Source organism: Mya arenaria, chromosome 6 (assembly GCF_026914265.1).
Source record: "Mya arenaria isolate MELC-2E11 chromosome 6, ASM2691426v1".
Lineage (NCBI taxonomy): Eukaryota > Metazoa > Mollusca > Bivalvia > Myida > Myidae > Mya > Mya arenaria.
In genome coordinates, this window is record NC_069127.1 from 38,150,673 (window position 1) to 38,277,957 (window position 127,285).

The 127,285-nt window shown below is 34.0% G+C and overlaps 4 protein-coding genes across 6 annotated transcripts; all 4 read left to right on the forward strand.

The window, feature by feature from the left end:
* The first annotated feature begins 5,066 nt into the window (after nucleotides 1–5,066).
* On the forward strand, nucleotides 5,067–57,759 carry LOC128237771 (titin-like). Its single transcript, XM_052953357.1, has 14 exons — nucleotides 5,067–5,311; nucleotides 12,524–12,683; nucleotides 17,065–17,229; nucleotides 43,509–43,673; nucleotides 44,292–44,456; nucleotides 46,789–46,953; nucleotides 49,462–49,620; nucleotides 50,245–50,397; nucleotides 51,703–51,840; nucleotides 53,048–53,344; nucleotides 54,050–54,340; nucleotides 55,858–56,052; nucleotides 56,983–57,072; nucleotides 57,542–57,759. The coding sequence occupies exons 1-14, from the start codon at nucleotides 5,276–5,278 to the stop codon at nucleotides 57,757–57,759; spliced, it is 2,397 nt and encodes a 798-aa protein (XP_052809317.1). The 5' UTR covers nucleotides 5,067–5,275.
* Nucleotides 57,760–57,996: 237 nt separating this feature from the next.
* LOC128236804 (phosphatidylinositol phosphatase PTPRQ-like) lies at nucleotides 57,997–75,190 on the forward strand. Of its 3 annotated transcripts, none has more exons than XM_052951914.1 (16): nucleotides 57,997–58,202; nucleotides 61,045–61,203; nucleotides 61,529–61,666; nucleotides 62,284–62,450; nucleotides 63,420–63,521; nucleotides 66,690–66,759; nucleotides 67,975–68,154; nucleotides 68,882–68,986; nucleotides 70,505–70,622; nucleotides 71,243–71,319; nucleotides 72,101–72,215; nucleotides 72,653–72,695; nucleotides 73,026–73,077; nucleotides 74,114–74,169; nucleotides 74,562–74,693; nucleotides 74,983–75,190. In XM_052951914.1, the coding sequence occupies exons 1-16, from the start codon at nucleotides 58,013–58,015 to the stop codon at nucleotides 75,184–75,186; spliced, it is 1,908 nt and encodes a 635-aa protein (XP_052807874.1). In that variant the 5' UTR covers nucleotides 57,997–58,012; the 3' UTR covers nucleotides 75,187–75,190. The 3 variants fall into 3 exon arrangements, 2 of the variants coding, with proteins under 2 accessions (XP_052807874.1, XP_052807875.1); XM_052951915.1 differs by having other exon boundaries at nucleotides 74,986–75,190; XR_008261436.1 differs by lacking the exons at nucleotides 72,653–72,695; nucleotides 74,983–75,190 and having other exon boundaries at nucleotides 72,729–73,077; nucleotides 74,562–74,600.
* Nucleotides 75,191–92,331: 17,141 nt separating this feature from the next.
* Nucleotides 92,332–97,340, forward strand: LOC128237772 (uncharacterized). Its single transcript, XM_052953358.1, has 4 exons — nucleotides 92,332–92,517; nucleotides 95,031–95,188; nucleotides 95,862–96,014; nucleotides 97,179–97,340. Exons 2-4 carry the CDS (start codon nucleotides 95,075–95,077, stop codon nucleotides 97,338–97,340), a joined length of 429 nt encoding a protein of 142 aa, XP_052809318.1. The 5' UTR covers nucleotides 92,332–92,517; nucleotides 95,031–95,074.
* Nucleotides 97,341–97,534: 194 nt separating this feature from the next.
* LOC128238776 (phosphatidylinositol phosphatase PTPRQ-like) lies at nucleotides 97,535–117,329 on the forward strand. The gene is made up of 25 exons (XM_052955017.1): nucleotides 97,535–98,588; nucleotides 98,792–99,085; nucleotides 99,380–99,574; nucleotides 101,306–101,398; nucleotides 101,555–101,739; nucleotides 102,059–102,260; nucleotides 103,610–103,768; nucleotides 104,528–104,662; nucleotides 105,310–105,476; nucleotides 105,702–105,803; nucleotides 106,316–106,391; nucleotides 107,163–107,342; nucleotides 107,739–107,843; nucleotides 109,020–109,137; nucleotides 110,153–110,226; nucleotides 111,124–111,241; nucleotides 112,228–112,264; nucleotides 112,583–112,634; nucleotides 114,128–114,183; nucleotides 114,297–114,428; nucleotides 114,770–114,892; nucleotides 115,167–115,297; nucleotides 115,429–115,573; nucleotides 116,132–116,204; nucleotides 116,354–117,329. The coding sequence occupies exons 1-25, from the start codon at nucleotides 98,411–98,413 to the stop codon at nucleotides 116,395–116,397; spliced, it is 3,174 nt and encodes a 1,057-aa protein (XP_052810977.1). The 5' UTR covers nucleotides 97,535–98,410; the 3' UTR covers nucleotides 116,398–117,329.
* The last annotated feature ends 9,956 nt before the right edge of the window (nucleotides 117,330–127,285 follow it).

Sequence of the window (127,285 nt, forward strand, 5' to 3'; positions counted from 1 at the left end):
CAATATACCATAGATATAAACTTAATTAAGTGTTGTTATAGGAACATATACGGTACTGTATTCCATCCCTTTTTTCGATTAAAACACACTATATTTTAGAAGCATTTTAGAAATGAAACTCTTTAGTATCAAAGCAAAAAGTACTTTTAATCAGTTAAAAGAACATCATACATGTTACTGTTCATTTGATGAAATATATGATACTATGTGTAATAAACATACCTTGAACATAGGCCCTTCGTCTCTCCTGATTTTGGCAAACCATTTTTTACGCTTTTCCTCTACTATTGGCATTTTATGAAAGTTCACATTTAAGTCATATCTTCCATTAGAGTTACAAAAAGGCACACAACAAAAATAATTTGATATTTTATTGCCTTTTCCTAAATTCAGATCACTGCTATCACCTGTGGCAGCCATGGCCAGTATGGCTGGAATCTTTGTTTACATCTGACCCATCTAAACCTCGTTCTGATAATGGAATAACAAGCATGCATAGATTTTGAGAATGGGCTATAAATGTAACCCCAGCATAAACCATGTATTTTTAGAGGAGAAGACAACGGTAGCGAAACAGTTACTGAATGAGGCGCAATGCTTTCATTGTTTTAAGCAATAAGTTTTTGTTTTTATCTACGGTTTTGATTATGTCTTCATGTGTTTGTCTCGCTTTAAATGTGCCCAAATATAAATCAATAGATGAAGAAGAACCTAAAGGCACTATAATAATTGCTATCATAAATATATGTGAATGCATGGGAAATAATATTCTGTTGGCTCTTAAACAATATGCAAATGTGTTACAGGTATTACTCTGACCTGCCAGATTATTGTATCATAAACATTTAGAGACGTACATATCATGTCTAAAATGCCTGCAGACTTTGCTCCGCCTTGAAACCATCGATCATAATGAGATGTGTGACGAGGTCCGGATACAAATGGAAACGCCTAGATAAATCGTCATGTGCCGCTGACAATATTACATTTTTCATTCAATACTTTGCGCGCTCCTTAACGAGTCAAATTGCCCACGGTACACAACGAAACGAAGCATAGCGTAGTGTGAATAGAGGGTATCCGACGAATATATGAATACATGCATACACTATGATTTCTACATCGTCGGATCCCCCCCCCCACACACACACACGCACACGCACAAACATATATATAGTTCATAATGATAGATATATATCATTATGAACTCTTTTATATGTAAATCAAGCTAAATCACTGTTATTTTTGTTGTTGTTGTTGTTGTTGTTGCTGCTGCTGTGTTTGTTGTTGTTTGTTTTGTTTTTAATTGTGAAGAAATGTTCCATTCAAACGGTGTTTTTAATTCTTAAGGAAATGATTAACAAATGCTTAAAACGAATTAAGATTTTGTTTTAAACTCAAGTGTAAGGAAGTAAATTTGCTAAATGAAAGATGAATCATACACTAGTTTAACGCTTAAGATATTTTGCGTCTGTTTCTGGGTTTGTTGAATATTGAAATGACATTGTAAGTTAGCGTATTGAGGGGTTGGTGGTGCACCTGGAGTGTGTTTTTTTCTATTTAGGTACTGGCTAAACCCTTCTATTGTATTAGTGCACTTTTTATTTTAATGTCGGAGAAATAAAACCAATAAAGTACACTAGAATGCACCATATGAAAAATAAACTTACTTCATATAAATCACATATTTCTCGGACCTGATAGAGTACCTGCATTAGTAATGCAAAGCTTGAGTCCGTCCCTGATGCAATCACTGTTTCTGATTTAAAACTTAAAAATATGAATATATATTTATCTAATTTTATCTTACTGAAATATAAACACATCATCGGAATGAACTGCTGCGATTCGAAGATTCGAATGCAGCCCAGGTAATAAATTATGTTCATTCATTTTAAGCATGCGCTTAGCTGCAAGATATATTGCGACTCTGATTGCAGGTTTTCTATAAAAAAAATCTGGTCCACTCAGATTGGCTTACTGCATTGATTTAATATCACTGATAAGAACATTTCCAATCCCAGTTCATTGTTTCACTTAAGATAATACAGTCAACCATTGATTGATGACTTTTTTATATAACGCCATTTTACTGGGCTATTTAATAAAGGGTTTCTACAAAGTATTTCCTGGTCGTATTTGTCTATTTCTGATTTTAATGCAGATGGAAATAAATACAACATTTATACTTAAAAAATACATTAAATGTATAAGCAGTAAGCCAATATTTTAAAATGGGAATGTTTATATACATAGTGTTATATAGTATAATTGTGTTACTATGTGACATCTAAACAATTATGAAGAATTTTTAGCTACTAGTTATAAACTGATATAAAAATGATAGTTCAGGCTTTTCAGAAACACCTTTTTGATATGCAATATATAATCATTTATGTGGCCTGTATTTACGTGGCAATTTTGAATATGTATAGTTCAACAAAGAACTTCTTTTTGAAGAAGTTAAAAGGTTAAAAGGAATAGTCCACTAATTTTCGATAGCTTCGATCATATCATAAAATGAGAAATATCTCGAATATCTAACTGCATGGAAATTAATATACGAATGTGTTATATGTTATAGCCCTGCGCTAAGACTACGATATCGGGTCTTAATCGTTTATGTTATATTTTAGTGATGTAAACTTATTTTTCGTATTTATATCCAAATTACTTCTCTTCACTTTTATGACATTTAAAACCCCGAGAATGATAGAAAATGAAATTACAAAATGCAACTAAACCGAAAGTATTATCCAATTATAATCAAAATTTAGCTCGCACAACGTCATTACGAAATTTGCATATCACGCACGTGACTTTCTTAATGCCTAAATTTCTATGTAGCTTTGAATACTGATGATAAGCATTTTTAAAGATTTCTTTTTGGTTGAAACAGTATTCCCGATAATATATAGAAATTACACTAATGTTATCATTATTTTACACCATGTTGTCGAAATTGCAGAAAAAGATACAGTTACAGTATAAGAAATATTTAGTTTGTAGTTGGGTGCAAACCCACGCCGGTAAAGTCATGAAGAAAAAATATTTTCCAACACCTGATCCTTTAGATTACGAGGACTTCGATACATGTTGGTGATATTTATTAATAACACTACGTGTTATTGTCAATCAACCAATCAAGCAACAACAACAAATGGAAATTTTGTTCTTCAAAGACGATGATTGAGCAAATATCAACATTTGCAAGACGAGTTCCAGCTTTAAGTATTTTAGTTTTAACACACCTTAGTATTTACCACACTTTGTTGCGGCAGTTTACAAAACATGAGCGATTTTTCACTATACAACATTGAGGCTATGCTCCGCGCAATTATCTGCCTCATCAGCATAAAAATAAGTCCGTGGACCAGTTTGAAATTCCGTTGTAAATCCCATACATTTCTTTTTTACCATCGTGTGGACCCCGGGGGTTTATCAGACAGTATTTGAGACTCATTCATAGTTATATACTCACTTTTATTTTTTCTTTAATTATTTATTCCCGTGGAACTGGGGCTTTAACCATATTCCCTCATTTCTGAATAGTTTGTTCCATCCTTTGATTAACATTGCTTGGCGGAAGAATAGAATGCGTGAAAGAATAACAGCTTTTTTAACTTTCCTGTATTTACCATTACTTGTATATACTTCACTTTATATAAAAACACATCAGGAAGATGATTGTTCTTGTCATTCTAGGTTTTTTGTTACATATTTTATATCAGAACTCTTCTTGTCATGAAGTGTGACATGAGATTTATTTAATAAAATTGAAACTTGATAATAAATAATAATAATAATAAACAAATAACCTAATGAAATAATCCAAATGACTTGAATTGACAAATTATTATTATTTATTGATACATAATATACATTGTGCAATTTATTTCAAAATTAAAAAATAAGAAAATTATATCTTCTTGTTGTTCCTTTGATTTTGATGCGTAATCAATATTTAAAGAATGAAAAACACTAAAAACTAATGGCTTAGAAACGTTTAAAATATAGATTTGATATATTATATAACGTTTGTTATTCTTATTTGGTTAAATTGTCAGATTTAGCGATAAACAAATAAATTTGGTTGCACTTCATTTTGTAAAAGTAAAGTTTTAAAAATGTTTTGTAATGACATAAGTATGCATACATACATATAAAATAATAAAAAGGTGGGGGCGTTTTTTGGGGGCTTTTTGACCAATTTTAAAATGTGAGTGGGGGCTATTTGACTTGGGGGCTTTTTGACTAGGAAGCCATTAAGGGGTCCACTGGTCTTTATATACAGTAAATTCTTTTTACAGTGAAACACAACGCTTTTAAAATAATTAATTTAAAGAGTGTGTGTTTTTTGTTTTATTAAATGCGAAATCAATAAATCTGCCATTGTAAAATCAATATCTATACGCTTAGTAAAACAGACCCCTAAATATAATTCGGCCTATGAAACGGCCAGATTCATATATTTATGCACTGAATATATAGGTAACATTTACATTCAACATAGAACGGTTGCTTAAGCATACCATTTCAATAACATCTGTAATCATATGTCTATATTTAAACCTTGAAATGTTACTTATTAAAATAAACATATTTAATATATAAGTTTATATTAAGTTTTTCTTGGCAATAATTGTGTATACCACTTAATACTTCTTCACGTCTTTCTTGGCAAAAAATTAATACATTCTTCCAATTTTGACCCAAACCACGGCACGATAGCATTCATTTGTAGCTGAAATGGACTCTCGTGTAGAAATGAAAAGTGGAGAATTTGACAGGTATTCTTGGCATGTTTATCTATTATGGAATCCATGCTAGCTGTCCTAGCATATGCCTATATCTGTGAATGTAATTTGATCTGCATTCAATATATATATATATATGTACTTGTGTAAATTGTTAGTGTATCAACTTATAGTGTTGTGTAGCCGCTCAATTAAGAAGGACAACTCCAAAATATCGTGACAAGATTATTGAAGCGTGTTAAAACTATTATCTGTGACCAGAAAGCTTGCAAAAGTTTATAAACTTTTCAATCCAGTTATGCACTTGAAGAAATGTTATTTAAAACTTCCTTGTTTCGGCGACCATCTTGAATATTGAATATGAGACTATTTCGTGTAAACTATTCGGGGTGTCAGAGGAAATAAACATTTTGTTATATCAATTTGTACAGTAATTGTTTAACCTGGATATTGACACCAGAGGTGTGGTCGAAATAACAAATATAAACATTGCCATTCTGTCAGTTTTCGACACTCGGATGACAGCTATGAGAACTGCACATTATTTTGACTTGGTATGTTCATTTATCATTGTTTTTGGTAAAAAAATTTAAAAAAATCAAATGATCAAATAGGCTATTATGCATCAGTCAATTGTAACCACGGCCCCCAAGGTCTTGGGGTATACCGGGGATAACCGGGAAAATGGGCCGTGATTTTAACTTTCAGGTGTCTCCGCCGTGCCGGGTGAATGCGGTGGTTTTGTCTTCCCGCAAAATATAGCGGGGAGTGGGCCTGACCTAAGGTCCCTGGGTGCGGGGGCATTTGGCGGGGATTCTACCATCAGTTTGTGCCCGCAGGGCGGGGATTTTACCTGGGATTGGCTGGACCGAAAGTCAAAGTCCCCGCTATTCCCCGGATGTGGGGGGGGGGCTTGGTTAAAATTGACTAATGGCCCAGAGTGAATGTGGTGGTTTTGTTTTCGCGCCGAAAATAGCGGGGAATGGTCCTTACCTAGGATACCAATGCGATGCGAGAGTATTTGGCAGGGATTTTACCAGCAGTTTGTCCCCTAAGGCCGAGGATTTTACTAGGGGTTGGCTGGACCGAAAGTCCCCACTATTTTCTGGACCCGGAGGGGCCGTTGTAACAATTGACTGGTGCATTACAGTTGTTTACTAAAACCAGGGCTGCAGTAACACATATTGAACAAAATGTACGGCATAGACTGTACAGCAGCTGTAGTGCAGCAAATAATTGGCTTTAAGTGTTCTTTGAATAAATGTTTAAAAATATTTTTTTTAAATCTACATGAAATATCAAAAAATGATAATTTTTTCACAATAATAATATAAAAAAATATACATAAAACAAATAAAATGTCAAATGAGCAAGTGTACAGTACAGTGATTTATAAACTGTATACAATACATGTAGAGTATGTAAATGGCCGGAGCTGGTGGATGTACATTGTAGGAAGGTGGGGATGACCACAGGCGGCAGTTGTGTTGACGTGACAAACCGTAAGGTCACACCCCCCTCCTTAAAAAAATCAGTATATATAGGTTTTGTGATAGATGATTAAGTTTCAATTAAATTTGGTCTTTAAAAAAAAATAACAGATTTTTTAAGGAGGTTGGTTTGGCCGTTGAGGGGGTCATGTCAACGTAACTTTTTCCTGTGTGATGAATGAATAAAGGTAAAAACCAAATCATCAATCAAGCTAGTAATTTACATTTCAGCTAAAAGATTTTATTTGTTATTAGTGATGAACATATTTTAACAGAGATACAGGTAAGATATCCTTTAGTTTAGTCTATACTTATTCCTTTTAGCTTGATTGTGATGGCATCGGATTATAAGCTGATGGCTTATAGAATCAGACTCGAGTCTGTTTCCTAGGACAGGTGTCTATTTTGAGAGGGTGTGAGAAAGCCCCCCTGGTGGGGATTGAACCCAAAACAGGGTGAGAGGTGGACACATATACCAGTAGACCACTCTTACCCTTGACCTTTGCAATTGAGTATCACTCCACATTTTAAAATTAAATTGGGTAATTCACATTATCAATAAGTATTTCAAGTTTCTATAACCCGATCATGTTTAGTTCAACTATTCGTCTGCTTCAGGTAAAAGTTGTAAGGCGACTTGGCATTTTCAGTTATAACTCCAATACAATTTACTGAATATTTGTAGTGTGCGACATGATAGGTAGTCTGATCCCCAGTGCGACAAAAAAATGACCCGGCTACCAAAAAGTTATTTTAAATGGCACGACTGGTGATGAAATCATGAGCTTGTTGGTTAAATAAATCAAATTCCAGACTGTCAATACTTTTATGATATAGTGAGATATTGAAGTTTGGATGTTGTTGTTTTTTCCTAATAAACTTGAATTATTCATTGGCGGCATATATCAACCAAAAATCAAAGGAAAACAAATTTCCAAAAATACTTATATTCTAATTAGAATATTAGTAATTTTTTAGGAAAAAAATCTTTAAAATGTTTGGTTGATACATGTGTATATAGAGTTTTATTATAGATGATCATGTTCCAAATAATTTTGAAAGTGTATGTGGCCAAAGAGTGGGTCATGTCAACGCAACTTCTGCCTGTGGGATTATTCAGCAAAAAATATTAAACAGATGTTTGTTAGTAAATTCCTGTCACTTATGCCACAAGCAGCACATGTTGACAGGAACTCCCATCTTCCCTTTCACCAACAAACCTAGTGCCTTGACAGAAGCAGTCCCCTTCCCTATTGAACCACCACGGCCTAATATAAGAAATTGTACAGTTATCACAAATCATTCCTTGTTTTTAACCATATAAGATACTTTAAAAAGATTCGTCATCTGATAACCGGTGGGATAATGAGATCTGGCTCGGCTACAGAAATCTCAGAGTCTGAAGCCTCATTGGCTAAAAGTTAAAAATGGTTAATTTTGCACACTGTACTTGTAACACAGTCGTTCAGGACTATCACACAATGAGGTGTCATAACTCCATATTATCCTAAATGCAAATTATGGACCCTGATTGACTAAACAAGTTGTAGGTCACTTTGTGTCAAGTTAAAGTATAAGGGCAAGTAGGGAATTTTACTAATAACTTTTATACTGAGACTGCGAATGGGCCCCTAGGGTAAAGGTCACTGTAACTAAAAATAGATAAAATGTTTGGTGCTGAATAATTTTTGTTCAGGTTGAAATATTGTGACCAAACTTGGTATAAAGGGAGAGTTTATAGAGACCTTTCAAGGGATTGCATTTAATGGACCCGAGGGTGAAGGTCACTGTCACTTAAAATAGATTAACGCTCGGTACTGAATAACTTTAGTAAGGGTTGGCATACATGTATATTGTGGCCAAACTTGGTATATAGGAAGTGCTTATGGAGGCTATATTTAAATATTTTATGGGGTTGCATTTGGGGCCCCTAGGTTGAAGGTCAAGGTCCTTGGTAATGAAAATAGTAAAAAAACATTTAAAACTGAATCACACAATGAAGTCTAAAGTTCTTTTGAACCCTGGTTTCGTTGAATTGCCGCATTTCTTGTTGATTTTTTAGTTTGTCTATTTTTCCCCGCCACGGAGTGTGGAGGGGATTATAGGAATGCACTTCGTCCGTATGTCAGTCTGTCAGTCTGTCCGTCCGTCCGTCCGTCCGTCTGTCCGTCCGTCCGTCCGTCTGTCCATCTAGCTGTAACATTTCGTGTCCGCGCTATAACTTACTTATGCATTGATGGATTACCATATTACTTGGTACAAATGTTGTCCTCAAAGAGACGATGTGCAGTGATCTTGACCCGGGTCCATACCTCAAAGGTCAAGGTCACACGAGACATTAAAAGGTCAGATTACACATGCTCGTGTCCGCGCTATAACTTACTAATGCATCGATGGATTACCATATTACTTGGTACAAATTTTGTCCTCATTGAGACGATGTGCATTGACCATGACCGGGTCCATAACTCAAAGGTCAAGGTCACACGAGACATTTAAAGGTCAACACAGTACACATGCTCGTGTCCGCACTATAACTTACTTATGCATTGATGGATTTCCATATTACTTGGTACAAATGTTGTCCTCATTGAGACGATGTGCAGTGACCATGACACGGGTCCATACCTCAAAGGCCAAGGTCACATGTGAAATTTAAAGGTCAGAGTACACATGCTCGTGTCCGCACTATAACTTACTTATGCATTGATGGATTACCATATTACTTGGTACAAATGCTGTCCTCATTGAGACGATGTGCAGTGACCTTGACCCGGGTTACCTCAAAGGTCAAAGTCACAACTGACATTAAAAGGTCATAATACACATGCTTGTGTCCGGGCTTTTTACATTTAGCAGTGTATACATGTCAATTCTTACTGGATTTATTGACCTTATTCATTTCATGTACTTTTAGCAACAATAACTGAATTTGATCCAAAAACTCGAACCAATTGCAATTTGTGCTAGTCATCCAAAATGAAGGTTCGAGTCCATATTATGACAATGCTAAATAGAGGATAAGATATAAATGTTAATTGAAAGTGTTAAACAAGTTGCCAAGATTGATACTTTTCGCACTCTACCAAGCATTATCATAATGTCCAACAAGTTTAATATTTAAAAGATCAATTGACACAAATGTGATAATATATTGATAACATGTGTTTTCTCTTCAAAAGCAGTAAAATAATGTTATGACGTCACCACAATATATATTTATCACTTTATCGAAAATACTTAAGGCTTGCTTTTCATCGATGTTATAAATAAAGGACTCATTTTCCTTCCTATTCTTAGCCAAAATAACCTTGACATTGATCTTACCTACACCACACACAATATGAAAAACTTTAACAAATATATTATATATTTATATATATATATATATATATATATATATATATATATATATATATATATATATATATAAATAATATCAAATTTCCAAGAATATTTAGGTTACCGATCAAACAACCTGTATTTCCTATATTCCCACTCTTGACCAGTGGTTGTGTACAATTTTGTTCAGATACAACGTACCAGTCAGGTTGCGAGAGAAACAAAATATACTAAAAAGCTACGGTGGGGGATATAGCCGTCCTTTGGACTGCCTTGTTATCATTGCTTAAGAATATGACATCTCTTGTTATTTTTGAAGCCACAGCAGTAAAATTTGGACCATAAGTACAGTTTTGAAAACAAATAAATTTGCACATTATCTGTAAAACCGTAATCAGTTTTAAAAATTCTGTCATTTAGAACTGTTTACCATTCTTGGGTGATAAACAACTTACTAATAGTTGTCGAATCTCAATCCCAAGGTACTCTGAACAAAAGTCAGATACACTTTAGAACCTCTCAAACATTTCCTATTGCTTACTCGAGCAAAATTGCAAAGTCATTTTAAATTAATGTTATATGTTTTTCAGTTTGTTTTTCTCATTGGAAAAGGAATACCAGCTGTCTTGATAACAGAATATTTGGTATAGATGCAACCTTTGAAGGCCTCAGTGCCAAATTAAATTATTAGAGAAAATATAATAGAAAGTATATTACTTTGATAGAGTCTCATATCATTAATATCAGATAAATTTCCGAGGTCTACACGATGCTTTAGTTAAAAGAAATGTTTGGGAAATACCAAACAAAAATATCCAAACTGGATCACTGACTTACTATATGCCAATCAGAGGTCGATAAGTGGGCAGGGAATAGTGCTTTGCAAACAGTACCTGAGCAGTTCCTGGAATAGCTGGAGAAATAACTAGAGAAATGCTAAACATTTTCAAATGAAAATTCACATGTTGTTTTGTGAAAAATTGCAGATTTGTACTCACTCATGTTTTTGTACAATGATTATGTATTTTTTTGTGTTAGACGAAAAAAGTGTGATGAAGCATTAGGAGTGTAAAAACTTAAAGAATCCAAAAGCTGGAACCTTTCAGCAACTGTTGATAATCACTCAAATATCGTTTTGAAAACTACAATTTTCATATGTTTGGATAAGCCTAAACAGTTTTTTTTGTTGCATAGTAGGTTGATTGAAATGATCATGTGATTTTATCAATGTATGGTTTAAACATGTCAAAATATCTATCTTTTGTAAGGAAATGAACATGGTCTAGTGGTTCAGGCGTTGATTATCAAGGGTTATTTTTTCTTGACTTAACCGGCGTAAGTTCGCACCTCATAAAAAACAACATACTTTTTAGCTCACCTTAGCTGTAGGCTGAGGGTGAGCTATTGGGATCGATGAATGTCCGTCGTCTTTCATTCGTCGTCCGTCTACACTTAAGTTGTTAACACTCTAGTGGTCACATTTACACTCTAGATGATACTTTTTGAGTCCAAATGTCCTGGAAATTCGTCAGAAAGGTTGTTTTGATAGATTTTAAGTTAAGTTCGATTATGGGTCATCTGGGGTCAAAAACTAGGTCACAGAGCCCAAATATGGAAAAACCCTTTTAACACTCTAGAGATAACATTTTTAGTCCAAATATCCTGGAAATTTTGTTCGAGGGGTTGTTTTGATAATTTTTAGGTCAAGTTCCAATATGAGTCATCTGGGGTCAAGACCTAGGTCACAGAGCCCAACTATTGAAAAAACCTTGTTAACTCTCTAGAGGTATCATTTTCAGACCTGGAAATTTGTTAGAAAGGTTGTGTTGATGCTAACTATATCAGGTTTGATTATGGGACATTTTGGATCAAAAACAAGGTCACTGGGCCCGAGTATTAAAAAGCCTTGTAAACTATTTAGATGCTACATCTTCAGCCCAAATATCCTGGAAATTTATCAGAAAGGTTTTTTTGATTAAGTTTTTAGGTCAAGTTCAAATATGGGTCATTTGGGGTCAAAAGCTAGGTCACAGATCTCAGTTGTCACTATTTAGTATAAATTTCTTGAACGTCAAGGATGGTACTGAGATGCAGGGATAAAGCATCTGATTACTCATCTGAAGGTCATGTTGATATAATCCTATAAGCGGTTGTTTGCACGTACTGCGGTTGTGCAGATTCTGTTGGATCTGTGCCAGATGAGAGTCGAAATGGCCCTACAGATCAAAAACGGTCTGTGCCATAGACCGTTTTACAGGTGAGCCATCTAGGGCTCTTGTTTATTTTTTAACTGTATTTTCTCTTATTTCGATATCATAGAATAAAATAATGATATAACAAGTGTTTTCAGTTGCATAGACGGAGAAACCATTTGTATATATAGCAACATAGAATTTGAGGTATAATTAAGAAATCACATTCTATGCAAAATTCGTAATGACTTTGTGTACTCTATATGTAGGTTAACCAAAAAGTAACTCTCGATTTTGTTGCATATGTTATTGCAAAAAATGTATTTTTGGTGGTAAAAAAATGTAAAAAGGCTTAAGAGAAGTCATTTAGATATACATAAAAACAAATAAGCTTGCATCACTAAAACATAATGGGACTTTTTATATTATGTTGTTTTCTAACTTTATGGATTGCAAAAGTGGTTTTGCCCATGTGTGTGTAAGCAGAGGAGTGTTTGTATATGGGTGCATGAGCAAAGATGGATTTGTCTGCAATGGTGGGATTGTCCATGCGTAAGGTTTTTTTTTTTAAATCTATCTTGAAGGTCAAACTTAAATAAACCTTGACCTAAGGATGTTGAGTTGAAACCAAAGCCTCACAGAATGATTGCGCTGATATGTTTCAAATAACGCTTCAATTATGTTTTATTAATAAATGTTATTTAAATTGAGATTAATTTAATTAAAACATCATTGTTTTCAGTTGGTGATTTGTGTGTCACTAACAAGGACGTGTTATGGAATTGGAGAAGATTGCACTTTGGAAAACTGTTCTGGTTCTGGTGAGATTTGTGTTGAGGGCAACTGTGCATGTGACTCCAGCACCCACTACCAAGCTCAAGTAGGAACACAATGTTCAGCGAGTATGAATGATATCATTATACATATGTATTTATTAATATATAGGTTTTTATTTCACGTTTTTGCAGTTAATTGAAAACTTCCAATCGATAAGATCCTGAAAAGTTCACTGTTTATAACAGTGAACTTAAAGAAATATAAGTTCAATGTTTCTAACATTATAACCAGTGTTTCACTGTAAGAAATGAATACAAACAATATAACTTTTGTTTGCATAAACGGTAATAATTTAGGAGATCGGCAGAAATTGGCATAGTCTTGAGGTAGAATAATGTATGTGAAATCTGTCAACCAGTCCCTGACATAAACTTTCCAAAGAATCACCGAAACAAATGCACCAGTTTGTATTTAGATCCCTGAAACAGCAGTACTACACTTTCGAGGCTAATTGAAGTAAATCACTATGGTGTCTACATGCTAGACCACAAGATCCAACATTCCTTTTGAACTATATTCCATTACTTGATTGCATGCCAAGGAAACTTTACTTATTAGGGGGTGTGACAGGACTGAGATGATAGTGACCCTTAATATTACCATTAAATAATTTGGGTACACACGTTAAACACTATGGCATAAATACCACTATTTTATGGCTGATCGAGTGTTGGACTCTTTAATACTTAAAATTTACCAATTGAATGAAATGTGTCTGGAGTATAACTTATGATGCAAAACACTATTAAAGGGATTAGACACCAGATGATACAAGTGCAAGAAAAAAAGAAAATTGTCAAAAACGTACATACTATTGATATCATAGCATACAAGGCATTAAATCTTACTAATATATACTGACGCAGGCATCTTTTGCAGTTTTTGTACATTTTTCCAATATGAATTATTGGGGTTGGGTAAATCCCAGTACAATTAAAAATAGGATGGTTTATTTGTCTGTACTCATCACGCGACTTTCACATGCTATATATACCCATTGCATTGCTTCACGGAAGAACGGACAATGCAAGGAAGTGGTGAACTGCTACCAAACAAGGTAGACACAGAGCCCTATAGATCAACATCAGTGATGAAACCTTGAAAAAGAGGTTAACTTTGCTGAAAATGACAGCAAGGTGCTAAAATGCTTATTGACAGTTATAAGACCGGACCCACTACACCATAGAGCCAGGTTATTATCCCCCGCCGAATCGAAGGTTTCGGGAGGGGGATATTGTTTTGGCGTTGTCTGTCCGTCCGTCCTTCCGTCCGTCCGTCCGGTACCATATCTTGGTAGGTATTGACCAGAAAATGTTCAAACTTAGTCAGAATGTTTCCCTTGATCAAATCTTGACCACTTGTAAAAGTGGGTCACATGGGATTAAAAAATAGGTCACTAGGTGAAATCTTAGAAAAAAATTTTGAACATACTAGAGGCATTATACATAGTCAAATATTTATGAAACTTAATCAGAATGTTTTCCTTAATAAACTCTTGGTCGTAAATAAAACTGGGTCACATATTATCGAAAATAAGGTCAGTAGGTCAAATCTTAGAAAAATCTTGTCCGGAACCATATCATTATAATGATTGGTCAAGTTATGTTCAAAATTGGCTATGATGTAGCCCTTGATGAAATATTGACCACTTAAAAAAGTGGGTCACATGGGGTTAAAAACTAGGTCATAAGGGCAAATCTTAGAAAAATATTTGAAGAATAATATAGGCATTATACATTTTCAAATATTCATAAAACTTAATCAGAATGTTTTCCTTGATGAAATCTTGGACATATTTCAAACTGGGTCACAAAATCAGAAAATTTAGGTCACCAGGTCAAATCTTAGAATATTTTGTCCGGAATGGAAATGATTGGTCGGATTATGTTCAAACTTGGTCATGATGTACCCCTTGATTAAATATGGACTGCTTGTAAAAGTGGGGCACATGGGGTCAAAAACTAGGTCACTGAGTCAAATCTTAGAAAAATCTTTGAAACACATTAAAGGCATTATGTGTATGGTCTAATTACATGAAAATTTTGTGTTTTCCTTCATGAACTCTTGAACATGTTTTAAACTGGGTCAAATGTGATAAAAAATAGGTCACTAGGTCAAATATTTCAACAATCTTGTCCGAAACTAATTTATGGTGGTGATTGGTCGGATTATGTTCAAACATGTTCAGTATGTTTTCTTGGGTTAAATTTCGACTGCGTTTTGAAAGAAGGTCATATTGGTCAAAAACAAGGTGAAAAGGTCAAATCTAAGAAAAAATATTGGAAACACACTAGAGGCAATCGAATATTCATCAAACTTAATCAGACTGTTTTTTCTTGATTGTTGTTGAAAAGTTCGAAACAGGGTCACATGGGGACAGAAACCAGGTCAGTAGGTGAAAATTTTGAAAAATTGTGTCCCTAACCAAACATTGGTATTGAATTGTCAGTTCTGGTCAAATTTGGTAAGAATGTTTGCCTTACTGAAATCTTACAAGAGTTTTAAAATTGGTCACATAGGGTCAAAAACTAGGTCACTAGGTCATATCTTACAGAAATTTTGGGAACACTCTTGAGGCAATACATCTGCTCTAATTTCCATGAAACTTAATCAGAATGTTTGCCTCGATGAACTCTTGGAATAGTTTGAAACTTGTAGGTCATGTGGTGTCAAAAATGAGGTCACTGGGTCAAATCTTAAAAAAACCTTGTGGACACTCTAGAGGCTAATGTTTTTGCAATATATCTGGACCAATCTTCACGAAACTTGATCAGAATTTTTGCCTTGATGAAATCTTAGATTAGTTTGGAACTGGGTAGCATGGGTTCATAAACTAGGTTTCTTGGTCAATTCTAAATTCTACATTATATACAGGGCTTCTAAAAGCCGGCCAGACATATTTCAGTGTCAAAAACAGACAAAAAAATCGGTCCGGATGTTACTCATTTTTTTTATATTTTCGGTCCAAAACGACTCAAGTCAGTAAAATTTGTAGAAATTGAAATATACAATCCTTTTTTGGTCATTCACACATTCAAATTACCCCCAGTAAAAGTTTCCTAGTTACCATCAGACCAACGCGACCAGCTGCTTTTTCCACGACGCTGAACACTCGATATTTGTTAATTGGGCAGACGCTTGCAATCGGTTCAATCACGTGTAGTGGTAGGTCGCAGAAGACACAGTTAAGCAAATTATTTGTTAATTATGTGCTTGCAGCTATCCATTTATGTGTTAAAATATATATTTTCACATAGCAAACTGCTTATGTCCGAATGAATTAACCTAGTCCTGCCCTTAGCCTATAGATATCAAAAACAACGTGCTTGATTAACTACAGAGTCTAAAAGCTGAGTGGGTCACTTACGTCATTTTAATAAAATGAAATAAAAAAAATCCTTGTCGATATCAAGCTTATAGCTAGAAGCCCCGATTAATATAGATATATCTGTTTATTAAAGATTATCAGTTGAATGTTGATCCACTGTAGAAACATTAAGCAAATAAATCCCAATACTGTTTCAGTTTTTGTCATCTGGCCGCTTCCCGCCTGCCGCAATTAATTATGGTCGCAAATTTTCTTGGTAGAAACGCCGCAAAATTCGATGAGAATCTCATTTGAAAGTTTGTATCAATTACAAATCGGTTTTGATGGTTATAAAGCCCGCTTACGAATTAATACACCGCGAAACATATTAACAGAATACACATCGCGAAAATATAATACATAATTCTTCGGACATTTCTATATAATCGGACTTCGAAACCGGTCTTTTTTATTTGGGGGGGGGGAATCTTTTTTTGTGGAGGTAGGTGTGTTGTCGCTGGGTCCGGACCGATTGAGGTTCCAAACTTTTAGAAGCTCTGATTATATACATTTTTTTTCAAACAGTTGCAATCAAACTCAATCTCATATATATTTCACCAACAATTGATTTCTTTCATTCCTTGATTTAGTCCAATCAGGCGGGGGATATCAATTCAACGAATAAGCTTGTTGAAGAAGGTTTTATGAAATACATAAACAATTAAAATAAAATGTAATTTTGTGAGAGTTTGTAAGTTTTTAAACAAATGTGTTTACATTCACTGCATTGTGTAAGAGGGTGACCTTCCTTGTTTAGTTGAACTCAACGAAAATTTACCGGAAAGAAAAACTGACATTTACTTGACTTTTACCAAACAATTAAATACGTAGTCACCGGAAGTAACATTAGCGACATCGATTTCGGACAACCACTATCTATTGTCGCCGACATAGCATTGTCAGCGACGATTTATCGATTGTACTCGATAATTATTTCATCACTAGCCCTTATTCTTTCCAATTCTAACTCACGATCTGCCATTAAACAGTATACAGAAGCCTGACATGAAGATTATGCTTTGTCTGTTTTAAAATTTGATATTAGAAAGTGCCTCAGTCTCTGTTTATAATCTTTTCAGAGGGCACCTCCATAGGTGGAGCATGTACAGTGCCTGGTCTCGGTTCAATTGGCTCCGCCTGTAGTGCCTCAAATTCACAATGTACAGGGTCCAGTGGTGAGGGTCAAGGAACTTGTTCTTGCTTGAGTGGAAATTACCAGTCCGCCACAAACGTTTGCAGTCCAAGTATGATGTTTAATTTACCTTATAATATAAAGTTTACATTTTATATTAAATTTGACTCTGACATTGTTCACGGTTGTTTGTTTTTCAATTTCTTTATTATTGCCTTGTCTTAAAAGGTTTTCCATTCTATATATGATAAACCTAATTGTTCAAAAGTAAGCACAACTTGTATGGCACTTGACCTCTAATTTTAAGCTTCATGTTGGTTAAATATACAAATGAAGGTTGGGAAAATATAGAATCAGACATGTTAAAACGTTTAAAATGAGGTTTGGTTAAAAAAGTGAGATGAGGACTGGTAATGCTTTGACACAGCTTTTGTATAAGTTTACTTTTACCCTCCACAAGAGCTCATGGTATTTTAAACAATAATTAACATTCTAGTTATTAGTCCCCTTCTGGTTTCACAGGAGGGGACTATAGGCTTACAACCCATCAGTCTGTCCGTCTTTCTGTCTTGTCTGTCTGCCCGTCGGGAAAAAGTTGGATTATACTGTAATAACTTAGATATATGCAATCTATAGGTAACATGGTAATGTGCATAGTATTTTTAGCTCACCTTAGCCGTAGGCCCAGGGTGAGCTATAATGATCGATTAATGTCCATCGTCTGTCGTCTGTGTCCGTCCACACTTAGTTTGTTAACAATCTAGTGGTCACATTATTGCCTCAATTGTCACGAAACTTGGTAAGGATGTTTGACCCAGTAAGTACCCAAATGAGTTCGAATATGGATCATCTGGGATGAAAAACTAGGTCGCATGACCCCAAAAAAGCAAAATATTGTTAACACTCTAGAGGCTACTTTTTTAGTCCAAATATCCTGGTAATTTGTCCGAAATGTTGTTTTGTTGATTTCTAGCTCAAGTTCGAATATGGATCACCTGGGGTCAAAAACTATGTCATAGAGCTGAAATATAGATAATCATTGTTAACACTCTAGAGGTAACATTTTCAGCCCAAATATCCTGGACATTTGTAAGAAAGGTTGTTTTGAAAAATTTTAAGTAAATTTCGAATAAGGGTCATCTGGGGTCAAAAACTAGGTCACAGCCCAAATATTGAAAAACCTTGTTTACACAACAGTTTAGACCGTTTTACAAGTGAGTGATCCAGGGCATCATGGCCCTCTTGTTAGTTATTATGGTTGCTATGGCAACAAATACAGTGAAAATACCACTGTTTTTTTTTACTTGATTCTGCAATCAATCAAGAAGCTTCTATATTAATACAAGCTAGGTCAATAGCTACCCTTATGCAGGGTTACCCTCTTTGACAGGCAATAATTCTTATTTTTAAAGAAGATACATAAGTTAGGTACTATATTTAATGTTGTAAAATGTGTTTGGCATCATAATAATTATTTTAAGGTGATACATCACAGGAAAAATACACTAATTAAAATGTACAAAATGACTGTGGTATAAGAAAAGTGCAATTTTTAGCTCGACTCTTCGAAGAATAAGGAGAGCTATACTACTCTACCTGGCGTCAGCGGTGGTGGCGTCGGCGTTATATCTTGGTTAAGGTTTTGCATGTAAGTACCTTTAAGCCATTATCTCAGTAAATACATCATTTATTGCATTGAAACTTTGGATATGTATTCCCAACTATCTAACCTACTAAATTAATGAATTTAGATAACACTTATTTGAATAAAATGCATATAATTGACCTTTATTATTTGACTTTCTGGTTAAGGTTTTGCATGTAAATACACATCTAAGCAACAGCTTGATGTATTGCATTGAGACTTTATGCAATGGTACTCAACCATCAAACCTACTTAATTAACCAAGTTAGATAACTCTAGTTTGCATTTAATGCAAAATAATTGCTCTTTATTATTCAACTTAGAAATTCTCGTTAATGTTTTGCATGTACCACATTTAAGTCTATATCTAAGCAAATACAGTTCACTCCATGCGGAACTTCCACTTTCCTCGGTCACTCCGAGTTTTTTTATCGCGTATATCCGCCGAGTACGTAACTGCTTTCCTCGCTAAAATTTGCCGAGTTTTGCCGAGTTGCTCGCTTTCCACCGAGGGTTTTTTTGCCGGTATCGCCGGTGATCGCGTTATTTTATTGGCCTCAAAGCGGAACTCCGAGTTGTTTGCTTTGCTACTATCTTGCTACTATAGAAAATAAATAATTACATTTGCAGGTATTTCGTTTTTAAAAATCAATCATTTTCACATTTGTTAGCTTTTCCTCGTAAAGAAAGAGAGGAGTATATATTCAATAAAAGAGTAAATCTATATCTCTTTCATTTATAATTTACCATTAAACTAATATTCATGAATTGCCTGTTGATATCCACACATTTAAGATGTGACACCACTTGTTTGTTTGTTACCATTATTACTCTTTTTGTGGTCAATTGTTGAGAACTAAATTGGATTTCAGAAATGAAGGTGTTGAGTACCATGTAAGTGTGAATAATTATCCTGTCACTATAGTGTCACTGTTTTTTTTTTGTGATACATATCAATTGTTTTTTTTCCGTATTCCAGATAATATTTCAATTGCATTGTTAATATGACGTTATAAAAGTATTTATAAAGGTAAATCATTTTTTGTGGTTTAAAAATCGCCGATTTAATCTACATCTGTATGAAGATACTGATTATTGTTGTAATCTATTTCCTTCTCCAAATCAATATAATTCGGCGTTCAATAGAACTATTATATGAAAGTTACGGTGTTTAAGTATGAATATTGTGTTTAAAAAATATTGAAACCATTACTTCTAAGTTAATTTTTGGAAATTATTAGTATGAAACACAATCTACCATTTTTGGCAATGAGGTAGTCACATGATGTGATGTATTTAGACTACTTTAGGTTATCTGGCATGTTAATTATTGTAAAAAATGCATTTGTTTTATCAAACTGGAGGTTTAAAATGTAAAAAAGTTAAGAGAAATTAATTGAATATACATATCAAACATAATGTTTACATTACTTCAAAGGCCAAGTCTAAGAAATGTTTGGCAAGATAATCCTCTGCTGTGCATCTCCTGCTAATTGCACTTGTGTCACAGTACTGGGCCAATTTCCTGTGTATTCGTTTATTGGCTTAGGGTCATTTAGGGTCCATTTCTATTATAAAACATCCCAAACTGAACAGCACACAATATAAGAATAGTATTCAAATAAATTAGATACATGTAATGCAGTAGGAGATTGATATCGATGTCCTAGGAGTTTCGCAGTGTTTTCACTCCAAGTAATGTGGCGATTGTAATTATACGGTCCACTGATCAGCCTGTGAGGGTATTTTATTGTATATGTTATTGCGATTTTATACAATGGTACTCATTCTACTTAAATGACCAAGTAAGATAACTCTTTTTTTGCATTAAATTCAAATAATGGCCCTTTTGTATTCGACATAGAAATCTGGTTAAGGTTTTGCTAAGGTAATCACTTTTAAGTCAATACCTCAGCGATTAGATTATGTATTGCATTGAAACTTTATACACAGGCTCCCAACCATTCCACCTTCTTAATTAATTAAGTAAGATAACTCGATCTTGCATGAGATATAATTTTTGCCCCTTTATCATCCGACTTAGAAATTCTGGTTAAGGTAATGCATGTTAGCACACATAGGTTAATATCTCAGCAACTATTTGATGCATTGCATTTAGACTTGATACAATGGTACTCAACCATCCAACCTTCTTAATTAATCAAGATAGATAAGTCTATCTTGCATATTATATAATTTTTGCCCCTTTATTATGCGACTTATAATCTGGTTAAGGTAATGCATGCTAGCACACATAGGTTAATATCTCAGCAACTACTTGAGGTATTGCATCGAGACTATACAATGGTACTCAACCATCCAACCTTCTTAATTAATCAAGTTAGATAACTCTATCTTGCATATAATATATATTTTGCCCCTTTATTATTCGACTTAGAATTTCTGGTTAAGGTATTGCATGTTAGCACACATAGGTTAATATCTCAGCAACTATATGATGCATTGCATTTAGACTTGATACAATGGTACTCAACCACCCAACCTTCTTAATTAATCAAGATAGATAAGTATATCTTGCATATTATATAATTTTTGCCCCTTTATTATGCGACTTATAATCTGGTTAAGGTAATGCATGTTAGCACACATAGGTTAATATCTCAGCAACTACTTGAGGTATTGCATTGAGACTATACAATGGTACTCAACCATCCAACTTTCTTAATTAATCAAGTTAGATAACTCTATCTTGCATATAATATATATTTCGCCCCTTTATTATGTTAGCACACATAGGTTAATATCTCACCAACTACTTTTTTTATTGAATTAAGACTAGTAATACCGTGATACATGCATGTTTCGCCAAAACTTTTCAACTTTACACTGAAAAGCGGCGGAATAGTCGAGCGCGCTGTCTCTATGACAGCTCTTGTGTTTTTTTTTTCTTTTGATGAATTTCATCCAAATTTCACAGAAAGGATGTTATTTTACTTGCATTAGACTAAAACCTGTATCTTATATATTTTTTAAAACACCCTGGTTGAAAGTTATTTAATTTTCACTATTCTGCACAATGAAACACCTTGTTTTTCCATAACAAGGTCATTTCTGTTTTGACAAGATAAATATGGTTTTGAAGAACAGGTATCATAAAGCTTCATGTCATATTTACCTTTTAGAGAATGAGCTTATTTTTTTGTCAAATCAACAACTCACTTATGCCGCCATCACACTAGGCCACAGTCCCACTACCTCCTCAAAAATCTGGCAGGAAGCGGTCAGAACATGGTCAGAACATGGTCAACATAGAAGGAACGCAGTAGATACCGATAAGGAAATGGTATGGTCATTATGGATGTGAAAAACTTTGAACAGGTTTAAAAAATAACGTAGTGAGGACGTGGTCAAATTAGAATGTAATAAGAACATATTAACAATGGCATTGACGTAGGGTCGGCGTTACTAAAACCTAGTTGGAACTTGATTGACCCAGTGCAAACATGGGAAATATAATTGAATAGCGTTCTCATTGTGTTGTCTCTAGGTTGTCATTGTGTTTTTGATACGTTAATGGAGTTCCTCTCCATGCTTTTGCTATGACTAAAGTACATGTGTGCCACGTTATAGAAGACCTTGTTCAGTTGTTAACACGTTTTTTCGGTGCTTAACATGTCTTAGACATGTGTGTACCAGGTTCTTACCATGCACTGTCAGGTTCTGAACAGTGATCAATATAAATACTGGATTCAACACCCCTATTACTATATTTTATACTTTAAATGACTGGTTATAAGGCGATAGCAATTATAAGATGCAGGCAAAAAAATATGTGAAAAACTTGAGAAAAAACTTTTAATCCATGTTATGGGTTATAGGACACATTGAAAAAATATTAAAATTGTCCGCCACCATTGGCCACCATATTTGTTGACAGTGACGAAAAATTACGATAGTTATTTTAAGCCATGCTTTACAAATACAAAGCAAAATATTCTTTCTGACGGTGTATCGTAAACGATAACCTGTCGAGAATAAAAAGTTTTGTAAAGCAAAAACATTTTATTGTACGTGTTTCTTCTCAAAATGTCCACACCTACTTGAAAGTATAAAGAACGTGGCAAAGTGCGAGTAAAACAAGACTATTATCGCAACAGTTTGTACTATTGGTATGTTAAACTGCTAAAAGGCAGTCTGAGCTTTTCACACCTTATCATAATACCACCGACCAAAATATTTCGACAGTGCACAGCTATGCTTCTTAACATACATGTTTAATTATTGTTTTTATACAAAATACTGAAAAATTTAATCATACAATAATGAAAAAAATAAAATAATAACGTTTTAGGATATACCGTATCCCGATCTTCAACTGCATTTTAACCCGTATAAACTCAATCCAGATGATGTGAGTGACATCCCTTTCAACATAAATCTAAACAAACTATTTTTTTCACCATTTATTTCTCTGAAGAGCCAATTTCGGCCTGAAATCAACCTCAGAAAAAATGTCAAAAGCTTGTAACTTCATAAGACGCAGGCATTTTTTTTACATAAAAATCTCATGGAAAAAAGTGCAGTCGTTTACAGTACCAAAACTAGATCAGACATTGTGAAACTTCAGAAAAAGTTACGTTCATTTGGACCGACAGCCTTTGATATATAAAAAAAATATGCCGGTCCGACAATATTTGTTTGAAAATTTGCTTTTTCAAAGCCTGTGTTGCTAATTTTACATTTACAAGAATTAAAACCGTATAAGGATATTTACCAGTTAAACTTGAACACAAATAACAGTTCACAGAGCTTTATTCTTTCTGTTTGCCAGGTTTTGCCCTGGTATAAAAAATATTGACTCTCGCACTCAATCGTAATGAAAATTCTGATTGGTTGGCAATTTGTATTATTCGGACCGTACCGGTACCGTTTTCGTAATCAAATAACATATTCCAAAGGATAAGATTATTGTTTAGTACTCTATCATTTAAAATTTTCCAATGTTCATGACAAAATTGTTATCATTTTGAGTTTCAAAACATCGCGCGATATTTACAGAATAGTAAACAATATATGGTAATGTATTCCAAAGGGAGGCAAATGCTGCATGGTGTTTGATTTAGTGCGGTACGCGTTCCGAAAACTAAATGAATGGAAAACGACATGGGATTTGTAAACAAAATGGTTATTTGACAATATAATTGATAAAAACACGATTTTTTGTTAAACAAAATAAATTATTCTTACTTTTAAGTGGTGTTTGATAATTGATAAAGATTAAATCTTCATTATTTTTTTACATCTGGTCGTGAAAACTGTCTGTCAGAAATTTAGTCGGACCTCGTTAAAATTGCTGATGCTTTAGTCGGACCGAGTTAAAAGTGCTGGAAGGTGTTCTTGCTTGAGTGGAAACTACCAGTCGGCCACAAATGTGTGCAGTACAAGTATGAGGTTTACTTAACAATGTGATCTACAATTTAAGTTTATTGTTACCTTTTTCACATTTATTTTTTTCCAAAACGTTTAATATTGAAAAGAAGCACTGAAACTGCCATCTCTCAAGATTGACCAATTCCAATGAACAGAAAAAAACCTTCATTGATTCAGAGCTATTCCAATCCTGTGAGTGGTTTCCATTTGTTCAGAGTAAAACTGCTAATTTGTTTGTTGTAGATTCTAACCTCAACAGGACCATTTATATTACGGTTACTGTTGATTCTGTTAATTATATTTTCAGTTGGCACCTCCATGGACGCCTCATGTACAAATTAAGGGCTCATTGTGTTTGGTTTAAGTTTTGTGGCAGGTTGAGATTTCCACTAATTACTTTTATACCCTTGATTCAATTGACTTAATACTTCACACAGTTGTTTATGGCCAACGCACAAATAGGTAACAAAACTCCATATAATCCTAAATTTCATACAAATTATGGCCTTTATTCAACTTAAAAAGTTTGGTTATAGTTTTTGGGCATTTTTGGGTTGAAACTCAGACCTTAAATATTACTCATTCAATGGCTTTCATACTTTTGACAAAATCGCAAAAGTGGCGACAACTTTTCAAATTTGGCGAATTTATGGAGACAACGATTATTTTTGAAAACATTTTCTTAAAATGACGTAAGCAGTGCCCATGCGGCCTACATGATAATCGATTCTGTCACTGCCATAAATCAAGCACATCTGCTGATGCAAATCTGATAATAAGGGCAAGCAGTCACAGCCCAGTCAACACCTCGTTAATTATTGCGGAATTTTATTGCTTTCACGGATTAACAATGACATCCTTTAACTATTATGTCTCTTATTAGTAAACGATTTTAAGATTTAGCTCAACAGCTTTGTTGTTGCGTAATTAACGTGTTAGTTTTAAAAATGCAAATCATAGAATTTGAGGTTGACGGAAAGACACATGATATGCAAATGTCATAATGACATTTACGCGCTAAAAATAGATTTGCTTTCGGTTTGGTCGCAAATTGTAATTGCTATAAATGCAACATTTTAGGGGGTTAGAAAGTGTCAAAAAGATTAACAGAAGTATTGGGTATGCTTACAAATAAATAGAACTAAATCCCATTTAATAAGGCTTCCAATAAATCAGCTGGAGTAAAGAGCTATTTTATTAGGACAGTATGGCCTTGTTTGACAATGTATATTTCTTTGAGTTTCCATTTATTTTAAATTTATCTCATAATTTCATAATTGTATTCTTTAATTCAATAACACTTTTGTATGCAGACATTAGACTGAAATCAACATATTGATGTTTATGTCGCATTTTGGGCAATATTTTAATTTTTTAATTCATATCCTTGTCCATATATTTTGTCAATAGATAAACAATTTGCTAATATCTTGTGGTTCATGTACAACAATATTATATTATGTTCTGCACGACAATGTGCTAATTAGATGCAATTTAAGGCTCTTAAAAAGCTTAAACCCCATGAGCTTCAAGGGGGCTTCGCCCCCTCTCAACCCCCACAAGGGCGCTGCCCTGGACCCGTAAAGGGGCCTTTCGCGGCCCCCTTAACCCCCTGCGAAAAAGTGGAGACAACTTATAAGAACCCAGGGGGAACCCTGAGTCTCACCTGTGTTTTGGGGTAAAAAACATGAATTTTGATAGATTTTGGTTGATTTTGACAATTGGACATAGCTTGTTAGCTCTACTTGCCAAAGGCCAGAAGAGCTTATGCGATGGTAATGTGTATGTCGTATGTGCGTTCGTTCGTCAGTGCGTGCGTCGGTGCATCTGTAAACAAATGCTTGTGAACACGATACAGTCTTCAGTTTTGATTGTATCTCGATGAATCTTTTACAGTATTTAGATATCCACCAGAGGTTCCTTTTGAAAACCAGCCAAATCCGGCCATGTATGTCTAGATTATGGCCCTTGAAAGTATAAAAAAATGTTATTTTTAGTCAAGTCTATTTTTAGCCAATTTTACATGTAAAGTAAAGTCTAGGATTAAAGGGAGGCAACTTTTTTTGGTTGTGCACTTGGTTTTGTGTCGTACTCTCCCTTGCCCTTGTAAAAAAAAATACAGTTTAAACACTACGGAAAATGGGTAAATATACGGGAATGTACTGAAACCCGTATATCCATCGTGTACGGTAAGTGTACGGGATGTTGAATATACGGAAGTGTTCGGACCCGTATATTCACAAAACTCCTACATCTTGAGTATACGGGATTTGATGTACGGGCGTGTACTAACCCGTACATCAATGTTATAATAAAAACATGAATTCTGTAATCAAATTAGGTCTCTTCGTGTTGACTTTGACAACATGTATAATATAAACAACATTTATACCATTGACTTATTAAAAATCACTGTATTTAGGAAAATTGGAAGGTGTTAGTAAAAAATCACATTTGTAGAAAATTTAATGCTTTAATCAGTGTTGACTGCTTTTTGTGGAATAAAAAAGAGATCTGAATACTAAAAAAATAATTAAATACGACAATGCTGAGTGATTTGACTAACGACTGGTACTTTTACTATTTTGATGGATGTACGGTACCGTACATAGCCGCATACCTTGAGTGTACGGGCATGTACGGTCTCCGTACACTTTGAAAATACGGGATTATACCATTCCCGTACACGATGAATATACGGGCATGTACAATTCCCGTATATTATGGATGAACGGAAATATACCAGTTCCCGTACACGGTGAATGTACGGAATAGTAACAATTCCCGTACACGATGAATATACGGGCGTTTAGAGTTCCCGTATATTATGGATGTACGGAAATATACAAGTTTCCGTACACGGTGAGTGTATGGAATAGTAACAATTCCCGTACACTATTGATATACGGAAATGTACTTTTTCCCGTACATCCATGTTGCAAAAAAGTTTCGAAATTTGTTACCATTTGACAGCATATATTATACGAACAACATTTATACCATTAAAGTGTATACTTTTTTCCGTGTTACTTTGAGAAACAAGAATATCTTTATGATACAGAAGAATAAGATTTGACAATGCTGAGTGGTGTTACATTTGACAGCTATATGATACGATCAACATGTATTACATATACCATTGACTTATTCGTTTTTTCCGTGTTTCAGAGTAACAGGAGTCGCATTTTGTAGAAATATTAACGCTTTTATGTGTTTTAACAGCCGTTGAAGAAATTACAATGACATCTATATGATACAAAATAATTGAATTCGACAATGCTGGGTGGATAAATTCACGGCTAGGGCCCGGGAATTTTTAGTTCCCCGTACATGATGAATATACTGGCGTGTACAAATCCCGTATATTATGGATGTTCGGAAATATACAAGTAACAATACCCGTACAAAACGGATACACGGACATGTTGTGTTTCCCGTACATGATTAGTGTTTAGTTTCCCCGTATATGCTGAATATACCAATGGGGCATATAGGTTATGAGTGGAGGGGTTCACTCCTAAATGTTAGGACTTACAGTGAAACTGCGTTCCCTCGAACAAGCAGTCGTTCGAGAACCGGCGCTCCCTCGAGGTCGGAGCTTGGTCCCGAATGTTTTCCTTCTATTTTCATATAGAAAATACCCACGCTGCATCGAAACCTAATTATGTCGAGCAGTCGAGCAATATCCTCGGTCCCAAGTATACAAATCGTGCACATAACCTTATGGCTCCCTCAAGTCAAGTCAAGTCAAACACCGTTTATTCGCTCATACCATACACATGGCAAATGGGGTCATATAAAAAAATACATACATGGCGGCAGATACATTGTAAATTTTTAACTACAATTTAAATGATACCCAATACGAGTATCGGAGAGACATTCACATTAGGTCAGAAAACATTTTAGACAATTCTCAATGAATAAGGTTGTATCAATAGTAGAAATTTTACCTTTGAATCACTAGTAAATAAGAAAAGGATTATCTTACAAGTGTGTGCCTAATTGAAAATTGATATATTTAATCGAATTTGGCGAACGAAATACTGTAAAAGAAGAAAGAGTCATACAAAAAACCCTTAATATATGAGAAAACCTATCCGAAACAAAATGATAGGAAGTCAAAGGGTTTTTTAATTCAATATTTTGTTTTCTGACATGAGACATGTTAATAATACATCACAGCTTGATTCTAACTAACATCGTATTACGCCAATATGAGAATTTTAATGTTTTACATAATTATAATAATTTAAACTACAGCACATGTCATACATATATATGTTTGTGAAAAATCTGCAAATCGACAATGATTAACATATAACTACAGTATATATATTTACATATGTAATACATACATTCAAAAACTCAAAATAATGAAAGGAAATTTTCAAGCAAATCACTATATATAACTATCAATTCACTATATTGCATATAGTTACTTAATTTTTGAAATAATAATATTAACAAATCTATATAAATTTATCTGTGTTTGTTTACTGCCTGTATTCATTAGTTTTTCTAATTTAAATGTATTGGGATGTCTATAAAAGTAAGGTTTTAGGATCTGTTTTCTTTCATCGTTTAAGAATTGACATTCAAACAAATAATGAAATTCGTCTCCTAGTTTTTTTATTGCCGTTCGTTGAGTGGTATTCTACGCCAATTGCCTATTTCAATAGGCATTCTATGATTTCTTGTTCTAAATTTGATGAATGAAAATAACTGTCTATTTGGAAATTTGGCGAGATACTTTTCAAAACCAAAGTCCTTTTTAAAAATTCTATAAAATATACTGTTGCTTGCATTTTCCATATTCGACAACCAATCATTTAAAAATAAATCGGTTAGCTTTTGCTTTACATTGTTTTTTAACCACTTGTGATTTATTACTTCTTGATTAAGCCATAGGTTATTCAGGCCACATTTGATGAAAATCGTTTTAATAAAATATATCCAGGGATATTTTTTCTTTGTTACTCTGTCATCTAATGAAAGTGCTAAGTTGTATATAACTTTATATATCATTGATGAGAGTTTTTCGTGTGTATTGTTGAATGGTGTTTGTAATCTTCCCCAAAAAACTATATTTCTTTCTTCTATATCGATTGATAAAGGTTTCATGCCTGTTTCGCCATAGACCATGCAGTTTGGTGTTGATCGTTTTAATTTGAGAACATATTTCAAGTATTTAAGTTGGACCCTTTCCAGTATGCTATTGTTACCAAATCCCCAAATTTCTGCACCATATAACAAAATAGGTTTAATTGTTTTATCAAAGAGTTCTATACGTAGGTCAACAGGTAATGATAGGCGATTTGAGTTTCTTATTAGACTATACATTGCACGTGTTGCCTGAGAAGCTATATGTTTTTTGCAGCTAGCAAATGAACCGGTTCTACTAAAATAAATCTCGAGATACTTGTATTCGTTTACTACTTCTAAGTTGTTATTTTTGAATTTAAAATCATAGGGCCGTTGTCGACCTTTACCAAAAACAACTATATTTGATTTTGTGGTGTTGACTGTTAGTTTCCATAGATCACAATAATTGGAATATGTGTTAATAGCATTTTGTAGTCCTATTTCTGTCTCTGACATGATTATTGTGTCATCAGCGTATAATAAAATAAATAGTTTAAGGAACGTATGCATATTGTCATTATGAGCAGGATCTTGAATATCAACACCGTCATTCATTATATTTTGGGTAAAATAGGAGTGCAAATCATTTAAAAACAGCGAAAAAAGGAGCGGGGATAGATTTTCGCCTTGGCGGACGCCAATATTACTTGGAAAGAAGTTTGAATATTCTGAATCTTTCGTAACACACGATTTTATGTTGTTATATATGTACTGTATAAGTTGCAGACATTTTCCATTAATATTTGTCTCAATTAGTTTTTGCCATAAGCCTGATCGCCATACCGTGTTAAATGCTTGCTTTAAGTCTATAAATGCACAAAATAGTTTCTTTTTTCGGTTATTCAAATACTGTATTAAATGGTTAAGTATAAACATCTTGTCCGTTGTTGAATATCCTTTTCTGAAACCAGCTTGACTGCCATCAATAAGGTTATTGGATTCAACGTATTTATCGAGGCGATTATTTATCATACAAGTAAACAATTTACCAAGGCAACTTAATAATGTAATTGGTCTCTAATTTTCAGGACGGCTAGGATCACCTTTATTTTTATTGATAGGGTTAATAACACCGGTTGTCCAACACTGTGGGACAACTCCTTTGTCTAAGATTAAATTGAATAAAATTACATATATATCTTTGAATATATTAAACGTACTTTTTATATGCTCATTTTTAACATGATCGATGCCACACGCCTTATTGTTTTTGAGTGTTTTAACTGCTTTTTCAATCTCTTCGACGGTTATTCTTGCATTAATTTCTTCGTTAATGTCATTATTGTGTTCGTTTTCTATATCAGCTATTTCTACATCTGGAGAAAAATTTACTTCTTTAAAGAAATTGTGCAAATCGTCTAAGCTAGCTTCATTTTTACTTATTTTTTATTACTTAAGCACTTCCAGTATTTACGCGGGTCTTTGATTTTTAAGTTTCGTAAGTTATTAATATTTTTGTTTTTATCTTTATTTTTGAATGTATTCATCGTTGATTTATATAATTTGCTTTTACATTTTAGATTTTCCTTATTCTGTATATTTTTACGAAGTTTGTACATATTTTTAGCCCGGTGAAAGTCTCTGCGTGCTTGTTTACATTTTGTTCCGAACCATTTTGGCAAGATATTATGTTCATGATCTTTCAATTTATTACATTTACTGGAATTTGTAAGACCAAATGCACTTTCGCACGAATTTTTGAATACATTATTTAATGAGTCGACAATGTTATCTGCGATTTCTTGAGTAAATATATTTGATTCGGAGCATGTTTTGAGACGTTCGTGGATAGACGATACTTTTTGTTGATCAATACTTTCAATGAATCTATTACTTTTTGCATTATTCCATAAGATCAGTTTATCTCCCTTGTTGAAAATGTTTTGCATGTTATCCTGCATTTCGAAGTTGTATGTCAAACTGACAGAGTTGTGTGCATCCGATAAAATTGGGCAAAAAGCATTTACTTTAAGACAGTTTATAAACTTAAATAAGCTTGATGTACATATAAAATAATCAACTGTACTAACGCCTTTACAGGTGAGGTTTCCTGTCATATCACCATGTGTTCGTCCATTCAAAATATAAAGATTATTTAGCTGAAGGAATTCGATAAGCCTACTTCCATAATTATTACTGGATTTGTCACTATTATTGCGTTTAATAAATACATTTTTCGAGTTTTCAAACTTACTAAGTTCACATAGAAACTCATCGTAAACTGCTTTAAAGTGTTGCCTTTCAGCAAATTCTTTATCTACAAAAGTTAAATCATCAAAACACTTAGTTCTGGCATTAAAATCTCCGAACAAGCAAGTATACTTGTATTGGTGAGAAAGCGTCTCAAGATCGCTCTGTAAATTTGAAAAAGGGTCCTCTATTGAATATAACGAATTTTCAGGTGCTAAATATACTACACCACATAAAATATCTGTATCTGTCTTTACTAGTTCTTTACTTATGGAAAACCATATTACTAACTTACTATCAGTGTTTATAATCGTTATATATTCAGATATATTACTTTTAACTAAAACCGCAATACCGCCTGACTTGCGCGAATTAGTAACAATAGATTTTCTATTTTAGTGAATATATCGTACCCTTTCATTGCTATGAAATCAAGATCATCAATATGCGTTTCTTGGAGCCCAATAATGTCATATTGGTATACTAAATCAATGAATTCTGGGCAATGCAGCTTGGATTTAAAACCGCATACATTTAGAGACAGAACATGTAAATTTCTTATAGTGGTGTTTGCATGTACGCTATCTATATCTATATTTTCACCAACACTTAAATATTCTGAGGAAGCACTGTAATTGTTAGCACTTTTATCAAACGGTAACCTATTTGTTGAAAGATTTTCAGTTTCATGCAACGTACGGTTTTTATACATGTTATAATCGACTAGAAAATCCGTATTATATTGATATCGATTAACACCCAGATCGCTACTTAAACAACTAGTATTTTCATTTTCATATTACAAACAATCATTATTCATGTAAGCATCAACTCGAAAATTCAAATTGTAGCGATCGAGGTCTTAATTTCACACTTTTCCCCGAACGCGTGTTCCAAAATAAACAAACATTTGCTAGGTGTTAAAATTTTCGCAAGTTGTAAAAATTGCAATGACAGTTGAAACTCAATTTAAGGTTACACACCACCATTGTCATTTCCTCTATAATTCAATGTGAAATGATTATTTTTAGACAACATTTAAAGGCATTTCGAGCGAATGCAGACTATGATAAACATATATATTCTTAAAGTACAAGCTTTAAATTACCTTTTAAGCCAATAAAAAGGGGGGTCAAGTTATTCCTAAGAAAAATCTCTCCACTTGAAAAACAAACTCTCAAAATGGCACAGTCCGCCATGACAGTTCTTCCAAGATTACCTTTCAACTATAGGGCAGCAGTTTATGCTTAAATCTCTATTCTAAATAATAAATCAAGCAATAATAGATACTTAAGGTATAAAAGTTTCAGGAATAAGGATATTTTTTATTTACAGTGTATTGAGCATGTGAAAACATGTCTATCAGTCATGAAAACCTTTTTTTTTTATTGAGAATTTTCCACACAACGGAAGTACATATGACGCAATGGTGACGTCATACCTTGATTAGGTGTGAAAAACCGTTTATTACTGTTAACGCATGACCGATATTAGTTGATAAGGGCATTTGAGATGATAATTATGAGAAGTTAATGACGGGAAGTTAATTGTGAGAAATGTAAATGAGTAATAAGATTATGAATAAACATTACCATGTCGATCCAACATCGGAATCTATGAAAATAATTCCTACGTGTCACTTTGCTTTGCAATATGGCAATTTTGTAAGAATAAATTTATATTTATTAATTTATCATACATGCCATATTTTCTGGAGACCATTCAGGAGGATTTGTTCAAAAGGCTGAAAATTCAGGGGGATTTTGGTTGTATTCAGGGGGATTTTTTTAGCAGGTCTAAGTTGGCGAAATATTAAAGTATTTTTAGACGCAAGTACGAAAAAATGTATTCACATATAGTTTGCTTTGAAAACCTCTTAACTTTTTCATTATACTGAATTATTTTATGTCATGATTTATCATATTCTTATGATACAATGTCATGTCATACTGTAATGCACTTGCAGAACGAAATATGTCATTGCAAAAATATGTTTTCGAGACAATTAAAGTAAATTTACCTTCCTCCAAAGCCTTTTAAAAAATTGTGCTTAATTATATCAGCTTTGGAAGACTTTCAGACAATAAGAGAAAAGAATTTATATTATTAATTTCTTCCTTCCACAATAGTAATATTTCTTTGCCTTTGATAATTACTATAAGCCAATAAAAAAGGGGGGTCAAGTTATTCCTAAGAAAAATCACTCCACTTGAAAAACAAACTCTAAAAATTGCACCGTCCGCCATGACAGTTCTTCCAAAATGACCTTTCAACTATAGGGCAGTGGTTTATGCTTAAATCTCTACTCTAAATGATAAATCAAGCAAAAATAGATACTTAAGGTATAAAAGTTTCAGGAATAATGATAGTTTTGATTTACAGTGTATTGAGCATGTGAAAACATGTCTATCAACCATAAGAACATTATTTTTTTATTGAGAATTTTCCACACAACGGAAGTACACATGACGTAATGGTGACGTCATTCCTATAACGATAGACGAATGCATTTAGACGAACACAACTAAACGAATGGGATTAGAAGGGAACCAGTAAATATTGGTATCCTGCGACAGCAATATTAAATGGTAATGGAAACCAAAGACTGGTACCCTTCTTAACCACGGGAGAGCACTCTCGCGACTTTTCCGATGGTAGCAGTCAAAAGTGTTCGTGCAGGAGCTGTCAAAATTATATCCAGAAGAGGTAATGTATGACATTATCTGGACCTAAAAATGTTATACTGCTAGATGTTTTTTTTCTGCTGATTATTTTTTCCTGGATGTTTTTATTCGGTACTGAGTTAGACACATATCCTAATTCTAATCTGCGTTTCGTCCTAAAATTGATTTTTTTTAATGTGTTGTCTGCGAACGGTGAGATTTTGACCTATTTTCGATGGATAACGTCATGCATGTTTTGAAATTTCTGAGGCCATCAAACAAAATCCAAGTATGGGCATAATGATATCAATCGCAAGAAAATATGTACACCTTGCTGTCATGTATAGAAATCTATGCATGTGTCTCATTCACTCAAAATTTCAATTTCTTTGGATTATGTTTAATGGTCTCAGAAATTACAAACATGTTATCCATCGACAATTTGTCACCGCCTAATAGACAACACATTTTAAATTCAGGCCGAAACGCAGATTAGAATTTGGATATGTGTCTAACTCAGTACCGAATAAAAACATCCAGGAAAAAAATAATCAGCAGAAAATAGCATCAAGCAGTATTCTTTTTTTAGGTTCAGATAATGTTACACATGACCTCTTTTAGATATATTTTTGACAGCTCCTGCACGAAAACTGTTGACTGCCACCGTAGCAAACGTCGCGAGAGTGCTCTCCCGTGGATAAGAAGGGTACCAGCATTTCGTTTCCATTCCCATTTAACGTTGCTGGTGCAGGATACCAATATTTACTTATTCCCTTCTAATTCCATTCGTCAAGTTGCGTTCGTCTAGATGCATTTGTCTATCGTCTATATGCTTATTGACAAATGCATACTGCTAGTGATGAATATAAATTTAGATTTCAATGGTCTTATTACAGTATATAAAACTATTAGTTATTTAGTATTTATAGTTAAGTTGTAGTTTTGTACACAATTTAGTTATTTAGTTATTTAAATGTAAGAACATGACACATGTCATTTGCCGTTTAGAGGTTAACACTAAGCAATAAAGTGAAGGCATCTTAAAGCAGCATGAATTAACTGGCGGATAATCCCTTCCATACAAATTGTTAGCTTACTTTCTTCATAGTTTGATTCCTATTATGAACTTCCTTTTCAATAAAGCCGCTTACCCTAATCCTCCCATTGGTATGAGGGAGTATGAGGGAGTTGAAATAAAGATGCTCTTTAAAGATTGACAATTTTAACATTTTTTTAAGTTTGGTCTCATCTGATGAATTTGGCATCATTGCCTTCATTTCAGTCATATAAGACACCTCACATTATAACAGATCTCAACTGTTTTAAAACTGCCGAAATATTTTATTTTTTTTAAACGTTAGTATTATTGTAACGCTTTTAGCCATAAAACATCAATTTTCAAACCTAAATATGAACAATTGTGATCTGATCATTTGTCAGCAGTCTTATATCATTGAATTCCAGAATATTACGCAACATTGGCTCATTCCAAGACAAAAAAGTAGTCAAAACGGTCAATCTGTGAGAGTGCAGTTTTAATACTCATTAATTATTATGTATGTAAAATAAATGCAGAGGAAGTCCAAATCAATGTTATTGTGTTAATGTCAGTGTTTTGGCTCTCGTTATTTGTTTAATCTTTCTCTCAATCATAAAGAACTCATTTGTAATAAATATTTAGAAAAAAAGAGGATTATACTACTGAAGTGCAGATTGTCGGAGGTCATGGCGGATTACAAAGGGCGACTGATAAGCCACGCCTTATTTGGACGCTGATTGGTCGGTCGGGTATTGGCCGGCTAGTTTGACTTACAGCGCGCGTTATGTCAATTAGTCACATGATCATTTGCTTTGAAAAATCACATGGCCAGTGGGTCATAAAACTATACGAAATACAACTAAAACACACAAATTCTAAATCTTATTAATTAATTCGACAGACTGCGGGAAATTTAATAACCGAATAAAATATAAATAGAAATAATGAAAAATAAATACATATGAAAAATAAATACATCTATAAATAGCCAGCTTCCTTATCTCACAAATTATTGTATTTAAACAATTGTGACAACTGACTTGAAGAATGCTGATAAAATCCGCTCTGATGCCATAAATAAAGTAAGAGGCATCTGATTTTGAAGAAATTAGACTGAATACTTATTAAAATCAAGAACAAAATCAAGCTTTTAGCAATACAACATCAATTTTTCTTTTTTGCTATGCACATTTATGCGACTATAATAATTTCAATTTACGCTGATATAATAATAATAATAATAATAATAATAATAATAATAATAATAATAGTAAATAAAACAATTTTAATATTTAGTTTAAATTTTCAAGAAATGCGTAAGTTTCAGCCAATATTTAGCTGCTGGTCATTAAACCAATCAAGAGCGTATAATCAATAGCCAATCGTAACAGCGGGATGCAGAAAGCGCGAGAATCGATATCATCTGTGTCATTACATGAGCCAAATAGCAACAAGGAAGAATGCCCAACAATAATGAGGTAAGACTACGAGCTAGCATATTATAAGATATAATTTATTTTTGATGGGACACCGATTATTAGTTAGTTATTATGTCTGTGATCCGTGCATAGGTATTTATAATTCGAACGTGAACCATTGAACAACCGGATAAACTTTAATTCTGATGAAATGTGGGTTTGGTATTTTAATGAAGGAACAGCATTGTGAGCTTAAAATATCTTTTAATTAGAATAAATGCACATCAGAATAAAGATGGCAATCTAAAAGGTTTGACATTAGACAATGTTTGGCTCGCTGGTACAATTTTGAGGGGAAACAAAATAATAAATATGTATGCCTTTATAAATTAATACAAGCTATGTATTGAATTTACTTTGGTTAATTATTAGTTAGCATACATTGACAATTTTTCATAGAAATATCATGTACAACACAGATTTATGTTTATGTATTATCATCACATCTGGGAATGGACTGGTTGAATTTTTTAGAGCTGCACTCTCTCAGATTGACCGTTTGACATAAAATATTTTGTCTCAGATTTAGCTAACTTTTGTATAAATTCTTTCAATTCAAGCACAAAGATCACAGTCAATTGCTAAAAAACTGCCAAAGATTACAGTTTTTAATGCTTTGAGAGTGCATTTTTAACAAGTCTAGATTTAGACATATATAGGTTGTGTCACATTTTCTAATGGTTTTTCTATCACGGGGTTTTACTTCATGGTGATGCATTTGCCATATTGCTGTATTATATCAAATCTGCATTTCAAATGTCTGTATGCCACAAGCTTGTTGTGTCTGTATAATTTCTTTTTTCAGTGACCTGATGTCCGTGCGCAATCTGACCTAATGCCTGAAGCCAAGAATTCGCGGAATGGAACTCATATTAGTTGTGTTATGTTTTCTGGACGTTTGTTTTAACAGCCTGTATAAATTGTTGTTTGACAAGGCAGTGGAATTTTAATCATACAACATTTTGTTTGAGCAAATGCCACAATGAAATGAATATGTTAAGGCAGATCTAGAATGACATTAAATATTGATTACTCAAACATGATATTTTTAAATCTTATGAATGTATATAAATAGTATTTTTTCCTATGTCTATAAATAATGTTTTATAAAAAACAGCATGTATTTGTTATTTCTTATCATTCGTGTCTAACACGGTCAAACCCTTTCTTTGTCCATCCCGTATAAGGTCCGTACATGCATCCGTGTACGGGGTCCGTATTCCAATCCCGTACATGTTGCGTGTACGGGTCCGTATATCCATCCCGTACACGTTGCGTGTACGGAGTCCTATATCCATCCCGTACACGTTGCGTGTACGGGGTCCGTATATTCATCCCGTACACGTTGCGTGTACGGGGTCCGTATATCCATCCCGTACACGTTGCGTGTACGGGCTCCGTATATTCATCCCGTACATGTTCCGTGTACGGGTCCGTATATCCATCCCGTACACGGTGCGTGTACGGAGTCCTATATCCATCCCGTACACGTTGCGTGTACGGGGTCCGTATATTCATCTCGTACACGTTGCATGTACGGGGTCCGTATATCCAACCGTACACGTTGCGTGTACGGGGTCCGTATATCCATCCCGTATACGTTGTATGTACGGGGTCCGTATATCCATCCCGTATACGTTGCATGTACGGGGTCCGTATATCCATCCCGTATACGTTGCATGAAACAGCTTGAAATAGCTTGAAACAGCTATGTAGACCCTTGCTGTTTTGAATAAGGCATAATTTAGTGGTCCACTTCCATGATTGTTCAAATTATGCCCCTGGGGTCAAAACTGGTCCTGCCCCGGGGGTCACGAGTTTCCTAAATACTAATTATTACTCCCTATTTAATGGGGAGACATATTGTTTTTGTCCTGTCCATCAGTCTGTCTGTACGTCACACTTTGTTTCCGCTTAATAACTAAAGAATGTTTGCACCCAGGAACTTCATACTTGGTATGCAAGTTGGTCATGACTAGCTGATGACCCTTATTGATTTTGTGATCAGTATGTCAGTCACTCAGTAAGTCTGTACGTCACACTTTGTTTCCGCTCAATAAATAAATTTTGAGATCAAAATGTCAAAGGTCAACGTTACCTTCAGGTAAAAGAAATGTTGGCGGTGACCTTAAGCTTAAAAATGGTTTCTGCTAAAAAACTACGCTTGTACCCAGGAAATTCATGCTTGGTATGCTAGTTGGTCATGACTAGTATATGACTCCTATTGATTTTGAGATCAGTAGGTCAAAGGTCAAGGTCACCATGACCTTGAGGTAAAGAAACAGTTTTCATGACTAGTAGAAAAAGAAAACAACTCGAACTATGACTGATTTCTTCACGGTTCCTGAAGCGAAGAAACATAAAGCAAATAAGACTCACAGAGGAAAAGGCTATCACCAGAGGTTGTGGATGACCTGCTTGTCATCAAATTAGAGGGGGAGATATAAACAAATTCAATTTCAATGAGGCCTTGGTGCATTGGAGGAATGCAAAACATAGGAAAATGTTCCTGGGTGTGGAGGGTTATAAACATAACAACACATTGACATGTGAAACTGTTTATTAACATATAACATTGTGTCTCATTTGTGCCATGTTTATAGTTTTGTTCTAAATGTTAAATGGTTCTGTCCAATATTTGAGAATACCGATGTCATGTGGATGTTACACCATGTATATAATGGGTAAATAAAACACTTTCATTTACAAGTTTTCATTTTTCCCCTGGCAAAGGTAATGGCCCTTCACTTTTGAAAATGGCCCCTAATTTTCATGACTGCTTGGCAATCGGCCCCATCTTTTTCAATCCTTTGCAGAACACTGCAGTATAAAAGGTCAAAATTTTAAGTCACAGATCTTTTATTAGGCTTTAATGAATGCTGTTAATGATGATACAGGAATTGAACCATTTCTGTTTTAATTCACAACATTTTTCCAAGATTTGAAGGGTTACTATCATTTTAATGTTAGACTCTATAGTCATCGTGTTTTATGGTTCAATCTTATCTTGTTGCTGAATATACATGGAAATCATTGATTTCTATAGGAAGAATCACATGGCACATCTCCAGTCCATTTGTCAAAGAGAACTTGATTTTAACTTTAATTTTTAAACAGACTTTTTCTCAGAAATTGGCAATAGCCCTTTCTTCAAGGGACTTTGAAAGTCCCCTGACTTCAAGGTGGCAAAGAGATCTCATCAAACCTAATGACGCATCAGAAATTGATGAGAAATACAATTTAAAGATGCAACTGTACTTATATTATACATTTTGATGAGAATCAGCATATAATTAATGCCATGAACTCTTTGTTTGCTGTGCAAACTTAAATGACATATTTATCGCTTTTGAAGAATGTTTATGTGTCTATCTTAAAAAATAATTGCAAAAACAAACACAACATGGTTGTACAGATTTGTAATTTATTGAAATATCTTATAAAAAATATCATTATAGTATAAAAAAATATGTTGCTGGTGCTTAAAATTATCTAAATTACCATAAAAGTACTCTGAACATACCCTTGTTCTTTTTGTTTTGATAAGCACATGCCATTGCATTTCCTGTGATTAAAACAAAACTTTTGTCTAGAAATTTAAATGTAAATGGAATCTAATGTTTGATGATGCCTGTGTACAAAAATCATTTTTTGCAAATCCAAAATCAAAGTTATTGCCTATATACAGTTGCAAAAGGTGTTAAAGTGATTAAGGTAGATGTATAGTCCTTTCAAACTTTTTACTAAAAGCAGGGTTATTCTTTATTATGAATGATCGCCATATTAAAATAGGTTTTAATTATATTAAAGATTTGATTTATCCATGATTGTACTAAACACGGCTGATAAAATTAATAGTATGTATTCCGACATTTTCCAAATGTCCATTAGAGGTTCAGTTCAAGATTGCATTTAAATGGCTTTAAGGGCAATTTTAAGGCGCATATTGTCGGGCTTTCCCGATTCGACCATATTGAAAGAGTTATTGCCCTTTGCTTATTTTACATTTAAGTTGGTTTCCTCGCAACTCCTCTTACGGTTTTCATATGATTTCTACCAAACTTTCACAGAGTGATGGTCATAAAGTGAAGCAGCGCATATTGTCGGGCTTTCCAGATTTAACTATTTTTGAAAGAGTAATTGCCCTTTGCTTATTTTACATTTAAAATTGGTTTCTTCGCAACTCCTCTTACGTTTTCCATGCGATTTCTACCAAACTTTAACAGATTGATGATCATATAGTGAAGCAGCCAATATTGACGGGCTTTCCTGATTCAACCATTTTTAAAGAGTTATAGCCCTTTGCTTATTTTACATTTAAAATTGGTTTCTTCGCAAATCCTCTTACATTTTTCATGCGATTTCTACCAAACTTTCACAGATTGAAGACTATATAGTGAAACAGCGCATATTGTCGGGTTTTCGCGATTCAGCCATTTTTAAAAGAGTTATTGCCCTTTTTTACATTTGAAATTGTCATCTTCACAACTCCTCTTACATTTTTCATGCAATTTCTACCAAACTTTCACAGATTGATGACTATATAGTGACACAGCGCATATTATCGCGATTCGACCATTTTTGAAAGAGTTATTGCCCTTTCTTTATTTTACATTTAGAATTGGTTTCTTCGCAAATCCTCTTACGTTTTTCATGCGATTTCTACCAAACTTTCACTGATTGAAGACTATATAGTGAAACAGCGCATATTGTCGGGCTTTCGCGATTCGGCCATTTTTAAAAGAGTTATTGTCCTTTTTTATATTTGAAATGGTCATCTTCACAACTCCTCTTACATTTTTCATGCAATTTCTACCAAACTTTCACAGATTGATGACTATATATTGACACAGCGCATATTATCGCGATTCGACCATTTTTGAAGAGTTATTGCCCTTTCTTTATTTTACATTTAAAATTGATTTCTTTGCAACTCCTTACATTTATGACTATATAGTGACACAGCGCATATTGTCAGGCTTTTGCAATCTGACCTTTTTTGAAAGAGGTATTGCCCTTTCTTAATTTTACGCATTTCTTATGTTCCTGAGAAACTACCCTTATCATTGATTGGCTTTCGTTACAAAAAAATGTCCCCATGAGGGGGATATAGCTGTCTGTGACCGCTCTTGTTCTTATTTATATTCATAAGGAAAAAAATATGTTTCACTCTTTGCTCGAACCAGGTTAAATGAAAACTGACAAAATTATATATATTTTTTTTATTATTTTCCGCTTGCTGGCTCCAATTTGTTTTGACAGAAATCCGAGGAACGAAACAATAATTTGGTGAGATCTTATTGAATTTTAGCTCGACTATTTGAAGAATAGGTGGACTATAATACTCACCCCAGCGTCGGCTTCGGCGTCCGGTTAAAGTTTTAGGGCAAGTTGGGATTTTCACCTATAAGTCCAATACCCTTCATTCAATTGACTTAATACTTCACACAGTTGTTCAGGGCCATCACATGATGAGGTTAGATAACCCCATATTATTCTTAACACAGATTATGGCCCCTGATTGACCATGGAACTTAGGTTAAAGTTTTAGGGCAGGTTGGGATATTTATGAATAACTTCTATACCCTTTGTTCAATTGACTTAATACTTCACACAGTTGTTCATGACCATCACACAATGAGGGTACATAACTCCAAATTATCCTTAATACAAGTTATGGCCCCTGATTGACTTAAGTTAAAGTTTTAGGGCAAGTTGGGATTTTCACTTATAAGTCCAATACCATTCATTCAATTGGCTTCATACTTCACACAGTTGTTCAAAGCCACCACATAATGAGGTTAGATAACTCCATATTATCTTTTATACAAATTATTGCCACTGATTGACTGTGGAACTTAGGTTAAAGTTTTAGGGCAGGTTGGGATATTTATTAATAACTTCAATTGACTTAATACTTAACACAATTGTTCAGGACCATCACCCAATGAGGTTACATAACTTCATATCCTTAATTCAAGTTATGGCCCCTGATTGACTTAGGTTAAAATTTTAGGCAAGTAAAAGTTAAGGGCAAGTTGGGATATTAATAAAATAACTTCTATACTATTCATTCAATGCACTTAATAAAATTCCAAATTATTTACGACCATCTTACAACAAGAAACATAACTCCATTTTAACCCTAAATACAAATTATGGCCCTTGATTTTTATTTTTATTTTATTTTCTAATTTCTTTTGAAAGGCATATATGTATATTCTTAACCACATTTTCATAATGGGAATTCAAGTTATTTGAATGACTTGCGTCATTGTTCGGCCGGGCTGGTAGGAGGTCAGCATCAAAGTCACCTTATGTATCGAATAATTTTAGCTAGGTTTGACATAAAGAGACCAAACTTGGTAATATTTCATCGTTATTGTATTCACTTCTAAGTCAAAGCGGCGTAGTCGAGCGCTCTTACGACGGGTCTTGTTCATTTAATTTTTACCCTTAATATACGACAGCCTTTGTACATATGAGCGAAATCCACAACGCAATACATAATCGGTGTCGAAGTAAACATTCGGTTTGACGACTTCAAACTAAAAGTACACTGAAAGACAAATCATAACAGACTGGGAAATTAAAACTTGGGTCATTCGAAACATCGGTTCCTTCGAGGTTTTAGCTCAGACCCTTGTGTCCTCGAGCGAATTTCGCCTTTTTACTGTGTAATGGCCATAGGGTGAAGTATTCAGAGTCTTTTTATGCACAATTTTAAGACAATTTCCACTCTATGCTAAGCTTCATTTATTCTGTCCACATTTCAGCATCCATCACAGGGAAGCATACGTTGTTTTTTCATACCATTGTCTCTGTTCATAATCTTTTCAGTTGGCACCTCCATATGGGGATCATGTACAGTGCCTAGGAGCGGCTCAAGTGGCAACCCCTGTAGTTCCCAAAACTCCATATGTACAGGGTCGAGTGGCGAGGGTCTTGGAACGTGTTCTTGCTTGAGTGGATATTACCCGTCGGCCACAAATGTGTGCAGTCAAAGTATGAACCTTTTTTATAAATTGAATCAACAATTTATATTAAATGTTACTTTTTTGCACTGATTTTCTTGAAAAAAAGAAATATTGTTGAAATGAAGCACTGAAACTGCCATCTCTCAAGATTGACCATTCCCAATGAACAAAAACACTTTCATTGGATAAGAGCTATTCCAATATTGATAGTGGTTTCCATTGGTTCAGAGTAAAACTGCTATTTTTGTGTGGATTCTTACCTCAACAATTTCATTTATGTTTTCAGTTAAGAATACTGCTGATTCTGTTAATCATATTTTCAGTTGCCACAATCATGTGCAGTAAAAGTATGAGGTTTACTTAACAATGTGATCTACAATTTTAAGTATTAACATTTTTTGTTACCTTTTGCGCATTGATTTTCTTCAAATTCGCTTATTATTGAAAAAAGCACCTTAACTGCCATCTCTCAAGACTGACCATTCCCATTGAACAAAAACACCTTCAGTGGTTTAGATATATTCCAATCTTGAGAGAGGTTTCCATTGGTTCAGAGTAAAACTGCTTATGTGTTTGTTGTGGATTTTAACCCCTCCAAGACCATTTATATTATGCTTACAGTGGATTTTGTTTTTCATCCTTTCAGTTGGCACCTCCATAGGGGTTTCATGTACAAAACCTAGCAGTGGCTCAATTGGCTCCCCCTGTAGTGCCCCTGCCTCACAATGTACAGGGACCAGTGGCGAGGGTGCTGGAACGTGTTCTTGCTTGAGTGGATATTACCCGTCGGCTACAAACGTGTGCAGTACAAGTATGGACTTTACTTATCACTAGGATCTACAATTCAAATTTAATGTTAATTTGATGAATGTATAAATTTTGTTTTACCATAAGATATTTCTGACATTTGGACTAAGATCATTTTCATTCTTCAAATTGAAAATCATTCAGTAACTTTGCCTATCATCTTAGCCTTAACCTCCTGGGCCCATATATTTATTTAAGACCTATGAATAAAAGATGAAGTTAGTTCAAAATTGGCTTTTAATTTATTGAATCTCAATTTTCTCAATGTGTCAGTTTTGTTTTTATTGTTACTGGGTTTTCCTCTTTTTATATAGAGACAAATCTGTTTGGTTTAATCTCCTGCTCTGGTCAAATTTCATGCATAATTTATGTCGAATTTTTAACAGTGGAATGTGATATAATGTACTGAACAGATTTGATTTCTTTTAGATTTATTTTTTTCATAAAGACAACTTTTTTGTATTAATTAACCAAAATAGCCGCGCTTTAAAGCAAATAAGCGGTTTGTCACGTCATATTTTTGTGATTTCCTATACAAGTAGGCCATTATGAGACAGACTTCACTTCTCTCACAATATGATCTATATGTCTAAGAAATTTGAAGTCAATACATTTTAGACTTCAATTTAATATGCGATGTAAAGTGTTTATACTCACATGTATGACACCATCATATGTTTCTGGCAACATTTGTTCAAAGTTTCATATGGAAGTCTTGACCTGTGTTTGAGAGTGTAATCAGTACCTCATTAGTTTGATGTTCTTCAATAAGAGACTAGCTCAAGAGGAGAATATTTTTGCTATTTTTTATGCTAGAGTTACCCACTTTTTTGGTCATATTTATTATGTGGAACCGGTATACTTAATTAAAATTAAAGAACTTCAGCAGTACTGTATGGATGTTTTTAAACGATAATTCTGTTGATATTTAGCAAGAACTAAACTAAAGGGTAAAAAGGAAAGAAAATGAGTTTATTGCAAAGCAGGAAATAGCAAACAATTTCATTGCATATAGTGATTAACAGTTCATGTGCATGTACATGTATGTTATCACAAGTTGAAAGAAAAAAGAAAATGAAAAACAATATGATTAGGACTAAAGGGAAAATGATTAAATAAGTACCAAAAACCAGAGCGTGACACAAATACATAATTTAATATATCCAAAACAAGGATCGTAGATTTATAACTTGAAAAGAAGAAAAGTAAATGAGCAGTTATGAGCACTGACAGAAAAATAATAATGAAACATACAGATTTCAGAGAAATTAGTACAAAACGAATTTCTAAGAAACAGATAAAGAACATATAATTCAGTAAAACAATAACCACACATAAGGATTGCCGTAAAATGATTCAAGTACATTAAACTTCAGTGAATTTCATACAGCACACACAGATCAAACCTTCTTAAACAAGAACACAAGAAGTTTTAATTAGCTATTCAACATTTTTTTTTATTTAAATAACTTATTTGCTGGAATAACTGAATTGAAAAAGTGCCCTTTCTAATATACATGCATCTGTCATGGTTCTCAATTTAATGCAAAATCTTGGTAACATAACCGGTGCGTTATTTAATGTATTTAGTGTGACAATAAATTTTGCCACATTCCATCCTGCAGCGCTGTGTTATGCATTGTACTGGCGGTAGTACAGGCTAGTAGAATGGCTGTAAAGAAGGATTACGTAAGTGAATGTATGACAGATATAACAAATGTGTTATTATATTTATCAAATGGATAAAAACACTGCCTTACTTGAAATTATTCAGTTTATCTCGATAAAATCCAACCGAAAAGAAATAGTCGAGAAAATACAAACCCCACAACGATTACAGGATTTCTGATAAAATACAGTATTCATTTTATTTGAGGACATGGTTTATTATCAGAAAATATAATACCAAAAAAAAAGCAAAATACTTACCAAATTTGACCAGAAATAAAGCGCATATGAATGATTTTCTGTAATGTTCAGCAATAATTAAAAAAGCAGAAATCGGAAACGTTTTATCCTCCGCCCACGTCATTTCCAGTAAGTGGTACAAATCTTCTGCGCCAATATTTTTCGATTAATTGAAAGGTTGTATAAAAGTAAAATAACGTACAGAAGCCATTTTTCTATTCTTAGATGATAATTTGTGAAATGAATTTCATATTAGGTTTATATATCTTACAATCATTGCCATTTAATACACAACATGCAACAGTTAAGTTATAAAACTTCCCAAAAGCTCATATTTTGACTTTGTTTTATAAATGTTTGTATTTAATGGCAACTTTTTTGTTTAAAAATCCTTTGTAATACTACTGTTCTGTTCATAATCTTTTCAGTTGGCACCTCCATAGGGGCCTCATGTACAAAACCTAGCAGTGGCTCAAGTGGCAACCCCTGTAGTGCCACAAACACACAATGTACAGGGTCCAGTGGCGAGGGTGCTGGATCGTGTTCTTGTTTGTATCAATATTACCAGTCTGTCACGAATGTGTGCAGTCCACGTAAGCAGTTTAAATAACAGATTGATATTCTATTTATGTTAGTGTTACCTTTTACCATTAATATTCTTAAAGGAGAATATAGGTTTGTGCTCATTACCTCTGTTGTATTGCTTCACAGATTCATGTTTATTGGGCAGGAGGTGAAAAAGGCAATGGATTATTCCAATATTAAATATTCCAATTGTGAAGTGTTAAAATTTCCGTACTGAGAATATGTTAAATATCCTGACTGAAAAATACCGTGAATGAAAATAAGTAAAATACCCTGACTGAGAATATGTAAATAACCCTGAATGAAGATTTGCAAAATAGCCTATTAAAAGGACATTTATAAAAAAGCTTAAAAGAACATTTGTAAAATACCCTGAAAGAAGATTTGTAAAATACCCTGAAGAAAGATTTGTAAAATACCCTGAAGGAAGATTTTTAAATTACCCTGAATTAATATTGGTAAAATACCTGGAATGAATATTAGAAAAATACCCTGAAGGAAGATTTGAAAAATACCCTGAAGGAAGATTTGTTAAAACCCTGATGGAAGATTTGTAAAATACCCTGAAGAAAGATTTGTAAAATACCCTGAAGGACGATTTGTAAAGTAGCCTTAACAATACTCTGAAGGAAGATTTGTAAAACACTCTGAAAGATGATTTGTAAACAAACCTTGAATAAAGATTTGTAAAATATCCTGAATGAAGATTTGTGAAATACCTTGAATGAAGATTTGTTAAATATCCTTAATGAAAATATGCAAAATATCTATATAAATACCCTTAAAGGGACTGTACACCAGATTGGCACCAAAACAAATCTCAGGACAATTATTTAATAGAATGAGTTACGCTTTGATATCATAATTGTAAAAAAGTACCGAAATGTAAAACAAAATGTGTCGGGGACCGGGTTCGTACCCGTGTCGCTGAAATTGCAGTCCAGCGTCATACCCACTGAGCTAGGACGGCTTACTCTAATCGTGTGACATAATTAAGCGATAGACCTGATTCAGTAATATCACATGATAACATCGACTTAAGCCAATCACGCATAAGGAATGAAATCTACAAGTTGAGACATACCCAGTAATCTTTTTTAATGGAATAATACGAAATAACTTCTTAACTTAAATAAAACTATGTGGTACTTCAGTTAGTATGTTTCAATGCATTGTACACATTAATACCAAGTTTATGTCAGTTTCCGACAATTTTCTTTTTTTTCTTGCAAATTAATCATCTGGTGCACAGTTGCTTTAATGAATATTTGAAGAAAAAAAACACCCAAAATATGTAAAATACCTTTCAAGAATGAATATTTGTAAGATATCCTCAATGTGAATACTGTAAAATAAATAATATTTGGGGGACATTAATTTACATGGATTTTGCGGGTTGAATAATACACGAATGTAAGATCCCAACGGAAATTTGACCTTTAATTCTGAAATCATACTGTCTATGTTAAAGGGTATATAACTTTTTTATGTAATCACAGAATATGCACAGTTGAGGTATACAACTTGTAAGACCTAGATTGTTGTTTACTTTACTGTTGATATTGTTTATATTGTTTATTATTAACCTCAATAATAATAAATCAAAGTCCATTATAAGTATGTACTAATGCATTCAGGTTTTTGTATAACATTGCTGGAACATTAAAACAAGCCTATTAACAGCTCCACCACTGAAAAACACTAGCACAATTCCCTCCCAATTTAACCAACTTCTGGTTCTGATAAAATCATTTTGACCTTAAAGCTGCTTGCGTTATAAAACATACAATTGTGAAATATGTGCATCTTATTGTATAAGATTAATATTATGTTTCGTAGCGTTATTTTACTGTTGGATGATTGACTTGTTCGCATTTAAACTTATTACTTCATTACAATATTTGTCCATTATAAAACTAAGTACCTGAATGCATTGTGGTAATGGTAAACCGCTGAAAAATGATAAACCAAAATGATCTATTTATAGTTATGCACTCAATTTTGCAGCGATTGAACCAGAGGTTAGATTACACATATTTTAAAAAGGCTTCATGCTCAAAATAGCTATATAGCTTGCACAAATGATAGAAAAGTTATTTGATCGACTATTTTTGGTGACTTTATCTTTAAACTTTTATTTATTGGGGTCATCAAAAGAAAAATCTTTGACCAGTGGCCTTATGAATAAATATAAATGATTTTTTTGTTATGATCTAATGCACTAGTCAATTGTAACCATGCCCCCCGCCCCCAGGTCCAGGGGTATACCCGGGATAGCCGGGGAAATGGACTGTGTTTTTACCTTTCAGGTGGCTCCACAGTGCCTGTCTTCGCTTTACATATAGCCGGGAATGGGACTTATCAGGGCCCCTGGGGTCGGGGCATTTTGAGGTGATTTTACCATCTGTTCGTCGGGGTTGGCTGAACTGAAAGTCAAAGTCCCCGCTATTCCCCGGACCAGGGGGCCGTGGTTACAATTGACTGGTGCATAAATGTATGCTAATTTCTTCTTTAAGAGGTGGGCCTCGGTTCCCAGTGCACCATGAAATCAGCATGTTTAAATGAAAACTCTGACTGCCTTGGACATCAGTCTGGTAGTGGATCAACTTGTCAGTGTACAAACAACTATTTTGACACAAACACCGTGGACAATATTCAGGGATCGTGTATCAGAAGTATGAAAAATATAATAATTTATATTAGCTTGATTATTATGAAGACAGCTATAATGTGAAATATGAATCACTCTGGTATAATTTCCTTCAGATGAACTAGTACTAGACCAATATAACATGCCCCTGATTGGACTCGACCTCCACTTGGGTCTAATACAGACACCTTCACCGCTGAACCTGTCTCACCATCTTATTGTTTTTAGCTCAAACATTAAACGAGAAAAAATGTTACAGTATTTGTGTAAGCTTTGGTTTTCTTGTCATCATCGGCCTTCGAATACTCTGACCGTGACCATAACTCAAAAATCAGTTAAGATATTAAACTGAAACTTCATACACATTTTGCCAGAAAAAAATACTGCACATGTGTAGCAAATGCTCATAACTATGGCATAACAATTTAAAAACAAAAAACCGGAGGAGCGTTGGTTTGGCATTCTGTTGTATGGTGACATTGGTGTTATCTGATAAACGGATTCAATTGCAATAATCAATGTTTACAACCTGATTACGAACTACTGATGTGTAATTTATATAGCTTCCCAATTTGTAATTTAATTTTATGTATAAATGTACAATATAAGAAATGCCCCTTAATCAATATATTTGATACTTTTCTTTAAGAGATTACATTGGATAGTCGGTGTGACACTTCTCATAGCAATTTGGCCCAGTGTGCTGCTGACAATGCTATATGTGACTCCAGATATAGTTATGCTTGCAAATGCAGATATGGCTATTATGTTGATCCCAGCAATACAGCAAAATGTAAAGCAAGTAAGTTTCACACTTACAGTGTTTGCTTTGAAACAAAATATTACATAACACTAATTATTTATATTTTTCTCTAGCAAGAAGTTACTTTTAGAAACTCATATTCACCTAGGCCAAGAATGTATTTTTTGAAGGTTGTATGCACTTGTCAGTATCCTTGTACTAATATTATCAATATCATGTTTTACTCTTTTTTTGGAAAAGTGTTAAATCAACCAATGTATTTGTATAAGCGACCAAGAAAATTTCAATGAGTTGTGACCTTTGACCTCCACTAGTAAGTTGTGCGTAATGTGTGTACATAATATCAAGACTGGGTGCTTTATTGTTTTTAAAGCAAAAATAATATGAAATTATTGAGATTTGTCCGTAATTGGAGGTATTTATGATGCCCCCTTTTGAAAATAAGGTTTGCAAAAATATGTCAGTCAGGAATTGGAGGTATTTATGATGCCCCATTTTTGAAAATAAGGTTTGCAAAAATCTGTCAGTGTGGTCGTCAGGCCTTCGCTAGACCAATTCTTGTTTCCACAATTGCTCAAGAACAGGTTGACATAGAACCATGCAATTTAGCGGTAGGTTGCTTTTGAACAGAAGATGACCTAATATATTGTTTTAAAGGTCAATAGGTCAAAGGTTAAGGTCAGATTCAACAGTCTTTATATTGTCTGCACAATATCACTAGAACTAGAACAGTTTGACCTGATACCACAAAAGCTCTGTGGTAGATTATTGATTTGATGTCAGTAGGTTAAAGATCAAGGTTATATACAACAATCAACTTCTTACACAATTACTCAAATCCGTTTTACCCAGGACCATAAAAACTTAAGTGGTAGGTTGCCATTGACCAGCAGATTACCCCTATTGAATTTGAGATTAAATGCTGCACTAACCACAGTATTTTGTATTGTCCTTTTTCAATATAAATCTCGTCATTGTATCTTAACATAGCTCTGGTTTTGGTTACTTCATGGGTTAGGCCCCTTAACCAAATGAGAACATGCAAACATTTGCAATCCCATTTTTGATGCTTTTGTATTTAGCCAACAGCGAAGTGCTCATGTTAAACTATTGTAAATAGTGACTGGCTAATGCCTGTTTCATTTCATTTGTTTTCTGTTAACAATTTCTCATCTGGATCTGCTCGGCCGATTTCTTTTTAACTAGGTCAAAACCTTCCTTGCATGAACTCTATTTTAGGTTTGTTTGAATGGATCTTCTGAATCAGTGTAAATCAATTGATATTAAGCCTATTTTTATAAAATTCTACAATTATATTGAAATTGTTGTCTTGTTTTTGAATAGGACAACCATTGGGTGGAAACTGTCAGTACAATACCGATTGTACAGACTCCAATGCAGAGTGTGCGAGCTCTAAATGTAGGTGCGTTGATGGATTTTATGACACAAATGGGATTGACATGGATGGAATTTGCAAATCAGGTACGCTATTTATGTGATTTTAATAAACCGCACTCTCACAGATTAACCGCTTTTACAACTTGTTTTATTTTTCATTTTGGAATTGAGCTTAAATATCTGCAAACCAGTGATGAAAGACTGCTGACAAAAGATCAAATCGCAGATTTTCATATTTCCATTCCAAAATGAATGTTTTATGGCTAAAACCGGTACTATTTAAATGGTTTAAGAATAATGCATAAAACATTTTTTAACTTAAAATTAAAAATCTGCGATCTTATTTTTTGTCAATAGTCTTATATGACTAGTTTACATGCATTTTCGCATAATTATATTAACTCGTTCCAAGACAACAATTAAAAAAGTTGTTAAAACATTCAATCTGTGAGAGTGCAGCTTTAAAGACATATCGACCATATATGCAAGACTATCAGAAATCTTACAGTAAATATAACATAAGCCTGAGAATTATTATGTCAACAGTTTATGTAATTGAAAACAGGTTGTTGGCACCCAATGGTGTAACGTATTTTTATTTTCTAAAACATAGAACAATTTATGGATAGTAATAAAAGTTGGTGGGTAGGTTGTTTTCCTGAAAAGCTAGCTTGGGATTGCTTTTGAGAGGAATGGGTCCAGGTCAACGTCACTGTAACTCAAAATAGAATAATAATTCCGCCAAATAACTTTTGTTAAAATTGATGGAAACTAAAAACATAAGATACTTAACTATAGTCATTTTCAGTTATGTCCCTTTTGATAAAGGCCGTTCCTTTTTCCTAACTAATACAAGGAACTAATTGGCTATAATTTCTAATTGCATATATTAAAAACCTGGTTTCGCTTCATTTTGGCACTTCTGGTTGGTTAAACTAAGCCATTAAGCAAATCTAGTAAACCAAATAAATACACAGAGTCATGTAAAAAGAAAATGAAACCTGTCCTCTTATTCAAGTTATAAATGGAATTGTTTTTAAAACATAAGGTTGTGCAATAATGGCATACTCTACCATTAAGTTCAATTTCATCATACTTACATATTGGACCCTGTCTCAGTCTGTAGAAAATATGTACCTACTACCTATATATTTATACATATATATGTAAAATACGGAGGAAATGTGAACTTAGAAAATTGAAATGAAACTATTTGTAAGCTTCACAAAGCACTTGTTTCTGTAATCATAACTAACGCTGACTCACAAGTAGACTTGATTCCATATTTCAGTTGTTGAATTGCGTGTGACCAACATAAACTTCCAAGGTATCACTACCTCACAGTTTTCTGTTAGCTGGGTCATACCAGATGAGAAAGGACAATATATTCAGACGTTTGTTGTGGAGTGGATGCCAAAGGACAATACTTTTGGAGATGGAGGAACTAAGACACTATCTGGCTCACCTACTACAGCCCTGATTGATAGTGGAATAAGTGCAGGAAAAAGCTACACTGTGAAAATAACTTCTATAAATTCTCAACTGGGAGTGAACAGATCAGTTTTTTCATCTGCTGATCAGGATGCAAGTACGTTCTTTAAGAATGAAAGTCTTATAATTTTGAATACATTTGAATTTTTTGAGGTACTTAAAGGGACTGTAGACCAGATTGGCACCAAAAAACGTTTTTTTTCTGTAACGAATCTCAGGACAATTATCTAATAGAATGTGGTACGCTTTGATATCATAATTGTAAAAAAAGTACCAAAATGTAAAACAAAAAATGTGTCGGAGACCGGGTTCGAACCCGTGTCGCCAAAATTGCAGTCCAGCTTCGTATCCACTGAGCTACAACGGCTTACTCTAATTGGGTGACATAATTAAGTTATACACCTACCTCGGTAATATCACGTGATAACATTGACTAGCCAATCACGCATAAGGAATGAATTCTACCTAGTAGACATACCCAGTTATCTTTTTTAATGGAAAAATACGAAATAACTGCTAAACTTAAATAAATTGTAAACTAGGTGGTACTTCAGTTGGTAAGTTTCAATGCATTGTACACATCGATGCCAAGTTTATGTCAGTTTTCGACAATTTTCTTTTTTTTTCGCTATTTTATCATACGGAGTACAGCCCCTTTAAAAGTAATACCCATGATCAACTGGGAAAGAAATGTATGAGCATTGACATCTTTAAGACAGAACTTTTGTAACATTTTACAGTTTGGAGTATATTTAGCTAACAAAATTGCAACCCTTTTGAATTTTATGTTTCTTATTAACAGAACCAAATCCACCAACATGGAAGGAAGCCACTGATGTAAATCCTGCAAATGACCACACAATAACAGTGTCATGGAATGCTCCATCAGGAAGTGTCTATGGTTATCAAGTGAGTTTGGTTGATGGATCAACACCAGTCCTATCAACAGCGGTATTGCAGTCAACTTCTACCAAACTATTTTCCACTCAAATAAAAAATGGACACTTTTACACTGTACAGATTATTAGCAAGAGCCAAAGCAACACTGTTGATAGTGTTCCACTTAAACATGTAATAAAAACTGAAGTTATAGGTAAGTTAAGAGTACTGATATGTTTGGTTATTTTATATCCTTATAGAATAATGATAGAGATACACTTTGTCTTATAGATTAGGCCACACCAAATAAATGTTTCGTTCGTTGGCATTTTTGCAAAAATAAATTGGGAGCGAGCGAACAAAAAAAAATATTTGAAGAGAGCGAAGAGTGAAAAATATATTTTCGTTATAATCAATATAAATAATAAAAATTGCCCTGAAACCCATTTGAATGCAATTTGAACTGAACCTCTAATGGACATTTGGTAAATATCCGAATACATACTATTTATTCATCCGTGTTTAGTACACATATGGATAAACTTAATTTCTAATATAATTTAAATATATTTTAGGTATGCCAATCATTCATAATAAAAAATAAAGCTGCTTTAAAGAAAAAGTTTAAAACAACTTGTATAAATCTACCTGAATCACTTTAACATAATTTTCAACTGTATTTAGACATTCGATAGGATTGATTTCGGATGTCTAAAAAATGATGTTTAGCACATACTGGCATCATCAAACATCAGACTCCATATACCTTTAAATTTCTTCACTTAATTTCGTTTATCACATTTAATGCAATGGCATGTGCTTATTGAAATGAAAAGTACAAGGGTATGTTCAGAGTCATTTATTGGTCAGTGAGAAGTCCAGATAATTGTACGTGGACAGATTTTTTACGATTTTTGATATGGCAAATCCTTCACGATGTTAGGGATTTGAATAATCCTGTATATCACATCTGTTATTTTAAACTAAACAGTGAAATGTTATTATAATCACAAATTATGCTGTTAAAGCTAATAGAAATTAAGGTGAATCACTAATAACATTATAGATACCAGTATCAGATACACATGTTTTATTGCATAATTATTGATTCAATTAATGATCATTTAGTGCAAGAGACGATGAACAATGACTTTCAGCATGGTCAAAACACATTAATAATTTTATTGTCAAAAAAAAAAAAATTAAATTTACAAAATTTTAGCCACAGTGTTTATAACGGAAGCCACCTTTTTGATTGATTTCTTTAAACCAATGCTAAACCGATCGATATACAATATATAACACCAAGCATCGGTTACTTCCCTTTACAAAAACACTTATACTAGCGTAGAAAAAAAATAATTGATTATTTTTTCAGCTTTTAAAAAAAGTATTTCCACAAAAAAATCTGGTTGGCGATTATAAAAAACCGTAGGAGCGGGCGCACAAAAAAAACTAAAAAAAATCTTTTTACATTTTACAAAAAAGGAGGGAAACATCAATTTGATGTGGCCTTATGTTTTTTATTTATAAGATTTCAGTTTACAAAAATAACATTTTTATCTGTCATCATTATTCTTATGTCTTGTAAATATTAACAATATATGACATTTTGCATATTTATTTACACAGTGAGGAGTTGTGTAAATGCTGTTGGTTATTAGGCTGCAGTTTTTTTTTATTTTTCCTTACAGTTTTGATACTGTCATTAATTTTAATGTTCCTTTACAGCACCTGGTCCTCCGACTGGAGCCAATTGTAAAGACGTTAAAGATGAATTCATTATAGTCGGGTGGAATGCTCCTGTAGTACCGAATGGAGATCTCCGACAATGCTTTGTTCATGTTTATAATACAAGTGGTCTGGTGAAAATTGTCGGTACTGACGCTATTATAAATGAACTTAAGGTCTCAGGTTTAGATCCAGGTAGGTGTTGATGTTATATTTATATCTTTATAATTTGCTTGTCAGTTTGTTTGTTTTCAAATCAAACATTTTGATAGCCTCTAGGCCCATTTTTCTCTCAGCAACTGTGCAAATACTTCAACTCAGATGTCGTTTTATAAATTTGGTACTGAACACATGTTTTTAGAAACAATATGCAAATTTATTTCAGTGCAGAGTTATGGCTGTTAACTAAGTTAAAAAAAAGATTATAGAGTATGCAATATTTCATTGTTCATATCTCCAAAAGTGTGTTAGCTACAGCCTTATAAGTTTACAGGAATGATAACATACATATCAGGTTTTGTACCTGGGGTTTTGTTTTTGCTGTGCTCAAGTTGCACCAAACTTATAGGCCTTTGCTTACTTAAACTTCTTATTAAAAGGTGTGAAATTTGTGTCATGAGTACCTCCAAAGATACTTGAGCTAAGCAGCCAAGCATGTTTATCAGCTTGTGAAGTTGTGTACCTGGGATTCATTTAGTAGTAGAGCCCAGATATAGTAGAGTTATGGGCCTTGACTTAGTTAGAAATATAATTATATGTCTGTCACAAATTTGTGTTGCGCGAATCGCCAAAAGTATTTGAGTAAGTGTCATGTGAGTTATCACCATATGAAGCTGTGTGTCTCAGGTTCTGTTTGTGTTGCAGCACAGGTACAGCAGAGTTATGGGCCGTTGACTCAAACAAAATAATTATAAATAGGTGTGAACGCTGTGTTTTGCATATATTGGTGAACTTGTTTCAATTATTTATTCTGATGGGATATGCAGTTTCAATAACATGATATTCTGTTTATTCAATAAATATGCATTAAAGGGATAATATGAGGGGAGACATTGAGGGAGAGGGGTGTCATTTACAAATATGTAGTTAGTAAAGATTTGTATGTTACTTTGTTCTCTTTTTCAGGGACATACTATACGTTCAAAATATACACTCAAAACGAATTGTTCAATTCCACTTCATCTGATGCTACACACTGCCAGACTAATGCCAGAAGTAAGAACTTATTTCCCTTATTTGGTTTAAACTACCTTTTAGCATAGTAGAACAAGTTTTCTTTGTTTTCATTATTTATTAATTCTCATCATTACAGTAACTTGTAGACACAGCTCTTACTGTACAATAAAGTGTGTAGGTAAATTACCATGATATTCACTTATATGCATTAGCTGCATATTGAATGTTGTCCATGGCATGACAATATGGTACAAAACTGTTACTTAGCCAACAAATATTGTGGTTGAATGTTACCAACTCTTCTTTTGTGTAAGTGTAAGTGTATAATTTCAAATACTCGGGTGTAGTACACATATATTGTGAGAACTATATAGTCGACAATAACCATAAAATGAAAATAGTTTACAATTCACATTTATCATATTTGATTACTAACCATTATGCATAATGAATACAACAAATTGTGTCACGTGTCACAGTAAATTATTTCATAATGTTTCTATTTTAGTGTCTGATCCACCTGAAGATCTCTCCGCATCGGCAGTGTCAAGTCGAGGATTTACAGTGTCATGGCAAAAGCCTGTGAATACTTACAGTGAAGAAATACTTGGCTATTTGTTGCAAGTCAAAGCTGGTGAAACATGTGTGGTAGAGAGACAATTTAAGTGTTCGAATTGTTATGTATTATATGATGTAAGTGAAAACCATATGAATATGAGTTTATGAGACAACTTACAGTTTTTAAAATATTGATAAACCCTGTTTTTAAATGACTCAATACAACAAGCAAGTGAAAATTGACCAATTTCATTCCTAATGACCATTTATTCAGAGAATTGATTTATGATATCTGTAAACAGCATGATACTATAAATCACTTCAGATTGTTGACTTTTGCTTGACAGTGCCTTTATTTTAATCAATAATATTATGATCGTTTATATATGCATGATACCTTGTATTATTTCAGGGAATTTCAATGAACGGGCTGTGTAGTACAGGTAACATTTCTGTCCTACACAAAACCAAAGCTGAACTGAAAGAACGTCTACAGTTTGATACCAACAGCCTTTTACTACCTGACACAACCTATACTTCTTATGTTGGTTTGATCAATGATGTTGGTTTGGGACACAAGGCAAATGTATCAGAACTTACATTTGAAGAAGGTACTTCCTTATTGGCAATTCACAAATTTACAATAATTCACCATATTTGCCCTTATAAACATGCAGGCCCGAATAGACTCGCAGGGTCTCTTTTGCTGGGCATTCCCACAGATTTTAGACCTTTAATAATGCTTATCCTGATTCAAAACATACAAAGAATAGTTTATTTTGCTGTAAGTCGATCACTCAGTCAGCCATTTTTTTTACCAGTACCCTTATTTACTACTTTTACATTACACACCATCAGCATTACACACCATCAATTTTGTACAAGATTTTAAATGCTAGATAAAAGGGGGTATTTTATGATCTATTAGGACAAATATGACTGTATAAGCTGTGAAGTGTTCGTAATTTTATTTGATAATGAGATGATATAGATATTAATTGAGCCGCATCACGCGATTTTGAGATTTTTGACATATATTTGCTTTAATTATTTTATTAAGTATTTGAACTTGAGGACATTTCAGAAAGTAATACTGAAAATTTAATGATGATATCACTAATTTTTTATATCATCACTAATTTTTCATAAGATGTTTACAAGTGAGGAAATGTATTGTGCATTTTGTATACTAAACTTGACATCATTCATATGACGTCGTTAGGAAAGCACATTATATAATGTGCACATTCAATGTATCAATATTACAACTAGATTATAATTAAATTATTTTCTTAACACAGAATCTCAAAAAAAACCATAAATTAAGGAAGAAATGATGATTCAATACATTGTGCCAATTTAAACATAGACTATGAATGCAGTCAAAATAAGTCGTGACAAAATCCATGGTTGCTATGGAAACATGAGTAAACAAATGGTCATAAATCATTGAGAAAATGATACATCCATGACAAACCTTTAAAGGAAAGAAGTTTTGAAGAAATTAATATACATAGAAAAAATCATATACATAGAAAAAAATCATAATTTTTGGCATTTTTAAAATTAATGATTATTTCTTTTGAATGTAGTAATTATGTCCGAATACCCAAATTCGCGCAATGCAGCTCAATCGATGGATTTGCTCAAATAATCAAGCATCCATGCAGATTATATAAGGGATGTAGTTTGTGATGCAACAATTTTGACCTGAATTATGTTATTTGATTTTTTTGCTGTAAGTGGACTATACTTCAAATGTGTCAGTCTCATCTTACATCTTTTGACTGATTTTCTTCGACTTTTACATGATCAGACAACAACTGTAGATGATAATTAAGAAATAATTTTGTGCTGCGTTTCTCTTTTGAAAAAACAGGGCAAAAAGATTTGCAAATGTTGGTAGGTTTGACTGCCAGTCCTTCAAATTCTGTAAACCAGGTCTTGTCCCACAATAACTTGCAAACAGTTTGACCTATGACCATAAAATTCCAATTGTGTTTAAGGTTAAAGGTCAACACTTAAAAACTTTGTTTGAATAGCAACTAAAGAACGGTTTGTCTGTGAAATTGTAGTGGTAGGTTGCTCTTGGCAAATAGATGACCCCAATTTTTTTTAGGTCAAGGTCATGGTCAAATTTTGAAATATTTGTCTTCACTTTTATAAAAACTTTCTGCAATCATTAATAATCACTGCAATGTTATTCTTAAAACAAGTTGATTTAATCATTCATATGTTTTTGGACAAAAATGCACTAAGATGGCATAATGTTTGACGAATATACCTTGTTTACTGCAATTTTGGTCCTTTTTTAAGTTTATCAGATGGTAGATGTTACCCATTACTTTCTTTGTCTTATAAGTGTAAAGTTAAACAAATCTCTTATGTTGAGCTTCTCAAAATGGATGTCAAAGATGACAAAGCATTATTTAAGGAATGAATTGCGAGATTGGTGTCATTATCGGGGTATGAACGCAATTGGGCTGGTCAAGTAGTGAGTACTTTGACCAGCCAAATTGCATTCATATCCCGTATAATGACATCAATCCCGCAATTCATTACTTATATTTACACAAATAGTTCATCATTTCATTCAATAATTGTAAAAAAATACTTTAGGAAAACCTTTCAATAATCCTTTCTTACCCATTCTGTAAATAGAATGACCTGACTTACCGGAAACATTTCAAATGACGTGAGAAACGATCAACCACTTGAAACAACTTTTAAATGTAAAATTGAAACACATTAAACAAATCATAAATAAACACTTCCTAAAATGTTGATTTATATTTTACGGGACCTGCATGCTGACACAATACAAAAAATAAGAAGATCATTTTCATGTATATTGTTTTGTGATGAATCACAGTCCGGACATATCTAAAGATGTTGCATGTTGCATTCATCGTTTGATAACCGCAATTGCCGAAAGGCAGTTCATTTAAGGAATGGAAGTTGAGGTGTAAATATATGTCAATGATTTTCAAGAAGAGATCATACAATAATTTTGACAGAATTATGGTCATTAGTTTTTTCTTTACAAAGTAGTGAAATCACATAAAAAAATTGACTTGTGATTCATGTGACAAATCGATAAGGGTAGGGGCAGCAGTGTCCTTAGATGGACACAGCACTATATATAGTTCTCTAGTTCTGTGGTATTTCATAAACAACTGATTGAACATTTATATACATGAAGAAGTCAGTTAATATCTTCCTATGATCTATATCTTTGTTTAAATCAAAGTATAGTGTAATACATTATGGAAATGCTTTCAGTGAAATCTAACACATTCACTTTATGTTCACTATCTGGCTGAATAATAGGCGTTTTAATTAAAAGAACAACACTCCAAATTTAAATGTAAATCTCAAAGAAATAAATACATACCAGTATGAAGGCTTATTGTAAAAATATGTACATTGGTATTGATTTGCATGTACTTGTAGAACCCCAGGCCCCGCCGGTTAATGTGTCAGTTGATAATATAAGAAAAACGTCTTTCAATGTCTCGTGGAGTCTGATAGGACCAAGGCCGGGCCAAGTCACGTACACGGTGATGCTAACTGCCGACACTGGAGCAGACTCCAAAACATATGATGTTACCGGTAAAACAAGCAAGATTATCCACTACGTAATAGGATATCACTGAGTTGAATATTTTTTGTTAGACAGATTCTTTTAAAGAATTCTGTTTGTGATTGATATTTTTCATAACCACCATTAATAATCGTTAAGTGCATTACAATATACATTAAATTAAAGATACGGGAGTGCGCCAGGTGACCAAACTTCTTCGTAAGTCTACTTTTGTACATAAATATTTACAAAATTAGCATAACAATGTATCATTTTCTTTGCAGTTCTGTTTGTGGTCTATCATATGTCCTATCCTAGCTTTAAATTTTATCCAATTATCTCTACATTAAACAGGTTATAAGCTTCACAAAACTCTGATTGCTGATGGACTAGAAGAGTATTGGAACTATACTGTGAAAGTCACAGCAAGAACTAATGTAGGTGATGCTAAAACATCGGATACCACACAAGAATACAGGACTCTGCCTTCAGGTTAGTGAAATATTTATATCCTGTTTAATATTTTTAAACCCTTTTTGTACACCTGTTTGACTATGTTTCTATGAAATTGTTGCTACATCGACCTCCATCTTTTCTAGTTAAGCTAGAAAGGTTGATTGAAATTTTAAAATTAATATTATTTTGATAGCTAGTAAACTTGCTCCGTTAAATCTCCAATAAACAGTTCATACCAATATATTTATCATTTGGTATCCAATCTTCATGCACAAACAACAAAAACTCCGGCATTTAGTCTGTAATTTTCACTCGATTTAGCAAAAACAATCACAGATAAAAATCTAGCATTGAGCCATTGCAAAAACATAATATTTTGCTTGTCTGTTCTTCAACGCTTTTTCACTAAGATTCTACATAAGCCTTGATATTGTTACCAGCTGCATTGATGCAATAAAATCTTTGTTTGAATGCTAAAGTGTTCAAGATATTCAAATGAACACATGCAAGGCCAATAACTCTGGTTTAAATAAATTGTCAAGTGTTGCCAGTGTTGATATTTTCTTCCGGGAACTCATTTTAGGTAAGGCCGGTAGGGTCCATGCAACAGTATCAGCTGGTATTGTTAAAATTAATCAAATCTATGACTTCAGCACCTGGAGCTGTTACTGAGTTTGAAGCAGTTAAGGCTGAGCAGCGCTCCGACAATTTCCACAGAATGACAATCCACTGGAAAGCCCCTTCGTTGTTGGAGCGCAACAGTGTGATAAAGGAATATGTGTTAAAATACAATGTTGGAAACATTACAACTAATTCTGGGGTAAGTTTGGATGACTTTGGTCAATAATGTAGTAATATAATGTTAACTTTTAACACTTGCTTTGCAATACAGTAAAACCCCTCTATTCAGACCACCTGTGAGAAAATGTTCTCAATAGCGGGAGTGGTCTCATTACTGAGTTTGTGCTGATTAGGTTAGTGAATTGTCAAGTGGTGGAGTTCATTAGATTTCTGCATGTACATATGTGCATGTATTACTGGGTATTGATAATATGGGGCTATATTGAATACTATTCAAGCAAATAAAATAAATAAAAAGTTGTCATTTTTAATTTGTATCATAAATTTTTCAAAGTATAATATGTTTTAAAACAACACAGTTTCAATGTCCTGTAATTATATTTTCACAGTTAGTGACCCCCCCCCCCCCCCCCGATAAATTCAATCAAAAACATTAAATCAATCAAAAACCCATCAATTATCAAACACTTCCGTATTTTTCACTCTTATCATGACCTCTGTCGTAAAGCGGTTACTTGTTGTCGTAAGTGGTCGGTGATTATTCTAAAACCGTGTCAGGTGTTGTAAACTTTTTTGTATTGCATGTCAATCGAGGTGTGAACACAAACATGTTAAGTACCTATCAACAAATTGCCTGTGGTCGCGTTAACAGATCAATTTAACATGTGATTAATTAAAAGGGACTGGATTAATTAGCCATATTACTTAATAACAGGCTGCCCGTTTGTTAGGTGTTAACGAAAAAGATCGGGTCTGAAAAAAATTGATCTTATCAGGGGGGTTGGTCGTAAAAACGGGGTGGTTGCATATAGGTTTTTTACTGTACATGTATTGCATATTTGATGATTTAAGAATTTTAAAATAATAATAAAAATAAGCTCAATGAGCGATTTTCTAACTCTTGTAAATTAACTGATTCATACAGAGTATAATTCTGTCCTGATGTTAAATGATAATGATAATAAAATACGAGATTTTCTTTTTTAAGGTTGCTGAAGAATTGAACACAAAGTCCTTCCCGTCTGAGACTGGCGATGGGTTTTACAGAGAAGAGTTTAATGTGATACCTGAATCAACGTACCAGTTTGAGGTAAGATTGAGTGGCATAATAAAATGGCAGTCTACACCTTACAACCATAATGGTAATGATGCTTAATGTATGTGACCTACAACCATTTTTTCTCAGAGTTGTGTGCTTAAATGTGGATTGTTTTACATCGGAGTTTGTGGAGTGTACTTCTCGGAAACTAGAGCTGCAATGATTCACTGAAAGCTCGATTCGATTCTGATATCAAACAGTCATGTCGATTTGATTATTTTCGATTCAATTCATGTTTTACTTCAGGGCTTTTTCTATATTACCCACGGGTCCAACTATTGGACCTATTCCTAAAGCAAAATATAATATATTTTTCCCAATCTTCAGAAAAAAATCCCAATATTTTTATTTTTTATTTTTTTTATTTTTAGAAAGTCTTTTTACCTGTACTGGTTCATTTTCAACGTCCTACTAAATTATGTGATGTAGAGTGTTTTTGATAACTGAACTCGGAAATCATTGATTTTCATCACATTCAGAGATCAGAATGAAATATTATCTGTCATGATTTATTGCAATAGATATTTACACCCAAGGATTGATATTTCAGCCATTTTGGGTCTTATTAAGGGAAATAAACTAATATTAAACCATTTTCTAATTCGCAGGAGACTAAACAGCTTTTTCTTTTAACTCTAAAATTTCCCAAGTTTGGCATTTTCACAACGCAATATTTCCCAAAATGTCTAGAGATTGGGCAGAAAAAGCCCTGTATTATTGTTGCTTTTTGATATAAAGATGTATATTTAAAGGTTGTTAAATCCTTGCATTTATGTAAAACAGTGTTTTATTAAAAACAAATTATTAAATAACAAAAAAACCATCACATACTTATGACAGAAACTGTTGATAATATTTAAATGAATAAAAAAACATGTTATAAATGTGTGATGTTTTTCTGTCAGGTCCAATTTTATGATTTGACAGACTTAAATTTTGAACACATCGATGGGGTTTCCTTTTTAAATGCTGCATCATAAGGTAAGTTGAGCTGCCGTACTTTGGATAACTTACGTCATCTAAATAAATTTTACATGTTGCTTTTTGTATCAATTTGTCGCAGGGACAAAATGTGCCCACACTCTTGATTTTAGTTTTTTAGGAGCATCTTTTAATGAGGGAGATGCCATGTAATTAGGCTAGTAAAAATCTATTATTGATTGAATGCCAGATTAATTATTAACAATCAAATGCCGCTTAACAAACATCGACATGCGGATACAACGGGTCATTTTGTGGCATGCATGTTTAATATGCGGATCAAACCGAGTTTCTGTAAACAATTGAATCGGCGAATTTAAAACCAGTTTTTTGATGCATCAGTGTGAATCATTGCCTCTATGTAGTACCTGGTATTTTTAATGGCGCATTGTCTTCACCTTTTCATTAACCCTGCCAATTCTTTTTTGTGTTTTGTGCTTTATATTGACCTTGTGGCCATTAAGTATTTCTTTCCTCTATGTAATCTTTATTTATGTTCTAGTGATTCTTATTTCAATATTTGCCTGAGTCAATCAATAACATCCGGTGTTAAGGCAGAATGCAGGTTTAGTTATCACCTATGAGATAACTCTAGTTTAAATCAAAGCGCTTAAAGCATTGAATGGCTTTCGGTCTGCATCATTTTGTGAGTATAGTCATGTAATTGTAAAACATAATTATTAACCTAAAAATCTAAAATTAGTATATGCTCGCTCATAATTTCCTTCGCAAAAACATATGTTGATTCTCAATTAGATCATGTAGTGTAAGTCGCTTGAAATGTGGAATACACCAAATAGTTACTTATAAGGTATGGAGTAATTCTCAATATCATATACAACCTTATCTGGAGCTTTGGTTTCATAAACAATGCACTGCCACGAATAAAGCATTTAGAAATATTTAGTAAAATCTACTCTACACTTCAAACTTGACTTGGGGGTATTTAATTTACGTCCAGGTTATGCCAGCTTAACTAAATGCATACCAACAAAATGCATAGGACATATTAATTATGTTTATGTTTAAGGATCGAATCACCCAAATACTATTTATTCCCTGTATGTTTGATGTACAATTGTATCTTAATAATGCCCTCAACCTATGTCACAAAATGAACAAATGACTACCATTTATATCAGTGTTTCTTAAATATGCATATACATTATGCTACATGCTCAACACTTTGGTCTAAAATTACTGAGACAAACTGAGAAATATTCACACTCTTTCCGTGTCATTTGGCATTACATGAATATGACACAAACTGTAGCAGGTTGATAGCCTGTCAACGCTTTACGTGATTTGATTTGAATGGTTATAGCGTATAATATGCATTTTGTACTGGTTACAATTTAAAACATAGAAAATATTTAAAAAAAACTAAAATCACCAAATATAAACAAAAAAGAAGTATTTTAATTTCATTTAAAACATTATGGTTAACTTTGATATTTTACACCTAATTAGCATTTAATTGCATCATATAGATACGATCCATATTTTTTTCCGAGTTTTAACAAGTTTACAGAGTTTATTTCCGGGTTATAAACCAGACCGAATGCGATGACCCAGATTCTATTCTTAACTACAATGTACCTGTAGATATTATCAGTCCTCAGCTGCAGCAGCTTTAAAGGGATTGTCTCACAGATGAAAAAATAGCGAACAAAATATAATTGTCGAAAAATTACATAAACTTGGCATCGATGTGTTCAATGCATTGAAACTTAATTATTGAAGTACCACATAGTTTACAATTTATTTATGTTTAGCCGGTATTTCGTATTTTTCAATTCAAAAAAGTTACTGGGTTTGTCTAGCGGGTAGAATTCATTCCTTATGCGTGATTGGCTAGTCGGCGTTATCACGTGATATTACCGAGGTAGGTTTATATCTTAATTATGTCACCCAAATTGTGTAAGCCATAATAACTCAGTAGGGAAGACGCCAGATTTCAATTTTGGCGACGCGGGTTCGAACCCGGGCTTCCACACATTTTTTTTTTAACATTTTGTTATTTTTTTAACATTCTGACATCAAAGCGTAACACATTCTATTAGATAATTGCCCTGAGATTCGTTACAAAAAAAACTTTTTTTGGTGCCAATCTGTGAGACAGTCCCTTTAAGTGTCCTACAGCCTTATAAAAAATCGACATATTTATTACACATACAGGTGTATGCTGTAAACATTGATAGTACAGTTGGGATGAAGATGACGATCAACGAAATGGCCCCAGCTGGATGTGAGTGGCTTAATTGTGATTACATAGTTTCTGCTTTCATTTTTTGCTTCCATGATTTGAATTTATTGTCCTTCAGTCATTAATATACATTTTGGTCATTTATAAAAAATACAAAAACACTCAGAATGTTATCTGAAAAGTATAAATTTGGTTTATGAATATTGAATATCATGTTTTATTCATAACTTTCTTAATATCTGCGGCTGTATTCATAAAGCATCTTAGTGAATATTTTCAACTTAGTAAAACAATTATTTTTGTAAGTTGAATTTAAGCAAAGATGTAAAAAAAGCAAGAAAAAAGATGCACTTAATAAAGGCATACAAATACATTTAAAAAATACAGGGTATCGAAGATATTCATTGTTAAAAAATGTCACTAACTTAAGTAGCAAATATGTACCAGTAAGCTTTATGAATAAAACCACAGAATTAATTTTATGTAACATAGAATTTTAGCATTTTTTGTTTTTCTTTTTTAAATTAGGTCATCTGTTTTTGCCAAAATATAAAGTCAGAGTATTTTGATAGTCAGAGTATTTTGATAATTTTGGTGTCTTCATCGTAGTCCAAAAATGTTAACATTTCAAAATACTCATATTGAAATAATTCTTTTGTATATAATGAGTGGCCACCATTGAAGCATAAACCTTTTCATCAAGAATTTCAGTGAACAATGTAAGGGCCCATGAAGATTGCCCCATGACCCTATGATGGGGCAAATGAAAAAGTGTCCTCGAGGCCTCAAAGTAAAAAAATAAGAATTGCAGTGAATATAAACTGAGTTTTTAATGTAGTCAGTTTATATTATATTCTGTCATAAAAATTGTGATGATCATGAGGAATGAAATATCTATTACAAACATGTATAATATAGACAAGGATAGAGGTCATAACAGATCTTTGCATGGTAACGTCTTGCTTATACGCTCAATAATAATTTATAAGGGACTTGAATATTTACATTCAGCAACTGACTGCTAACAAATGCCTATGAGTGAAAGGTTGCTAACTTTAAAACTGATTAAAAAATGGGTATTATATTTCAAAAGTGTACTTAGTTGTTTATGTGAAAGTTTTCATGAGTCCGGATTAAGGTGGAGAATAAAATGTTTTAATCAATTACACAAAATAATTTTGTTGAGTATATTGTTAGTGTAGCATTTTCTCTTTTGAGCATATTTTTCTCAAAGTTATTTGTTCATTCATTTTTCAGTCCCTGTCAGCATTGAGGAATCTGACACAACTTTACAGGTTGTTAAAGAAGGCTCGAAAGACCAGACTTTTATTAGTCTGAATCTCGTGAGGGAGTTCTTCACTGAGGAAACCAATGGAAGAGTACAGAGGACCGCCTTACTTGGGTGTAAAAACAGTGCATGTCCGGAAAACATTCTTGGTATCAATTATGTTTTGTTACTCTTGATGTTGTTTTTTAAACATTTTAGTATCTCCACTTCACATAACTAAGTTAGATAGGATCTTTAGCAAGAACCATAACCCTGGCTTAAATAAGTAATGCCCCTTGTTCGACTAATGAAAAACAGGCCCAAATTTCTCGAATCTTCTTGTGCTTTACTGGATTAAGTAGATTATTTAGCCAAAAAATACGAGCTCGTACATGCTTAACTTGAATTTTGATAAATGAAAATAGTTTATTGTGATTATCATAAAAATATAAAGATAATTCAGATATTAAGAATAAAAAAACTCTTAAAGAAGTAAATATATTTGGTGATCAAAGCAAGAAAAGCATGTGATTTGTGTACAGGTAATATTAGAGATGTTTTGGGGCTTTTTTAACTAAGGAATTTGTGACCACGTTGCTACTAATTGAAAGATCTCAAAAGGCTATACTATTTTTGTATCTGAACCTAAATCATACGCCTTATTTTGGTTTCACCATTAGAGTCAAGTAAGTAATAGTTATAATAATGCATTAAAATTAAATTAATTTTCTTTTGGAATCAACCCTTTTAGTGGCCATTTGAAAAATAAGAATAATCCTATCAGAGTTCACAAAAGTTTATCTAGGCCCAAATTTCTCGAAAAGTCCCTAATAACAGGATTAAGCCAAGCTAAACATTTTTTCAATAATTCGTAAATTGATACGCGGACAATTTCAGACTATGCAGACACTCAAGAGAAGGTTGATGTTCTGGCCAACTGGCAAAAGGCTGCCCAAAAGGGCCTGTATAGGATCACCTCAGCTGACTGGTTAACAAAAAACAGTAAGGGAATTGTGTATGTACTAAAAATTGTAGACTTTCAATGATATAGATGTAGTTACAGTTATCTGTACTGGATAGCTGGCATAATACTGCTTAAAACTGCCTGTACAGGATCACCACAGATAACTGGTTAACAATGAACAGTAAGGGAATTTTGTATATACTTATTATTGTATTGTAAAGTTTGAATTATTTAATATAGGAGTTGAAACCCCAGGTTGCCATTAATGGTTAACGTTCATCAATGGCCATAATTTGTATAAAGGTTTATATGGAGTTATGTTACCTTATTTTATGATGGCTTTCAACATCTTTGTGCAGCATGAAGTCAACTGAATGAAGTTATAAGTGAAAAGCCATATTTGATGTAAAACTTGAACCAGACACAGTGTGCCTTAAAATTTGTTTTAGCATAAGTTCCTGAGTCGTACTGGGGTGAATAAGTAAACGTAAACTAATTGCGTGATGGCCGTGAACAACTAATGTTTATTTAATGGACTTCAAGTAGTTGTTCAGGACCTTGAAACAATTAGGTTACATAACTCTATATCAACACAAATACAAATTTCAGCCTCTGATTGATTTTGATTTTTATGTCTCCCCCATTAATGGGGAGACATAATGTTTTTGCCGTGTCTATTAGATGACCACTATTGATTTTGAGATCAGTAGGTCAAAGGTCAAGGTGGCAGTAGATGTTCACTTTTTAATATGGGTGAACAAACCAAACTTCAGCGTTGGTTCGTCTCCAGTCCAATATTACAAATTTCGTGTCTATCATTAATTTTTTCTCAGTTACGACCACACAATAGGGAAGGCTACCAATATTATTTAGCGAAAAGGTAATTTATGATACTCAAATAAGATCATTTACTTATTATGCATAAAACAACTTCAGTTTAACTCAATACTTGTGAGCAATTATTAAACAGTTCAAAATATTGAGATAGGTATTGCAGAGGCAGGTAACCCTTTATCTTATTCTGATATTAATATTTATTATGATAAATGATGATATACTAGCTTATAAAATTGCCCTCTAGTCTGTTTCCTGGGAAACTAGGAACTACAGCTATTGTTTGATTTGGGAGGCCATTGGAGTAATGTTCAGGCTGTTTGGGCGAGATTTTGTTTTTATGTTTATGAATTCATAGTCAGGTGGACATTTCTACAATTAGAAGTCTCCTATTTTTGTAATAAACTTCTCAAATATTATTTGTGAGTCTAGAGGGGATCGAACCTACCATCCCTCATTCTACAGGCGTATACTAACTAATGCATTGTTCAGTCAGGAAGGTATCTTATGTTGGTAAAACTTGTGGTCTAATCCCCTAGCATGTTTTATTTTATAATGTTTGTTTCAAATATTTTATTAAATTTCGCTTTGATATTCTCATGGCAATACTTGTTTTCATTTAATGATATACTATTCATTTAAACTGCATCGCGATAAAGGTTAGCTTAATAGTGAGACAGGTTGACAATACGTGCCATTATATATAAAATGTATACATCCAGAGAGAAGGCGTCGAAGCTCTTACACAGAAGTCCCGTACACTGTGGGCATAGAAAATTGTAATGGCGTCACGGAAGGCACATACTGTAACGGACCACTTGAGCCCAAAACGGAATATTTGTAGGTTGATGCATGTGTTTTTGATGGATTATAAGTTCATAGAATTTAAAATGGTTTGCCTACATAAGTTCAACCATTAATAAGAGAGCTCATTGGCTTGTCATCCAGTCAATACATACCTAAACATCACGTTTGCTATATCCAGGTCATGGTTTATAGTATATGCATGAGTGATTTGTCTGTGTTATGTTGTGATGTGTCTCTTCTTAAGTGTATTTTGATTACAAAGATTGTCTCCGTGGTTGTCATAGTTTTTTTGGATGTAAGATTAAGTATTGTGAGAGTTTTTATTAGTTTCAACGGAACTGTTGTTTTTAAAAACGTCTACATGTCCATTACTGAAAAAGAATTATTAGAATTCGCCGTAAATATGAGTGATTACTCGTTTGTGAATCTATGATCATCTCCCAAGCATTCCATACATAAATATCAGTATCCAGGACATGGCTTGCTGTATTGGTAATGGATTAAACGTGTTACGATCGAGACAGTTTTTGCACCAAACCAGCAATGCCTATTACTCAGACATTAATAATAATCAAGATATGTCCCTTGTTCGAATAGTAGTCGAATACATAGCAGACGATTGTATGCTCATGTTTGCGTGTACTTTTTTGTAGATTTGTTGCCGTTGTTTGTACCAGTACGGGATGTACAGTGAGCAAAAAGTATGGACCTTTCATTACAGAGGAGACAGGTAAGTGGTTTTTATATATGCATGTATCGTTTATAAATACTGATCTCTTAGACAGCTTATTCGCCTTTGATAGTGTTATTTCGGTATGTACCGGTGATATTGTCCGTTTTGAGAGGCCATTGTAAGACGTTCGAATCGAAACCGAATCCTCATATGTTAAATTGGATACATACACCAATAGAAAACTTCAATATTACATGAAGTTGGGAGATATACTTTGCACAGAATGTTTGTTGGCGAGATCGTACGTAGCTCCAATCAATAAGATGTTTAGATATGAATTTGCTCTTTTTCTGTGTGAAACTGTTTGATGTTTCAAATGGTAGAAGCTTTCAATGAGCATTCGTTGATTGACTTAGCAATGAAATTTAAGAAGTCAGTGTGTTTGACGAGTATAATATAGAATATAGTTTAAATGCACATGGCTATTTGTATATTTTGACCTGATAGTAAAGTTACAATACTTGGTCTTTATTCAATTTGATACTCGTTCTGTTTCACTAGCCCATTTCTTAATTTGCTACCGTTATATGCATTGTTCAATTACTGTTACGGTTAAAGAACATACTGGGATTAAATATATATTTTAATCAAAGATGATATCTGCATAAAGTTTATGTTGAATAAATGTATTGATGTTTTGTTTGTGTATGATGTATGATCATAGAAGAGCTCGTAAGCAAACCCCAAATATGTTTCGGCTATGATTTGAACGCTGTTATATATTAGTCTATTGCAATGTTGATATAGATGTTTAAATGTGGTTCTTCGTCTGTTGTAGCTCCTCAGCCTGTAGGCATGATAGTGGGTATAGTTGTTGGGGTAATTACAATCCTTGCCATTGCCGTTGTTTTGGTCTTTATTCTAAGAAGACGTAGAAACAAGACTCCATACATGTAAGTAACCACTACTTTTAAGCTCGTATGGGTGTTCTTTTCTTCAAAATAATTATCAGTCTATTGAGCCTAGTTTTTTTCAATGATTTAAGGCAAAACTACCACTTATTCGATTCATATTTTTGAAAGATGTCTTAAATTTGCATGTCCGTTCGTTATTTGTTATGGTTTCTTATCTATAAGTTCGGCATTGTACTAACTATCTAATAAGTTTCACACAATATGAGTTCTATAATTTAAAAAAAAAGTTAGCATCAAAATCAGCTTTGGTGCACTAACCTTAAATAGGAATCATTGTTCAGTCCGTTAGAGAAGAAGTAAAACATATTGCATTTTATGGTGAGGTTTTTGGGCGGTTCTCATCACAATTACATGTTGTCTTAAAACAGGTAATGTATGATCTGTTTGATTATATATTACCTATTTGATTATTTCAGAAACGAAGAACACAGTGTCGGAATCGAGAATAACACCGACAAGGTGAATTAAGAAATAAACCCTCTTTGTTTTCAGATATGAAGATATGCAGATACCTCTCTCAGGATAAATGATACTAATTGTTCAAATGACCGAATATTGATACCATTAACCAATTTAAGTGTTCCATTCATAGAATGTGTTTACCGTAAGTTAAATGATAATAATGCCCTTTTCGATGATTTCGATTTTATGTTTTAGCTATCTTAAAAAGACTATTAAGTTTATAACAATGTACTCAAATACTCAATGCTCATTTCCGTATTTTGTTCAATGCGTTGATTTTAACACTGGTAAACTTTAGCAATGTTAAATCAGTATTTATTTCTTAAGGTTTCAACAACAGATGACATTCATTTAATCGTCTACGAAAATGTTATATCAGGTAACACCAAGTTCAGCACTATTCCAAATATCATTACTTATGCATTCATATTTATTTCACCTTAACCCTTTCTAAACTCATTACGTAGTTCAAATCCTTTTATACCTTTCGAAAAGTTTTTTTTTTTTTTTTTAAATTCGCATTAATCAAATTATAATGGTTAATTGGACTAGGGTTTGACTAAAAGGCAGGTGGCCATCGTGTTTGTTTGTCATCATGCTTTTAAATGCTTATCTCGTCCGCGTTCGATAACCAGCTTGATGGCCCAACTAGTTCTCAATAATTATATATCTTCATCTATCAATTATTTATTCGCTCTTTTTTTACTATTTTTTAGTAAAATATTCACCAGATTTAAAAACATGTCTTTTTAGATAATTTCCTATATTCAAGTCTGGTTATATCATTAAATTAACGGTTATGTTCATTTACATGTCAACATTTGATCAAATTGATCTTATCCACTCTCTAACCTGAACACATATTTTTGATTCTTACCATTCTAAGTCACAACACAATGCTTAAATGTAATTTGGATTGCGCGTGATCGATAAATAACTGGATTACTAAAGTAACTAAACATGTATATTCACATATATTTCTCTTTAATGGTCAGTTATTTATATTAATATTGTTTCAGCGATCTAACTTGACCAGTTAACATCCAAGCTTCTTAGTATTTATATTAAATATAATGATAGGTAGCATAACCCAACGAGTATAATGACCTGTTAGATTTTGTTTCTTATTTATTAGTTACTGTTATTGAATTGTCATAATATTACCACTTTTATTGTGCAAGTTCTCTGATATATGATCAATTTGTAGCGTATGTTTTACCAACTTCTATCATACGTTAACTGGGATACTATATTGTCCACGTGTGACTTAACTTTAAAAAATGTCCATTCTTTACTCAATTTCATTTCAATGTTCATAGATATAATATGATATGAGGCAAAGGCCTCATCACATAGGGGCTCTAATTTTTATTTTTCAATATTGCACAAGAAACAATCCTTTTTTATTCAAACAGGAAAGCAGGGAGAGCTAAAAGCTGCTGGCCAAAATTACCATACCGTAAACGTTTCTGTAAGTGCATTTCGTTACTAAATAAACAACCTACGAGTGAGGTTGTGCACGCACACTGGTTTAAACCCCCCAGTAAATTTACATTTTACTCACCATGGCAAGGAGGTACCTAACAATCCTTGATAAACATACCTGGTTTATTATATATAGTATGTATGCACTGTGCTGCTTGCGGAGTTTTGTGCTGTTCTTCCATGTTTCTTGTTTGTGGTTTTATGTTCTATGTCTTTGGCGTTTACCAAGTGCCATTAAACCGGGTTTATGTTTTTGCTACTGTGCTTGTTTCTGTAGCTTTTCGCATAAATATATATACACCGAACGGTTTTAAAATGTATATGTTTATTATAAAGTGATGATTAAATACGAACGTGAACGAAACACTTTATTTTCAGGGCTGTTGGTCTGAAATAGATTATAAGCTTTGCTTTGCCCCAACGATCGATAACGTCAACCAATTTTGGACAATGATTTTTGAGGAGGATGTTAACACCATTGTTATGTTTGCTGAAAGTAAAGCTCAAAAGGTATGACCAACAATGTCAGTTGGCGTTTGGTAAATACGAAATAAAGTGCCCATTGTCTGCCTTAATGGAGTGCCTGCAATAGAGTACCCTTAAGCTGGTATTGAGAGTTTGATGGCATGTGTGTACCTATTTATTCTGACAAGAACTGTTTCAATAATACCTATATTTCTGTAGCATACACTTAATACCAGTGATCACTTTTCCACAGCAGTTTCATTTCAACCGAATGATGACCATAACCCACAAAAAGATTAAAGTAAACGTTGAAATTAATTGTTCATTGTTTCAGAAGGAATTGAGGTATTGGCCATCTGATTTTAATGAACGAACAAACTACGGGCATGTAGATTTGGAAGCAACATACTTGAATACACACGATGCATATACTCATATGAAAATGAACATCTGCAACGTAAGTAAAGTAGCATGGGTGTTTCATTTTTTGTTCATTAAATTATCTTTTACACGTTTAACATATACAAGTGACTCGTGATAAACAAACGAGGTTCGTTATGAAGTTGTGTATATGGTAAATAAAATAGAGTCCATAATCAATATATTAAATAGCTTAAATGTAACTCAACGATTCTCTGGTTTCCTAAAAGCGGCAGGGTTGTCTGTCATTGGTACAATATAAAGGCACTGATAAGTCGTTTTAAAAAATGCATATCTCCACCCCAAACGATATTCAACATGATGATCACTTAGCAGATACATTGTGCCATTCTTGGAATGACAACACCTTCTTGATTGTACATCTTGATCAAGTGTAATTTAATATATACTTTTTTCACCAGTATAACAATTGATCTATCTACATGTGATGTTTTAAAGAAGTTTACATACTATTTACTTTCAGAGCGTAACGAAAAGAACTATAAACCACTTTCAATGCGCACAAGTGTCCACGTTTAGTCCAGATGGATTCGTTGACTTTGTTAAGTGTGTGAGATCAAACGTTAAGAATAGGCGTATCCTTTTGCACTCAAGGTGAAATATTTAACAAAATGTTATTCATAGTTGTTCATTATGTAAATTAGCTTTCATTCATAAAATGGTATAGCTAAGAAGTAAAAACACGATTTAATATTTTAGTGAAGGTCTGGCATCTACCATTCCGTTCGTGGTAATGGATACATGTATGCAGCAACTTTCTGATGGGGCCATTGCAGAGAAAGTAGACGTCTATAAAATGTTGGTGAATATTGTGAAGACCCGCAAAGACCTTATGCCTCCACAGGTTAGTTTATTGAAATAATGCAATAAAACTGTATTCTGTTAGATGCAATATATGAAACATATTTCTTTTTCAATTAATACTGTTTCATTCAAGGTGTCTCGTAACCTTTCATTTACGGTTATAATAGTAAATCGTAAATACGGTATGAATGTTTTTTGATGGCCGTGCAATGAATGTTCGTTTCAGGAATTGTTTATTTTTACCCATGACTGCGTGCAAGGTCTCGGAAGTTGTGACTACGAATCACTCCAAAACACGAGTAAGTTGGTTTTAATTTGTCTCTCCGTTTATGCCTTGTGTTAAAATGGTTTTATGATAGCTGTTCATAAAAGTTTGGTAAAAGATATTTCAAACTCACTTAAACCTTAGCATTCATTGGTGTTGAAATTTTCATTTCAGAACAAATTGAAAGTGTTTATCAAACGCTGCAAGTCGATGACTGAGGTCCGAAACTAGGTCTGCTGCTGAATTAATCCTTAACCAGATTCATTGTATCCAAGTGATTATAGGACAGTAATGCTTATAAAGGAAATAGTAGTGTTGTGATATATTATATTGCCTTATATATCTGCTGTAATCGTACTTATAATATGAAAAATATATTCGGATACGTAAATATGCAACAAGAATACAAACTAACGTTTTATAGATGAATACGTTTCTTTGTGAAACGATTTGGCTTAATATGATCAAGAAATATAAGCCATGTTTCCATTTCTGTTTTCTTCACAACAATTTGTATAAATATATGTTATGGGCATTTCCCGAAGATATGGATAATATCACTCATTCTATATTAATATATATTACATGTGTGTTCTACATATTTTACATTTATTTTTATCAATAAACTACTTAAAAATAAAAACACTGTTTAGGTATCGTCTAAGACTGTATCAGAAATGTGAAATCGAAATCAATATTTGTGAACAAAAAGACAGAGCCATTGAGAAATACTTCAGAGTCATAATATGTTATATGTTGTGCATTGTTACTGTTGAAGATATTCTCTTGGTACAAAATTGCTCCTGACTCACGACCTAATACGGGGAATAACCAGTTTTATCAGTACGGGTTCGAATAAATTCAACAACCCACGGCTAAAGTACTAATCAAAATATAAAGACTTCCGTTTTAGGCAAACATGGTGAATATGTACATAAAGCCGCACATCGGGCCTACTTTTTCTCACGGGGTTACTGTAACGGTTGCAGCGGTATACGGCATGAGTGAATCCGTTGGCAAAAAGGATTAATAGGGGAGGCATGCTAGTATTGTTTACATGCATTTGTACATATTAAACAGAACAGGTTTTAATTTGATTACAAATTGTAGCACAGAGCAGCTTTAAGGTGAGGGTGTGGGGATTTTTTTTATAAGCATGTTTTACATAGAGAGAAATTCTCATGAAGATGGCAATGTTGAATTAAAAGTCTTCGATTATTACTAGTTAATAAAGAATTTCGATCACAAGAAAGGCAATCTTAGGTATCTAAACTAGGCATCATTTGTATATTCTGCCACAGTATACAGGCAACATGAAGGTCAGTTTTCATGGAAATTAACCTGTTGATTGTTCGACAGTAATACGTGGTCTATCGTATGGTGAACCAACTCTCACACGGCAGGCTTCTCCTGGTATACATTCATATGAATTACTTTGCAACTAAGTTGTCGATCTGCTGAATCCAGAATAAGGAAAAAATCTTAGAATAACTAATGTCATATGCATGTATTTATTCTATACCTAATATATACGTCCAATCGTAGACGCTCTTTTCAACCACGTGACCAAGTCTACCAAGTATACGGCGGCCATTTTTTCTCTCTTGAAAATGACGTCAGCGTGCACGTTCTCGTCTTCGTCAGGCGTGTCAGGGCGATTATAGCATAATTGCCTGACGAAGACGAGAACGTGCACGCTGACGTCATTTTCAAGAGAGAAAAAATGGCCGCCTTGGTAGGCAAACATTTAAACATTATTAAAAGCTTTATAGGGATAAAAATGGAACTATCCGTGCTATAAAAGTGAAATTAGTTTTACCAATAATGACACATTCCGTGTTTCAGTAACGAATACTACCCGAAACCGTACCGGATGTTAACACTCGGTAAAGGGCAAAAAGCAGTAAGACAATGAAATGTTTTGTTTTACTTTATTCGCTGAGATATGTTAATTATTCCAGCGGAATGACTAGGGTCTTTCAAACCGAGATTCTTATGAAACTGCTCCTAGGCTTGATCGACCCTAGCTATGCTCAACTATTGAAATGAACATCACAATTAGCCGATGTAAAACAGGAAATATTTGAAGAATGGCAAAAATTAAGGCTTATTCTGAAAACACGCACGAAAAGGTTTGCTTTTTTATATCCAATCAACTGTTATTTTTCGCAGCTAATGCCATTCAATATTATTTTGTGTACAATATTTTATTGTGTAAGACCTTGACTCCAAAAAAAGGCATTATTGACCTAAATCAAACATTTCTTGAGTCGTATGTGGAAAGAATTTGGTCGGTCGACCGATAGACGTCCTACCAACATTTGAAAACCTAAATGCCCTTTTTTTGAAAATGGGTTAAGACATAAAAGAAAAAAGATGATAACAGATGGCCATCAAAATAATAATTTACTATGAGCTTATATCAAGTGCAAAAGTCAACACTTGTGTGTTCTTTTTATTCAATACGGATAATAACTCTATGCTCATAACAGCAAGAGTTATTGGCTTTTCTTTTACATGTTAAACTTGGCACTTAAGAAATGGCCAAAGATTATTTGCACTTTATTGAATCAGTTAGTGACAAAAAAAGCAGGTACTAATTTCAAAGTTATGTGTACATTGTCACTAGTGTTAAGTTACAAAAGTAAAGGGCTCGCTTTGCATGTGTAGTTTGTATCTAGTAACTGAGTACACAGTTCCTTGTGAATATCTTAAATGGTTATTTTAAGGTATGGCATAGTTTTGATTTGTTTACCAATGATAACAGCTTTAATATTATTAAAGCCAGAGTTATGAACTTTAATTATCATTTAAATATCTTTTAACTGTTTGTAAGTTATTCCAAAGGTAAAGGTGAATGTAAAATCGACGTCGAACAGGCTTACGCTGAAATTAAGTCTAAGTAACGCGATCATTACCCAGAAACCAAACAAGCTAAAACGGGTTTATTTTCACTTTGACAAAATTGAATATTAGAATAATAAATAACTTCTGCTGAACATTTCATAAGACCGTTTACAGTCTCATTGAAGAAGCCACTTTCACATCGACGGACAGCACTCCTTTCACAGTATGCATTAGGATCTTTGCATTATTTTTGTACTCGAATAGCCGTTCTAACAATTAGAAAACAGATTCTATCAAATTATTTTTTAAACCATGTACTAACTGTAATAAACTAGAGCGTGTTTAAAATTATCATTGCATAACTACAACAACCTAGAGCTTTCGGATGTAAAGGGAGAGTTAGGAATAGCCCAAAAAACCCACTGGACACAGAAACGGCAAAGTGCAAAACACTGATTTTCATTTGTTACGTTGTCAAGCGCAATAACTGTTGTTTTACCAAATAGAGCTTTATCTGACGTAAAACATACACAGGATGCTTGAATCATTTTTTATATAAATATTGGTCTTTTAAAGGATAAATATCTGTTTTGCCAAAATACATGGCTAATGCGAATGACCTTGAACTTGGAGCATATTAACCCGGGTTTCGAATTTGCATGGCTGTCACTTTTGCCAAATTAATTCGGAATTCAATGATTCATGCAGTTATGAGTCAGATACGAACCGTTATTATAGGTTATGCTCATTTAGCAAAACAGGCAAGGATCAGAGTGGAGCCGAGACCTTGATGTTAAACATAGGGGCTCCGGTGTGGAAGGCGACACATGAATGACAAAGTTTTGTACCGGATGCTATTAACTATTTTCAGTAAGGCCTATAATCATCACTTACGAAGTTGTGAGGCGTAAAATGACCTTAATCGTTATAAAAGTGATCCAGGTCTTCGTTAGTCATCTTATTGCGATCACCTCTTTGAAATGCTTTTGAGACCTCACCATTACAAGTACCATTACTTGTGTAAAAATTGAAATGTCTAGGAAATCTGAAATGCACAAAACCCAATACTGACCAATATTCAAATCAAAATTAAGGACTCTCTTTATGTGCAATATGTTAAGAGTTTCATGTGACTTAAGAATTTATGGGGACAAAACACTATTGAACGTGAAATTTATCATTATTTTTACTATTTATTCTAAATACAACTTTGAAGTTAAAATGTCTACAACATAATACAGCTTTAATCAAATTGGCTTGTGATTATTCCGGGTAATTTGAATATTAATTTTGACCGATTTACATTACCTGTTTCTCAAAATTCAGTGCTAGTTCATATTTAGTCTGCAAACTCTGCTCTGAGCAGTAGTTGCCTCAAAATTATCTGCTCCACACATGCATTTGCTGCCGTCTAACCACAAAAATTCAATGCAAATAGCATATTCTGTAGCACAGGCATCCCCGCTAGTGCAGTTGTCACCGAGTCCAACCTCTGAAATACGTATCATAGTTCACCTTCCAACACAGACAATTAGATAAACGTCGTCTACTTGTTGTCTCTTTTTCATTTAAATACATACATTTTTCAAAGATTTTTTGGTATCAAAATTAATCACTATGCTCATATCATAACATAATAATATTTGGTCTATTCGCGTCGTTAAGTTCACTGATACATTTACCAAAATAAGAGTTAATTTAAATGGTAATCTAGATGATAGTTTACACATTTCATTGATTGAATTGGCAACTATTAAACTATTGGTAAAAATTAACCAGCCATAATAAAAAATTTTTATCTACCTTAGACTTAAGCAGAGAATTAACTAATATTATATAATTGGCTACTGGTATTATTATTATTATTATTATTATTATTATTATTATTATTATTATTATTATTATTATTATTATTATTATTATTATTATTATTATTACTATTATTATTATTATTATAAGTAGTAGTAGTAGCAGTAGTAGTAGTAGAAGTAGTAGTAGTAGCAGTAGTAGTAGTAGTAGTAGTAGTAGTAGTAGTAGTAGTAGTAGTAGTAGTAGTAGTAGTAGTAGTAGTAGTAGTAGTAGTAGCAGTAGTAGTAGTAGTAGTAGTAGTAGTAGTAGTAGTAGTAGTAGTAGTAGTAGTAGTAGTAGTAGTAGTAGTAGTAGTAGTAGTAGTAGTAGTAGTAATTGTAGAAGTGGTAGTGGTGGAACTAAAGGTAGAGGTGGAGGTAGAGGTAGTGGTAGAGGTAGAGGTAGAGGTAGTTATAGAGGTAGAGGAAGAGGTAGTGGTAGAGTTAGTGGTAGAGGTAGGGGTAGAGGTAGAGGTGGTGGTAGAGGTAGTGGTTGAGGTAGAGGTAGTGGTAGAGGTAGAGGTAGAGGTAAAGGTAGTAGGAGAGTTGGTGGCAGAGTGGTAGTGGTAGAGGTAGTGCTTGTGGTTGGGTTAGTGATAGTGCAAGAGGTAGTGGTATTGGTAGAGGTAGAGGTAGACGAAAATGTAGTAGTAGAGTTGGTGGCAGAGGTAGTGGTAGTGGTAGAGGAAGTGGTAGTGGTAGGGTTAGTGATAGTGCAAGAGGTAGAGGTAGAGGTAGGGACAGAGGTAGAGGTAGAGGTTCAGGTATTGGTGGAGGTAGAGGTAGTGGTAGAGTTAGTGGTAGAGGTAGGGGTAGAGGTGGTGGTAGAGGTAGTGGTTGAGGTAGAAGTAGTGGTAGAGGTAGAGGTAGAGGTAGAGGTAAAGGTAGTAGGAGAGTTGGTGGCAGAGTGGTAGTGGTAGAGGTAGTGCTAGTGGTTGGGTTAGTGATAGTGCAAGAGGTAGTGGTATTGGTAGAGGTAGAGGTAGACGAAAAGGTAGTAGTAGAGTTGGTGGCAGAGGTAGTGGTAGTGGTAGAGGTAATGGTAGTGGTAGGGTTAGTGATAGTGCAAGAGGTAGAGGTAGAGGTAGGGACAGAGGTAGAGGTAGAGGTTCAGGTATTGGTGGAGGTAGAGGTAGTGGTAGAGGTAGAGGCAGTGGTAGTGGTAGTGGAAGTGTTAGTAGTAGTGGTAGAGATAGAGGTAGAGGTAGGGGTAGTGGTAGAGGCAGTGGTAGTGGTACTGTTAGTGGCAGTGATAGAGGTTGTGGTAGAGGTCTTAGTAGTGGGAGAGGTAGAGATTGTGGTAGAGGTCTAAGTAGTGGTAGAGGTAGAGGTAGATGGGTAGGGGCAATGGTAGAGATAGTGGCAGTGGTAGAGGAAAAGAAAGTGGTAGAGGTAGGGGTAGAAGAAGGTGTAGTTGTAGAGGTAGTGGTATAGGTAGAGGTAGAGGCAGGGGTAGGGGTAATGGTAGAGGTAGTGGTAGAGGAAGAGGAAGTGGTAGAGATAAGGGTGGAAGTAAGTGTAGATGTAGAGGTAGTGGTAGTGGTAGAGGTGGAGGTAGTGGTAAAGGTTGAGATAGTGGTAGTGGTAGAGGTAGAGGCAGTGGTAGAGGTAGAGGTAGAAGTAGGTGTAGAGGTAGAGGTAGTGGTAATGGCAGAGGTAGAGGTGGAGGTAGCGGTAAAGGTGAAGTAATGGTAGTGGTAAAGGTGGAGGTAGTGGGAGAGGTAGGGGTAGAAGTAGGTGTAGAGGTAGAGGTAGTGGTAGTGGTAGAGGTAGAGGTGGAGGTAGTGGTAGTGGTACAGCTAGAGGTAGAGGTAGTGGTTTTGGTAGAGGTAGAGGTAGTGGTAGGGTTAGTGATAGTGGTAAAGGTAGAGGTAGTGGTAGTGGTAGTGCTAGTGGTAGAGGTAGAGGTAGTGGTAGTGGTAGTGGTAGGGTCAGTGACAGTGGTAGAGGTAGAGGTAGATGTAGCGATAGATGTGGAGGTAGAGGTAGTGGTAGAGGTAGAGGTAGTGGTAGAGGTAGAGGAAGAGGTAGTGGTAGAGGTATAGATAGAGGTTGTGGAAGAGGTAGAGGTATAGGGAGTTGTAGTTGTAGTTGTAGTGGTTGTAGTAGTAGTAGGGTTTTGGATGGATGTATGGAAGGACGTACGGACGGACGAATCGACGGATGGACGGAGGGACGAATTGATGGATGCGAATGGCTGGTTTGCGGGATGGATGTGAATAGGTAGAGGTAAAGGTAGTGATAGAGGTAGAGGTAGTGGTAGAGGTAGAGGTAGAGGCAGTGGTAGTGGTAGTGGTAGTTGTAGTGGTAGTGGTAGTTGTAGTGGTTGTGGTTGTGGTGGTGGCAGTGGTAGTGGTAGTGGTAGAGGTTGTGGTAGAGGTCTAAGTAGTAGGAGAGGTAGAGGTAGACGTAGTGGTGTAGGTAGAGGAATAAGTAGAGGAAGGGGTAGGGGTAGAGGTAGGGGTAGGTGTAGGGGTAATGGTAGAGGTAGTGGTATTGGTAGAGAAAGAGGTAGTGGTAGAGGTAGGGGTAGAAAACGGTGTAGTGGTAGAGGTAGAGGTAGGGGTAGGGGTAATGGTAGAGGTATTGGTAGAGGAAGAGGTAGTGGTAGAGGTAAGGGTATAAGTAGGTGTAGAGGTAGTGGTTGTGGTAGTGGTAGAGGTAGAGGTAGTGGTAGAGATAGTGGTAGTGGTAGTGGTAGAGGTAGAGGTAGTGGTAGAGGTAGATGTGGAGGTAGTGGTAGAGGTAGTGGAAGAGGTAGAGGTAGTTGTGGAGGTATAGATAGAGGTTGTGGTAGAGGTAGAGGTATAGGGAGTGGTAGTTGTAGTTGTAGTGGTTGTAGTAGTAGTAGGGTTTTGGATGGATGTATGGAAGGACGGACGGACGGACGGACGAATTGACGGATGGACAGAGGGACGAATTGATGGATGTGAATGGCTGGTTTGCTGGATGGATGTGAATAGGTAGAGGTAAAGGTAGTGATAGAGGTAGAGGTAGTGGTAGAGGTATAGGCAGTGGTAGTGGTAGTGGTAGTTGTAGTGGTAGTGGTAGTTGTAGTGGTTGTGGTTGTGGTAGTGGTAGAGGCTGTGGTAGATGTCTTAGTAGTGGTAGAGGTCGAGTTAGAGGTTGTGGTAGAGGTCTAAGTAGTGGTAGAGGTAGAGTTAGAGTTTGTGGCAGAGGTCTAAGTTGTGTCAGAGGTAAAGTTAGAGGTTGTAGTAGAGGTCTAAGTAGTGGTAGAGGGAAAGTTAGAGGATGTGGTAGAGGTCTAAGTAGTGGTAGTGGTAGATGTTGTGGTAGTGTTAGTGGTAGAGGTTTTGGTAGAGGTAGTGGTAGTGGTAGAAGTAGAGGTTGTGGCTGATGTCTAAGTAGTGGTAGAGGTAGAGTTAGAGGTTGTGGTAAAGGTCTATGTAGTGGTAGATGTAAAGTTAGAGGTTGTGGTAGAGGTCTAAGTAGTGGTAGTTGTAGTGGTAGAGGAAGTGGTATTGGTAGAGGTTGTGGTAGAGGTAGTGGTACTGGTAGTGGTAGATGTAGCGGTTGTGGTAGAGGTCTAAGTAGTGGTTGAGGTAGAGTTAAAGGTTGTGGTAGAGGACTAAGTAGTAGTAGAGGTAGAGGTAGTGGTAGAGGTAGATGAAGTGGTAGAAGTAGTGGTAGAGATAGGGGACGAGGTAGAGGTAGTGGTAGTGGAAGTGTTAGTGGAAGTGGTAGAGATAGAGGTTGTTGTAGAGGTAGTAATAGTGGTAAAGGTAGAAGTAGTGGTAGAGGTAGAAGTAGAGGTAAGGTTAGTGGAAGAGTTAATGGTAGTGATTGAGGTAGAGGTAGGGGTAGGGTAATGTTAGAGGTACTGGTAGAGGTAGTGGAAGAGATAGTGGTAGAAGTAGTGGTAGAGAAAGGGGTAGAGGTAGAGGAAGTGGAAGTGTTAGTGGAAGTGGTAGTGGCAGAGGTAGAGGTGGAAGTAAAGGTAGAGGTGGAGGTTGTGGTAGGGGTATAGGTGGTGGTAGAGGAGTGGTTGAGGTACAGGTAGTGATGTTGGTAGAGGTAGAGGTAGTGGTATAGGTATAGGTATAGGTAGAGGTAGAGGTAGAGGTAGAGGTAGGGGTAGGGGTAGGGGTAGGGGTAGGTGTAGAGGTAGAGGCAGAGGTAGTGTTAGAGGTAGAAGTAGTGGTAGAGGTAGAAACAGAGGTTGGGGTAGTGGAAGAGTTTAATGGTAGTGGTAGAGGTAGAGGTAGGGGTAGGGGTAGAGGTAGTGGTAGAGTTAGAGGAAAAGGTAGAGGTAGGGGTAGAGGTAGGTGTAGGGGTAATGGAAGAGGTAGTGGTAGCGGTAGAGGAAGAGGAAGTGGTAGAGGAGAGGTAGAAGTAGGTGTTGTGGTAGAGGTAGAGGTAGAGGTATATGTAGAGGTAGGGGTTGGTGTAAAGTAGTGGTAGAGGTAGTGGTAGAGGAAGAAGTAGTGGTAGAGGTAGAGGTAGAGGTAGGGGTAGTGGAAGTGTTAGTGGTAGTGGTAGAGATAGAGGTTGTGGTAGAGGTAGTGGTAGTGGTAGTTGTAGTTAAAGTGGTGGTAGTAGTAGTAGTAGGGTTTTGGATGGATGGATGGAAGGACGGACGGACGGACGGACGGACCAATTCACGGACGGACGGAGGGACGAATTGATGGATGTGAATGGCTGGTTTGCTGGATGGATGTGAATAGCTGGTTGGCTGGCTAGCTGGATGGATAATGATAATAACATGAACAATGAATTGAATACCTTATATAATGCTTAAAAAGCAAAGGATATAGAGGATATTTGTTTATTTCAGTGTGATGTCGTATTTTTTTACGATATATATATTAGCTTAGCTTAATAGCTTATATAATGACGTAAAATCAATTTTCTATTTCTGGTTTGTTGAGAAAAAGTTAATTTTTTTTCTAGTAATTATTCGCTCCTTTTTAGTGCAAAGATTTTATTAACAGTAATCAATGAAGTTTTATTAGTGCATCTATGTTCCAAAAAATAAAGAAAACACCTTTTTTAGGCGGGGCATGAATACATAACCAAATTACTACGCCGCCATTTATTGAACGGAATTTGAAAGGTCGAATGTGTTAGCAAAGCAATTGTTGGTAATCATTGGATTTAAAACTCTTTTCTTAGCTTTAGAGTGTGTTTCATGATACATAGATATTCATTCATCTTACTGTCAGTGACCAGTCTGTTTTGCTTGAAGACAGGTTATGATTAGAACGCGCTAGTTTGTTGACAATTTTGAGGCGTTAGTGGGGTAAAACGAAATAGGGTTAATCTGTCAATTGTTGTGTGAATTTTCCGGGAAGTTCGTGTTACGTATTACAACGACAAACAGATCAAAATGCATTTGAACTGCCTACCTGATAAGTAACTTATTCTCTGCTTTGAAATGGTTACACCCTTTCATCTAAACGAATGAGCAAGAACATGCGAAGGAGTAAATCAGTTAATAATGTTCATAAGTAAATGCATGCTAATTTGTTGTAAGCGTGAAGTGTTAGCCAATATGACTTGTTTCTATGTAGACAAGAGATGATTGGCCTTCTTCATTTATTCTTTACAAAATGACGGTATTATAGAACCGTCCATATGCGCTAAATCGAGTCTTCCACAACATCTTTAGCATCGGGTATCATTTTAATGTGTGACGGCCTCAAACCGAAAAGCACAAGCAGACATCAACTCAAATAGAAGAAGTCACGCTTAGCAGGCTATGGTGTCGTTAATACTTAAATTTTTAATCTTTAATTAGTTTTATATAGCTCCAATGTTTACTTGTAAAATCGAAACATAATAAGCGTGACGAAACAACTCTTTGTGACATATACGCCTATACAATTCACAAACTTGTCGATCCAGTTATACGCTTGAAGAAATATTTTTTTTAACTTTCTTTTTTTTTCGACCAGCTTGAATATTGAACATGAAACTTTTTCGTGCAAATATTTCGTGTTGTCAGTGGAAATTTTGGTTTTGTACTATCACTTTTGTACAAGATTTGCTTCAACTGGATTTTTATACCAAAATTGTAACTTTGATTCTTCTGAAAACTTCATGGTTATATTGAGCTACGGGGATTGTACATTACTGAACATTGGTAAGTTAGTTCATCCATCCTTCCTTTGACAGTTTATGATGCATCATTAAGTAATAATATCTTTTCAAGAGATTATAATTATGAAATATTGTAACACCAAAAACGAATTTTCTACAGGCTGCAATCTGAATGACGGCTGTCATTTAATTTGTGAGCGAAAAAATCAATAAACTTACTGTGTACGGATAGGAAACAGCCGTCTGATTACCTCAGTTGCTATTCTTTGCGGTTTTTCAAAAGATCCGGCTATCTTTGGTTAGAACCCCGTGGTTGTCGTGGTTTAGAGCTTTTCCTCGGTCGTACTTTATCTCCCAGGCTTATTCATTTGGTGTCAAACGTAGGTGTGCCTAGTTCTCCCTTGAACAAATAATGGAGGCAATGAGGGGCAGAATTAAAATAATATAGACGTTCCGATATGCCGCTGATAAACTCATTTTGCCCATTCAATAGATCACACAATTTTGTCTTTCAGCGTCTGCAAGAAAACACACGTTCAGCTGTATCAACGAAATAATAATCTGCTGTTTTTTATAATGAAATCAGAGCCAAAAACGACCGATGATAGGCTAATATTTTGACCGTTCTGGCAACGACGGGTGCTTGTTATGTGCTTGTTACTTTTCGTTTGCCCCAGCATGTTATCGCTTTTCAAAACTCTCGTTGTTGACTCGCTTTTATCTGGTAATGATCAGACATCTCATATATATGGATATGTCTCGTTGATGATAGTTCGGTATTCGGGAAAGGCTCCTTTCTGGCGTACGCTGTTCGGGCAAAAAACTTTTTTGAAGATGATGGTATGAGGTATGCAAAACACTTGGCTAGAACCTAGATGTAGCAAAATGACGTATTATGTTGAGATTATCATTTTGTCGCTTCATCTAGGCACAAGCAAAGTGTTCATTCTGTCAATATCAAGTATAGTTAATATAAGAAAAAAATCTATCCAGCTATACAAGCCAACTTATAATATTAAAATAAATTTCACTACTGAGGTAGTGTACGCACGTCAAAAGTTGTGTCATCTTGTTGCACTCCTTTAAATGTCAAATATTGATGTTAGCGCTGTTTGTAACATTTAACTTATCGCGAACGAAACGATAACATTATATTTAGATGAAATGTATACATCATTAACTGACGATAGTAAACCGTTATCGCGCGAAAAAATATGTCTGATGTTCAGTTAGTTTTATATAACAATGCGAAAGATTTTATGCGACCGTGAAAGATTAGCATCTTTCGCAAAATTGCGGTTTTAGCCATAGGTTGTTAGACTTTTAACAAGCAAACAAATGAAATGTCATTGTCAAGATTGAATTACTAGGGGGTTTCATACGCTGTTCCTTTAAAGATATAAGTAATATCGTTAAGTTTTATGTCATATTGTCGTTAAACGCCGAATGCAATATGGACAGGAAGTGATATGAGTGGAATATAAACGAACGACGAGTGAGTGAGCGAGCCAGCGAGCCAGCGATCGAGCGGGCTAGCCAGCCAGCTAGCCAGCCCGACTCATGCTTCGAGAAAGTGAGCGAGTATAACGTATAGTTCAAGGTATACCCGACTCATGCTTTAACACAACATGGCATGGAACAACATGCTAATACAATGAAACAAAACCAGTGGTAAATTGGGGCTTTGTTATACTGCATAAACATTATTTCATCTATTTCAATAGCCCTTCCTGTAGATTAAGCGTTATCATTGATAATCCCAGATTGTAGATTGTCTGGCTGGTGTTGCTGTGACTACTGAAAACTGTCTGTGGGTTATGACTGGTGTGAATATCCAAGAGAGCGGACGCGTATTTTAATCATAAACCTTTCCAGTATGGTGTGGCATTGGGTTCTAGTGTTTTATTTTGTCATCTGACAATTACGATTCCTTCACAGGCAGCCAAAGATGCTGTTAGCTTCCTGCCATTTTCGTACACGTACTGTTCCAGGATATTTGATCTCAGCACCATTTCCTCCTCATCGTTGTCTGGTAAACCTTTATTTATTGACCTGCATCCCTAATATCGCTTGATTTATGGGTTATTCCAGAACACAATAAAGTGAAATAGTAAAAAAAATCCTTTCAAGACTTGATTCCTTTATCTAAATTTTTATTGCCTAGGTTATTACTGTAATCAGTTATAAAACGGCATTTTTTTCCGTTTTCTATAGCCGTATTCCGTTTTTCTAATAGTAGGTACACGCCATGCAATGGCCTCGGATCGCCTTCCTGTTAAGAATGTGGGGTCCGGAGGCATGTTTCCAATTGAAAATGCATATAAATGTGCATATGTGCGTTCGTATTCTTATATTCTGAAATGCGTCTATGGGTGTTTCCCGGTAAGCTCTATCTTTTCGTAAATTATTTCGATCTACATCATCGATAATCCTACTTATATTATTTCTGTGGTTCAAATTCATTATCCAATTCCCTACTCCTCTGTTTCGGATTGAGTTCTTGCGATATGGAGTTTTTCTAGACTAAAAATATGTGTATTTTATGCTTTATACTTGTATAATTTAGATATCGATGAGCGATGTCTTCTTAGGACGTTGAAAAAATAGCCCCGAAGGCGTGATTTGGAAGTTCTGTTGAGTACGTGTAATATAGTTCGTTCAGTCTCTCAAAAATATGGTATGAATACAAAATAGAATTTTGATACATGAATTAGAATTTTTTGTATTAATTATTTTTATAATGAACTTCTTGTGGACAAAAGGCTTTGAGTATATTTCAAAATTTTGGTCGATAAAACTCATAATGTTCAAAGTAGCATTGATTGTAATGGTCGAATCGCCAATGCATTTGTTGATCATATTAAAGTCATGACATTTTTGTCCGTCCTCATTAGTCCTCATGCTTATGACCTAGAAAGTTTACCTTGCTGTATGACGATTAAGGAAAGAACAAATTAAAATATGAGAAACATTAATTAAAAGTGCAAAACAGGTGAAAATTGTGAATATGTACTGTATATGTATATGTTGTAAAATGGAAAGATGAGCAAAGCTTATCTTTGAGTAATACTCTGGTATACAAATGATTGTTCCTTAGATAACTCACGTCTAAAATGCAAATCGCTTTAATTCTAAAACTGATATGATTATTTCTCCAAACTTCGGGGTAATAGGCCATGTATAACAATACTTTTATAGTCTTTTTTGTAATACGATTGAAAAAAAAACGTATGAGTTAATAGTGCAATTCTTAGTGCATTGTTTTCCAAATATAAATCAGAAGAAATGTGACAAGCAGCCTGGCGATATTGGCAATATATTAAGGAACTGCTGTTCAAATATTGCGTTGAACTTAAAGGGGCTATACACCGTATGATAAAAAAGCGAAAATAATATTGTCGAAAACTGAAATAAACTTGGTATCGATGTGTACTATGCATCGAAACTAACTAACTGAAGTACCACAAAGTTTACAATTAATTTATATTTCGCAGTTTTTTTTCGTATTTTTTCCATTAAAAAATTGCTATGAATACCTAGTCGATGTTATCACGTGATATTACCAAGTTAGGTATATAACTTAAATATTCCAAACGTTTAGTGTTAACCTTTGTAGCACATCGGATACAACACTGGACGGCAATTTTGGCGACACCGTTCGTACCCGGTCTCCGACTCGATTTTTTTTTACCTTTTGGTATTTTTTTACAATTATGATATCAAAGAGTATGACATTTTTTTAATAATTGTCCTGAGATTCGTTACAGAGAAAAAACTTTTTTGGTCCCAATCTGGTGTATAGACCTTTTAGACAAACAAAACCATTTACGCATAAGCGAGTCACTAAGTTGTTCGAAGTTTGTTGAAATTGGAGTTCACAAGTCATCTACCGCATATAACGTCGAACAAAGTGTTGGCTTAATATGATTGATCCAAATATAATTTTGGTTCTGTAACATGTCTTTATCAATCTGACTTCAACGATTGATCTTTGGTCGGATTTTTGTTTATCGACGAGTTATTTAACAATAAGAATCAGCAAGCTAGCAGTTTTTATATTGCTTTATGCTACACTTCCGCAAAGTAATTTATTGGTCAGAGGCATGCCCCCCCCCCCCACTACCCCCTTCCCCCGCCCGTAATATTGATAGACATGGAATGAGCTTGCGCCGAAATATCAAATACTTATCATTGTCCCAATTTGCTCTTAGTTAAATCCGGCGTACTAGACGTCGGCATCCGGATTACCGCCAAATTTTCGGAAATCAAATCAAGGGAAGGGGATACGGTATTATACACAGAACCATATTTATATATATATATTTTAAGCATTTTCTAATCAAACAATTTATCTTAATACTGATACGGTTTACGTCTAGAAAACCAGATTATCCATGGACCTTATGGTATGGTTACGCCCCATCAATCCCTTAAACGATTACAGGTGCATTAAATAAAACATGTTTGTAATCATATTTTAGTGTAGAGTGCCAGATTATAAAAGGTCAAATAACTACCTATACAAACGCTATTCGTCTAGGACTGGTCAGGCGGTGACCCAATATATTTCCATATTGGTCCGCTGTAGGCGGCGGATGTGGGTTCATAGTATAACATTTTCGTTATAGACGGAAGTACGTTTATAGTACGTATGCTTACTTCGTTGGTAGTATACAAATTAGCAAAGCCCGGGTTCTGTGTGGATTGTGAATTTACTGTATATAAAGATCAGCTGACCCATTCAGGGTCGGGCATGCTTTTCCTGAAGGGATCTGTTGGCCTTGTTTGTTTGACGTCGCACGTTACAGTACCAAAATGCTGTATTTTACCGATTCCGATGAACAAATGAAACATTTCCCAATAAGTGCTGGTGTTTTGATCAATGTCAACACGATGTCGACGGATATACGTTAAGGGGTAAGTAGTTCGATCTCCTCCAATATGGTTTTCAGCGCCCGGTATATCGCATATCGGCTCACCTACTTACCCCGTAATTTATAAATTTGAGCATGCATATGGAACAAAATTTATAAATTAAATATATTGAACTCAGTGCATATATATTTTACATAGATAATACTGTACACTCACCACATATTATTATCTTCAATGCTAATTAGTTGCGTAAAAACGTGTATGTGTTTTAAAACTTCTACTTTGTTTTAATTATAAGTTACAAAACGTAAATTTGTGCTAACCGTGTCCATAAATATTACTGTAGCCTACACTTTACCTTAGGAAAGACAACTCAGCAAATAAATATTAAAACAAGATTATTGAAGGGTAACGGAACTTATATCTATGACCCGGAAGATTGTAGAATTTCACAAACATCTTAATGTAGTTAGGCACTTGAAGAAATGTCATCTAAAACTTCCTTGTTTAAGTTATGGAAAAAAACTGAAAATGATGCCTTTTGTGTAAATATTTCTGTTATCGGTGGAAATCAACATTAGGTTATGCCAGTTTTGTAGAGGATATTTGTAACTGAATATTGACAACACAAATGTGGTAAAAAAGTATATATATTTGAATTGCATCTATGACAGCTCTTAGCATGTGGTGTTTACTGAGAACAATGGAAACTGTACATTATTTTGCCTTGGTAAGTTATTTTATCTCTTTTATTGAGGTTTGGTTCAACATTAAATAAATAATATGAATAAATGTTTATAAAATAAATTTGTGAACTAACTTTAGTCGCTATGATGGGAATAATTGATCGAATAGACCAGGTAAGAATGTCCCCTCCATTTTTTATAAGACTCATGGATGAAATTATCATATTTGAATACTCACATTTATTATTATTTAAAACATGAATAAATTCGGCAACGGTGACACTGAAATTTTAATTTATTTCAGACTCATGCTAAGCACTATGTATATTTAAGAACAGATGCATTTACTAGACGGATCGCATTTTATCAGTCTGATATTGTTTTATATTTTATAATGTCAAAGCAGGTCACAGAAAGCCTTTAATAATTTAGAAATCACTCCTTGTTTAACTTTTGAAAACTTAACATTCCATGGCTGCTTAGGAACATACGTTAAAAATAAAAATCATAGAGAATAATATATAATTGTTTGTAAACTTGCCTATAACTTTCACCATTTTGCGAGTAACCCAACGAATTTAAGCGTACAAATTATAATTTATTTATGTAAATTGGTTCGAAAGGATGTATTAAAAGATCCGAACCAATCTGCACATACTATAAACACTTAAATTATCATTAGTTAGGTTACTCACAAGAGCGGTAAATGACAAGAAACAAATTCTCAAAATTTCCTTTAAACGTACATTAATACGCGCTAGGGGTAGATGTTGGTTGTTCGATCCCTTTTGGCAACCATGTCTTAATGAATGCCCTATATTTAACATTTTACTGGTACCAGTCATCACAGATGACTCACTCTGTCTTTGTTTAATGATTTAAAAAAAAATATCAGACGAGTAGGAGTTTTATAACAGCTGTGGCGATTAATCCATTTATCATTATATACGGATAATATCCATTTCCTATCAGCAATGTATCAAATTTTGGTTAGCACTGATATAGTATTGCCACCTATAAACAGTGCTTAGTATATGTTTTGATTGTAATTTTTTTCTATTTGAGGACAGTATAAATAATTATTCAAATATAATATATTTATTACTGATTAGTTGGTAATTTTGGTGTCACTAACGAGGAGCTGCTACGGACTTGGAGAACCGTGCACCGTTAGTAATCCAAGCAACTGTACTGGTCCTGGAGTGGTTTGTGGGGGGAGCAACACATGTCTTTGCAACTCTAACCACTACACAGCTAATGGAGGATGTAGAGAAAGTAATTATTAATCGTAATTTTAAATAACAATTATATATAAACTTAAGATTCTCACAAGAAGAATTTAAAGAGTGGATTTTTTATCAAAAGTTTCAGACCATTATTAAACAAGTGAACATAGTGTATTTACGTTTTTAAGCGATAAAAGCAGTCTGCTCGTAGCTATATAATTGAATTTACGTTTTAATATTTGAGCAAAGGACCTTAGGTATTAAGCTAAGCAATTCATCTAAACGTGGCAAACAATAATATTATGCAATACTATTTCTTGTTCTCCATTAAAATATAAGATCTTACATGTGTGGTGTAATGCAAATAGTTATGAAACAAGTTAAGGATAAGTTATAAGGCCAGCCTTTGGTTAGTTTAAGAACTTTTCCATAAGCACCTCATAAACGTTTGTATTAAATGTCAATGTTTTTTATCATTGCATATTTCAGGTGTTTCTCGTCATGCCATCAGTATCCCATTGTATTTTTGTATTTTTTTCAAAATGACATAACGTCAAATATATTTATCAGCTTGCAGTCCCTACAATTTTGTTTAGCCCGCTTGCTAGGCGCTCGACAAAGTTGTCACAATGGGGATTCCGCGTAAGAGCGTCCGTTAGGACTGAAACTTGTAAAGGCTGTGTCTTGACCATGCATCATAGGATTTTCAAATCGAAATGGCCATTAGGTTTTGCCATGATGAGGTGGCGTATTTTGTACAAGACACAGATCTGTAACTCTAAGGTCAAGGACACACTTTGAGTTCAAAAGTTGACATTAATACTGTTTTTTAGGATTGTATCTAGTCCGGGTCGCATCCTAAGTGTTTCTAACTAAGCATGGAAAGATTTCCAAGAAACTTGAATGATATGTTTATGACGTTAAAAAATGATAGTTCGCATACAAGTCCAAGGTCTGTACCTCAAACGTTAAGGTCACACTTTAGAGTCAAATGTCAAAATGAGTACTGTTGACATGAATTGTCTGGCCTGAACCTTGTACGGGCTCTATCTTTAACATATTACTAAGAATTTTCAAAACAATTGCATTGCAGGTTCACCACGGTTAGGCGGATTGTCTCAGGTTCAACGATTGGTTCAACTCCATCGTTATTTGTTGTTGCAATGTGAGAGCATTATGTCAACGGGCTCGAGATGTCGCAATGTGGACTTCTGGGCAACATTTGAAATGTCCATCTATCTGTCTGTCTATCTAACCAGTGGGCTTATGAAAACATATATATGAAGTGTTTTTGAAATTACCTAATTATGTATTCTAATTTCGTCTTTTAGAGTGGCCCTCGGTTCCCTGTGCACCATAAAATCAGTATGTTTAAATGCTAACTCTGACTGCCTTGGGAACCAATCTGGAAGTGGATCAACTTGTCGGTGTACGCACGACTATTTTGACACAAACTCAATGGACCTTTTGCAGGGATCGTGCATCAGAAGTATGATGCAAACAGATATATATATATATATATATATATATATATATATATATATATTATTTATATAAGCTTGATTATTGTGATGACAACACAAGCTGAAATATAAATCATTCTGTTATGTTTTGAGGGGTGGGGGTGGGGGATGAACTAGTACTAGACCAAAATAAAATGTACCTGATTGGGCTTGATCTCCACTAGGGTCTAAGACGGACACCTCCACCACTGAACCACCCACACCATCAAGTTGTATTAGTTCATTACAGTATTTGTGTAAAGTTTTGTGTCCTCGTCATCATCGACATTCAAAAACTGTTCCCTTCAACATTTCTCAAAAATCATGAAATATATTACAATGAAACACGGTACACATTTTGCCAGAGAAAATTTTGCGCATGTGTAGCAAGACTCATTACCTTTGCCATATCAATTTAAAAATCAAACAAATAGAAGAGTGTTGGTATCCATGTCTGACATTCTTTTGTATCGTGACTATGGTGTTATCTGTTAAGAAAAACGGAATTCAATTACAAAACTCAATGTTTACAACCTAATACATTTGGCTGCTGAGGTGTAACTTATATAGCTTCTCAATGATTTAGTAAACTGATTTAATGTTGAAATGTTTAATATAAGACATGCCTCTTAATCAATATATGTGATACATTTCTTTCAGAGATTTCATTGGATAGTTGGTGTTACACTTCCCACAACAATACGGACCAGTGTGCTGCTGACAATGCTATATGTGACTCCAGATATGGATATGCTTGCAAATGCAGATCTGGCTATTATGTGGATCCAAACAATGCGACAAAGTGTAAAGCAAGTAAGTTTCACACTTATTATACAGCTTGTATTTTGAAACAAAATGTTACATAACACTAATTTTTTATTTTTTTCTCTAGCAAAATGTTACTTTTAGAGTGATTACAAACCAAACTCATATTCACCTAGGCTAGGAAAATGTTATTTGTTTAAAAGTTGTTTACATATAGTCCCTTGTAAGAAGTTGTTTTAAAACATCCATTCTAAGCTTTGAAAAATAACAGGTTTTAAGATATCTGTGCGCATGTGCATTGCTCTAATACGTTGCTTAACTTGATGGAAATAGGTTACAAGTTTGAATTGAATTTCATTCGTACAGGATGTAACTGACCCATTGAATATTTGTCCAATTAATATCAAATTGTCCCCTTTTTATTCCTGAAACTTCATTGTAGAAACAAAAGAAAAAAATGTTAAATGAAGCAATGTATTAGTATAAGTGACCTAAACAATGATTTGCAACCTTTGACCTTCACCAGAATGTTGTTGTGCGAAATGTTTGTACATGATGTTATTGTTTAACAACTACGACTGAGTACTTTATGGTTTACTAGCAAATATAATGCAAAATGATTGAGTTTTGTCTTTAATTGGAGGTATTTATGATTCTCCCTTTAAAGAAAAGGGGGCATTAAAGTGTGCAAATGCATGTCAGTCATGTGGTCAGTCCTTCACTAGACCAAGTCTTGTTCCTACAATTACTTAAGAACAGTTTGACATAGAAACATGAAATTTAGTGGTAGGTTGCCGTTGGACAGTAGATGACCTCTAAAATCAAAGGTCAAGGTCAAATTCAACAGTCTTTTGAAAACATTGTCTGCACAACTACTGAAAACAGTTCAACCTATAAATGTAGGACCATGAAAAGTCAGTGGTAGGTTATTTATTTCAATGTCAGTTATGATAAAGGTCTACGTTATAGACTGGCTTATGTCTGTTTCGTGTTTCTGTTTCGTGTCAACTGTTCTCTATTAACAATTTCTCTTCTGGATCTGCTCGGCCGTTTTCTTTTTAACTTGGCCCAAACCTTCCTTGCATTAATCCCTATTTCAAGTTTGTTTGGATGGATCTCTAAATCAGTGTAAAAAAAAATGATATTTAGCCTAATATTATAAAATTCTAAATAATAAAATTATTATTGAATTGTTGTCTTGTATCTGAATAGGAAAACCATTGGGTGGAGTCTGTCAGTACAATACTGATTGTACAGACTCCAATGCAGAGTGTTCGAGCTCCAAATGTAGGTGCGGTGAGGGATATTATGACACAAATGGGATGGAAATGGATGGAACTTGCAAATCAGGCAACTTTTTTTATAGGATTTTAACAAATTCCACTTTAAAGCTTAACCCTCACAGATTTACCGTTTTTACAAAAAAAAACCATTATTTTCAGTCTTGGAATGAGCGATGTTTTGCTAAATATCTGCAAACCATTGATAAAAGACTGCTGACAAAAGATAAAATCACAGATTTACATATTTCCGTTCCAAAATTAATGTATTATGGCTAAAACCGTTACAGTAAATGACTGGTTATAAGACAAAAGGGGTTATAAGACGCAGGCAAAAAAATCCGTGAACAACTCAAAAAAAGCCCAATTTAAATCTATGTTTTGGGTTTTAGAATTTTTAAACGATTTATGTAATTGAAAACTGGTTGTTGGCACCCAATGGTGTAGGATATGTTTGTTTTCTTAAACATATAAGAATTTATAGATAGTAATACAAGTTGATGTGTAGGTAGCTTTCGTAAAGAGCCAGCGTGGGATTGCTTTTGAAAGGAATGGGTCAAGGTAAATGTCACTGTTACTAAAAATTAAATAATGATTTCAGCCCAACAACTTTTGTTAAAATTGATGGAATATAAACACATAAGATAATTAACTAGAGTAATTTTCAGTCACGACTCCTTTTGATAAAGGCTGTTCCTTTTTTTCTTACTAATACAAGGAACTAATTGGCAATAATTTCTAACTGCACATATTAAAAACCTCTGCCATTAAAACTAAGCCATTAAGCAAGTCTAGTAAACCAAATTAATACACAGAGTTATGTAAAAAGGAAACAGAGCAATTTCAACATAAATGACTTATAGAGCCCTGTCTCAATGAAGTTATTAGAATATATAGCTTTATGTACAATACGGAAGAAATAAAAAAGGTCTTCCTTTCAAAACTTAAAAACTGAATTTAAACTATGTATAGGCTTCACAATGCACTTGTCTCTCTATTTATGCCTTAAAGCTGGGTCACAAGTAGTCTTTCTTCCATATTTCAGTTGCTGAATTGCGCGTGAACAACATAAACTTTCAAGGTGTCACTACCTCACAGTTTTCTGTGAGCTGGGACATACCGGATGGGAAAGCACAATATATTCAGACGTTTGTTTTGGAGTGGATGCCAAAGGACACTACTATTGGAGATGGAGGAACTAAGACGCTATCTGGCTCAACTACTACAGCCCTGCTTGATAGAGAAATAAGTGCAGGAAAAAGCTACGCTGTGAAAATAACTTCTATAAATTTTCAACTGGGAGTGAACAGATCAGATTTTTCTTCAGCTGATCAGGACGCAAGTAAGTTCTTTAAAAATGAAAGTCTTTTGACTTTGGATACATTTGAAGTATTTCAGGTACTAGTAATACCCAAGATCAACTGAGAAAGAAATGGATGAGCATTGACATCTTTGAGACATCACTTTTGTAACATTTTACACGTTTGGAGTATGTTTAGATCACAATATTGCAACCCTTTTTCATTGTATGTTTCTTCTTAACAGAACCAAATCCACCAACATGGAAGGCAGTCACTGATGTAAATGCTGCCAATGACAACACAATAACAGTGTCATGGAATGCTCCAGAAGGAAGTGTCTCTCGTTTTAATGTCAGTTTGCTTGACGGATCCACAACAGTTGTTTCAACAGTGGTATTCCAGCCATTAACTTCTGTAAGCCTAACTTCAACTAATATAAAAAACGGATACAGTTACATTGTACAGATATTTAGCAAGAGCGAAAGCAACACTGTCGAAAGTGTTCCACTAACCCATGAAATAAAGACTGAAGTTATAGGTAAGTTAAACGTACTGATAATGTTTGGTTACTTTATATCATTATAGAATTATGATAGAGATACAACTATGTATTCTAGAATATGTTTTCTATTTGTATGATTTCAGTTTTCATAAATAAATCTGTCGTCATCATTATTATGTCATTATTATGTCTTTTAATAATAACAATAGATGATATTTTCGTATTTATTTACACAGAGAGGAATTGTTTAAATGCTGTTGGTGATAAGGCTTAAGCTTTTTTATTTTCTTATAACAGTTTTGATATAGTCATTTTCTTTTTCTTTTACAGCGCCGGGTCCTCCCACTGGAGCCAATTGTAAGGAGATTTCTGATGAATTCATTACAGTTCAGTGGAATGCTCCTGCAGTGCCAAATGGAGATCTCCGTCAATACTTTGTTCATGTTTATATTTCATTTGGTCTAGTGAAAATTGTCGGTACGGACACTGTTGTAAATGAATTAAAGGTCCTAAGTTTAAAACCTGGTAGGTGTTGATATTATATTTATGTTTTTTTCTGTTTTACGAAATAATCAGATATGTTTATAGTTTGTGTTGTCGTCAGCCTCAGCATCTTTTTTGGCGTCAGTTGTGTGCAAATGTATATATGTTTGCAATACTGAAAATTAGATGCATTTGTACATTGTGTTTTTTGAGTGAAATTTCTCCAAATGTTTTGACTTATTGTTCTGAAACATTTTACATCTTGAAGTGTACAACCAAACCTTCACGCATTTTGTCAGTTTCAGCCAAATTGTAAAAGTGTTGTTGCTCTTTAATTATGTCTCAATAACTTGAAAACACTTATACCAGGAAACTTCATACTTGCTATACATGTAAGTTGTGACCAGTAGATGACCACTATTTATTTTTAAGACCAGTAGGATAAAGTTCAAGTTCGAGGTGCGCTTCGTGTGAAAAACAGTGTTCACTCTGACATTGAGCTGAAAATTAAGTTTTTCAGAAAAAACAATCCCTTGTGCACTTCAAACTGTTGACATCTATGACACATTAAGTTTACTTAATTCAATGTTATTCTAAATATAAAGTATGGCCCTTGATTGACATAAAAAGTTTGGTTCAAGTTTAAGGGCAAATTAGCATTTTACTCCAATTCCATTCTTTCAATGAACTTCATACTTACCTCAGATGTCTTAGGCCATAACACAATTAGGTAAGATAACTCCATAAATTATTATCCTACCCTTGATTGACGTAGAAAGTTTGGTTTAAGTTTAAGGCAAGTTACGATTTTCACTTATAACTTCTATACCCTTAATTCAATGGACTTCACTCAATTGTTGACAGTCATCATAAAATGATGTGACATAACTCCGTGCAGTTATTCTAAATGGACATTATGTCTCTTGATCAACTTAGAAAGTTTAGTTAAAGGTTGAGGTCAACTTGACATTTTCACTTCAAACTTCTATGCAGTTCACCCAATGGCATTCATAGTTCACACAGCTGTCCACGGCCATCACATATAATTAGGTTACGTTACTCAATATTATCATACCCTTTGTCCACTTAGAAAGTTTGGTTAATGTTTTTTTGCAAGTTGTTATTTTCACTTATAACTCCTATACCCTTCATTCAAAGGACTTCATGCTTCACTCACTTTTCCAAAAGCCATCACATAAGTAGGTTACATAACTCCATAACAGTATTATCCTACCAGTGGATGACTTTGTTGTGATTTTCACTTATACTTCATATACCCTTCATTTAGAGGACTTCATATTTCATACAATTGTTGACGGCAATCATACAATAAGGTGACAGAACTCCATATTATTCTAAAAAATACAAACTATGTCCTTTGATCAACTAAGAAAGTTTTGTTAAAATTTAAGCTCAACTTGGCATTTCACTTTTAACTTCTATACCATTCACTGAATGGACTTCATACTTCACACAGTTGTTCAAGGCCATCACGAAATTAGGTAACATCAATCCATATTGTCCCAAATACAAATTATTTTCCCTTTATCGACATAGAGGGTATGGTTAAATATTTAGGGCAAGTTGGGATTTTCACTAAAATTACTATACCCTTCATCAAATGGACGTCATACTTAAGTAATAACAGAAATATTTCCTATAAGCTCAATTTCTTTAAAACACTAAAACTATATGCTGATGTTGTCAATTATGTTGCTTGAGAAAATTACTTTGTGAAATTGACTTCAGTTTCTAAATTTCTTGATTTTTTAGGGACATACTACAACTTCCGAGTGTACACAGAAAATGAGAAATACAACTCCTCTTTATACGTACAAACATCCTCCTGTCAAACAAAGCCAAAAAGTAAGCCTTTTAGTTTGTTTATGGCTTTGTTTCAAAGGTTTCAATGACATTCAATTTATTTTATAATACATTGCATCCTTATTAAGTGATGATAATGACTGTATTTTAATCTGCTGGATAAAATACATCTTTAATACTAAGTTATATACATTCCAGTGTGTGACGCACCACAGGATCTTGCAATTACGGGAGTTACAAGCAGAGCTTTCACAGTCTCTTGGAGGAGACCCAATAATACTTACAGTGAAGAAATACTTGGTTATGTTTTGCAGATAAAGAAAGGAGATTCATGTGTGCAAGAAATAAAATACAAGTGTTCAAATTGCAAGAGAAGCTTTGATGTGAGCAGTTTTCATTTTAAACAACAATGTAGCGTTATTCAAGTGCATTATCTTATTAAATGTAGGGTTTTTAATATTGGCTTGTCAAAAAAGATTTTTTCTTGTTGGGTATGGATAATTAGTCTTAAAAAGTCTATATTTCGCCCGGCCTAATGCTTTTCAATGAAAAAGTATACTTTTCTCTACAACAACATCTTTTACTTTACGAATCTGTGAAACAAATCAACTTGTGGATGAAATGAATATAATGAATTATTTATAATTAAAATTATTATATGAATTGTAATTTACCAATGCATGTTTTTGTTTATCATTAAAGAGTACTCCAACATCAAGTAAAGTTTGCAATGGAGAACATAGGATGTATGAAAGTAAATCAAAGGAAGAGCTTCAAAACTCCACCTTGAGGTTTAGTAATAATACGTTTAAACCTGATACTGACTACACCGTGTTAGTTGCTGTTGTAAATGGTATTGGATGGGGTCATCAGGCAGAACAGTCGGTTAGATCCAGAGAAGAAGGTTGGTGTTGTTGTTTTAATCTAACTTTATATATTGAAAATATTGATGTTCTGAAACGTTCATTCTAGAAATCTTGTTTTATGACTTCAAAAATGAAGGGCATTCAATTCATTATGTCACTTGTATTCAAATGTTAAAAATGCTCATTGCATTGGAAAATCATGTCAACCCTCCAAATAATTTGCCCTGTACAGATACAGACTTTTAAAAGTTTTGTGATCAATGACCTAAATGCTGCATGTTCCCCTTCGGTATACTGTTGAGACACTTAAAGATTGTAGTTTTTCATATACGTATATTGTAGAACCAAGGTCCCTTCTAGTAACATAGCACTTATGACCAAAGTATAGGAATTGAAATTGAAAATGACACAGGTTCTTAGATCAGGGGACTAAGGTGGATGTTCAGCATGAGTAACCTTTTTGTTATAAGAACCATTTAACAATTTTACTTTTGTCTGCCGAATCATTGTTATAAGTGTTATGCCCTTCTACCTTTACTGGGGTGTTTATTTTGATAGGATTTTATTAAATATAAAATCACTTTATTTTCGTAAAACTTCCCTGTGATGGTTCTCCACTTTACACAAGGTGATTGTACAACAGGGCCACTAGGATTGAAGAAAATGTCATATAAAACCTTGCCACTTCTTGTTCTCTTTGCCTTGCCTGACTATAACTACCCTAATCCAGTGTTTGTTATTCATGCATCACTGGGCCTCAAACTTATTTACCCAAGTATCATTCCAAATGAGCAACAAGAGTTTTAATGTTTATATTTTTTCGAAAGTTTATTGGCAAAATCGAGGCTTGGCTTTTTCATTTTTCATCTTGTGTCAACAAGTGGATATCTATTTAATACATTGTTTTTTTTAAATTCAAACAGGCAGTGAGAGTATGATGAATGGTTCCTTCTGAAATGCCTAGACTATTGTCTATCTGGGAAATAGAATATTTGCCATTCTATCTATCAATTTTAGCTCTAACAGCAGCAATGGTTCCCTTTGTTGCTGCGACAACACGACCACCCTGACCAAGCATAAACCTGTTTTAACAGTAGAACTACAATGTTTGTTACACAATTTTTTGGAAATACTTGCATTGAAATACCTGATTTCTTCAGCTTTTGTTATAGGATTGAAATATAGCAACTATATATTTATGTATGGGTATAATTTATCAATTTGTTAAGGGGATTAAATAAAACAATTACAGATAAATTAAATAAATATCCCGAATTAACTGAATTTCACTGGCTCGTATGCAACATGGTTTCTACAGTCATCCATTAGTGACATACATTGTATGTCATTGATTACCCTTCGTAATGACATGTTGTTTCATTTGTAGAACCTCAAAAGCCCCCCAAAGCAGTTTATGTATCTGACATCGGGAAGACGTCTTTCAATGTATCATGGAGTTTGATTGGACCAAGACCGGGACGGGTCACATACGCGGTGATCCTAATTGCAGACACGGGAGCTGAGTCCAAAACATATACTGTTAAAGGTAAAGAGTTTACACAAATCTGTAAACCCTTTTATCTTTTTAGTTTGCCTTTTTGAACTAATATGATGTTGAAAACAAAATGAAGGAACTGTTTTTGTGTACAAGGCAAACATTGTTACTAGTAAACATGCATTAAATGTCCCCCTTACATTTGGATATTATTGTGGCACCTGTTTGAGATTAACTCATTGTTGACTTTTATGGAATATAATTTTACTGTTTCTCTTATTTGAGCCTTATTCTCTGACTTTTGGTTAACTTTGGTGAAAATTTCCAATCAATTACCAATTAATTGTAATTTTGAATGAATTGAATGCATGAAATAATAACCTCCAAAAGTAAATATTTCACTCGTTGCACAGCCACTAATGAAATATAGCTTTTGGTACTCTATCCGTGAAAGATATTGTGATTTTACATTGAGACAATAAATATCGTCTATGACTTTGTTCTCATCTTAAGTAAGTCTAGTTTTGAACAAACATCATAGTCAAAACCGGTTATTGTGACCGTGAAAAATAAGATAACGACATCCAATATCACTGAAATACAAAACATGACTTAGCCCAAAATATTCGAAAAACAAGTTTGACTTACCCGGATCAGCGAGATAACAGAGTTTAAGATATCGAGTTTCGACTGTATATACAAAAGTAACTAAACAATTTATTTTTATTATTTTCTGTGGTTTTTCATCTGTGCTCTATGATATGTCTTATCCTAGTTTTAAATTTATCCAATGATCTCTACATTAAACAGGTTATAATAACACCACTCTGATTGCTGATGGACTAGAGGAGTATTGGTTCTATGATGTGCGTGTCACAGCAAGAACTAATGTAGGTGGTGCTAAAACATCAGATACCACACAAAAATACAGGACTCTGCCTTCAGGTTAGTGAAATATTTATATCCTTTTTTCATATTTTTAAACCTCTTTTATCACACCTGTTTTTCTATGTTTCTGTGAGTTTTTTTCTTAAATGTAGCTTTAATCAACTTGCACCTTATCTTGTTAGGCTAGAAAGGTTGTTGGTTGTTTTCAAAATAATATCATTTTGATAGGTAGTAAACGTGTTCCGTTTTCTCCAAAAAACAGTTCATACCCAAATAGTTATCCATTGGTTCCCAAGCTTCATTAAGAAACCATAAAAACTCCAGCATGAAGTTTGTATTTGCCACTAGGGTTATTAAAAAAGGATAGATAAAAATCTGGGATTGAGCTATTGCAAAGATGTAGTAATTCCGTATTCTCCAATAAACAGTTCATACACATATCTTTATCATTTGGTAACCAATCTTCAAAACAAAACCCCTGAAACCTTTTTTTCTTTGTTATAATTCTAAAACATTCAAGATATCAAAATGAACACATGCAATGTCAATAACTCTGGTTTAAATGATTGTCAAGTGTTGCCGTTCATATGACTGAAAAAAGTGTTGACTTTTTCTTCCGGTAGCTCATGTCAGGTTAAGAGCCCAATTTTGTAACATGATCAGTTAGCATTGTTTAAAATAATTAATCAAATATATGACTACAGCACCTGGATCGGTTACTGAGTTTGAAGCAGTTAAGGCTCAGCAGCGTTTTGACAATTTCCGCAAAATGACGATCCAATGGAAAGCTCCCTTGCTGTTGCAGCGCAACAGTGTGATAAAGGAATACGTGTTAAAACAAAATGTTGGAAACACTACATCTAGCTCAGGGGTAGGTTTAGATCACTTAGTTAATAATATAACTTTAACTTTAAACACTTGACTTGTGTTGTTATATTGCATTTTTTGGTTATTTAACAATTATAAGATATTAATAAACATTAGCTCAATGAGCGATTTTCAAACTCGTGTAAACATATGATACATACAGAATATAAATTTGTCCTGATGATAATTGATAATACTATAAATAAAAAATGAGAATTTCTTCTTTAAGGTTGGCGGAGAGTTTAAAACAATTTCCTTCACATCGGAGACTGGCAATGGCTTTTACAGTAAAACGTTTGATGTGATACCTGAATCAACGTACCAGTTTGAGGTGAGAACGAGAGTGGCATAATAAAATGACAGTATATATATTACCACCATAAGGGCTAGTAGCGTTTTATGTATTTGACCTACAAGCATTTCGTCTCAGTGTTGTGTGCTCATAAATGTGGATTGTTTTACACTTTTGACCACATCAGAGTTATCACTGATTATTTAAGGCACCCACTGCCACCACAATGGGTTGTACTACATGGCATATTTGTCATGGCTCATTGTCATCTCCTTTTCATTAACCCGGCCAACTTTTTTATAAGTTATGTGTCTTGGTCATCATTTTTACGTTTTGGCATTGGTAATGATTTTTGATTAAACTTGTTGCCATTAAGAACTTCTTTCCATAATATAACCTTAATATTTATAGAATGATTCTTATTTCAATATTTACTTGATTCAATCAATAATGTGTGTCAAGGCATAAGGTGGGCTTAATCATCACTCATCTTACCGGTATGTGACAACTCTAGTTTAAATAAATATTCAACATAATTATTACACATACAGGTGTATGCTGTAAACACAGAGAGTATAGATAATTTTGGGAAGAAAATGACAATTGATGTAACAGCCCCAGCTGGATGTAAGTGGCTTACTTGCATATACATTGTGTCTGCTTCAATGATTTTGATTTTATTGTCTTTTAATCATTTACAAACATTTTGGTCATTTATACAAAAATAACTATGTATGTAATGTGATCTGAAAAGTTTAGTTTATGGATATTGAAGTTTTCTTAATATCTGAGGCTGTTTTCATAACGCATAAAATTTACAAATTAGTAAAGCAATTTTTTTTTTAAAGTTTAATCAAAGATATAAAAAAGCAAGAAAATGATGCATAAAATAAAGCCATGTGGATACGTTTGAAAAATCAGGATATCAAAGATATTCATTGTAAAAAAATTGTAAAATATCACTAACTGAAGTGGAATATATGTACCAATAAGCTTTATGAATACAGTCACAGAACGAATTTATGTTAGATATTATTTCAGCGTTTTATGTCTTTGACTTACTTTTTTAAATTAGGTCATCTGTTTTTGCGAAAACATAACGTCAGATTATTTTGATCGAGTATTTTGATCTTCTTGGTGTCGTCATCATAGTGCAAAAATGTTCATAACAGATCTTTGCGTATTATCTTTCTTATACGCTCATGAAAAGGGTCTTGAAAATTTGCAACCAGCAACTGACTTTTAACAAACGCCTATAAGTGCTACAACAAAAATGATTAAAAAATGGAGATTATATTTCAAAATTTTAATCAATTACCCGTATTTATTTTAATAAGTATATTAATAGTAAAGCATTTTTCTAATTTTTGCTCAAAACTATTTGTTCATTTGTTTCAGTCCCTGTCAGTATTGAAGAATCTGACACAACTTTACAGGTTGTGAAAGAAGGCTCGAAAGACCAGACCGTCATAAGTCTGAATCTTGTGAGGGAGTTTTTCACTGAGCAAACTAATGGACGAGTACAGAGGACCGCTTTGCTTGGGTGTGAAATTAATGCATGTCCGCAAAGCTTAAGTGGTATTTGTTTTGTTACTCTTGTTTTCTTTTTTAAACATTATTATACATCCACTTAACAAAATGAAGCAACACCCATATTTAGCAAGCACCATAACTTTGCCTAAATAAATGCCAAAGTTATGACTTGTTTGACTTAAACACAGACGGGCGTTGGTGTTTACTGCTGTGCTGCTCTTGTTTGTGTTTTCGTTTTGGTGTTTCATCATGGTTCCTTTATATGAATAGTCATACCTGTCTTACCAATAGGGAGATTCACTTATCACATGATAACCGTTGACAATCAAATGCAAATGGACTTGGTTTGAATATATTAATTTGTTAAACAAAGTAGGTCACTATCAAATGTGGTTCTAATCGGTTTCAACGCTGAATAATTTGATATACGGACAATTTCAGGGTATGCAGAAACACAAGAAAAGGTTGATGCTCTGAACAACTGGCAAAAGGCATCACTAAACGGCTTGTACAGGATCACCACAGATGACTGGTTAACACAAAACAGTACGAGGAATGTTATCTGTATTAAATAATTTAGATTCCCAATTATTGAGTTAGCGTTTTATAGTCGACAACTGGTTAAATACAACACAGTAGGGCTACTATCTATATTGTTTCACCACAGATAACTAGCTAACACAGAACAGTAAGAGGAACCTTGTGTATACTTCATTTGCTACCGCTCATTGATAGAATTAGAAATTTATACTGGGCTACTGGCAAAAGCCTCATACAATTCTTTGGGTATAAGATCATAACAAAATAGTTTGTAGGCTTGTTGTGAACAATTGCCTTATGTCTGCTTCCTTGAGAGAATGCCGGTCAAATATAACGGAACAACTGGCGATAGGACTAAACTGAGTACCGGTGCAACAATTTAAATCTACTATATTAATAAAAAAGAAATTAAGTAAGGTGTGTGTAATTCTGGAATAAGGGCATTACTTTTTTATATATAAAATGACTTCAGTATAACTCAGTACTTGTGAGCAATTATTCAAATAGATATTTTCTCTACAATTATATATGTTTAGATTAATGACCAATATTTTTATCAACAATTTTAAACACTGAAGATTTTTGATAAGATCATTATATGGTGTTATTTTATAAAAAAAAAAAAAAAATTGGAGTGAGATTGAGAAATGACATAAGTAGTTTCATGGTATTTGGGACATGCAGTACTTGTGTCTCTTTTCGGACACACTAGTTTGGCTAAAACCATTGGTTTTGCGGAAAGTCTGGGGGACAGTTAGACATTTTAGTAACAAATGCTCAGATATACTTAATGAGTCTAGCGGGAATCGAAACAATAACTCTACATTCTGCACTGACTACTGCATTGTTTGCAGAAAGCCGGAACATATGTTAGAAAATTTTGTTGCCCAATCCCCTTGTATGCTTGAGTTTATAATGGTTATATCAATGCGGCTTACATTTGCACTGCTGTTCTCTTTTTAATATGTATTTTCATGCACTGAAATATCGTTTAATAATACTGCATCGTTTACCTCAAAAGCAAGCAATTTAATAAGAATTGCCACTTTATGGAAATAGCCCGTTTGCTTATTCGAATTGGTATCTGTCATTTTGCAATGATTATAAAACAGCCGAAATTTTGATCTCAAAAGTAAATTAGCATTTAAAAAACTATATTTGTTCCAAATTTGATACTTCCAGAGAGAAGGCGTCGAAGCACGTACACAAACGTCTCGTACACTGTAGGCACAGAGAATTGTGATGGTGTCCCGGAGGGCACATACTGTAATGGACCCCTTGAACCAGAGACGGAATATATGTAGGTCGATGCATGTGTTTAAGGATGTTTAGTTCATTCACATTAAAAAACGCTACCAGTATTTAGCCATTTGTCAACCGGCCATTATCGTCCTACAATAATTGAATAAGTATACACACAAACATCAAATTTATCCAGGTAATGGTAATAAGTATATGAATGGTATATGAAAGGGCTGTATGTCTGTGTTGTTTTTGTTTTTTTGTGTGGTTCTCTAGTGTTTGGGGCTTTTATACACCATCATCATATTTTACGTACGTTATATTGATGTTTAAAACAAATCATAAACAAGCCTTATACATTCCTTTTAAAACTGAGATTTCATGCATTAAATTGCAATTTGGACAATGAAATGGTGCAAACCGAATTCGTTTAGCGTCTCAATTACCAGTGCATATACCATACGACTGCCGGGGATGTTTATGTATGCAAAAAATACCGGATGCGCGATACAGAGCTTATCTAGTGTTTTATTGCATTCAAGTGTCAAACGAACTTTGCATACACACTGTATAATCAGCTCTATGTGGTAAACAAATAAATAAATAAGTGAATAAGAGCCTATCTCAAATATTAATATGTTTGCATCACAGAAGTGGGAATTGCATTTTTTTTTTAGAATTGCCAGTTTAAGTAAACCCGTTTATTTTTGTATTATTTGTTTAGTTGGGGTAGGCGGGTTCTCCACAGCTTGTGCGTGTATATTGTGTTACGTTATTTGTTACAATGTGTTTTAAACATTGATAGCTGTTGAGTTTTTTTTTCAAAGGCATACGTTATGATAAGTTTTGTGATTGAGTGAGTGGCATCGGCTGCCTTGTTTTCAAAATTTCTACGTTGCCATAACTGCAAGAGGGGTCCGTATGGAATGTTATACACGTGTTGCCCGGAATTTGAATTGAATTGAATAATGATTTTTAAGTATGTGGTCATCGTCCAATTATAACATAAACAAGATCAGTTTTGTTCTATCAATGTCAATCACAAATTTATGTTAGCATGTATTTTCATGCAGATTTGTTGCCGTTGTCTGTACCAGCACGGGATGTACACTCAGCAAAAAGTATGGGCCTTTCATCACAGAGGCAGGTAAGTGGTATTAAGAACTATATTCAAATCTAAGAAATCTATAAGCTTTTAAGTCTGTTTTCTCGGCGGATACCGAAGTTACTATATTGTTCTTTATGGAGTCTATTGAAAGATAGGTCCGTCGAATTGGTGTTTCGTGTGTTTATGCTGCACATAGACAAAGTCAAGATATGTTTTAATGAAAAGGCTGTTTATTGTCGTGTATCAGGTTTAAAACACTGTTGTACTAATCATATCAACGTTCAGTTTTAGGAATGAAAGGGTTTCAGTATTCGGTTTAAACAGCCTTTATAAAAGTAAACAATGCAATATCAAGAATACAAACATCATTTAGATTAATAAAGCTAGTACAAGTGAAAAAGCTAGCTTAATTGGAGAAAAAACGCATAATCGAAATGTATTGACATAAGTGAGAACAAAGCTTAAAGCTTTTACAATGTCTCGTTTCTGTCGTTGTAACAACTTGCCTTAAAATATAGATGGTAGGGTTAAACTACGCGTATTGAAGTGTATAATAGCTTCAATATTGGATATTGTAAATTATTATGAAATGTATTGCAAATTTTAATGAGGCATTTGAGAATGTAACAGATAATAAACGTGAAAAATGACAGGAAATAAATAAACTAAAATAATACAAGTGATTTGAAAAGTAGAGAAATGCCATGCCAATAAGGATATGATGGATGTCAGGTTTGTTCTAATTATGTTGATAATGAGTAAAATGAACATTTGACATCGATTTTGTTCGGTCATTTGCCTCTTTTGAGTCGAAGAGGAGTTGAAGTGTGATCGGCCTGGAGTAGGCTTGCTCTTGAATCCCAGTAAAGTTGGCACGGAAAGAAAACCCTATAATACCTAGATATATATATTGCTAAATGAGGTCTCTTGTTTCAGCTCCTGTGAATATCGGCTTGATAGTGGGTATAGTGGTTGGGGTTGTTGCAGCCTTGGTAGTGGTTGTCATTGTAGTAATCTTCCTTTGCCGAAGAAGTACGAGCAAGGCTCCACTTATGTAAGTTACCACTGTTTTTAGCTCCGGTGCTGTTGTAGTAATATAATAAGAGTGATGAGATAGCCTTAGTGTTGTCAATGGTTCTGTCGTCATAGTGTAAAAAGGCCCTTGTTCCAATAAAATGATCCTTGTGAAAAACTTATTGTATCAAATATTTTTATGAATTCAAATGTTATTTACTTGATCAGTTCCATCATTTTTATAAGTTCTGTACTGTACTAAGTATTTTGTTTATATTGAAAAAAAATCTTAAATATTAATGCACTGACTTATCCCTGTCCTGTTCGTCTGTCCGTCCTCCCACTCGTTTTTTCAGTTGAAGATATTCAATTTATCTGTTTTCTTACAGTAATAATGATACGCTCTTAATTGATCAAACTCAAATTATGTAAAATATATTTCTATAATTGCCTGAGTTCGAGGAAGGACGAGTCCACTAATGGCATTTTTACTGGTCCTTCCCCGACCGCTTCAAACAATTCAAAATTTGCTTGATCACATGATATTTTTGCATCTTTTGCATATTGAAAATAAATATTCGATCCTTAAGTGCTGTTGAACATTTAATACAACATGAAGTATCTCAAAGATGTGCATACTCTAAGAGCAACATAACAATAAATGACCAGTATTTGAATAATTATTCCGGTTGACTTGTCACAATACTATCTGACCAATATTTTAAAATTGTCCGGTTGACTTGTCACATGTCTTAAAGTGGTCCCTCCGTTTAAATATTCATCATTCGGGGTTCTTAGCATATGCTTTGATAGCTCTAGTTGTTTGCAATGTGTTTCGGAAATAAAGCCTTAACATTTGAACGAATTTTGCGAAGTGTATCAATAAATAAAGACAGTTGGTGTGTTAATTGCATGGGTAAATCGTCAGCCCTCCTGCCATAAGAAAACAGTTGGAAATATTCCATGTTTTGTTACTTTTAGTTGTGCAGTTCCTATCACAGTTGCGTTATTTCTTGTTTGTTTCAGGAACAGAGAACACAGTATCGAGAATTATACTGACTCGGTGATTAAAAAAACAGTATTAATATTCATATAGATAAGAATCAAGAGAATTGTTCTTTCATTATCAAATTAAGAGACTATTTTGCACAGGGTCCCCATTTAGACATATATGTCATACTTTCTAGCATTGAGCCACGATATTTACGTTAATAATTACTTTTCGATGACTATTGACGATATTCTTTATCTTTCGGTCAATACTATTTAGTATTTAGTTTAATGTATATTCAATGCTTATATTTTAGTTATTTGAAATAATTGCTTTACAAATTGTTCTTAAATATTAAAAACAATACCTCTTCACTCGTTACAATTTCAGGTCTCGAATAAAGATAACATCCGCTTAAACCTCTGCGAAAATGTTATATCAGGTAACACAATTTTCAAACAACTTCAAAAACACACCATAATGACTTATGCATTCATCTTTAAATTATATTAACATATGACTCATAATGTTAATCAATTCCATAAAACATATTATATTCATTTATTTTCAGATTCATATTTATTTACGTACCTGGTTAATTGGATTTTACATGGCGGGTAGACTCATCAAGCGGTTGGGAATTGTCTATATTTGTCATAAAAAACAAAATGTTTAACTCGTACGAGTAACCAGTCTGTTCGCCTTAGTAGCTCCCAGCAGACATAGAACTACATTTATCATATTTTGGTTTAACTGTCTAATAAGGCTGTTTATAAAATTTAAAAACACTGTTTATGACATACTTTTTCCTATAAGTTTGAAAAGCAAATATGCTTAAATCATTTTATTCCCAGTTATGACCGTTTTATTTTGCAAATTTGATCAGATTGATCTTATCCACTCCAATATATTAATTTTTTAAAACCCTACCATCCCAAGTTACAATGCTAATTATTAAAAACTGTTCCCCAAATGGTGCTCTTATTCTCATAGTCTGAGTGCGAATATCAATGTTTGACTTTTGCTTTAATTTCGTTTTCTTGACGTGAAAATACTGTTTTTACAACAATGTTTGCCAGAGGTAAACATTATCTTAACAACCGTGTTCTACAAGCCGAGGCTATCTCATACACAAAATACGTTTAGCAAATATTTCGATTCGCTTGTAATTTGCATCTTGAAAGATATTCGACAGCATTTAGACATTTTTTATTGTTTTATTATTTTGTATGACACTTTCATTATTATACTTAATTTAGACATACTTTAAAACCTAGGCGAACTTTATCAGATGGCAATTTTTAAGTGCAAGCACTGGTGCTTCGGCTTGATTCGGTCATTTCTAGGTGGTGTTTGTATACGGTCGCTGCGTGTTTGAAATAGCTTACTAAGTTGTTATGTTGTTGTGTTCGTACTTTATTATTCGTTGTCCTGTAGGTTGATGCTGGCTCTGATGAAGCTTTATTTGTTTTAACTTTAAAATCATTGATTACTCTGTTGACAAGTGTGATGTTATGCCAGTAGACTTTGCCCAACGTAGTCTCGTGTTTGAGTGAACTGTGTTTGACTGGCCGTTCAAAGACGGTTATGTCATCCCATTTATCGGTAAAGCTATTTTGAAACGTGTGTGGTCTGTTTGTGGACTGTTTACGGTGTTTATTTGTGTTTGTTTTGCATTTATACGTTTGCGTTTAGTATTCATAGTCGTTTGGGCTCTTGACTTGTGCCATGGCTTATTTTTAATTTGTTCACTACTTGGCTTGTTCAATTTTTATCCAATGGTTTACGATACTTCTTTTGTATGTTAACGGGTATACTATCTTGCCCATGTGTGGCTTAACTTATGATATTGTACATTCTTCACATAATTTGATGTCAATGTGATATATATCATATATATTGTGATGATAACTTTTCTTTATCTTTATTGAACAGGAAACAAAGGGATCCTTAAAACTGCTGGCCAAAAGTACACTACAGTGAACATCTCTGTAAGTGAATTTCATTACGGCTTAATCATAAACTGAACGGTTTCAGAATTTAGATGTTTATATTTAAAGGTAACAATTGAATTCAAATGTTAATGAAACAAGTCATTTTTCAGGGCTTTAAGTCTGAAGAGGATTATATGCTTTGCTCTGCCCCAAAGCCCGATTACGTCAACCAATTTTGGACAATGGTTTTCGCGGAGGCAGTTGACACTATTGTTATGTTTGCTGGGAGCAAAACACCAAAGGTATGACCAACAATGTTAGTTGGTTTTTGACAAATATAGTAAGAATTGTCCACTATGAAGCGTTGTATTATCGGATTCTTTCGGACCATTATGTATTACTGAATAGAGGTTTCTGCAAAAGATACCCTAAACGGCTATTTTCTGAGTGAGTTATCATTGGTGTACGTACCAATTTAAGCAATGAACTGTTTCAATAACACATAATTTTGCTTCATAATTTAAATGATATGTTCTTCACAATAATCACTTTTTCTCAACAGTAATGTGTCGAGTACATGATGAACATTACCCACCGAAAGACATAAGTAAAGGTTGAGTTAATTTATTGTTCACTATTTCAGAAAGAATTACGGTATTGGCCAATTATTTTTAATGAACCAAAGAACTACAGACATGTAGATGTGGAAGTAACATATCTGAGCACACACGCAGTTTATACCCATATGAAAATGAGCATCTCAAACGTAAGTAAAGTAGCCTGCTATTTAATTTAATTTCTTGTTTATTAAGTTGTCATTTATATATATTAAAGCATATTCTGATCTAACCATGGACATTTCTAGTAGTATATATCCGTCCAAAACTAGATATGAAACGATGATCTCTTAGCAGTGTTGTGTGTTGTCCGTGAACGGCATCAACTCCTTGTTTGAACACCTTTGCCAAGTGTTTAAATTTAATGCAGCAGTGTAACAATTTCTTCGTCAATTAACGATAAAATACGGATGTAACTTACAGATGAGAACCGCAAGGAATATTAATCACTTTCAATGTGCGCCAGTCTCCACGTTCAGTTCAGATGGATTCGTTGACCTTGTAAAGTCTGTGAGAGCGAACGTAAAGGCAGGACGAATTCTCATACATTCTAGGTGAATCTTTAATAGAATATTAATTTTGTATTTTCGTGGTTATCATTAAAGGTACTTTTATAGAAGATCATCAACCCAAAGATCTTCCATAAGTGTATACATTTAACAACAAATGCATCTTTGTTTTATAGCGAAGGACTCGGATCAGCCGTTCCATTTGTGGTTTTGGATATGTGTTTGCAACAGCTAACAAATGGCTCTTTGACACAGAAAGTTGACGTGTATGAAATGTTGGTGAATATTGTAAAGACCCGCAAAGACCTTTTGCCCTCACAGGTTAGTCTGAAGTATATGTAAACAAAACTTAATACTTACATTTAACCAATTACACATGACATATATATAAACAGGTACAAGAGAAAAGAAATACCTGTCATTTGCTTCTATGATTCGAAAACATAAAGTCTACCAAACATAAAATAGACACAAAAGGTAAAATGACAAAAAGCCCCAAGTATACTCTTAAAGTACAACATACACGCCAAATTGTTTTGATTCCAAAGCGATAACCGTATCTATCTAGGTAACTTTGCTCTCGTCAAATAAAGAAACACATATTAATGTAGCAAACGTTTGTTCTGCCTTCCCGTACCTTATGCAAAAGTTGTCCGTTTTCAATAAAACAATGTAAATATGGTACAGGCAAAATACCAAATAATCCCTTTTAAACTGACTGGTACCAATCCCAAACGCACATCCAATATTTGACATATTCGCTACCAGACGTCGAAGGCGAATCCAACTACAAGATAGTGCTTGTAGTAACCTGCTACGACCATTGTAAAAAATGTCCGCGATGTACTATCAATAGCATGCCATTAATAATTTTTTCAGGAGTTGTTTATCCTTACACATGACAGCGTCAGACATCTTGGTAGTTGTAACTACGAACCGCTTCAAAGTTCAGGTAACACGAGTATATTTGTTATATATAAATTTACTTTATTTCGTACATTTTTCCCTACTAAAGCTGTTAATCATAACAAGAAGTATAGGTTACCTTTAAAGTATAATAATAACAAAATCCTATTTATATGCCGTACACATTTGTTTCAGAAGAAATTGAAAGTGTTTACCAAACTCTACAAGTGAATGACTGATGTACTCAATTCTGCTGGATTTATCCATAATCTTAGGATTTACAGCACAGTTATGCCTATTTATTTAATGCTTATAAACTGAATGTGTGAGAATATATAAACTTTTATAAATGTTTGTTCCATTGCAGTTACGTTGTTGATTGTTGTTGTATATAAACAGTTGTCTATTTGGATATTTTTTCAGAAAATAGTTTGTATTTAAACATGTTATGGGCATTTCTCCACGAAATTGCATTGATATTCCAATTGTTTATTACACATTTTGTATTCGATTTCATCAATTAACTATATCGTTTTGGACACACTATTCATGAATATGCAGTGCCTATATCAAATTTGGAAAGTTAATATGTCTAAGCAGGGCCAATACAGAAAACAGAAACCGTACGTAAGTCATTAGAGAATAAAACCATTGATTGATTTCAAACATGGGTGAATACGGAATAAGAGAATTTTGTTTGGCTTGAACGTACGGGCTCAGGCAAGAAATCGTATGAAATGCACAGTAGATGGGAAAACTGCAGTGCATTGTTATGTCATCCATGAAAGAAAACCTATATTCTTATTGCTTTTATCAATTTTTATTAATCTTGTAAATTGCCTTGTTTATAAAAATACATGGGTACGAAAAGTGTTACAAGTGGAATTATTATTGTTATCAATTTAAAAAAGGGAATATGAAAGAAAGGCCATGCGATTTATATGAAACGTTTAAGGTATATTTAGAGTAAAATTATTACTTTGAAACATTTAAATGCAATTTGTAAACATATTTTAAAGGTATGGATTTTGGTATTCGTTACAAAATATGGAAAATCGATCGAAGGTGTCTTTCAAAATATTAAGCTTATTAAGGGAAACACGTATGAAAACAAATGATATTACCAAACAATGTTTGAAGTCTACACACTTAACAAGATGTATGGTAAGTTTCTACTGCAATTTATTGTATACATGTTTTGTGTATTTTTGTATGAATTATTGCACCTTGTATAAATACACATTTTGGTACCTTTTTATGCAATGGTGTTCATTCAATCCTTTTTAATGACGCCGCAATAAGTCGGGTCTCAAATAATGATAGTAAGAATGTATGTATATTTCCAATAATTAGCATAAATTGTAAGGAGGATATTCGTTGCCAAATCCAGACGTGTTAATTTCCACAATATGCTGCGTAATCGTAATAGATATCAATCACATTCATTTGTTCAATATTTAGGTGATATCTGTATTCCTATGCCTCAGTTTTACTGTATTTAAATGGCATTTGTGATCATAAAATTCACAATATTATCTGCCATATCTACACTGCATACGATCACATCGAGCGTTTTACAATTTGATGATGCAATTTAGATAGTCAGATCATGCATTTGTGTGTTTGAACTTTGCTTTCGCATATCAGACACTCACCTTTTTAAGCGATTAATCTGATAACAATTAATGACGTCTGACGGCTGATCCACCAAAATAAATGTTTGACAGATTTGTAAAACACTTTCATCCATTTGAATAGAATTTAAATTGTAAACACGGTGTCTTAATTAAGGCAAATATTGTAGATTCTAATCCGCTGTATACTTTACTTTTTGTGTCTAGGCTGATCGCCAGTGAACCCGTGAGTGATATGTAGAACCATTTAGTTTTAATGTTCTTAAACGACTAATATATAGTTATAATCTGACATATCAGTACGGTGTTTTGACAATTCAGCGGTGCATTCATCTAGATAACGTTGAACTGCTTTGGTATGCTAGGCGGATCGACAATTGAAGTTCAAAAAACACTCTTATAGAGAGTAGGTATAACCAGTTAAAATGCCAAACGTCACAAACGACTGCACGCATTAACCAGACTGTAAAAATTTAAACCGGCCCAAATAAGTTGTACATAAAAAGGCTGAACGCTCAAAGGCATTTCGCAAACTCATGACCCATAGTTATGTGAACCTAGTTTCACCTATAAACTGAGCTTGGTAAGCATAATATCATAGGACTTTGTATCAGTCTTATGTATTGTTTGTTTATACTACTATATATTATATATTAAGCTGTCCTGTGCAAAAGTGGGTGGGGAATGCCAAAATTACACTTTCCAAAAAATCATGTTCAATTATGGTTTGAGAAACAATATTCTTAAAGAGTTATTCAAACAACCTTTGTGACATGTTTTGAGTAATAAGAAGTTGACCAAATTTTACGAAAGAAAGTTTTGGACCAAAAAAGCCTTTGCGTTTTTTTCTGGAAAAGTCTGTAAACAATGTAACTGTGTTCAAATGCCATAGACAAACTTATTAGCAATGCCTTGGGAGTTCTTGATGATATATTTTCAAACAAAGGATATTCAATATAAATAATGCAAAAATTTGATTTAATCAATTTCCTGGTTACATAACTGAACATGTCTTTCTTCAAATAGCTTTATTCACGACTAAGCCTCAAGATAGTGTTGATGCGGTAGTACTTACTGTATTGACACAGATACATGATTATTGTATGTATGGACATTGTCGGAAAAATGCAAATGCTTTTTCAATTAAAAATCTTCGTAAAATTTGCACAAGTACTTATTACAACAACAATGTAGCAACGGATATATTTATTGCGCTTGCTAAATATTCAACCTTTAATCTAAATAAAAAAATGTGGTTGTTTTTTAAATTATGTTTAAGTCCTTCAAAAAACTTTTACTCTTGTGTAAGACTCTTAAAAACGTAATATTTTCGCCACGTGAACACTAAAAGTAACTTCTTACTCGTGGCTATGCCACTTGTAAGCTATTGCCTTTGGTACTCACTTGGTGAAAAATATTTTGATCTTATACTGAAACAAACTATTGTCCTCTTCTACATCTTATTGTAGGCTAGGAGTTGAAATCGTTTTCGTCTTAGAGTGTTAATGAAACAGGCCAGTAGTTAAATATATATGTTATTTTGTGAATTTTAGTCTACATTTATCTGAAATTTTGCATCATGCAGTGTCTCATGTGAATTGTCTGATAACGTACAAAGTATTTGTTTTTATTTTAGGTCATCGTTTTGAATTTGGTTCCTAAGTTCCCTAGCAGATAAAGCTTAGGAGGATGGACAAAAAAGAACTAGTGTATGTCAATATAGAAGAAAATATTTTAAAATACACTAAAAGCACCAGTACATACTATTTAGCTTACAAATGGGGAGGAAACAAAACACATCAACGCACAATATACATAAGGGTTGTAAGGGAAGGGTCCCTTTCATTACGCACCCTCTAGCACGAAATCCTGGAACCGACTTTGAAGAAACGAATGAGATACAAGAGATAGTAAGGCAATCATTAGCAAGCCCACAGTCGTAGCACTCGCTGTTTTGGTGGGGGATTGGGATTAATTTTCAAACGGTTTTCCCAAGTACTGTTTATTGATTATTGTTAATTGAACGAATAACTTTATTATAGGAATATATCTTTTATCAACATATCTATGTGATATACTGAACTGTTGGGTTTTTTTTAATTCAGGTATTTATCTTAATAAAAATATGGAAGGTATCATATCACGTTTTCGGAAAGCCTGGGACAATTATTTCATTAAAACAATGATATAATGGGACACACCCAGCAATAAAAATTTTGTTCTTCTTAAAAGATGCAGACAATCTCATTGAGCTGATTTTTCAAGGTTCTTCAGCGGATTACTGTCACACTGCTCAAACAATTCTTTCTTTAATGCTAAAATAATTTGACAATATAACATACCAACAAAATAGTTAACACTAATTTAATATTTCAAATCTCGTTGAACCGTGCAGTCTCAAACACACTCGATTACCAGCCGATCAACAATGAAAACAATAAATGTATAAGTCGAACTTAATATACCTAAGTAGTTGTGTGTTGATTGATATACTAACTACCCATGTGTGATTTCAGTAATATAGGCATAGACATCTACCGCCGTATCTGATAATTAAATAACAAAGAGTTTGCTACTTTACCAATGAATACAACCTACACGAATTCAAAAGTTTGTGAAGTTTTCACAGTGTTTTTTTAGTACTGTATTTGTTTTTTTCGAACGTTGCCCTTCCTGGTAATCGATGATTTAGAATATCTGGTTATTTACCTCATGCTATATATTCGTATATAACAACTCGAACGTTATACTATTAAAAGAGACACTTGTTCCAAACACAATACAGAAACTATGTTCTATAAAGACAACCTTTAGAGCGACAACTGAAATCTCATCAGCAACAAGGAAATAACTGTGTTTGATTGTTCTTCTTCCCATTATCGATAGTTCTCACTATTACTTTTGGATTCTACATACTTTTCAGCTTTAAGTAATAAAAACTGCGTTTAATTCGCTTCGAACAAGGTATTTAGTAAGGCATTGCACATTTCATTTCCAGTCCTTGTACTGTCATTAGTTAGAATTAAGTAATGGTGACTAATATTCATGTGTACGTAATATGTATTACCTTTAATACAATCTACTAGCCTAGTATAATAGTTTAATTTGAAAGTATCAGTAATGTATCAGTATTGAAACTTGCATTTTATTTGCTTTGGATAAGGTATTGAATAATGTATTGATCGATGAACATAGTTCTAGTATTTATATGAAAAACTACAGAAACAAGTTCAGTAGCCGAATGTTTGAACATAAACCCCATTTAATGGAAGAGGGTGAACGCCAAAGACAAAGAACTCAAAAACAAACAATCACACATCAGAAACATGAAACAACAGCACAAAAGGTATGGGAAAAACTACGGAAACAAGCTCAGTAGCCAAACAATTAAACATAAACCCCGTTAAATGGCACTGGGTAAACGCCACAAATAACACCGTACGTATATACCGTATAAAATAGGTGTGTCTATAAAGGATTGTTAGGTATCGCATTTGAACGGTCAGTAAAATGTAAATTCACTGGGGTTTTTTAACAAGTCTGTGTTGTGTGCACAACCTCACGCTTATCCCACCCATCCCCAAAAAAGTAAACGGCACATCTGATCAAAATATGCATTAACTGAAGGAAACTTAATAATAAAACAAATAATAATAAACTAATAGATTATACCCAAGGACGTCTATGATTAGGGATCAGACCCTATTTGCAGAAGAAGGTATACAATTCAGAGTACCTTACGCATAAACTTTTGAAATATATGATGACAATCACAAAGCCTGCTTTAGCAAATTTAGGTCTAATGTGTAATCATAGAGTTTCATAATTAAAAGCATTATCTTACTAGAGCTGGGAACAAACGAAGTAAGCATTTTTAAAAATAAAAAACAACATATTTTTGCTTAAATCTTCTTCCAAATTCAAAGTATAATTTTGAAAAAAAGTACGCCACGCATATTCAACATTATATTTCTTATGGGGAATTCATCATTGAAAACAGAAAGGCAAGTACTCTTAACAGTTAAGCCGATATAATACTTAAACCCCTTTTAGTAAGCATAAAACATTGGTATCATAAGTCAAAGCACTTATAAAAGAACAATATTTCGTCAGGAAAACGGACATTACAAAATAGTTGCAAATTACGGACATGTAATTTCAATATTGTATGTGTATAGACGGGCTTAAATGACCAAAGAAATGATGGAAATGTTGATATCTGACATAATACGTTAGTTTGAGGGCATTTCAGCAACCTGAAACCACAGGGACGAGCGTACCGAAACGTTGAAACTTGTTCGCTCAATGTAGGACAATTAAAATAATAGTGAACAGCATATCTTGGGCTAACACATGGCCAGGACGTTATGTACTTGTGGATGATACATGCTTATTAATTAGTGTTTTCATTTGTGTATGGGCAATGTACAATCAAGGAGTTTGATGTTACAAAAAATATATATGCAAATATATGTAACTTAAGCGCTTAACTAATGTGTTTGTTCAACCGGCTAGAAAGTAATACCTTTAAATATTGTACACCTTTCTTGAATGAACTGCCTTTCAGCAAATGCATTTTTGTCAGATGAACGCCACATCTTTGGATGTGTTCGTATCGCGGATTATCGCACCCCATTATAAATGTAAATAGAAGATTGTTTATCTTGTTAGTGTTTGTATTGTGTCAGCAGTCCCCGTAAAACAACATGTCAGCAAGTGTTATTTTATGATATGTTAAATGCGGTGTTGTAAAAAAGCCAAAAGATGTACCACGCGGATGACCTTCAATAAACCACATTGCTTAACCTCATAGTTATGTTATATTCCACCTGAAATGAGGTAGTTGACCTGTGGTGTTCAAAGGGAATATTGCAGACATAAATGGGAATACTTTATTCGCATAACTTGAGTGTAATGGTTCCAGTTTATTAGTAGGCAGGTACCAAGATTATAAGTATCTTCCATGGCCGAGAGTGTAAGATAGGTTAATTCCGACCCGAGCGTAGGGTGTTTTGCGGAAACGAGGTTAACCGAACCTATCTTACACGAGCGGCTATGGTAGATGCTTTTTCTCCCATCTCAGTTAAATAAAATTAAGTAAAAATGTTGCTGGAACTCTTTTGTGCTTAGTGAAAAAAATTGCGTATGGATATGTGATAATTCGTGGTTGTCATGGATATGCGCGCAGTGGTTCAGATTATGTTAATAGTCAAATCGGTCTTTAATTAGATCTAAGGAGAGTGAAGCATTATTTCTTGAATGGTTCGTGAAAACTGTTTTATTGTGACATTTGATGCGAGAAATAATTAATTGGCGTTCTAAATATTGCCATAAGACAAGGTTTCCATGATGCCACAGACGACAGTCTTCAACAAGGGAGGTAATTACAATGTGGTGACCAATAAAAAGGAGTTTCATACGGGCATTTTATCTTCGCCCGTGGGCAAGATAAGAATTTCTTGCATGGTTAAATCAATGGATCTACTTGTCTGAGGTGGGAGAAATATAGGGTTAGATTGATTGTGACACTCGGTATACCTTTTTGGTAAACGCGAACTAATAACAGTTTAATTAGCTCGGTGTTTGACACTATTGTTTGACTCTCATTGATATTGATACTGATATACAATCAATGACGGCTTAATATATTCAAGAATCTGTACTTAAAGTCGGATAAATGATAATAAGAAGCATTAGCTAATTTTTAGCAAAACAAACATTCAAAACATAATAAAACATAACATGGAACTGGTAAAATTTAAATAGATCATGAAGTTTTAAATAGGTTTCATATTTGAAAAGGTTTAAAAAACCGTTTCTAATTTATGCCCACAAGTACAAAAAGTGAGATGACTTTAAACATTGTATGTGATGATAAGATTAACTTTTTCCCACTTGTACGGCAGGTCAACACGCTAGGTGACAATCCACTGAAAAATAGTTATATTTTAAAGTCTATAAACTGATTCTCATAGTATAAACTTTAAAAAGCAATGTTGTTTGTTGCAGTATGTACATTTGAACTACAGCATGGTATAGTTTTGTAGTTGGTAAAAAGAGTGTACATTCATTATTCTTCTACTTGAGATTGCTAGACAAAACCGCTTTGGAAAGTATTGCTTAGAGGCTCTATTATCTTATTATTTAATAACTGCTATGGTTTTACACTATAAGAAACAGTAGCTTACAAACAAAAGACATGGCTACTTCTATGACTGGGTGAATCCCTAACTACAGTTTTACCATCCAAATCTCTGCCGGCAATCGTCCTGACCGTATCATCATTGACCACCGTGTACAAATGATTATTCAATATACCAAATCGTAGCACCTTAATGCACCAGTCAATAGTCACAACGCCACCCCCCCCCCCACAGGTCCGGGGAATAGCGGGGAATTTGACACTCGACGACAAACTGCTGGTAATATCCCCGCCAAATGCCCCCGTACACCGGGCTATTTGAAACAGATTTATTTCCAGATTGGGAGAAATTCAGGATGTGGCGCCATCTTCTTTAAACATATCGCGTGATCTCGTTAAACTCCGAAAACTACTTGGTTAAAAAGCATACAAAACCCGTTAAAGGAACGAATATTTCCCGGCACAACGCCACGGTCGATTACCCGCTATTTTTGGCGCAAAAAAACCCGTCGTATTCACTCGGCACTTCTGGGCAAACGGGAAGGTAGTAACACGGCCCATTTCCCCCCGCTTTTCCCGTTATACCCCCGAACCTGGCGCCGTGGTTACAATTGACTCATGCATGATAACAAGTTGCCAAAACATCACAAGTAGTTGTGTATGTTCGAAAAGGGTTAATGATATAAGGATTTGATAGAAAAACAACAAACTTGTTGTTTTATTTTGATAAGTTATATTCATATCCTAAATTCCAGCTGGAATCATTTCTGCTATTTGAATTCCAGGTCTTGTCGAGTTGGTGTTAGCCATCGCATTGAAAAAAAAAACAAACTCTTTTTCCATAAAGACAAAGCATATTATTCAGTAAAATACCTATTGATTCTCAATTCCTTCTTATTTATTAAACATGAACAAGTATTTGCGCTTTGAGCTTTTACAAGACGGACATGTGAAGGTACGGATCCGCCTTTTACATTCTAGCCATTTTTGGTGGCACCATATTTCCATTGGAAGGTTTTTCCATACTTGACTTGCCTCAAAATGGAAATAAGTTATATAAAGTTGTTCTTAATAAATTCATATCTACACAGTTCTCATGTCTGAAGTTTTTTGTTCATATCTTTAAGGCTACACTATTTTGAACATATTCTGGTTCGGATTCAAAAGCTGTAGACGACTAGAGGCTCTAATGTTGATTTCATGTCACATTGTTGAGATGATAATCCACTATTGACGTTCATTACTTTTTAGCGACTGATTTCCTGTGAACCAAGTGTGATTTACAGCCTTTCATCGTTCTCCTCTTCATCTCATTAATTACAGTCATATTAGAGTCTTGCTGACGTCATGCCAGTGATGCATTCAACCAGTTATGCTGAACTACTTTGATGTACTAGGCGGGTCGATGATTGAAATGTTAAAGCAGATAATGAAGTAAGTAAAAACAGTTAAAGTGACACAACATTTAACGATTGCAAGCATCCATCAGACCGAAACCATTCATAACAGTTTGCTACTGACTAACCACATACTTTACAGCAAACCAGGTAGATGCTTTCTTTAACTATCAAATATTCTGAGCGGATGATATGAGTTATCCGAATGATTGTTCGTCATGAACTGCGCATAAATCCTTCGCGACACTGCTTCTGTGTTCCTATCCTGGATATGATTTGTTACCGTGTAGCTTAAGGCCTTATTTTAAAGAAACGTTCTTAATGCAATTATTGTAAATTGATAATAAATCAAAGTTTCTGTAAGCTTGCACCATGTGGTAATTGACAAGAAACGTTCAATTATTTGCATTGTTGTCCGTTTTAGGATGTCTTCCGCAAAATGAACTGCGGTATCTTGAGAAATCTTACCTGACATAACAGGTTAAAGGAATAAATGGGTGGGGTTACACAATGGGACGTATTGTGTTTCACGGTGAATTTAAAGAACATAGGTATTTAAAATTGCAAGGTTAATATGGATTTGAAAGCAAGCCGAAGAATCTTCAATACATGTTGGTATTTAAACAAGGGGTAAATGTTATTATATATACTTACTCAGAAAACTAAAAGACTCTGCCTTACCTTATCAACAACAAATAGTGAAAACGTCCTCAGCAAATATCGGGTTTCAACTGATTTTACACTTCAATAAACTTGCCTCATACAACAATATTCATACAACCTAGTACTTAAAGGTTTATCAGTTGCTATACGGAACTATCTATTAGGATTAAAAACATAACAATTCCCATAACCAACTCTTAGTTAATGACAGGCACGCATCGATAATCGTTTGGGGGCACTTAAACTATTACTTTGAGTTCGATTGTTTATGCCTTTGAACAGAATAAAAAACGATTGTCGGGGTAAACGCTTTCAACATTTTAATTGCGTTATTATGTTGACAAGCGAAATTTAGTTAACATGCTTTTGTCAATATCAAAGGAAATATAAATTCACTTCACTAACATGCATCATTTCAGAAAACATGTTTCAAAACGCACTAGTGCGGAAAACTTGAAATCCGCTATATTGTGAATATTGTAAAATCGATGAATATATGTTGATCATATAATATAAATTGTAATTAAATGTGAACGGTATTGACTTGCTCAGTTAAACATTGTTACTTTTTTATACTGATAAATGATGGACAAGCACTGTTTTCACTACAGCTCGAAGGCAGTCATCAATAGATTCAATAAATGGAAGACCCGTTCCATATAGTGCTACTTGTTCCGCATTTTAAGGGTGGGTTGATGGGAATGGTTTAGCAAAGACATTTTTGTCCGTAATCTAGTGTTTTGAAACACCCATGAACTGTTTTTCTATTGATGGTTTTATTTATTTTAACCATCATTTTTGTTTCTATTTCCACTCGTTTATTGCAAACTTTCTTCGGGATAATTGAAAACGCTCACAATAACGATGATCATCACAAAACATACGAGAGCAGTAATTCGAGGTCTCGACCAACGGCATATAAGTAGCTTGTTGTATCGACGTCACGAACAATTAAATGGAACGAAACGTCGTTTTATTAGCATTATTTGAAGTGTATGTAGTCAGAGGAATTTTAAAGATACATGCAGCTGAACATGTATACGCTCGTCTAAGGAAGCGCAATGAGTTCAAACTATTATTCAATATTAAAGGTAGTCTTCGGGATCCCTTGTCTTTGTAGTTGTCAATATATCAATGTAAAATAAGCGCCATGTAAAGAAGTTCACCTCAAATATTAGATGTTCTATAGTAGGATATATTATATGCGATGAATTTAAACTGCTTAGGTGCATTTCAAATCGTAGTTGAAAGAAGGAGTATTGAGACAGACGAATCATACACCCAAAATGCG

Excerpts from the sequence above, each read along its gene's own strand:
- LOC128236804 (XM_052951914.1), top strand. The coding sequence starts at position 58,013 with ATGAACGGGCTGTGTAGTACAGGTAACATTTCTGTCCTACACAAAACC. Across the intron at positions 61,204-61,528 it reads CAAAACATATGATGTTACCG|GTTATAAGCTTCACAAAACT; the intron begins GTAAAACAAGCA and ends TACATTAAACAG. Across the intron at positions 63,522-66,689 it reads AATCAACGTACCAGTTTGAG|GTGTATGCTGTAAACATTGA; the intron begins GTAAGATTGAGT and ends TTACACATACAG.
- LOC128237771 (XM_052953357.1), top strand. The coding sequence starts at position 5,276 with ATGACAGCTATGAGAACTGCACATTATTTTGACTTG. Across the intron at positions 56,053-56,982 it reads GGTCTCAGGTTTAGATCCAG|GGACATACTATACGTTCAAA; the intron begins GTAGGTGTTGAT and ends TCTCTTTTTCAG. Across the intron at positions 57,073-57,541 it reads CTGCCAGACTAATGCCAGAA|TGTCTGATCCACCTGAAGAT; the intron begins GTAAGAACTTAT and ends TTTCTATTTTAG.
- LOC128238776 (XM_052955017.1), top strand. The coding sequence starts at position 98,411 with ATGCCAAAGGACACTACTATTGGAGATGGAGGAACTAAGACGCTATCT. Across the intron at positions 104,663-105,309 it reads ATACAGGACTCTGCCTTCAG|CACCTGGATCGGTTACTGAG; the intron begins GTTAGTGAAATA and ends ATATGACTACAG. Across the intron at positions 106,392-107,162 it reads TGTAACAGCCCCAGCTGGAT|TCCCTGTCAGTATTGAAGAA; the intron begins GTAAGTGGCTTA and ends CATTTGTTTCAG.
- LOC128237772 (XM_052953358.1), top strand. The coding sequence starts at position 95,075 with ATGCTAACTCTGACTGCCTTGGGAACCAATCTGGAAGTGGATCAACTT. Across the intron at positions 95,189-95,861 it reads GCAGGGATCGTGCATCAGAA|AGATTTCATTGGATAGTTGG; the intron begins GTATGATGCAAA and ends CATTTCTTTCAG. Across the intron at positions 96,015-97,178 it reads TGCGACAAAGTGTAAAGCAA|GAAAACCATTGGGTGGAGTC; the intron begins GTAAGTTTCACA and ends GTATCTGAATAG.